The 144,179-nt window shown below is 38.1% G+C and overlaps 7 protein-coding genes, 1 long non-coding RNA gene, 1 other non-coding gene and 3 pseudogenes across 9 annotated transcripts in view; 7 read left to right on the top strand and 5 right to left on the bottom strand.

Annotated features, from left to right (window-relative positions):
• The window catches only part of LOC144650978 (vacuolar protein sorting-associated protein 18 homolog), a 29,780-nt gene extending 17,067 nt beyond the window's left edge, over positions 1 to 12,713 (top strand). Inside the window, exons 11-31 of the mRNA XM_078510827.1 lie at positions 1 to 9; positions 877 to 937; positions 1,388 to 1,488; positions 1,701 to 1,761; positions 2,546 to 2,610; positions 3,024 to 3,159; positions 3,287 to 3,433; positions 4,340 to 4,433; positions 4,582 to 4,655; positions 5,547 to 5,702; positions 6,543 to 6,686; positions 7,443 to 7,574; positions 8,181 to 8,302; positions 9,047 to 9,137; positions 9,326 to 9,391; positions 9,733 to 9,788; positions 10,094 to 10,211; positions 10,764 to 10,792; positions 10,957 to 11,047; positions 11,226 to 11,284; positions 11,829 to 12,713. The exon at positions 1 to 9 is cut by the window's left edge and continues 81 nt beyond it. Coding sequence (XP_078366953.1) covers positions 1 to 9; positions 877 to 937; positions 1,388 to 1,488; positions 1,701 to 1,761; positions 2,546 to 2,610; positions 3,024 to 3,159; positions 3,287 to 3,433; positions 4,340 to 4,433; positions 4,582 to 4,655; positions 5,547 to 5,702; positions 6,543 to 6,686; positions 7,443 to 7,574; positions 8,181 to 8,302; positions 9,047 to 9,137; positions 9,326 to 9,391; positions 9,733 to 9,788; positions 10,094 to 10,211; positions 10,764 to 10,792; positions 10,957 to 11,047; positions 11,226 to 11,284; positions 11,829 to 11,892 — 1,876 coding nt within the window. The 3' untranslated portion in view covers positions 11,893 to 12,713. The remainder of the gene's footprint in view (positions 10 to 876; positions 938 to 1,387; positions 1,489 to 1,700; positions 1,762 to 2,545; positions 2,611 to 3,023; positions 3,160 to 3,286; positions 3,434 to 4,339; positions 4,434 to 4,581; positions 4,656 to 5,546; positions 5,703 to 6,542; positions 6,687 to 7,442; positions 7,575 to 8,180; positions 8,303 to 9,046; positions 9,138 to 9,325; positions 9,392 to 9,732; positions 9,789 to 10,093; positions 10,212 to 10,763; positions 10,793 to 10,956; positions 11,048 to 11,225; positions 11,285 to 11,828) is intronic.
• Positions 11,664 to 11,736, bottom strand: Trnas-uga (transfer RNA serine (anticodon UGA)). The gene has a single exon. It is a non-coding gene; the product is annotated as a tRNA-Ser (tRNA).
• A 2,491-nt stretch (positions 12,714 to 15,204) lies between the features above and the next one.
• On the bottom strand, positions 15,205 to 17,536 carry LOC144647766 (molybdate-anion transporter-like). The gene is made up of 2 exons (XM_078507452.1): positions 17,384 to 17,536; positions 15,205 to 16,702 (listed from the first exon to the last, which is right to left on the bottom strand). Exon 2 carries the CDS (start codon positions 16,696 to 16,698, stop codon positions 15,364 to 15,366), a length of 1,335 nt encoding a protein of 444 aa, XP_078363578.1. The 5' UTR covers positions 16,699 to 16,702; positions 17,384 to 17,536; the 3' UTR covers positions 15,205 to 15,363.
• A 171-nt stretch (positions 17,537 to 17,707) lies between these two features.
• Positions 17,708 to 23,897, top strand: LOC144647733 (uncharacterized). Its single transcript, XM_078507409.1, has 2 exons — positions 17,708 to 19,213; positions 21,881 to 23,897. The coding sequence occupies exons 1-2, from the start codon at positions 17,770 to 17,772 to the stop codon at positions 22,621 to 22,623; spliced, it is 2,187 nt and encodes a 728-aa protein (XP_078363535.1). The 5' UTR covers positions 17,708 to 17,769; the 3' UTR covers positions 22,624 to 23,897.
• Positions 23,898 to 46,828: 22,931 nt separating this feature from the next.
• On the top strand, positions 46,829 to 69,384 carry LOC144650981 (26S proteasome non-ATPase regulatory subunit 2-like). The gene is made up of 21 exons (XM_078510831.1): positions 46,829 to 46,981; positions 47,140 to 47,196; positions 47,675 to 47,839; positions 48,546 to 48,667; positions 49,609 to 49,830; positions 50,625 to 50,783; positions 51,835 to 51,991; positions 52,904 to 52,964; positions 53,699 to 53,842; positions 54,339 to 54,445; positions 55,593 to 55,720; positions 56,711 to 56,798; positions 57,461 to 57,623; positions 57,790 to 57,891; positions 58,588 to 58,835; positions 64,220 to 64,388; positions 64,937 to 65,031; positions 66,040 to 66,166; positions 66,927 to 67,045; positions 67,523 to 67,637; positions 69,101 to 69,384. Exons 1-21 carry the CDS (start codon positions 46,877 to 46,879, stop codon positions 69,175 to 69,177), a joined length of 2,730 nt encoding a protein of 909 aa, XP_078366957.1. The 5' UTR covers positions 46,829 to 46,876; the 3' UTR covers positions 69,178 to 69,384.
• A 41-nt stretch (positions 69,385 to 69,425) lies between these two features.
• LOC144647746 (kelch-like protein 25) lies at positions 69,426 to 72,057 on the bottom strand (annotated as a pseudogene).
• Positions 72,058 to 77,440: 5,383 nt separating this feature from the next.
• LOC144647734 (uncharacterized) lies at positions 77,441 to 90,888 on the bottom strand. Its single transcript, XM_078507410.1, has 10 exons — positions 90,385 to 90,888; positions 88,222 to 88,422; positions 86,917 to 87,145; positions 84,433 to 84,566; positions 83,927 to 84,212; positions 82,869 to 83,084; positions 79,558 to 79,767; positions 78,963 to 79,065; positions 78,738 to 78,807; positions 77,441 to 78,120 (listed from the first exon to the last, which is right to left on the bottom strand). The coding sequence occupies exons 1-10, from the start codon at positions 90,886 to 90,888 to the stop codon at positions 78,019 to 78,021; spliced, it is 2,055 nt and encodes a 684-aa protein (XP_078363536.1). The 3' UTR covers positions 77,441 to 78,018.
• Positions 90,889 to 91,561: 673 nt separating this feature from the next.
• On the top strand, positions 91,562 to 105,147 carry LOC144647738 (uncharacterized). Its single transcript, XM_078507412.1, has 10 exons — positions 91,562 to 92,032; positions 94,726 to 94,926; positions 97,910 to 98,153; positions 98,625 to 98,758; positions 99,259 to 99,544; positions 100,324 to 100,539; positions 101,582 to 101,791; positions 102,906 to 103,008; positions 103,976 to 104,045; positions 105,013 to 105,147. The coding sequence occupies exons 1-10, from the start codon at positions 91,562 to 91,564 to the stop codon at positions 105,115 to 105,117; spliced, it is 2,040 nt and encodes a 679-aa protein (XP_078363538.1). The 3' UTR covers positions 105,118 to 105,147.
• On the bottom strand, positions 99,559 to 101,527 carry LOC144647826 (uncharacterized). The gene is made up of 4 exons (XR_013569631.1): positions 101,329 to 101,527; positions 101,187 to 101,261; positions 101,017 to 101,083; positions 99,559 to 100,021 (listed from the first exon to the last, which is right to left on the bottom strand). It is a non-coding gene; the product is annotated as an uncharacterized LOC144647826 (long non-coding RNA).
• Positions 105,148 to 120,627: 15,480 nt separating the features above from the next.
• On the top strand, positions 120,628 to 121,549 carry LOC144648932 (adenosine receptor A3-like). Its single transcript, XM_078508383.1, has one exon. It carries the CDS (start codon positions 120,628 to 120,630, stop codon positions 121,519 to 121,521), a length of 894 nt encoding a protein of 297 aa, XP_078364509.1. The 3' UTR covers positions 121,522 to 121,549.
• Positions 121,550 to 121,575: 26 nt separating this feature from the next.
• Positions 121,576 to 128,307, top strand: LOC144648042 (uncharacterized; annotated as a pseudogene).
• A 10,723-nt stretch (positions 128,308 to 139,030) lies between these two features.
• On the top strand, positions 139,031 to 139,976 carry LOC144648043 (adenosine receptor A1-like; annotated as a pseudogene).
• The last annotated feature ends 4,203 nt before the right edge of the window (positions 139,977 to 144,179 follow it).

Here is a 144,179-nt window from a genome sequence, read left to right on the forward strand (position 1 = left end):
TAAGAACAAGTGAGTTGATTGGCATGAAATTATAAGGTTCAGTTGAAGAACCAGGTCTTTTCTAAAAAGGACCTCAGCTTGAGCCCAAATTTCTGTAGGTCTCACAGAACTAATCTCACAGAACTAAAAAATGTTTCTCAATTTCCTCTTGTATTGGTTTACGGTTGAGGTAATTCCAATAGGAATTTACTAGATAGTCACAGTATATAAAACAAACCCTCCTAGCAAGGCTCTTAGCCAGGTGGGAGTCCAGGAGTCCTATGGGCGACCACTTTTCAGAGAAAATTAATATAAATCAAACTGTATACAGAGGGTTTTTTTAGCAAATTTGGAACTCTTTAGATACCTTTGCACTCATAACTGCAGAAAAACACTTTGCATGCTCCTCAGGCCCTCCTATGGGGACAGTCAGGCCCTATAAAAATTTCGGACTCCCACTTTTTAAATCCTGGCTGAAAGCCTGAACCCTTCACTATGCATTAATTATATAATGGAGAGGTCCACATCTATTTTACATGTCATAGCATGAAGTGACTTGGAATACTCAACTGGCCCCCATTTTAATACTGACTGCTACTCTCCCCTGGATTGGATGCTAATCTATCACAGATCACCATCCATTATTTTTTTATGCTGACGTTACATTAATGATTATGACAGTGCCAGTTTATTGTATACTTCTGGTTTGAGAGTGACACAACGAGAGTAAAGTGACTTGCTCAAGATCTCTTTAACTCAGTGCCCTTGGCCTACATTTGAATCTGGACCTTTCGATCATGAGTCCAATGCATGAGGTCATTAGACCACTGCCAGAATCCTCCACAACAATTCCAGTTGACATTGTTTATTAAAGTTGATGTTCATTTCTGTTTACAGATTTGAAGCAGTGTCACTTCTGAGTGAACAAGTTGTGTTTGAAGATCTACTCCCACCTCGGGTCAGTATCATTTTCACATTTACCTGCAGATCTTTACTGTCAGGCACAGTCAAATACATTATGAAAATAGTAAATTTTGAGCTCGACATGGCTGATCCCAGCAGTAGGCAGGACACATGTCACATATCAACCTAGTAAATGGCCCAGCTCACCACGAGTTGTGCGTAGCTCAGTTGGTTTGAGCCCCCATGCGGTATGTATCTGGGAGGTCACGGGTTCAATTCCCATGATCGTGTCATTGTTGAAAACTGCATCTTTATTATTATAATAATATTGTAGTTTTATTGCAAAGCTTTGAAATTATTACATATACATGTGAAGCTTAGGTAGCAGTGATCATATTATCTGCAAGCTCAAAATGACATTGTTGTCTTTGCAAGCCACCAGCAGGAAGCTCAAGGCAACATACTGGACATTATATAGTTTAATAGTTATGTCTTGCTTTTTTAGTATGGTGCAATGAGGGGTCTATGCATTGATATTGTAAAGAAAACGGTGTGGATATTCTCTGATTCTGCTATTTTCCAGTACCATGTTACAAGAGAAAGCAGGTACATCTAACTGGAAACATTAGTTAAGTTATTTTTTTATTTATTTTTTTTACTATCAAAAAAAAATGAAGGAAAGGTAAAAATTGCCTTAACGTAGCATAACCAAGCTATCTAGAGCCATCTATACAGAGGACTGCATATATGCTAAGCTTGACAATTATTTTGATCAAGGATTATTAATCCATCATTCTTTTGCATCTTGTTGCTTACAGGGATGTTTGGAGAATGTACCTTGAAAGAGGAGAATTTGAATTAGCCAAAGAGTATTGTAAGGTAAAGTAAAAAAAAAAAAAACATGTCAAAATAATGTAAAGTAGATCTTTCATTTGGAGCTGGCAATGCAGCCAATAATCAGTTTTGGTGCCAGAAAAGTAGTTTTTCTCATTTCAGGTAATTTATTAATTTTATTCTTGAGACCCAGGTGAAGCATGGCAGAATTAATTCCTATAATTATTCAAATTTTGTCAGTTGTGTTTTGTGCAAGATGCATAATTTTACCAGTATTATACATGTTGCAGTTATTTTTTGATCCTAGTTAATTTTTTTTATTTTAACTAGTTAGTTTTTTTTCTAACTAGTTTTTTTTATTATTCTAGGTTAATAAGTAGAAAAAGTAGAACACCTTCCCTCCCTTGATATCTCATACCCCCCCCCCCATCCTTACTAACCCTCCCCTACTATCTGCTATTATCCCCCTCCCCCTAAGTACTATTATTTGCTTTTTTTCTTTTTTACTAACCTGCACTGGATTTGAACTCTCAACCTCTGGATTTGCTGTCCAACCCTTTATCCACTTTGCCACGTAGGAAATGTTGGGTGAACCACTATTTTTTAAAAATATATGATACCCCAGCCCTAACCCCATTATTTAACTAGTTAAAAAAAATCAACTAGTTGGAAAAAACTAACTAGTTAAAATAAAAAATTAACTGAGATCAAAAATTAACTGCAACATACATACTAATGCAGCCCTATGCACCTATGATGGTGATGCCTTGTGAAACATTGTGTAATGTTGTTATGAAAACCAATTTCACTGTTTTCTTATCTCTGATAGGACAATCCTGCAAATTTGGACAAAGTCTTAACTAAGCAAGCTGAGGAGCTTTTTGAGAACAAAAGGTAGCCAAATCTTACAAGCAAATCCAGTAATTGAGTGAATAAGTGATTCATCTTAGTCTGCTGATTTGATTGACTGACCCACCAACTGACCCACTGACTAACAGACTCACTGATGAACCTACTGACCAACAGATGGACAAATAGAAGGATGGATGATGGACGAATGGACGGACAGGCTGACTGACTGACCAATCGTCCCTCATCCATTGACTGCCTTTGATGGTGGACTGATGAGCTGACAGTTTTGACAGATTCACTCATTGATTAATTGGTTGACTTGATTGATTGACTGATTGATTGATTGATTGACTGATTGACTGACTGACTGAATGACTGACTGATTGACTGACTGATTGATTGACTGATTGATTGATTGATTGATTGATTGATTGATTGATTGATTGCCTACATAGCTATACTAATGCTGCCAAGTGCTATGCTCAAACTCAAGTGTCATTTGAAGAAGTTGCCTTAAAGTTTATTCAAGTGGAAGAAAGACAAGCCCTAAGAATGTTCCTATTAAAAAAGCTGGATAGTCTTAAAAATCAGGTAAAATAAGTAATTGTTGCTATTCACTGTCACATACCTTAATCCTTCCCTTGTGCACATTATCCTAGTGGCTAGCTATTCATCTTTAGTCTGTTATTAATGCTTTGTTTGTCTTTGTGTAATTAAGGACAAGACACAAATGACGATGCTGATTATGTGGTTGATAGAGCTGTATTTGAATGACCTGGGCAGTTTAAAAGAAAATGATGCAAAAGCAAAACATGAAGACTTGGAAGAGGAGTTTAGGAAATTCCTGGCTCAAACAAAAGTCAAGGTGGGTCTGGACACTAAACAATCTACAGTTGAATCCCGATAACTCAACCCTCAATAACTCGAACCTCCTGCTAATTAGAACCTTTTTCAATTCCCCTCCAGGTCATTTTCTTACTAATTTTTCTCTCGATAACTCAGACCCCTGATAACTTGAACTTTTTTTCGTTTCCTTGAAGGTTTGAATTATTGGGATTCAACTGTAATCTAATCAAAACAATTCCTGACTAAGGGCAGACCAATGGTAAACAAATGGCTGACCAATGGTAGACCAATGGCAGACCAATGGCTGGTCAATGGTAGACCAATGGCAGACTAATGGCTGGCTATTGGCTTGTCAATGATAGACCAATGGCTACCCGGCCATGGGCAGACCAGTGATTGACTAATGGCTGACCAATGGTTGACATATGGTTGACCAATGGTAGACTGTAGACCAATGGCCAGTCAATGGTAGACCAATAGCAGACCAATGGCTGGCTAATGGCTGGTCAATGGTACACCAATGGTTGACTGATGGCTGACCAGTGGCTGACCAATGGTTGATCTATGGCTGACCAGTGGTAGACCAATGGCTGGTCAACGGTAGACCAATGGTTAACCAGTGGATGACTAGTGAATGATGAAGAATTGAGTTGCACTGCCCATAGGAGTATTAAATTGCTGTTACTAACAGTAGCTTCAAACTGTTTGTTTTGACCTAAATATTAATTTTGAAGCAAGTTCTGACAAAGGGCTAATGCTCAAAAAGCCAGCTTTAAAAGAACTGCTACTGACAGCGGTTTCTTTACCTTAATCAACCTCCAGTTGATAATTAACTGAGTCTCTCACTTGTCTGCTGATGTAGCGTAACAGTTTCTTCAGAATTAAAACTGATCATCTAATGCAATTTAACTTATCAACTTTGTAGACATGTCTGGATCAGAACAGGAAAACTGCTTATGACTTGATTGCCAGTCATGGAGATGTGGAAAATTTGATATTCTTTGCTATGTTGATGCAAGGTGTGTATTTCCCAGGGTTAATATAATTTTAATTTAAATTTAGAATAAAATTACATCACAAATTCTTAAATGTTCAGTAAACCTTTAACTAGTGACATACAATAAGTTATAGTTTATCTAGAAATGAATGGTAATAAATTTGTTTCAGATTTTGAGCATGTTATCAGCCACCACATTCAACATGACGACTTCATGGCCGCATTGGATGTCCTCATTAAACAGGTTAGAACAACAGGCATAATTTTAAAATAATTTTTCCTGTGGTTACCTGGCAAGGGAGTAGAAAGTCATGTTTTAATAGCTGGAGTAAACCTGAAGGCAATAATCTTGTGTACTCGATTCTTCCTCTTCCAAGAAAAAGTAAAGGTAAAATCTGCGTTTAGGCCTAGTGGGCCATCAGGCCAAAAGCTTATCCCAGTTTCTGTAGCATTAAACAACTAGGAGTATTCCTTAAACTCCCCCAAGGATGGGATGCTAGTCCATTGTAGGATTACCCCCAGCATCAAATTAGGCGGTACCCATTTATAAAGTAACATGGGTAGAAAAAGGCACTATACAGTGCATGAGAGTTGTAATAAGTGTCTTGCCCAAGAACACAACCTAGTGACCAGGCCAGTGCTCCATCTGCAGTCCAGTTTACGACTAACAATAAGGCCACTGAACCTCCCATACTTCCTCCGTTCAGGCCTATCCTTTCAGAATAGTAAAATAATAAGTCGTTCACCCGTTCTTGACCATCCGTTCGAAATTTTTCATGAGCTGTTCAGCCCTTCATGGCTATCTGTTCATGATAATTCATAAGCCTTCAGCTGTCCAGTTTCACCAGTTTTAAATGACTTGGTAAGCCATTTTCCAACCCGTTGGATAGGCGTTTGTTTTACTCATTAATTTTACGAAAAGCCATTAGTGTACATTTTTGCGTGAGAGGTCACAAATGTCTGAGATTTCAAACCAAAAAAATTTAACACTGTTGACATAATTATCTTACAGAGGTCCCTGTAGTGTTGGAGAACGGTCGTTACCTGCATAGAATTGTCTCTCTTACAGGTGAAAAGTGAAGGATGACTTTTTTTCTGATGCTATGTTTTGTATGTTTTTTGGTGTACTTTTCAGACAGACACAGAGTTGTATTACAAGTTCTCTCCAGTGCTGATGCAGCACATTCCACGACAAACAGTAAGTGCGTGGATTGAACAGAAGAAGAAGTTGGACCCACGTCGGCTGATTCCTGCCCTCGTGCACTACCATCAGCAAGGAAAATCAACACAGGTAAGTCTAACTGGCCAATAAATTGGAATTGCAGAGTGCTGTTCAAAAGGGAATTTAAAGGGGCTTTGTTAGAGATTTTAACAGATTAGCCAAAGTTCATGTTTTTGTCATAGGAAACCTAAAATAATTTAATGGTCAATTTTTTTATCAATTGCTACATTAGAACACTGAAACAGTTTACAAGTGTCTTTGGCTACAGATGGCTAGGATAGAAATGGATTATAAATTGAAAGATTGAGGCTACACTTTTCAAGTTGTTTCCGCACATCTTTAAAAAAAATAGATATATAGCTGTGGTTTAATTTCTCTCTGCAAATTAAGGTTATATCTTCCTTTAGATGTTCAAAGATTTTCATGGGTTAAGTTGCCTACCACTAGTTTCATAATAGTTTGGACCAAAAATCTGTGAAATTCCCATGACACCGCTCCTTTAATTGATAATATATGTAGTCAGAATAATGATCTCCCAACCAAGAAGTATAATTTAGAACTCCTAAAGAAAATTTATGTACCTTTAAAATACAATAATTATTATGTGATAAAGTGAGCAATCATGTTTTAATTTGAAAAAGCCAAATGATTGTTCTTTAAATGAAGATAATTAATAATTAAATGAAAGCCACATGCAAAAGCACAAAAACAGGCAAAGCAGAGTAAAACAAAACTTTAAAGTCAAGTTACCTTATGTTTTCAGGCCTCATTGAGCTGTAAAGTTATGTATTTAGTAATGTTTGAGTCAAACTGCTAATGAATAAATGCAAACTATATGTAATAGCCAGATCAATAAATTTTCATGCACTTTGTAATGTTTATTTATTTACTCCATACATATAATCGCAGACTGGGGAAGCCATTCGCTACCTGGAGTTTTGCATTGAGAGGTTAGGAAACAGAGATCAAGCTATTCACAATTATCTACTGTCCTTGTATATTGAGCAAGAGGATGATCGGTCATTACTGCGATACCTGCAAATGCAAGGACAGGTAAGTTACCTAAGATAACTTGGTTTCAGCTGTTAACTATAACAGACTGTGATATTTCGGGAAATCACAAAAAACTGAATCTTATAGTAAATTTAAGAATCGCTTTTGTTCCAATAATATTCTAAACCAAACTTATAAATAAAATGCTTTGATGTCATCACACACACACATCTCTTAATTTAGTGGATCCACATCTCCTTACACATTGCCGAGACTGTTCTGCAGTCCCAGCCACAGCTCCCATATGGTTCCATATGGAGCTGGGGTTTAAAGCAACCCTCGGGTTTGCCTCTGGAGTAAACAGCAGGGTCTATGATCTTATGTAAGACCCTTACGCCTGGCTATGCCATGCTGATGAGTCCTAACAAGGACGAAACAGCTGTCCATGGCTGCCACTCCACGGGTAATAGGCTGTGGGCATACATACATCCCTATTAATTTTGTGGATCCACATCTCCTTACACATTGCCAAGACTGTTCTACAGTCCCAGCCACAGCTCCCATATGTTTTCATATGGAGCTGGGGTTTAAAGCAACCTTCAGGTTCGCCTCTGGAGTAGACGGTGGGGTCTCTAATCTTATGTAAGACCCTTCCTGGCTATGCCATGCTGATGAGTCCTATCAAGGACGAAACAGCTGTCCATGGCTGCCACTCCATGGGTAATAGGCTGTGCACATACGTACAGGGCTCGGCCAGACAGTGGAGATGTGTCATGTGACCATTGCATTTAATGCTTGACTGTGTAATTTTATCAGGACCCAGAAGAAGTGTGCTATGACATGAAGTATGCCCTCAGACTCTGCTCAGAGCACGACAAGCAGCGTGCCTGTGTTCACATCTACAGTACAATGGGACTCTTTGAGGAAGCCGTTGATTTGTCTTTAAAGGTATGATGAAGTTATTAGCAACATTCTCTTATCTGTTTCTAAAGCTAACTCATGGGAGGCAGTTGGTAGATCAGTTGGTTCAGATTATATACAGATGGCATGTCAATCATTAATCATTTTGTAATCCAGCTTCCATTATTCTGAGACTTCCTCCAATTTAAAATAAATATTTTTTTCTTTATAAAACATCACATGTCCATAGGTTATAACCACATTATTGTTGACAATAACTTTAATTTCCAGTAGTTATTTATGTCATGCCAAGCAAAGCATACTCCCAAGGGTACACAATGAACTGATTATTTGAAATTTGAATCCATAAGTCAATAATTTCAAGGATGCTTTTATCTTATTAAAAATATAAGCGCTGCATGATCATTGTTCCAATCAAAATTTGGTTTCTGATCACAGCCAATTTGAACATGTCTTTTTTTAGATGATCAAACAAATAAATGAACAACAGACAAAACAGACAGATGGACAGATGAACAAACAAACAAACTTTATCAGTGTCTAAAAGTATCTAGCAGAGGAAAAACCCTCTACTAATAGAGGACACCTAACATAGAAAAGTTCAGTACAATCTGATGTTCCTATCCTTTTAAGGTTGATGTGGATCTGGCAAAAATTCAAGCTCAGAAGCCTCCAGAAGATGATGAGGTGTTGAGGAAGAAGCTGTGGTTAAGAATTGCTAGACACGTGGTGGAGGAGGAACGAGATGTCAAAAAGTAAATAGAGGGTCCCATTGTATACTCCTTTGCAAAAATTAGTTGAATCACATAAAAATATTTGACCTTTTCACACATCACAAGTAATAGTTGAAGGAGTAGTAAAACACAGGACAGTGTTCAGCACGCGTCAGCAAACTTGCATGCTAAATCTGGAGCTGTTTGTGACAATTTAAAATTTAGCCAAAATTCGATGTGTTGTTAAAAATTTGCTCTAGCTCCTTCAATTAAAATGTTTTCTCGTTCACGCAAAAATCAAGGAGATCCCTGTTTAGACTATTTTGCCCAAAAGTAAGTATTGTTTTCAATTTCTCTTGGGACACACAGTTGTCCCAAGAGAAATTGAAAACAATGCAAACAAAGTATGGGAAATGTGAAAATGGTGCATAGGGGACCCTCTAAATATCAGCAGAAGCAGACATTCTTAGGGCTGGTCACGCGTGATGAGCCCTAAGAACGTCTGTGTAGAAGGCTATAAAATCAGCCAGTGAATCAGACATTTTATTGCTGGTCGAATATTTCATAGGTAATAAATCTCTCATAAACTAATTATAAGCTTGCTAAGAACCACATTAGAATCAATTAGAATGTGATCTTCCTGCTACTTAATATTTACTAATATTCTTCTTTTATCTGATGTAAAAATGATTTGAGTGGCAAATAAAGTTAAAAGATCATTATGTGATGATAACTGTATTAATTAAGTTACCATAACTTTAATGTTGTTGTTGTTGTTTTCTTCAGGGCAATGGAGTTTTTGAACCAATGTGAACTTCTCAAGATTGAAGATATTCTTCCTTTTTTCCAGGATTTTGTCACAATTGATCATTTTAAGGTAAGGATTCTATTATCATACACTGATCAACGTTCTGGAAACTTCTAGAGCTGTGTCACACAATCACTAAAGTAACACAATTTTTTTGTAACACAGTTATTCCCATGTTATGGTACAAATCTACATACAAAATTAGGCAGACAAGATTGGTTTATTTATTGCTTAACAATTATGTAATTTTTTTTTAGGATGCTATTTGTTCATCACTTCATGAATACAATCAACACATTGAAGAACTCAAAAACGAAATGCAGGTAAATTAGCTCAATTAAACAACCAGTGCGAACATGTACTTTGGAGGTGAGGGAGGGCCACATACTAAAGAGGGAACCCCTCTAAGAGGATACTTCTTGTCAGAGGACATCCACGCTATAATGGCATTACAGAGAACGTTTGTAAAAGCAGGAATAATATTATTTTCAGTAATCCTTTTTTTTCAGAACTTCAACTCGTCTGTTATATAATAGCAGGGTGTCTGCATGGCAGGAGTTCACTGTACATGTTGGCTCACCTGAGAGGACAGCTCTTGTAAGGAATATTCCTTTGGTGATAAAAATCTACTCTTAAATCACTTTGAATATTATTCTTTTGTTAGGAAGCCACAGAAAGTGCGAAGACAATAAGATCAGACATTCATGAAATGAGAAATAAGTGAGTTGAACAAATACTTGGTGTTGTTTTTTTTGTGCAAGACAATTTTCTTTTAGCGCCTCACCTCAGGGCAACCTTAAAGAATGCTGGTTGGGGGGGGGGGGGGATTGGAGGGGGGTGGGGTCGCTTACCTGCCACGGATGAGCTTTATAGTCAGGAGAAGTAGCAGTGTGCTACTCACATCACGCTGCAGAAGCCGGGATAAGCTATGTTGGTCTGGGTTTATTGAGGGAAGGCATAATAGTTCATTGGAAAATTTTACACCTAAAGCAGTCTTGATAATAAACTATTTGCTAACATTGCAGATACAGTATAGTTCCAGCGCAGGAAAAGTGTTCAATCTGTTCATATCCTCTCCTCACAAGAGGCTTCTATGTGTTTCCCTGTCATCATGCCTTCCACTCAGATTGTCTGAAAAATGAGGTGCGTATTGATAAATTTCATCCTTATACAAAACCAGTGACATTTTTGGGCTATGTGCTTCTGATTTCTGTCAAAAGGGGAAAAATTTCCAATTTATTTTCAGACTTGTTTTGGCCATTACACTGATCCTGCAAATTGCATTTTAATGGCTTTACTGCAACGCTGTATAAATGGGTTCTGTTGATTATTTTGTTGGACAAACCTTGTAATCAGGAGGGGAGTACCCGTAGAATATTAATATTATATTGTGCAGTTCCAGAAAATATCCATACCCACCCTATGGAAAGTCATTGGCAATTCCGAGGGGGTGGGGGGTCTCAAAAGTCAAAATTTTAAAAGGAAAGAATGTGGCTTAACAGAAATTTCCCAAGGGGTGGGGGATTCAAACTAAAAACCTTCCATGGGAGGGGTATGGATATTTTCTGGAATAACACATTTCTAGCCTGTATGAGCCAAAAGTAATAAGCAGACATACCTTAGGATTGCTTAAAATTAATTGCATTTCAAAACATTTCAAGACATTGGACTTGCTTTTGTTGCATATTGTTGCAGATATTACCGAATTTGAAAGAAAAACAGAGGTATGTATTTCCGTAATTATACCTAACATATTTAACCTATTAAGTAAGGTGTTGGGGAATGATGTCTAATCAAACACAATTTATGAAATCTATTTAATACTTTCCTTGAAGACATCTTAATATCGTATTGTAATTAATGAATACCTCTTTTTTTTGTCTTTTAGAGCTAAAGTTCAGGAACTTTATAATCAGCTGTACACATCATCAAGAGGGGATTCTTCCACTGTCACACTAGCTTCACGAGAGTCTATTAAGGTACTGCCGATGTCAACTTGTTTTTGTTTATTTATAAGTTTGCTTTTATTTGTGTAGTGCTGAATAAAGGGAAAGGCCTGCATGGAGCATTTAAGTTACACACAGCTGGGACACTGTATGGTGTACAATGTCGCTCATTACTCTACAAGTAATTACTTTTATTTTGGGTTCATTTTAGAATGAGTTGGATGACCTAATTGCATCTGAATGTCTCTATTGTGGGGAAATTATGATTCGGTAAGTAGAGAAGGGGTTAATTTTAATTGATTCGATAATAATTAAATATAGTTTTTAATTACCTACTCTATGTTAATATTGAAAGGGATTTCATGTCTAAAAGAAGGGTTGGACAACAGTGGAACCCTCTGAAAGCACACACCCATTCTGAAATAGTTAATCCCAATAAGTAATTTTAAAATTTGTAAATCAATAAATATCTTAATTGACCACTCCCCCAACAGGGCTTTTCAGGATTAATGTTAACAAACACTGAAATACATATTGTAAATGAACTTAACATGGTTAAAATTCCCAGCTGGCAGGTGGCAGATCAGTCAGCTACTTACAAATGTAGCCGAGGAGTTGAACTTGGGACTACCTCAGCAACACCAGCTAGTGGCCAGAATGGGACTTGAACCCATGACCACCGGATTTCAAGTCCAGCGCTCTGACCACTCAGCCACGCTGCCTGCACAAATAACAATATGTTATGTTATTCTTTAAGTAATGTGACAACCTTGAGCCCTTTTGTAACGTTTTTGTTTGTTTGTTTGTTTTTCAGAACCATTGACCAACCATTCATCTTGCCAGATGAATATGACAGTGTTATAGAAAGCTGGCAGTGATTTAAATTTAAAAAAATATATATTTATAATGGATGACTGTTATAAAGCAAACATTAGTATCGTCTTAGTCATTAACCATTTGAAGCCTTTATTTGGATAAATTTGTCCCGGGGGGGACTCGCATATGAAAGTGACAGGGATGCTCGTCGTCTCGCTTAGGGTGTTCCAGGCAAAACGCCCAAAACGCCAATATTTTCAGCCATTATGGTCTTGTTTAGGGTTACACACGAAATATACAAATATAAACTCCATTCTTAGTTTTTTGGTATCTTTTGGGGGTCAAGAAAAGCTTGAGCCACACCCAGATTGGTCTCTTTTAGGGGTTCTTTTCAAAATTTCCGACGAGCATCCCCGTCCCTTTCATGTGGGAGTCCCCCCCCCCCCCCCGGGAATTTTGTGAGCATTGCTTTGTTCGATCTCCAGCATTATTTTTTTGTGAGTCGCCCCACACCCACCCGGTCTCCTAAAAGAGCTTGAAATTAAGCCTAGAGCATTGCCTGACTACCCAAATAATGGATGGCAAGAGACTATCTGTGACAAAGTAAGCAATGCTCACAAAAAATTAATTATCCAAAAATAAAGGCTACAAGAGAGAATAGTCACAGACCGATGTAAAACTATTTTTATTAAAATGAAGTCATATAATTATTTGAGTACCAATTGGATTGGAAATGCTGTCATTTTTCACAATATTTGTATTTTTACACGCTGATAACTGATGCAGGTATTTAAACTGTGAAGTTATTAGGCCAAAAGATTTCAATACTAGGTAGATTAATATGTACAATACAAGAGTGTGTACAATAAAATTATTGAGAGAATCAATGCCAAGTTGGCAGCACTGTGGATAATTTGTACAGCTACTACGGTTTTAACTGCTGTATTTTTTAAAAAGACAGTGTTATCTAGAACTAAAGAATTCTTGAGCCACGTAAACTACAAAGGTGATTCTATGCCTCCTATCCTATGTTAAAAACATTGGGGATATTCATTGGAAAGTACCGCAATTTGGGGCTTATATCCAGGGGGGCTCACAAGCCAAATAAGAAAAATGTTTCAAAACAAGCCACGGCAGTGTTATATGAAATATTTTTTCATAATAAAGTAACATTTAGCACTATTCAAAGGTAAAGCAACTTTATTTATACACGGTTTGTGTTTAAAGCTAGAAGCTTGTGGGGCCGTGTATATGAAACAAATACTGAATTCAACTGTCATCCAGCAGAGGGGGGCTTTTATCTGGGGTGGAGGGGGGAGGGCTTTTAACCGGATGTATTACTTTGTTTCTAGGTAAATGGGCCTATAACCAGAGGACTTAAAAGTGGGGGGTGGCTTATAACCAGAATTTTATGGTATTGGCTAATAGTTTTTTAGGTGTGATAACTATTTTATGCGCTTAAAACCAATTCCCTCCTTTCAGCTATTGCAAAACAATTCCATTTCAAAGAAGATTGCATAAACTGAACCCTCCCTCCCCCAGACTCTTAGAAGCCAGGGTCATCACTTTTAAAGGATGCTATAAAGGACAAAGGATAACCCGAATAAGTTCATTGTGTCCAACAATTCAGACAACAAATGAGGATCTTGATAAATAGATTGTTATTATTTCGGTATAAGCTATACCATCATCAGACTAATGAAATTAACATACAAGCTAGATCTTAAACACTGTGAGTGAGGAGACGGAAACAATAAGTTTACTCAGGAGAATACCGGTAGATAGAGTTCTCTGCTGGATTTTAGTCCATTGTTCAGGGAAGGTGCTAGGCGTTTGATATAATAAGCCTCTTTGTATAGAAGAAGATTCCAGTTGTGATCACAGTCTAATACCGTTGTATTATCACGGACAACATGGGTGAAATATTCTTTGTCATTACTGATAGAAGGTGGAGCAATCTCAGTGTTTAAATTATCCGGTAAATTACACAAATCACGAATGAAAAGTAAATGGTTACACGTTCGCAGGTGTTTGTAAATTGCGCTCTCTTTGTCAGAGATTGTGTGTTCATGTGTTTGGACGAAAAGAGTTCTGTCCGTTTTGCCGATGTACGCTGATTGGCAGCCAGGGCATTTAAATTTGTAAACAACATGTGATTTATTCAGAAGTGGAACTCGATCTTTATTGTTCGTATAGAAACATAGTTTCGTTGTTATCTCGCGTACTTTTATCTCGATGTTAGAGTTTGTTAGAGTCTTTAGGCATTTACCTGGGATAAAGTTATTTTTATTGTTACTTTCGGAGGTCTGATACAGTTCAGGGAGGCATTACCTTCAGAATTTTACTATTATAGTTTTTGTTTACACAACTTAATTTTCAAATTTAACTGAGAAAACACTGAACCTGAGAAATATAACCCTGCTGGGCATTTTGGGCAATGACAAGTCTAATGTCCTTTTAATTACATATTTTTAAGAATAATTTAAAGTAAACTCTTGAAAGTGCTACAAGCAAATCTGACCAAAAAAATCCTAAGTTGTAAAACTTATTGTAGCAATATGTAAGTCAGTAAAGGTTCTTGCACACAACATGTTCTGTGAAGTAATCTCTCACTCTTGCAAGGAATTCCTGTCTTTTTCAGTCATAAGGTGTAAAGCTGAGTTTTTTCAGGTTATTGAGAAGCTCCACTCACTTAACTTGCAAGTTTTGCTTGCTAATGTTTGTGAATCATTGCTGCCGATCCACATCTCCCACTCTTGCTTAGTATTGGTTCAATGTTATTAACCCTATTCAGACCGGGCTTTTTTGGACCTTCTCAGACCGGGGGGGGGGCTTCGGAAGCCCCCCTATCTAACTTCCAGAATATTTAAGCAATCACAATGAAACTTATAGGATGTATTGTATGTCCGAAAATCTTTCTTTTGGTATATGTCACGTGAGATTATGACGTCACATCACGTGACAATTACATCATGATGTCAAAACAGCCGCCATCTTGGATCCGCCATCTTGGATTTCAAAATTTTTCCAGAATGCCAGAAAACCACCCAAAATTATTGCAAAGTACTCAAAATCAATAAATATGTACTTTAAACCCGTAAAAATGTAAAAATAATTCCATTTAAGTTGATTTTTATTGACAGAAACACGCAAAATTACAAATTTGGGAAAACATGCCTGTCAAAATGCCGTTGCCATGGTGATGTCAAGTTCATGACGCATCATCCAACCCTACCAAATTGTTGCCAGATAATTTTTAGGAAAACTCAGAAAGTTTGGGAACGTTTGATTTAATCTTAAAAAAGTTATAAAAGTTCAAAGTCAGCGCGGGCCTCAAAAGCCCCCCCCTCCCGGTCTGAATAGGGTTAATTTAAGTATTGCCCAGAGGGATCAGTGTCACAGTGCCTGATGGTTGCTTGTCGAATGGGTTTCCATGGCAACCACCATGCTCTGGCAGAATTCTGCGCCACTAAGGCCCCTATCACTGACAACTTCTGATCCATTAAACATCACCAACTGCATCTAAAAGGATTTTAAAGTCCCTCTTCCATATCATTGATAACTTTCAGGTTTTCGTCATTTCTTGACAGAACAGAAAGTCTTACAGCAGCAATTCCTGCCACAGCTAACAATATAGAACAAAGGGCAAATATTGCTGATATGCCGTGACCACTGTGTGTATCATGAAGTACCATCAAAACAACTGCCGCAATAGCATTCAGAGGCACCCTGAACCAGTTTATAATACCTGCATGGTGGGCCTCAGGAAGAATTTTTTGTCGCAGCCAACCCATTGCTGGGAAGTAAACACCACAGGCTAGCTCCAAAATGACGAACATTAGAAATGATATCCGTGGATGACCTGCACTTGCAAACACTGCACCAATGTTGGCTAATGATGCAACAATGACAGTTAGAATAACCACAGTGGAAGGGTTTATTCCGTGCTTGATTGTAAAGTTGAATAGAAAACTGCCCAGTGTCACACATAACATGAAGCATGAGAAAACAATTCCCAGCGGAGGGTAAAGGTGTGCTCTGTCCAATACTGGCGTCCATAAAAAGACAAAAATGTACATTGCGCTCTCAAAGAGCGAGGTAACAATGCCAATCAACATGACTTTGTTGTTTGTTACAATGTGACGTAAACTCTCCATACATGGCTGGAAAACTTTGAGATTTTTTCCACCGTAATTTTCATCCCAGGTAAATTGAATCAAAATTCCAGCAGTGATAAGAAACGGGATTGCAAGCACGAATGGTGCTACAGGTCCAAATGGCATCCACTCAGCTACAGTGTTGGCTAAAAGTCCAGCTACAACAGAAATAACGCTGTTATAAAGTGTCGCTTTGGCAAAAGTCGCTGATACCCATTCATTTGGGAAATTGTGGGTTTGTGTGTGTTCATACAAGTACCACGCATCAAAAGCAGTGAACAACAGAGATGTTGATATTCCACCCAATACTCTCCCAAAGATGAGAATGCCATAGTTTCTTGACAGTTTTGTTACGCAACACAAGGAGTAAAGTAATGTAAAGACTACACAAGCCTTTTTACGTCCAAATACACTGGCAAAGTATGCACTTGAGGTTCCAAACACGACGCTTGATGCAAAGCCGCACACATATATTATGGCAATTTGAGTGTCAATGAAGCCATAGTGACTGTACAGTTTATACAGGTAGGGTCCTTGAAGCCATTCAGCCATCAGTGCCGGAAAGTAAACTTTAAAGTAACTATTTTGGAATGTAACAAAGTTAGGATTGGCGATCATTGTTTCTTCTCTTTGCCCTGTCTTACACTTGAAGTGAAAAAGAGCACAGAGGCTCGAGAGAACACCAAACGAAATGTATGCAATCACAAGCATGATTCTGTGGAGGACAAGAAAAAACAAAGCAAGTTAAACCATGGTTTATATCAGAAATTGTCACTCAAGTCCCCTTTAACGTAATACCAAATTATGGGCATAGGATAATAAATTTGATTTCCTGGCCCTTTGTGTATATGGTCAGGTAAAAAAAAACAGCAACTTTATTTTTAAAGGGTTTCATGTTGGCACTTGAATTTTTTTTTTTCTTTAAAGAAAGGAGGTAAATAAGCTTAATTAGGAGGGGGTGTGGATAGATAAACATGAAAAATGGAAAGCTGCCTTCCAATGGAGTGATGCAATGAGTGAAATTAAAATCATTAACTCTGAATATCGAGTGCAGTGGAGTATTGAGACATGCCTCTTTTTCCCAAAACTAAATTTCTCGACGTTAAAAGTGTTTAACTTTGAAATCAAGCTTTATAAACAGTCGCCATATCTTTTTATAACTCTAGTTCGCACTTATATCGCTCATTATTGGTTTAAACTAACTCAATGTGGCAATCGACACTAACGAACAGAATTGAACTGGGATAATTCTGGATCTAACTGTAGTTGATCAAATGTTCTTTTATCAGCCAAAACACTGCAAATGGGTGCCACGTACGTCTAAACGTCCAAAGGTTATTGTGGCTTGATTTATTTTATATGTTGTACATTGAACTAAGAAATATGATAGTCTCACCTCTTTTGACCTTGAATATCTTGTTAAAAAATATTATTATTTCTCAAAGAAATCCACAATAAGTCCAGGAAGAGATAAAAATTGTGCCACGTTGGAAAACACTAATGTTGTTCGTAAATTTGAAGCAGAGATCGTGATTATCTGCGCCTGCAATAGACCAGTTGTAAATCAATTCCGAAGATTAACCGAAGGACTACGAAAATATATTCGGTTAATCTTCGAGAAGTATCACTTCCAGATTACCCTGGGGACGAGGTAGACTTCCGGTTGTGGCGAAGTAAACAAAACCATTACCATTACCTCGTGACGAAATAGAATAAAACCGATCGAGACGACGTGGTGGCGCGCAATTTTATTTTCGCTAATGTCAACATCGTGTTATCGGGATGGCAGTATTTTTAGACGAAATTTTGCTTCATATATTTGGATATCTCGATGCACCGAACCTGGCGAAGGCCTCGTCGGTTTGTAGACAGTGGAGAAACATCGCCAAAACCGCTTCCCTTTGGCGAAGGCTCGTGCTGTTGCGATGGCCGTCGCAGAAATTTTTGTACGAAAAAGTATCTTTGTCCTGCGTCAACTGGATGACTACTTATCAAGATTTGTCGCTGAGAGGCAACTTCACACCCGATTACATGAAATATTTTATTTCTTGTTGTGTAAGCGGCGACGAGCTGACCGAAATTGAATTGCGTGAAAGTATGTTTTTGCACATGGCGGGAACCATGATGAAGTGGGCCATGCCGGATGTGTTTGACCAAGAGGATGAATTCAATACAACGAATTTCAACAAGAACTTTGAATTATTCTTCGACACACATGATCAAAAGTGGACTTTCATTGACAAGCGAAGAGGATACAGCGAAGATTGGTTCAGTTCCAAAACGAAGTCGACTAAACCAGCGCGCTATATCCGGCCGTATCAAGTTATCCCAAGCTGTGTGGTGATGTTTCGTTGGCTTTGTCTTTTTCGCGCCTATGTGACAGACGAGACCGGCTTGACATTTTATCGCATATGGCGGTACCGCCTTAAGCACAGGGATACCGGGATTAATTTTGAGGTTTTCGACTGGAAAGCGGCCATGTCTTGTACTTTGTCAAACGGCAGCCCAACATCAGCGTCCTTCAGAGAAGATGCTTTGGAGCTCCTCAACCTACTCACCCACCCTCATTTTCTTATGCACCCCATGGGGGTAAGTGCATTCAAGGAGCTGTACCTTTCCCCCCCTAAACGTCTTAGTAGCAGATGCAACTCTGCAACATCCTCACTTTCTAGCTGCGGGTTGGCAAGCCCAAGATCACCATTAAGAAGTATCAGTAATTTTTCTTTTGAAAGAAAAGACACCAAGGCAAGACACAGGATAGCCAGTAGCACCACTGACAGCGATGACGAATCAGAAGGAGGCTGCGACACTGGTTACGTTAGCAACTGTGAATATTTTATCAGCAGCAACCACTGGGATATCGAGGAGCAGCAAAAAATCCAAGCTGAGGTGGCTGGGATGTGGACGGTTATTAACAATAATGACGTCCCCCACCTCTTTGTAAACTATGACGTAAACAACAGCACATGGATATTCCATGATTGCATACCCACCTTCCCTGGGTTGTGGGTACAGGGGGGTGCAGCATTTGATGCGAACTATGACTCACTGAGGGGCCATGGATTCGGCATAGAACCCATTCCAAGTTGCCTTGCGCTGTACCGTTTGGTTTGCCTAATGAACATTAATGCCCGAGTTTATGTTAGCATGGAAGATGCTTCAATCTGGGCATTACACTTGATTCACAACACAACACGAGCAGTGCTTCATCTCAAGGATTTGAATGGTGAGAACATTTTTTATGTGTGTTATTTTTAAAAATTGCTCACTCAGTAAAATTATCTATTTTGTGCAATAAATTATATTTTTCCCTGAAAAAAAGGAATGGATGCTCAAAGTATATATAGCTATTGATGATTTTTTGCTAAACTAAATGCATAATATATGGAAATTGTTTTTGCAGATAATTAAAATTTTATTTTCATGTCAAATGTGTGGTTTGCAGAAATATCGAAAAAATGAAAAATTGCTTACTCACTTCTTTTTGAGATTTTTTCCTCCAAATAAATCCAAAAAATATTTTTTGTCAGTTAAAACTCTGCAGTGACTCCAACATCACGGAAATCAACTGTGTTGTATGACACATGAAATTTTATTCATTTGATATTTATATCTAGCCTTGCATAAGCACTCCTAAATGTTGGCACTTTTTTAGGCCTCTGTGGATAACTGTTTTTTATTATTTTCCTTGTTTTGAGCTGTTTCTAAAAACTAAATCATTTTGTATGTTTTTTTCATGCTTTTGATTGCATGTGAATGCTTGCATGTTTTGAAGCATGTCTGTGATCTTTTGAACCATGTTGAAGTGATTAAACAGAATTTCCATAATGCCACAACTCCTAGAGAATCAATTGAGAATATTTGCCCAAGCATAACGTATTTTATAAAAGATCAAGCTGCTATGGGCTTTTTTGTTGAATAGGTCACAAGCAAACCCTAAACACAAGACTTACCGTGGGAAAAATGAGTTGTTTTTGCAAACAAATCAATTAAAATGAATAAGATGGGTTGCAGGATGCTAGTAATTAGCATGTACAGATTACCTACTTGAAGCTGATTTGAGATTTGTTAGAGATAACAGATTAAAGCCATTTTTAGAAGCCTTCCTAAACACTAATTTTTTTAAGGTTTTACTCATTGTTTTACACAGAATTAACAGTGTTAACTTGTTTAGATATTTAAGATCATCACATTAAGTATTTTTTTAATCCTTTGATCTTAAGCTAGATAAAATCCTTTTAGGTTAAGTCTAGACTTTTAAGTTTCTTTTTCAAAGATAACAAAGACTATTCCATTAAATTCATAGCTTCTAGAACAAAATGATGAAAAAAAAGGTTCTTAGAAGCTTCAGCCTCCAGGGTACCATGTGATTGACCCTGTGCTATCTGAAAATCTGCACCTGGTGCTAAAAACAATATAATAAGATCATTTAAAACCACAAAAATGTAATGCAATATTAATTCACGAAGCTGCAGGGGTTCATATATCCTTTGTGGCCTCCCTGCCTTGTTGTTAACAGGAAATCAAACATCCCTTTGTTTTGTTTACAAAAGCCATGTGTTGCCTTTTGTATCAGTCAATGGTGTCACATTAGGTGCGCAAAGTTGGAGAATGATATTAATAGCTCATTTCAAGGTTCATCTGTGATTTAAGGTCGCGATTTTACAATAAAATCACATATGTGTGTGTATAATGTTTAAAAACAGAGTTTTCTAGAATGTTGAGTATTAAAACTTAGCACAGAATTTGTTGTGGAAACCTTTAATAAGTTAAAAGGTTTTCAATGTAATGCTATTTGTGTTTAGGGTTTCTGTCTTATAATCTTTGTTATTCTGACTTTTATCCCTGAGTTTACCTATTAGTTAAGTGTCATGGTGCCTCAAAGAATTAGATCTAATCTTGCTTGCCAAGTAAAAGGGCTAAATACCTTGAACAAAATTGAAAACAACAAATCTTGTTTATTATAAACCTTGCATATCACCTTTCTTTTTTAAAAAGAACGTTTAGCGGTTGGAACAAAATTATGTGTGCATGTACAGGCTGTAAGGTAATTGACAAAATTGAAACAACAATTAAAGAAAGTTATTTCAAACTCAAACTATGTAGAAAATTCTTTGGATCAATTTATTTTGGTAGATTCTGCTGGAGGTCAGAAGAGGGGTTTATTCATTAGCTTAAATTCGACTCGTGCAGGTTATAGAATCCCTGGCGCTGTGACAAGAATCCTATTTTACTCTTGGTGTTTTTTAAGGTGTGAATCTGAGGAGGTACATAGTTTAACTGTTTCAGATTGCATCGATCCAACCAGGAAAAATAGAAGATATAGACAGTGACACTCCCTAAACCCCCCAATATGAGAAACATCTGAGATAATTTCTGTTTGGATATTCCCTCCTTTTCCTGTTGTTTGAGCCTCACCCTCCCCTGGGTGGTTGTTGGCTAATGTCCATCCAGACTAAAAACTAATCAAAACTCATGCAATCTAAAAAAAAGTTGCCAATTGAAAAAGCACTTGTCTTACAAAATTAGAATTTGTAACAAGCATGAACAATTCCATGTAAGTGTCTCAACATAATAATAAATTATTATGCCCTTACTGTATGAAGTATCTTTTTCAATTTTTGGATTTAACCCTTTCAGTAGCCTGTGTAGCTGGCGGGATTAGGTGGAGCAAGTGAAACGGTGCACAAGGGCGAGGGGCAAAGCCTTCGCTGCACGAGTTGACCAAAAGCACTTGCCTTCAGTTGAAGCCCCTATTCTTCAAAACACTCCCACAGTTATAATCCCAACATTGGTTGGGTTATCCTGTCACATTTCTTAGGGCATGTTCCAAGACCCCTAGCTGCTAATGTGGCTGTTAATTAATTTAACGGTACGTGTTTTTTATGTCCAGGTTGGTTTGATGCATCAGTAAGCCTAACAGAAGATATGCAAAACCAGCTCAGAGAATCCTCTGACAGAAGCACAGAGTTAGAAACAGTACAGTGGTGCGATATCTCCACCCCTGTACCAGCTGCCGACAACATCAGCGAGTACATCGCCAGTGATGAAGACAGTGATGTCGATGACCAGGAAGTCGTGGATTTCTATTGTATGACCCCGACCCAGTCTGATGAAGAATGTGAGAGTGGCTCAAGCAGTGAAGTTGATTCTGACGACCTGGAAGGTCAATTTTGGTTTTCGTCCATGGCGCCACAGTTTATGAGTGAAGAGGATGCCCAGTTTGCATTCAGTGACGCTGAAGTTCCAGAGGGTCAATTTACACAGACCTCAAATAGCTTTTGGCAATCACTGGATGTGCCAGTTTATCAAGCTTTGTCAGGCCACTCTGATGTGGAAAATCAGGGAGGTGCGTGGGGAATAAATCTTGCCACGGAAAATCATGATGAGTATCAGAGTGCAGGAGCTTTAGGTGATGCCAAAGGGTTCGCATGCCCCTCCTCCGACAGTAGCAAAAACAATCGACATGGCAACAGCCATCAGTCAGACAGTGAAGGAAGCGACGTGCACAGCAGCGAGTCTGCTCCAATGAGCACCCTTAAGCAGTTTAAGCATGATGTGACAGTACTGTTGAATTTACTCATGGATGAGAAGTTTGCTCATCCATATGGAACCATAGCTGGTGCTGTAGCATAAGCTTGACCTGATTAACATGTAAATTCTCCTCACAATTATCCAGACATGTGCTATGTTAGTAGTTTGGAGAATTTGCTACTCAATAAAAATTATAGTGTATTAAGGTAATGTCACTTTGCTGAAGGCTTCTTCGGTTTAATTTTCATGGCTTAGCTGTTTGCTTAGCTTTGGCTAAGTATTTTGAAGGTAAAAACAACAGCAATAGCTATTCTGTAAGTTGTATTCAAAAATTAGTTCTTGACAGATTTCCAATATAGTTTTGATCTTAGCATCTCATTGTACAGAGTAATGTGTTTTGTAGTTAATAATAACATACGTGCAAATTATTATTATTATTATCATTATTATTAAAAGTTATAAGATACAAATATTAATTAATAATTAAATTATAACATTAGAAAGTAAACTAAAGAGATTGTTCAAAAAATCGCTAAATGTAGAAATATACAAATCAGCGTTTCCTCTCAAAAAGCTGTATAGATTATAGAAGTCGTACCAATATTTGTGGATTATTATTCTCATGCTAAGCTTACATCGTACGTGTCCAACGCGCACAGATGCTTTGTTATTTATTATGTAACCTCATACAGTTCTGTAGCATTTTGCCATATACTCAAACCAATACTTTTATACTGATGTAGTTTTAGTTTGAGCATTAGTTACTTTCAGAGGACATGCCCCGCACTGGGAACTTGAATAAGTTGTGTTAAGATAGTACCAGTGACTTCTGTAACTATGCAAGGACCAGTCTGACAAACAGGAGCAAATTGTAGCCGGATCTTGGTGTAGATCAGGATCAGCAGTAGACTTAATAAACAAACTTTAAATGCAGGGCTTATCAAACAGCTAGGGACTAGCTAGATAGTTGATTTTATAGAAAGATTTTCTAATAACTGTGACTGTGACCATGTCTTTAACCTAGCTATGAGAGAATCTGGCCAATCACAAAAAGTGGAAATAACCCAATTAGCAAATCACAACTCAGAGCGTAGTGCCTAGCGTGAAGAAAGGCACCGCAACTGTTTCTTTTGATTGGTTAGATCAGCACTGAGTTAGCACATATTTCTTGACCAATCAGAGCTTAGCAAAAATAGTCAATCTAAAGCCACTCAAATTACCATAACTTTAAAAGTTTACAAGGCTAGCTAGAAAGTTGAAGTTGAAATAAAACAGTAATGATAAGTGGCGAAATAAAAACTGCTTTCAACCATAGAACTGGGTTTGAATTTTACTGATGGTTGTTCTAGATTTTGCCCCAATCTTGTACCAGTGAGGGAGCGGGGTGTCCAAATGCTTCAAGACGTTTATGTATTTATCAGTTTTTTATCAGTTTTCTCCTGGTAAGTTGCCTTGTCCCCCCCCCCACCCCCCCCCCCAAAAAAAAAACAAAACAAACAAACAAAAAAACAGTTGCCTAGTCCCCAGGCTTCCCTTCTTAGCTAGCGGCGCACATGGTATTGTGGGCCTGTTATCACGTTTCATCACCTAACCATCAAGCCCTGTCCCCAGAGGGCTGGTCTGGGCCATGGGCGGGTAGACGTGAAGGATGGGCAGGGCCCTTCAATGACTGCGCACGTTTGATGCCCCGGAGCACGTGTTCAAGGCCAGGCGTGGCCGTGAGCGGGATCGCTAAGATCCAAGTCAATTTGCAGGCAGCGAACAGCGCACAAGTCACGGCTTTTAACCGTGCAGAAGGAAAGTGAGGCTAAGTGAGTAACAAAAAGTTCCAGCGTGGATTCTGACACAGGAAAAGGGGAACCAAAAGCGTGAATTTAATAAGCCATGTGAGGCGCAAAACTCGGCAAAGCAACGTTGGCCAGACAAGTAAGACCGGCGCGTTGACGGAGCCTGGCTGAGGGTAAGAAAGTGGTTCACTCGCTGGTGGAGGACAGCAAGTTGAGCTCCTCCAGAAGATGAGCTGGAAGGTTCGTAGGTTCCGGTGACGCAAATGGGGCCAGAGCTCGGAACTTCTGTATCTGCGAACGAGAAAGAGCGTCAGCGATGGAGTTTTGCCGCCTGGGTACGTGGGTGGCCGCGACCCAAAAGGAGTGACGTGCAGCGGCAAGGAAAAGACTACGAAGCAGACCCCCGAGCGCCCCATTGGAGCAGAAACGTTTCGAGATGGCGGCAGTCAAGCCACGGTTGTCGCACAGGTACTGGACCCGAAGTCCGGGCCTAGGGTGGTCCCAAACGTGGTCGACCAAGACGATGGGATAAAGTTCCTTGAACGCAATGGATGCTGGGAGTTGGGACGGAAGCCAGCGACCAGCAAACCAAAGGCCATCCAGGTAAGCGCCATAACCAATGGCCCCGGCGGCATCGGTGGATACCTGAAGGTCCGCAGGTGTGACCAACAAGGAGAGGTTAGAAAACTTACGCCGTTCCAGTCTTGAAGAAAGGAGGACCACCAACGAATATCGGCCCTGGCGTCGCGATTCAGGGGAATATAACGAGACTGCGAATGCGTACCGTGGAGAAGATCAGTCAAACGGCGAAGAAAAAGGCGGCCCGGATAGACCACTCGTGCGGCATGGTGGAGGTGATCCAGGAGAGACTCCAGTTCTCTGCGGCGGCAGGCATGTTTGTTTGAGACACTTCCCTCGCTAAGTACTGATCAACCACTTGAAAGTTCAGAAGACTGGACTTCATATTTTCCGAAGCAGCCTGGAGGAGTGGGACGCGAGAGGGCTGGAAACCAATCCGAAAACCTTGGTCGAAGCCTGATAAGAGTTACTGGCGAAACTCCTGGGAGGGGTGACTGCGAAGTTCGGTGGAGAGAACGTTCAGATTTATTGGTAAAATGGTAGCGGGTGGTGGAAGGGTCGAGGACGGGGCTGAAGCACCGAGAGAAACGAAGGACTTGGGAACGGAGTGCTGTGAAGACGAGGGGGCCCTGGACGCTGGGGACCCGGAGGGAAATTGGTGTAAAGCGCCGGACGGCAAACAAGAACGAGCCAAAACCAACGAGGCGCGTGAAAAAACGGTAGACTGGAAGGAGTGAGAGAAGGTGGCTGGTAAGCGTGCGGGAACGAGATCGATGGCGGGCCGTGCGAGTGGAGTACTCGATGCAGTGGTGGGGGCCGTGGCAGACTTTACACTCGTGGCAACGCTTACAGACGGCGAAGCCGCTGGTGCAGTGCCCGATGTTCCATGTGCGGCAAATCTCGAAGCCTTGGGCTTCGCTGCCACGGAGGGGCTCGCTTGGGCGCCGAAAGGTCTGGGACGACTGCAGGACAGTACTTGCGTAGGCGTGATGGAAAATCTCGAGGTTTGTCGAGCGCCAGTCTAGGACGACCAGGGAGCATGCGGCCTTTCGTCTAAACCTGCGGTCGTAGCGGAGCCAGACGTCGGCGCCAGAAAAGCTTCTATGGGTACGCACGATTAAATCAAGGTACTTCAGAAGCTCAATTAAGCGGGTGGGGTTGTAAGCTAGGACCACCTGGCTCTCCGATTTCTCGCCTGGGAGGCCGCTTTGGTATTACCAGATGCTGGTGTTCGAGTAGCAGTTCCCGAGGGACCTCATTGTCTCTTAGGGAGTCAGGGAGAAGTTCGGCGAGGTCGACGTAGTCCCCGAGGCGAATCTTTTCGACCAGCTTGGGCGGAATCGGCGGGCGACCAGGGCCGACGTCAAACCCTGGACGAGATGAACGTATGTAGCGACGGAGAAACCGGAATCGGTCCAGACGCTGGCGAGAAGGCTGCTAGAGTCGAGACTGAAGCGGCGACTGAGGGGGTGGGGGTGGTAAAACTGGCCAACGAACCGGTCGACAGCGCCGACGACGAGGCGAACAGGGCCCCCTCCCCGACGCCAAACAGCAGTAACGAAAGTAGGAAAAGACGGTGACTCACCTACGAGTGAGAAGGTGCTGCGGACTGACTCAAACTTGCGGAACTCTGTGCACCTGCCGTGAGCGAGCCTGACAAGGACGGCGACACGACTACGGTTGAAGCCGGCGACAAACTCGCCGGTTACAGGTCCCGGACAGCTTGTTGAACGGAAGTTGCGATCAGCGGCTGGAGGTATTAAAGCCTGGAGGTTGATTGCAGTTGGTCTCTGGAACGCTGACGAGTAACTTGTGGACTGCAAGCCGGCGGCAAGTGATGGCGACGGCAGTGTTGTGCGTGCGGACGAGCAGAACACCTGCGGAGCAGTTGTAAGTAGTAATGTACTACACTCTGAGGCAAAAATTTTTGCCACAGAGATTTAGTACATACTACTTCCAGTGCTGAATTTTTGCGCTTGATCTAAAACTGAATTTTTGCGCTGGATTACAAGCGGGGCGTTTCATAGTATTTTATTTATAAAATGCATGAAACTTGTGATCAAATATAATAAAATATTATATTTGCTCCTTATCTTAACAACTGACACAAGCCTGAAAAACCAACCCTAACTCAACCCTAGGTTCAAAATAAAAAAAACTTCTTATACTCTTTTTCAAACTTTTTTTATACTGAGCGGGGCGTTTCATAGTATTTTATTTATAAAATGCATGAAACTTATGATCAAATATAATAAAATATTATATTTGCTCCTTATCTTAACAACTGACACAAGCCTGTAAAACCAAGCCTAACTCAACCCTAGGTTCAAAATAAAAAAAACTTCTTATACTATTTTTTAAAAATCTTGCATCTTAGTGCGTTTAAAACAAACCTCGTTGACATAATGAAAATCAAAACCTAGGATAAACAGATGAGTTTGTCTTTAATATCCATAAGGATATGTTTCTATACAGCTATCCGATATGTATTTTATTGTGCGTTTGTCATATCCAAAGCTGTATACTTTTTCCTCATATTTGTTAAAAATTTGTTTACTCTGTCTGGTTATCTTATTTTCATTTACTAATGTGAGTTCTTTGATATCGCCCTTAACCATCTTAATCATATTTGTGTGATTTAGTATTTGTGAATTTTCATGATTAAGGGAAAAACCTTTAATAACACATTTCTGTTTATTATCGCCATATATGAAACTGTAGTTTTTAGGGCCACCGCTTACAAAGGTACCTTTTATAACCTCACTGTCTAACTCATCTGTTAAATCACCTAACATATCACCTGTTTCTATTGTCTTACCATTTTTGGATTCGATATACACAATACTATCTGTATCAAAATATAATACCTGTTTATCTAAATAGTCTAGTTTTTCATACAACATTAGCCGTGCACTGCTAGTCGTAAAACATGCTACATAGATATTTGTATTATAGCTATTATCAACAAACTGATCTTTATAAGTATAACTCATCTGTACCATTTCTTCATTTATGAAATTCATGTTTAAATTATCAATGGTATCGTCGAGAACTACTTGATAAAATTCATTTATATCAGTTACATATTTACATTGATTCATGTTGGTTCTCTGTCCAAATTTACCCCAAAGTGAGTTTAAACACATTTTTGCAATAGCTCGTAAACCTGAATTTTCATTTAATTTACCTAATTCAATGTCTAAATTCGTTTTGACTTTATTTCTGAATATCATTTCTTCTTTGTCATTTTTAAAATTGTATTTTGTTGATTCGAGTTTTAACTTCAGGAATTTTTTTATATAACCTTTGAATAGATCATCGGATGACTTCTCAAAATGCCAAACCTCATATATTTTTATAATTTTATAGCCTTTTTCAATGGCCTTATTGACCTCATCTGTTGTCCATGTGCCTACAAATGCTCGTTCATTTTCACTATGTTGGCATCTTTCTTGTTGTTTTGATTTAGCACATGATATACACAGAGGGAACATTAGCTTTTCAGCCTTTTCACATTTGATTCTCTGAGGTAAAACAGGATGGTATAATTCTCTTGGGGGTAAAATTTTGCATTTTATGAATCCATACCATTTCTTATCGTATTTTTCTGGCGATATAATTTTTTCAGGATGACCTATGGGATATTTTTTGTAGAACTGAACTGATGGATACAGGGAACAAAAATCAACATATTTACCACATTCACCTTCTTTGAATTTATACAGCAGTTTTACAGCATTTGTTCGTCCACCATAGAAAGCATCTCTCGGGTTTAGTGGGGCAATCACTTCTCTATTCCAATCATTTTTATAATATTTTTGGAAACATTTATCATTTTTTAATTTACATTCCCACATTTCAATAAGATTGTAACCAGCAGATGTTATTTTGTTATTTTTAGCTTGTGTTTTATTATACAAAGTGCCCATATCGCATTGATTCTTATTATTGATAACATCAGGTTTGTAACAATCTGGACAACCATGCCAGAAACAACCTTGAAATTCATAAACAGTATTTGTTTCCTTACAAAAACCATCAACTTTTAATTTGTTATTGATGAGTTTTTCACCTCCTGCCAAAGCATGCTGGATCTTAATATTATTTTTCTTGCTTATGTAATCAAGCCATGCAATACTGACTGCACTATGGTTTTCTGTTTGAACAACATTATCAACCACAGCTATAGTATCTTTTGGCATATAATTACCTCTGTAAATAGCCATGCACACCCCAGCAATTGTGATGTATTTTAGTGGATCGATATTTTCTTGGATCATGAAATCTTGTCTGAATTTTAACATACACCTTCTTAATATATCAACATCTGACCTACAGTATTCAATTATTTCTTTTTTGAAATCGAAAACATAATTTTCCTTTACACGTTCATCATACCATTGTAAAAATTTTTGTCTATCGTGGGTTTTCATTTGATTATACCCATAATGCTTTTTAGAAGGTATTTCTCCTATATAGTTTTGATTACAAATTTTGTTGAAATAATGTGGGAAATATCCTTTTTTCAGCTCATCTAAGCCAAACGTTTTTGGAAACGATGATAAGGGTTGTTGAATAAAATTTAAACTGTCGATTATTTTGATTCTTAATTGTGAAATTTCCATCATCATAATTTTTGCACCATTGTAAATACAGTAAGGTTTAAAACCATTATCAATACACCATTTAAGAATAAAATGGGAGTCGTACCCTTTGGAATTGTGAGCCAGAAGTGTGTATTCTTTATATTTTTCATTAAGAATACCACTACAAAAACTATTAATATCATTGAAGATTGATTCATTACCATTGAAATCATGACAGATAGCTAAATTGACGTCGTGTATTCCAGTGTTTTGTGTACATTCGAAATCAAAAAATAAATATTTTTCATTATACGTTTTACATGAGTAGCAATAATCTTTTTTGAGAATGTTTTTATTTAATCGGCATGGTTTTTTGCTATTTTTGATGCAATTTCCACCCATAACTTTTATCTTTTTCATGAAACATTCATGTTTGCTTTCACAATATTTATTACAATTATTACACATTTTGAAACCGCATTTATGTATTTTAATATATGGTTTTAGTATGATTTGATTGCATTTTAAACATTTTGCTACACTGCTACATACTGAATCATCACTATCTTTTTTCGATCGGTTACTAGTATGGTTTTTGAAGCAAGTATTACCATGAAAAACACGATTGCATTGATTACATGTAACGTCTTTACCATTACATTTATTTCCATCTGGAAAATATTTGAAACAAGATAGACATTTTTGGGGGCATTTGTGTTTATCACGTCTCGTATAAGCTTTTTTACAAGAATGGCAGTAATATGCTACATCTAAAAAAGCTGTCATTGATTTTATGACATCAAAATGATTCCGTGTTTTGTATAAATAAATTTTGTCTGTTTTACCATTATTGGATGTATATATGATTTCATTGAACTGCTCAGAATCGATAATGTTAATCTCAATATCTAAATGTGATGCAAAGCTATTTACATCTTCTAAAGAATTTCCATAATCATTAATTTCAACATTAGCATTATTATGAAGTTCTTTGGCTTGAATTTGTTGTAGTTTTCGACTTTTATTGAATCCATCTTTCAACTGAGTTGTGGTGTAATTCTCAGGGTGTAAATTAGCATAAGCTGTTACAATGGCTCTTGCTAAGCATAATGTATCATTATTTTTTATCGTAATAATACATTGTTTTCTATTCACTGTTTGTTTTGATAAATATAACCGCCCTTTACCTGAAGGTATTTTAACAGATTGAATAATTATTTTGCAATTTTCTAAATTTATTTCTTTATACTCCAACGTATTGATTACATCTAAAAGTTGATTTAACTTGAAATCAGAAACTTTTAACAATTTTGTTGAAATCGGATGTGTTAATTCATTATTTGAAATTACCAATCTGAACCTATCATTTGGTTTTAACTGTCTTTTCTTTATTGTCATTTTAACCATTTTTTCAAAGACACTGAAAACGTCATTTTTATTACCTATGAAATTTTTGCGTACAATTATTTTAAATTCATTTGTGTAAGCATTGTACTTTTTATTTACCGTATTTCCGATTTCAGTTATTTTGAATAGAGGTTGGTCATTGGATGTTGAATCAAAAATGCTGTCATCGAAATTAAATTCATTTGAGACCTTAGTTCTAGGCAATGGAACAGGCTTTTTACTTCTTGGCAATGGCACAGGCTTGTAATCATCCCTAAATTCTAATGGTGGAAGAATTATGTTGTCTTCATAATCCTGAACCCTCTGTTTTACACTCTTACGAGGAGTTGGGATTGGGGGTCTCGGCTTGTAAACTCTTGGTTGGTTTGCTTTTAGTGATAATACAAGTTTTATGAGTTCAGTTTTAGATAATTTTTCTAGATCTAATTCATTCATATTAATATATGAGATATTTTTATCCATTTTTGTGTACTATATAAAATCACCAAACCTTTAAGTCCTTTTATAGTAAAAATTATTTTTGAGATTTTTTTGGTGCGTTTAAAAGATAACCAGAAATAAATATATTTTTGGTCACCTAAGGCGACAGATAACAGCAATTCATATATACTGTGCTATACAATATATAATTATATAATATTGCTTTATATGTTTTCAACTGGTATTATGTTGTATTGGTCTTCAATAGCCTTGATAACAGTATTTTTAATATGCTTCTTTGTCCTCATGTGCGAGTGCTTTCCAGCGAGCGTGTAGTCATGTTGACATGCATCACATATCCATGATTTGTTTAGCATATATCTGGTCTTGCTTTCCTTAATAGCGTTTTGTCTGTCTTCTTCATTATCGTATTTTTTATTTCGTCCCATTTATTATATACTATATATATATTTCTTTATATGTTTTTTATAGTGCGTTTAGATATAAACAGATAATTATTTTCTTTATTAATATATATAGAATGACTGATATAACATTAAATATCAAACACCTACTAGAAGCTGATCAAAGCTCGAATGATATAGCCTTCATTAATAAAATGTATTGTATTCAGAGCATCCTTAAAACAAATATTTGTATTATTAAAATGCTATCTTCAGACCTGAATAGCAGATCTGAAATATCAAATGAAGACCAGAAAAGACGACGTGGAAGACCTCGTAAAGATCAACATTAAATAAATAATTATTCAGTTTACGGTTTTAGCCATAAGTTATAAATGATTAATGACTAAACCATTGACCGAAAATACCTGCTGACGCGTCAGCAGGTATTTTAATCTGGTGTGATTTCTATTGACCAATCATATTTCAACAAATTTTACTCAAAAAGGTTACACAAAAGTTTACTCAAAAGTTTACTCAAAAAGTTTATTCTGAAATTTACTGCCAAAAACAGCTGTGCCGTGAAGTTATGTGTGTTATATATATAATGGTTTGTAATTCTGAAATCCACTATGATTTAAAAATTTTAAAAGAACCTATATGCCATTTATGCGATCAACTATTGATAGAAGGTAACAAGGATGCTGAGCCATGCTGTAGTAAGCAGGATATGTCAAATCAAAACGGTATAAATGTTTGTATTAATTGCGGTTTGGTTCATGGTTCTATTTATTACAATGAGTTCATTGATTTTTACAAGAACAGAAATAAGATATGGCGTAAAAGCATCTATAATCGTAAATACCACATTGAGAATGTTTTAAACGATTTATGTATTAAAAATGGAGTTCAATTGTCTCATGATAATCGCGATAAAATTTATAAAATATTTCATGAGATTGATAGTATTCTTCCATCTATAAATAAACTCCGAAGACGAATGATAAGCACTAAATATATCCTCAGGCAGTTATTTAAATTGCTTGATCTTCCTTTTGAGTTTATAAAGGTTTCAAAATCGATAAAAACGCTTGAATTTTATAATCGATATTGGGCAAATATTTTAGCATTAAAATCGTCCCAGATCGCACGGATTATTTGGTAAATTTATCATCATACTTGAGCAGATACCGATCGATTATTGGACCGGTATCGCATATATAATCGTCAATGCTTTTCATTGTATTTAGGATGCTAGACGGATTATAATCGCCACTTCTCATAGCGCCTTTAATAGAGTTCAAAAGGTGTTGATAGCTTTGGTAAGCATATATGGAGTTATGAATTTTTAGTTCGAGATTCTTATGTATCATCAAAGCCTGAATCAATAATGAAATTGTTGATATTGTGATCAAAGCAATACCACCAGTCGCTATAGAGGAGGCGAATCCGCTTGATGCAAATATGATAGACAATGAATTCCCTAATAATTTCCATTTTTTGAAACGTTTAACAGCCTGCTTGTAAGCCCAACATTTTCGATGATATGTTTGATAATAAGCTTTCAATTCTATAATTTGGTCTTCAGTCAGTTCGCTTGATATATGGTTCCATGTAAATATGCATTTTCGATGTTTAGTCATATATATTAGTTATATATGATTTTTTTGTTTTATCATTTTGTCATTTTAGCATTGCGCTTGTTCTTTATTGTGTAATACAGCTTCCTAATGTTTTGAATTAATCTCTCAATAGAATCAATAATATTGCTAACCAATTTCACTGTTTTCATATAAGTGAATTAGATTAAATCGATTTATTCAAAGAATACATCGTATGTTTTATCTGAAAATTGAATTTTATGATAGATGGGCCCATTTATCGGGTATATATTTTTACTAAAACCGATTCTTTGTACAAAGTAATCTGAAGAAATTTTAATGCTAGATGTATTGATATTAAACCCAGAAAATGTTTGATCAATACTCATAACATTATTGCAAACAGCGATTCTAAATTGATCCTGTATCTTTGTATACCAGAGATTCATATATTTACCTATATAACCATCTCTAATTTGCTCTGTATATGAATCTAGATCATAATCGAGGAATAGCTTATTATGCTCCACTTTAACCCACGGAAAACTAAAGCTATCACCATCGATAAATTCAATTTTAATCCTTTTATTATCACTGGGCTTATAGTCATATTTAAATCCCATATAAAAAGTCCAGTTATCAGCGTGAGTGATATTTGTATTTAAATTAATTTTAAAAACACCAAAAAAACCATTCTTCGGATCAAAATCTGCTAACAATTTTGTGGGATTAAAGACAAGATTATCATTTAATCCAGACAATACAGCTCCGTTGCTATCTGACATGATGAAATTTGATGGATCTAATAAATCAAAAAAGTATTCAAACACCTCATTATAATAACTTTTGGGTTGGAGTGATAATATTTTTGTTTCAAGATAGGCCTTAAGATTATCATTGAAGCTATTCAGTTGTTTATAATTGACGGCTTGGCTATCACTATTTCCCTCTAAAACGCCATAAATAGCTTTATTATCCATATTGATGGCTGTGTTGAAATTAATTTGGTCATTAGCTATATAATATATTTGATCATAAATACTTGGTTCGACATTGGATTGATGGCCAGATATACCATAAACAGTAAAATATGTTTGTAGTTTTTGATCATAAGAGCTTCCAGGCATATTTTTCATGACTATATCAATATATAGGTAATTATTCCCAATGTTTTGACTTTTTGTGAATTGACTTATTAACCTGATATACTTTTGTGTTTTAAACGTTTTTCTGCTAACGTTATGAATAGTTTCTATGGATGATGTGCCATATATTTCCAAACTGTCAGGGTCAATATCATCACTAACCCACATAATCTCAAGAACAGCAGTATATTGATCATTGGTCAATAAATACAGATTTAGTCCAATTCTTGAACTGTAATAGCCTTTAGAATTGTCAAGCAATAATTTCATGTCAACAACCTTTTTATTTACCTTATGTGGTGAATTTTGAAAGGTTACAACATTCCCCAATTCGACATCATCTTCTTGACTCACTTGTGCATTGGGATCATCCATTATATATTTGAATTTATTTTCACCATTAGCTGATTGAACATGACTTTCACCAACATAATCAAGCATGTATTTTTTGTTTACAGCGTCTGTATCATTGCTTGGGTCTTTTAGATGTGTTATATTATACCCACCCATATCGAGATTTGCCTGCATCATGTTACTACCGTGAATATTGAGCCTATTTTGTATGTTTTGAGCTAAACCATTACCAACAACCTTCGTTAAAAAAGTACTGTCGGCATATATTTTGGAAGCCTTGCTCTGAAGGGTATTAGCTAAAATAGCACCTGTTTTCTTCGTTAGAAAAGTATTGTCGGCATATGTTTTATCGGCTTTAAGCGCGTCTCTAGAGTCAATATATTCTTTATTCATTACGTTTGACATATTGCTGTATCCTTGATCAAAATTCGGAACATTTATTATGCTGTTAAACGTTTGTTCGTTATTGATACTAAGATCGGCTTTATTTTGTATTTTACTATCTATTTTTTGTTCAAGGTTGGTGTCCATTAAATCAACGTATTCTTTCGATACTAGACTTGTTTTTTGGTACAATCCGTCATAGTACGGTGCACTGTTGTTTATCGTTGCTTGGTTGGCATCGAAATCGTTTCCAGCAACATCTTTTGTCAAACAATTCAATTTAAGATATCCTTTGTTGACACCTGAAGACAAATCAAGAGCATACGAATCGTAATCGGCGTCGATGGCTACATCGGATTGAGTCTTTAACCTGAATATCTTTTTGTTATCCATATCGAAATCAGCTCCCAGTTGTTTAAAACCAATTGCAGGTTTTGCACTTTGAGAATATTTGGTATGCATAAAATCATTTTCGTCATTAATGTAACCCATTTTATGTTAATATGTTAGATTAAATCTTCTCATCGAAATTTTTTGTTATGAATTTACGTGGTTTATCAATATATAAAAAGCTGAATGGGTCTTTAGTTGCTTGCTCGTATAGCTCTTTTGGAATACTGTTTTCACGGCATATCAGTGCCCTCTCATTAGCACTTGGGAATTCGTAAATACAGAAATGCGAACAGTTAAGTCTTATGTCTTTTTTCGTTTTAAAATAGCTTTGAGACAAATATATCACGCTACAGTTTTTATGTCTCCCTTGTATAAAATAATCGATTAATGGTTTTTGATTTTTATCACAAACATAATCGTCAAATATCACGAGCTTTTGATTATCATCATTTAGTTTAGAAACAGGAATTATTTGGTCGTTACTAGCTTCAATAATGTTATAACCAGCTTCATCGCTTATTGGTTGGAACACATTGATAAGATTCTGGTATTTAGACTGATCTAAATTTTTTGCATATAAATATATTTTATCGAAATATAATAAATTGTAAATCATATGCATTAAAGTATTAGTCTTTCCCATATTACTCGGAGCACAAAGTAGCATACGAAAACATTGATTTGGCATGAAATCGTATACTTGTTTAAAGTTCGAGACTATATCGTCTTCAGTGTCATAATTTGGTATTTTCATATTATATATATCAGTTATATAATATGAAAGACGCCTGAAAGACTGATGAAAGACCGATGAAAGACTTCTGGAAGACCGATGAAAGACTGATGAAAGACTTCTGGAAGACTGATGAAAGACTGATAATAATCTACACTAATATATATAAATGAGTCTATTAGCTTGGCAAAAAATTGCTGATCAAAAAGAAGAAGTTGAAAATCAAATCAAGAATATTAATAATCAAATAATGTCTTCAAAATTGGCAGATGAATTAGGCCAAATCAAATTCACAAAAATGTTTAAACCAGTAACATCTCGTCTCGATACACAAATTGAAGCAACTAAAAAGTTGAATAATAAAGGGTTAAAAGAGCTTGACCCTCTTCCAGAATTTCCAATTGATGAAGATGAGGATGAAGATGAAATGCCAAATTATCCACCCCCGACACCCATTGATGAAGCTCAAACAGAAGATGAATATGAAATGCCCGATTTTGATCCACCGCCACCCATTGATGAAGCTCAAACAGAAGATGAAGATGAAATGCCCGATTTTGATCCACCACCCTCAATAGAACAGAAGAGAAAAAATGGGACACAAGTGCTAATCAAAAGGAGTTAGATCGTCAAAGGGAATCTCTCGCCGAAGAAAGGCGTCAGGTTAGTGTTTTATTAGGCAAACTGAAGAAAAGTGGTAAAAATATGATCAAATCTGGTAAATACAAAGGAAAATCATATAATGACCTGTTGGAAATAGATGAAGATTTTACAAACCAAATTGATAGAATTGAAAACCAGTTGTTATTAACTAAGCATAAAATACAACGTATGGAGTACAAACGGGTTCCTTTCTCAGCTTCGGATTTACAGGAAAAATCAAAAAAATTGAAAAAGACCCCCAAAAAAACTAAATATAAAAAAAAACCAACTATAGAGGAATCATTATTTGATAAGATAGATGCTATGAGAAGGGACACAGCGCCTGATTCTGATAGAGAAGACGATGAATGGGAAGGTGGTGGTCTAGCCAATAATTATAAGGCTATTTATTACAGAGACCCTGAAAAACTTATTGAAAAACTGGATGTAATTTGCGGAAGCATTAACGCTGGGAATACGAGTTATGAATTAAAAAACCAAGGTATTACAATATTGGATGAACTGTTAAGAGTGAAAAGAATTACAAAGCGTCTATATGAAAAAATTTATAACAACTATTTTATCTAATTTAAATATATATAATGGAGAAGCATTTAATACTTAGTTCATTCAGGGCGAAAAGACAAGCCAATAATTATAATCAGAAAGCACATGATTTTACAATTTATCTTGACCAGCCTTTATTCCTTGATCCAAACAAAAATTATGAAATGGCGTTGGACGAAATAATCAGTATGACGTATAGTTGGTATAACGTGACAGCATCATTCGGTAACAATAAAATAAGATATCGAAAAACAACAGGTAGTGATACAAGCTTTAAAGATATCGTTTTTCGAGATGGTATGTATTCATATAGTGACATCGATACTTTTTTAAAAAATGCAGTGGGTAAATACGATGATGATAATTATATATTTGAAGTCAAGTTTGATTTATCATTATTCAAAGCAATAATAACCATAGCACCAAATTATGAGTTGGATCTATCTGTTTCAGACTTTAATTTGATACTGGGTTTTGATAAGAAAATTTTATCAGCTGGAAGCAACATCAGTGACCATATACCCGATTTGACGAGGAGCGTTGATATGATATGCATCCATACTGATTTAACCAGTAGATCCTTAACAGATGAATCAAGAGATGTATTATTTTGTTTTAGTATAATAGCACAAGGAATCCGTAGATCATTCCCTTTCACTCTTGAACCAAGACGACTGAAATTTTCACCAATTAATAAAAATAGTATTGATTCAATCAGACTATATATAACCGATTCGTATAATCGTCCCATTGATTTAAATGAAATCGATACGGCGTTTCATATCGTTATCAAAGAGGTGAATTAATCTAAACTAATAATATAAAATGAATCGAGTATACGAATGGTCAAAATTTTATAACCCTAAAAAAGGTTTATATCAATATCGCCATAAAGGATCAGGTTTAATAACTAATGATTTATCAAATATCGGACAATATTCTAAAAAAATGATAAAAGATATCAATAAATCACCAATAATCAAAGCACAAAAGAAAAGTTTAAAAACCGTGTTAAATAGAAGTGAAAAAGCTGGGGATCTTATTTTGAAACGATTAGCACAATTGAAGTAAATTATATAATCTAATAATATAAATGAGTTTCAGAAGCATAGAAAATGTTGAAAAAGTTGATTATCTCAGATTCAATCTGCAAACACCTATTATTCAGCCGGCAAATGGCTTATATCAGGAAAAAACAGGGTATATATTCAATATGACCGATCGCTCTTCATGGTTCGATTGGTATAACGGATACTTTATCGTCAAATACAAACTTCAGAAAAAAGAAGATGGAGCAAATATTATCGCCAATGTTTTAGCTACCCCTATTTTAACCTCAACGATAAATGATAGTTCCAGTATTATAAATCACATTATGATAACTTCAGGAGGTAAAAAACCTTACGATGGTAATGACCTGCATAAAATCTGTTTCATAAAAGGATTGCTTGAATTTTCTGATGACTATAGTCGTACAGTAGCTAGCAATTTTAATTGGTATCTTGACGATAGAGCTGCATTAGTGGGCAATTTGACAACAGCCCCAAAAGTAGGAGCAATTAAAAGAGCTGAATTGTGCGCAGAATCAAAAGACGTATATGCTTGTATTCCGTTGAATAGGTTTTCCATTTTTCAAGAACTACGAGATAAAATGATACCACCTATGCAAATCGAACTAAACATAACACTAAATGATGATAGAGAGTTTATTTACAGAGTTGGGGGTGATGAAACACGATATGTTGTTTTAGATTTTCAGTTATGGTTACCACGTTTGAATTTTACATCAGCAGGACAAAAATTAGTGAATAGTAGTTTTTTAACAGCAACAAAATGGACATATTTAAGAGAGTTTATTAAGCATTCATCACCAACAACAGCAATATCCGGAATATATCAAATTACTCCTGCTATTAAAAATCCAAAGCATGTTTTTGTTTATCTGCAAAGAAACAAGTCAAATAATGAATTACAAAATCCCTTTATTTTTGATACTTTTAAAATAAATGCGGGTGATGATGCATGTAAACTTTCCACTTGCCGTTTGCAACTTGGTACTTCGTTTTTTACTCCAGAACTAGAGTATGATTGTGATTACAAACCAAGATTGTATAATGACATTCTTGAATATGCATACAGAACCTCTGACTATAATACAGGAGTGCAGTTAAATTTACAGAATTACTCTGAATTATTTCCGATAATATATTTTGATTTACGAAATCATAAGGAATCGGTTACTGATGATCCAAAACAGTTATTGTTTCATTACAGATTGAATGTACAAGCTACTGACGATTATATGATATACGCTGTAGTTCTTTATGAAGAAAAAATTGTAATTGACAAAATTGGAAATGAACTTATTTTTATGTAATATTTAATCTAACACTATTATATATAGAGCAAGACTATGAGCACAAAATATATTTCAACATATATTCCTTTAACAGAAGGCCAAATGAAAAAGCTAGCCAGAGCAATCAAAAATTCAAGTGAAGTGAGTTTATTGATTGATAAGCATCAGATCAAAAAGAAGGGTAATACTGAGTTATACCTTACAAAAAGACAAATAACACGGCATAATAAAGTAAAAAGTGAGGGTAAAGGCATTACATTGATTTTATCTAAAACACAAATAAGTAAAATTCGAAAGGTAATTGGAAAAGGAATACAAGTCACTCCTGATAAAGGAGGGTCCGGTATGCAAATAGAATACCCTTATTATTCACCACAAATCATTAGGAAACAAAGATCAAAAAACGGTGGCAAAATTAAACTACCAAATAAGAGAAATGCATTATCTTACAGACCGCCACCATTCATCGGTTCTTGGGGTGAATATGATAAATTTCTTAGAACAGGTGGATTGGTGCTTCCAAAAAAAAAGATCTTGAAACCAAAAAAAAAGTAAAAAAACCTACATTTATCAAAAAAGCTCTAAGTAACAATGATCTAATGAGATGGTGTAAGTATTTAAATATTAATATCACAGGGATATACAGCAGAGATGAACACATGCCTAAAAAACATAGCCCATGTATCATTAATTTAGACAGCTATGAAGGTGTTGGTAGCCACTGGGTTGCCTGTGTTTCTAGTGTTAAAAAAGACATATTGTGGTACTTTGATAGCTTCGGAATGCCATACCCAAATGAATTTAAAATGAGAGCTGAGAAAGATGGGATAAAACAAGTTTTGTATAATAACACACAATATCAGAATATCAAATCAGTACTTTGTGGCTATTATTGTATTTATTTCTTGCATCAAGCATTGGTTTATGATAGAGAGTATCATGATATATTAATGCAATTATCAATGACTGACACAATGTACAATGAACGTTTTATAAGCAATTATTTCAAAAATATGTAATCATATTATATATGAAATCGTATTGTGTGAAACAAAGAAAAATAACAAATTGCGTACCTAATTCTGAACAATATGTAAGATCAAAGAACGGAAGACTTATGTTGCGTTGCGTTTGCTTAGAATGCAAAATCATTAAAACCAAATTTGTCAGTGAGAAAAAAGGACGAGGAGTTGGACAAACCATTAACAAAAAGATTGGTGATAAAATTCCAGGGTTTCAACAGGCTCAAGACATGGCGTCGGCTATCATGGCAGTTACGGGAGCTGATAAAGATCTATTTAAAAAATATTGGCGCGGTGACTTTGCTAAAGGTATATTTAATAAAAAAAGCGGGATTCAGACATCTAATTTTTGGAAGCCCGCTGGAGCATATAAAAATGAAAATCTCGACCCAAAATGCAATTTCAGTGAGTATAAAAATGGAAAATGGATAAATCATTATTGCGATTAAATATCTAATCAATATATATATAATGTGCCAATCGTATTGTCTATCATGTAAAAAACAAACCAAATCATTAAACTCTAAAAAGGTAAAAGCTAAAAATGGTCGGCTTATGGAAAAATCAGTTTGTCAAATATGCAGGAAGAATAAGAGTAAATTTATTAAAGGAGGTGCTATTTCAAAGCGTAAGCCCCCTTCTGCTATTGAATATGACATGAGAGGTTCTGGCATTGATATTCAAAAACACTTATCAAAACTTGGAGAATTACATATGAGAACACCTACAGGAAAAAAGTACAATTATTGTGGACCCGGTACTAAATTAGAAGAAAGATTAGCTTCTAACGATCCTAAATATAGAGATCCAATAAACAATCTTGATAGCATATGTCAAATGCACGACATCGCATATAGTAATTCAAAATCACTAGCTGATAAACATAAGGCAGATGATCTTATGCTTAAGAGAATATCAAAAATACCATTTAAAGACCGTCCGTGGGGAACAACAGGGGTACAAGCTTTAATCGCTAGTAAAAGAAAAATCGGATTGGGTATAAAAAAAAGAAGCCAAAAAACGGAAAACGGCGTTGAGTAAAAATGATTGGTCTCAACAATTAGCCGATGAGTTACATAAACCAATCAGACGAAAATTTAAAACTAGAAGAGTAATATCAAATGGAATTGACGAGATATGGTCTGCTGATTTAGTTTTTATGGATAAACTTTCAAAATGGAATAAAGGTTATAAATATCTATTGACTATAATTGACGTATTCAGTAAATTCGCTTGGGCTATACAATTGAAAGATAAGAAAGGTGCATCAATAACTAGCGCTTTCAACAATATTATCATTAATGACAAGCGTAAACCTGAATATCTCTGGGTTGATAAGGGATCTGAATTTTATAACAAAACATTCAAGGAATGGCTAAAGCAGAATGATATCAAGATGTATTCCACTTTTAATGAAGGTAAAGCTGTTGTTATTGAGAGATTTAATAGAACTTTGAAAAATAAAATGTACAAACAGTTTACTATTCAAGGTAACACACAGTATCTTGAAATGCTACCCATACTGGTAAAAGAATACAATAATACAAAACACAGTTCAATAAAGATGACACCAACAGAAGCTTCAAAGGAAAAGAATCAAGGAATTGTATATCTTAACCTATACGGTGATATGGAGCCATTATCAGCAAAACCCAAATTTAAGGTTGGTGATAAGGTCCGAATATCTAAATATAAACGAAAGGTGTTCGACAAAGGCTATACTCCTAATTGGTCAGAAGAGATATTCATCGTTGATAAGATCCAATACACTAATCCAATAACTTATAAATTAAAAGATTTGAATAATGAAGAAATACAAGGTAGCTTTTACGAGTCCGAACTATTGAAAGCAAAACAAGAAGTATTTCGTATTGATAAAGTAATTCGGCGGAACTATAAGAAGAAACAAGCTTTAGTGAAGTGGAAAGGTTATAGTGATGAATTTAATAGTTGGATACCAATCAAGGATTTACAACATATTTAAACAATTTTTAATTTTATTTATGGAGTATATGTTAAGAGTGCCTTAAAATCAATTATCAAGTATTACACATGCAAATAAAAATATTAAGTATAATATTTTTATAAATCAGTATTTGATTACAAAAAATATTTTAGGACATACATTCATTTTAAAAAAACATTGAATTTATCAACAACTAATTTTTCATCCAATTGATCTTCATTATAAAAAAAGGTATCAATATTTATAATACTACAGCCGTTATCAAAAAGCATTTCGACAATATCTAAATTAAACAAATTTGATATTACGTAATTAGTATCTTTATAATTATCAAAATATGCTTCAATATAATCAGCCCATGGGTTAGCACCACCATCCATAACAACTACACTCTTTGGCTGATGGAACTGTAAATTATATAATGTATATATATAAGTATGGATTTAGAAACAGAAACAGAAAAAAAGGAGAGATGGCGAAAATGTATTTTTCACACAACACTAGCTGAAATAAGAGAAAGAGAACAGATTTATAAAGAATATTACGAGCTAATGGAACGTATTAAGAAGCGAGAAAAAGAGGATGAAGAAAGAGATGAAAAAGAAGGTTGAAAAAAACGGAAAATTCAGTAATGAAATCAAAGCAAGTTTAAACGCACTATAAAAGAGATATAAAAAATAATGTATAATAAATATTATAATGACATCAAATTACATCAAAGAAAAATTCGTTGAGATGATGAATATCATAGAAAAACATTGCATTAAAGACAATACACTTTTCTTACAATTAAGTGAAAAGGAACAATCAAATAGATTAGTTAACATTTGTACTGATCTCGGTATTATATCAAATATGATCCTACATAAAAACATGTTCAAAAATCTGATAAAAATACAAAAATATTATATTGAAAATGTAATATAAGACGTTCATTTTAAACGCACTAGAATCCAACTTGATAAAAGGAATAATTAAACGCACTAAGATGCAAGATTTTTAAAAAATAGTATAAGAAGTTTTTTTTATTTTGAACCTAGGGTTGAGTTAGGCTTGGTTTTACAGGCTTGTGTCAGTTGTTAAGATAAGGAGCAAATATAATATTTTATTATATTTGATCATAAGTTTCATGCATTTTATAAATAAAATACTATGAAACGCCCCGCTCAGTATAAAAAAAGTTTGAAAAAGAGTATAAGAAGTTTTTTTTATTTTGAACCTAGGGTTGAGTTAGGGTTGGTTTTTCAGGCTTGTGTCAGTTGTTAAGATAAGGAGCAAATATAATATTTTATTATATTTGATCACAAGTTTCATGCATTTTATAAATAAAATACTATGAAACGCCCCGCTTGTAATCCAGCGCAAAAATTCAGTTTTAGATCAAGCGCAAAAATTCAGCACTGGAAGTAGTATGTACTAAATCTCTGTGGCAAAAATTTTTGCCTCAGAGTGTAGTACATTACTACTGTTGTACGACAGGCGACGGCAGCACTCTGTTCAGTCATGGCTGGTAAAGGACAGGACAAAACAACACAGACGGGTTGTAAGAAACTGGCGAAAAGACGTGAAAAGGCGGACGAAAAATCTGCTTGCTATGAGCGGACTGCCAAACGCACACTTCATTCAGCACGAAGAAAGCGCGCGAACAGAGTGGAAATCAGATCGAGAGCGAGGCAGCACTTATAGCCGAGGCTAATGTATGCTTCACACATACATTAGAGCGGTTTTCACTTGATCGACACTTGAGTGTCGAAAATAGAGCGGTTTTCACTTGAGTGTCGAAAGTAAATTGCGTTTGCTTTGGTTTTGCATTACTACGCTCAGTGATTGGCTTTAAAATCTCGCACTTTCTCAGCCAATCAGAACTTAAACCAAAACCAATCGTGACTTGCTCGCGCACGTTTTCCCGCGCTTCGTGCCAGCTACATGTATTTGCTTCGAGTTTTGATTGGTTCACTTTATTGTCTGTGTCCTTTGTGATTGGCCGGAGTAATTACTTTGGTTTTGGTTTTGCATTACTACGCTTTGTGATTGGTTTAAAAATCTCGCGCCACTTTCTTGACCAATTATCAGAAGTAAAACCAAAACCAATCATGACTCGCACACGCACGTTTTCGCGCGCTTCGTGCCAGCGACATGTATTTGCTTCGAGTTTTGATTGGCTAACTAGATTGTCTGTGTCCTTTAATTTGTGATTGGCCAGGGGGATTACTTTGGTTTTGGTTTTACTACACTCAATTGAAAACTGCTCTAACTTAGATGCCAATCAAAGCTTGACACCAATTGATTGACTGTTGAAAACTTGTTCATCCATCCACAATCTCCCGCGCCAGGCATAGTCGCACCAGTTTTTATCAATTGTAGCTAGTACTTTTTGTAATTAATTAATATTCCTGTAAAGCGCTATTGATCAGTGTATGTAAATAGCGGAAACAAAAATAGACGAAAATAGTGTTCGGTTGCAAAAGTTCTCTTTATCCCGCGCGGGAGGCGCAGCAGACTATAAATGACTGGTACGCTAGACTCCGGATCGAGTAGTCCGGGTTCGACCCTTGGCAGGCTTCATTGGTTATGTTCTTGGGCAAGACACTTTACTCTCACAGTGCCTCACATAGGCCTTTCTCGATTATGCTAGTAAAACTGGCATTTAATGCTACTAGAAATTCTCGCAAAAAGCCAAAAAAATGCTAAAATAATGCCTGATTTCCTTTAAAAATGCCACTTGAATTCCAAAAATGCCTTGTTTTATTTCAAACAAAACGTAAAAACTCTCACATTATATGCTCATATCAACAACAGGTGATACCTAATAATTGTTTGTTTATAAAAAAAAAAAATAAAAAAAATATATAAAAAAATTCTTATTTTTTTTTTTTAAATAAAAAAATAAAAAAACACACACACACAAGTAACACAACGCACAAACAGTCGAAACAGACAGAAAACAATCAAATTGTGTAATCAAAATTGTGAAACTTTAGGATTATTTATCCTTTTGAGTTCTGAGTGCTGAAAATCTGGATCACAGTCATGAAAAATGACAGAAAATGCTAGCAATTCTTTTTTGAAGAAAAAACGAAAAAAAAGCTCGTTTTCCCAAAAAATGTCGAAAAAAATGCTAGCATAATCGAGAAAGGCCTAGCCTCACATCCACCCAGGTGTATAAATGGGCAGCGGCGACTGGGAAAAAAGAAATACTCCTTCCGTCCTGATGGGCCACTAGGCCACCAAGCCTAAGACTTAACGAAAATGGGTCCATTGAGGGGAAGTTGTTTTGACTTGGTTCCCTCTCTACTAGCCTGCGCCCCAGCCGGACGTGTCACAAAACCTCGGTAAAGTCCGTTGACTATACCAGGGTTATACCACTGCCGGAGACCTGAGTTTTGCAAAAGCCTTTTGCGAAACTCGGGTACAAAACACTGATCGCAGCGGTGTGTGATAATTGACGGCTGTAGTCAAATAAAAAAAAAACTCCACACAATTGAAAACAGGCTCACGCCAAGGAACTAAGAAAGACGCCCTGCATGGCCGGGTTTTACTGATAGCTGAGAATTGGAATTTGCTACTGTAATTGGTCAAAATTTTAACCGTCAGCAGGAACTCCTGTCATCAGCTGAGAGATTCCGCGTTTCTTATAAATGGCTAAGATCTGAAATCGCGGATTTTTTTTAGCGGAGCGGGACGGCTGTACACAGGCTATGACATCTGCAAAATTAAATAATAGCTGAGAAATCGCCGAGAACTTACCGGTGACTGAGATTGCAGATAACACCCGTAAGGGACGGACCATTATTTTCTTGGAGGGAGGGGATGAAAACATTTTTTTTTTCAATATTTTTCATCCCCCCCCCCCCCCCCACTCCAAAAAAAATAATGGTCAGTCCCTAAGAAACTTCAGCAGACTGCAGCGTTTTTAAAACCGCGTGACATTGGGCCCTGATGTCGGAGAGAACTGGGTCGGAAGTCCCAAGAGTCTGTGCAAGCGTCAGACATCATCGATTCCAACATGGCGCCGGTTGCCGAACAGAAGAAAGAGAAAGAAACAACTACAGACAAGAAAGAAGAGACAAAATCTAAAGATGAGACCAAAAAGGAAGAAGAACCAGAACTGGTAAATGCCTTCTTTTGGTCTTGTTCCAGTGTTTCTGTAGCTATTTCAAGGAATAACGAAGGAATCTAGACCTTGCCGTGACTCATCAACTTTTTGCATGTGACAGCGGCAACTTTTTACTGTTCTAGCTAAGGATAATTGTTTTGTGACTTTTTCAGAGTGAAGAGGACAGGCAATTGCAAGAGGAGTTGACAATGCTCGTAGAAAGATTGTCGGTAGGTAGCCATGAAATACAAAATACATGTTTCAATTCATTGAATCTTTATTGATCGATCACGTTGTACCGAAGTAAAAAGGAAGATAAAAGAAAAAAACTTTTCTGTTTAAATATCAGAATGTAGTGTTTTAATGAATTCTCAGAACTTAAATTTGAAGTGAATACAGGTCTCTTAATGGCACTTTTGTCGTTTCTTTGATCTTGCATATTGAAAAGATATCTGATATTTTACTTTTCACTTCCATTGAAAAATTGTTTCAAGTGAAAAACACATTTTATATGGCCAAAAGGATAAAGTTAAACAACGTTACCACCTTACATGTAAACATGTTAGCAGATTCAGCTTTTGTTACTCTACATATAGTTTGTAGTAAGAAACAATCAATGATCAAGAACATAATTTAAAGAAACCAAGCACAACTGAATTTCATGCATGTACTGTATGTGAATTAATTTATCTATTTTTTATACACTAGGAGTCTAATGTATCGTTACACAAGCCAGCACTGGAAGCCTTGAGATCACAAATCAGAGCTAGTACAAGTTCAATGACATCAGTTCCAAAACCTTTGAAATACCTCAGACCTCACTTCTCAACACTGAAAGAGATTTACGACAAGTGGGGAGAGGGTGAAAATAAGGTACTTCTTTTCAGGGCTTTTTATTTTACATATCCTCTATTATGTTGAAGTCTCCTGATTAGTCAGTCCCCATTTTCAGGCAAAAAAATTAACAAGTGAGAATCTTCCAAATTTTTTTTCTTGTTTACCGAAAAAGTAGAACTTTTTATTCTGAAGGATCTTGTTGACGCATCCAGTGTACCCATCAGCAGGGATGCAAATAACAGTCGGACATTGGCCGACCAAAATTTGCTCATGTCCGAGGAAATCCCAAGTGTGGTCGGACATAATGTCCAGACAATTTTTTGATCAAAAATCATTTTACAGCAGCAATGAATAAAAACATGTCCGACTGCAATTTTGTTTGTCCGACCAAGATGGTGTCTTAGTAGGACATATGTCCTTTCAAGTGAAAAAAATATATATATTTACAGCCCTTCATCAGTCATAATTTTATTTTTTTATATACTGTAGACATAGATCGACTTTAAATTACCCTGTAATAGATTGGCATCCCATCCAGGGGAAGCTGTAAATAATATACCATGCATCATCCTAGTCACTGCATGCTACATGCACATGTAAAGGGGCTGAAGATCAGCTTTGCTAGTGATTTTAACTTACCGGTACATTCATGACCTTTTCAAACTTCTGTGGATTTGAAGAGACTTAACATTTTTGCATGTACAAATATTCATACACATGCACTTTCCTTCATTATTTTCAGAGATTCTTAGCAGACATTATCTCAGTTCTTGGCATGACAATCAGTGATGGACGCGAGTGTCTGAAATTCAGAATGCTGGGATCCAAAGAAGACCTAGAATCATGGGGTCATGAATATGTTAGGTGAGTGTGAAAATGATATTAGGCAGCTTAAGCACAGCGACTTTTGAGTCACGAATAGTCATCCAAAGTCAAATGTGCTAAGTATGCTTTGGCATGTTGTTTTGAAATGCTAAATACAAGTCAGAGCTTTTCAACCAAATAGTGACACTCACAGAAGTGTGTCACAAACAAGAGCATCAACTTTCAGTTACCATGGCTACACCTTAACTCATCTGTAATTTGTATTTTTTTGATAATATGCTTTATGCATGGTAATGTCGTATGCTCAAAATTTACCACCAAGCCTTGTTTAAACAGATTATTTTCAACCTTCTGCCATCTTCATGCAGTTTTCATGTGGGAATTCTTTTCAACTTTTTGAATTCGTTTATAATGATTAGTGTGCATCGGACTCCAGATCGATCAGTCTGGTTTCAAGCCCTGGGTTCACTGTGTTGTGTTCCTGGGCAGTATGGGCTACTTGGCTAGAGGCTTCCCTTCAAATTAAAGCAAGGCTTGGTGGTGAAACTAGTCAGTTTCCAGTAAGTCTGACAAAAACATACATAAGTGCTGCAGTATTATGTACTTGTACGGGATGATTCCGGCCCTATCCCCCACCCGGGGGCAAGGAACTAAGCAAGCACGAGAAATCAATGTTTCGCATGGGGATTACATGTACAGACTAGTACACTAGTAAATAATAAAGATGGTAAATTTTAAGCTCGGTAATAAATAATAAAGATAAGATGTTCTACATGACACGAGCATGGGACAAAGAAAAATTCTGAGTCCCCGATGATAAAAAACCTTATGTTGTTTCGATTCCCGTCGGGGACTCAGAATTTTTCTTTGTCCCATGCTCGTGTCATGTAGAACATCTTATCTTTATTAGACTAGTACACTGTACAATATTTAAATTTTTTTTATATTGTTGCCATGTGCAATTTTCATATAATCCACAGACACTTGGCAGAGGAAATCCGTGGAGAGTACAGCGACAGATCAGACAAAGGCGATGGAGTGGAAGACTTGGTGTCCCTTGCCAAAGAAATTCTCCCATACAACATGCAGCATAATGCAGAAACTGAGGCCTGTGACTTGCTGATGGAGATTGAACGCCTTGAGTTACTGGAACAGTATGTCGACAAAAACAGCTTTCAAAGAGTGTGTCTTTATCTTACAAGGTCAGTGGCATGGTTGTCAATACCAACTTGTAGTTTAGTGTTTTTTGGGGGGCGGGGAAGGGGGGGGGGAATATACAGGAGTTTATACAGAGTCTGGAATTCTTTAAAAAGTGTGCATGAAAATCTGCAAACTAGTTTCCTAGACCTGAAAAATGTATGGAAATGAAGAAAAAGTCTGGAGAAGATGGAAAAAAATCAGGTCAAAATTTATATAAAGTTTGTATCAGCAAACAATTCATTTTTAGAATCTCGTAAACTCTCTCCACCCTACCCTCTGACACTACTACCATGTGTTACATTTGCAGTACATCATGGTTACATGTACATTTTCGCTACTGCTTTTAGGGGTGTACAATTCAAGTAAATGTAATTTGACTCTTCGCCTTTGGTTTGGAAAAGGAGTTAATTGCAAAGGCGTACAATTTGTACAGTAGAATCCTGATACCTTGAGCTTCCAGAGGAAACGAAAATTGCTTCAAGAAATTGGGAGTTTCAAGAAATCGGGGGGGGGGGGGGGGGGGGGCAGGGGTGGCATCTGTTCCTTATGTGTGTGGAGAATAAAAATCCTTATGTTGTTTTGAGTTTGTTCTCCAAATGTTTTTTCGTAAATCGTGATTCCACAGACCCAAAAATACAACAGGGTGTTTCAAGAAACAGAGGGGTTAAGAAATCAGAATTCTACTGCAAAATAGTTAGCCATTGTTTGGTCTTGTAGAGGGCAGCACAAGGTCGAGTGGTGAAAAGGTTTCTATTCATTAAAATCCGAATTGTCTTTCACATTTATCTTTGAACAGCTGTGTGAGTTATGTTCCTGAACCAGAAGACAGCACATTGTTGAAAACTGCACTGAACATTTTTAGAAAGTTTGATCATCAGCCAGAAGCCATGAAGCTGGCGATTCATTTAAATGATGTCGACCTCATTAAGGACATATTTGTATCTTGCACTGGAAGGTACAGTGAAGCCAAGACAATAATCTTAGCTTATTAACGGAGTTGGAGGGCTGGATGGGAATATACTTGACCGGTGGACATTGTGTACCTGTAGACTGAATGCAGCAAGATGCAAAATACTGGTGGCCAAACGTTTTCCTGTCTGGCCTGACTTAACTCAATCAGCAAGGCGTTTTATCATACTGTATTTTCTTAATTTTTGTTTACAAAATCCCTTGTGCGTCTTGTCCCTGGAGTTACATCGGCGAGACAAAAAGATCGTTTAGCACACGGCAAAAAGAACATATCAGGAAAACTAAACAATGCGCTAAAGGCTCCAATGTAGAAAAACATGCCTGGACTCTTGATCACGCCATCGACTTTGAAAACGTGGAGATAATTGACAAGGGCAACAATCGCATTAGAAAGACACTTGAATAGTGGCACACGGCAAAAACGGTCGAGGCCGACAACAATTCGTGCCCTCTGCCAGGACAATATAACATTCTTTTAAACAAACAGTAATTTATACACTTTAGCATTCCTTTTAACATTCTTTTACACATACTTTTAACTTTTTAATTTATGCAATTCGCTAGTCATATTCAAATTTTTAGGTCCATTTTATCACTTCATTTTTATCCGTCGAAGACAGCAGTCTGGCTGTCGAAAGCTAATAATTTTTAAAATATTTTACCAGAGAACGCTTTTTATCTTCTTACAATGAATCCTGGTATCGGATCTTCAATATTTCTATGTATTTTCTTGATTACCCTAAATGCCAGGCCCATCAGGCTAAGTTTGAAATAAATGCCAGGGACAAGCAGTAACCACAAAGTTTTCTTACTGTGTTACATTGTATGATTTTGTAATCTTATTTCAAATCGGTATTTTGTTTGGATACTGGTAAATGGTAAAACAGATTGCCGTCTAGATTTTATTCTTTTTTAATTTTAAGAATTTTACGACTTTTTTCCACTTCCTTAGTAATTAATGATGGAACTTGATACACATGTATGAATCATTCCTTTAGTAATCTTACAGAGTTTTTTTTTTTTTTGTCTTTTGACAGTGATGAGAAAAAATTAATACAGAAACAGATGGCTTTCATGTTGGCCAGACAACAAATCTATCTGGAGCTCGACGAAAACATGGATGAATATGATGAGCTAGTAGAGATCATGTCCAACGCACATCTCAACAACAACTTCCTAAGTCTAGCCAGAGAGGTTAGTTGTTCTTCTGGAACGTCTTAAGTTGAAACGTAAAAAACTAATAGCAATATCTCGTTTTTTGTCCAAAGAACCCTTCCACCTCTGTCAGGGTTTTTTTTCTCGTTGGGTATCCTCAAGCTCCTGTTCCTTGGAATAAAATATAGAATTATCTATCGAAGGTTCCTAATTTGTTAAGTACACCATACAGTCAAGTACATGAAGTAAACTATACTACATGAAGTTCAACATCTACTACAGGACACCTCCTGTAGGTGGACACTACATAAGCAGTCACACAATTATGGTCCCAGCCACAAACACTACCTTTTTAACCTTAGCCTATGTACACAGCAGGCTATTTTTTGGTAAAGTGCTAAATATTGCAACTGAGTGCTTTAGCAGTCATGTTGGATTGGTAAGATTGAGAAAACCAGTAGTGAAAAATAAAGGTGGAATAGGGGGGTGGTAGTGAGAATGACACACTGGCAAACCAGTTCAACCCAGTGCTGGAAATTACTGTCGGTCATCTGACATTTTCCGATCAAATATGCCAAAATGTCCGGCCAATTTTGCAATAAATTATGTTCGGACATGATGTCCCAGAACTTACGTGACTGTGTCTTGGAAAATTCAATGTGTTTGATTTAAAATGCGAATTGATGTCCGACCAATTTTCTAATATGTCCGTTCAAAATAAAAGTTTGGAATGACACATGTCCTATTAAGTAAAAAAATGATTTCCAGCACTGCAACCTCCCCTCTCTAACCCCGCCCACAGCACAAAACATATTCGCCAAGCAATCTTTCATAAGTGGACACCCCTCCTTGTACTATTCAGGGTATTGGTTTAAATTACACATGACTGTGGCCAAATTCAACATGTTTTGTACAGTACCAGTTGTTAAAAAATTATATGTTTTTCCTTAGTTGGATATCATGGAGCCTAAAGTTCCTGAAGATATTTATAAAACACATCTTGAGAACAAAGGTATGCATGCACTTAATTTTATGCTTCATTGTAAAACAGTACTGTATCTTGCCAAGAATGTTTCTTGTTAAGCAGCCTAGAAAAGAAACCGAAGGAGATAATAAACAACAAACTGTAGTTAACACAAAAGCCTCCATTTGGCTCCAAAAATGTGCGCTGATATTTGTCCGCAGACATTATCTGTTCCTTGATGATCACAGTTTTCCTTGAGCTTTGCTCTTGGAAACTGTTCGCTTCTCAGAACAGATTATGTCTGCGGACAAATATTAGTGCCTATTTTGCGCCAAATGGAGGCTATTGTTTACCGGTATTATTTTATACAATATTTTATACCACGCAATAGAAAATACAGCCAATCAGAATACAGGAAAGCCGTTGTATATTCGACGGTATTCAACCCAACCTTCCCATTGTGCGCTGCGATCTTATTCTAGATGAAATTTAGTAAGCGTATTTTCTATGGCATGGTATAAAATAGTTACACAACACTTTCTCGTGGTATACTATGGAATATCCCACTTGTCACTTGTATTTTCTTCGTATGTACACACTCGCCTAAAGGCTCGTGTGTATACCGAGAAAATACAAGTGACTCGTGGGATATTCCATGGTATACCACTCGAAAGCGTTGCATAACTAGTATGTAGATCACAGATTTTAGTTTGACTGTAGTATGTGCACTTTAATATATGTACATGTAGTGTTGAAATACTAATTGTTTCTTTAATATCTAGGAGTTTCTAGTGGTGTTGCTTTGGATTCTGCAAGACAAAATTTAGCCTCTTCATTTGTGAATTCTTTTGTAAATGCTGCGTTTGGTGCTGATAAACTGTTAACAGAGGATGGTAACAAGTGGATTTACAAGAACAAGGAACACGGTATGAACTTGGAGAGGTTTAAAGAGTTAATGAATATAAATGCTTTAACAAGTGATCAACTTCTTTAGGTTTTGTTTGTTTGAAACCAGCCAAGTTCTTTTAGACAGATCAGCAAATAAGTTGTAGGAATAATTAAAGGATTGAGGGCAACAATACTGTAATTTGTATCTGCATCTTAGGCTAGTGTTTGCATTTTTTTAGAACAGAAATGCAACAAACTAAATGTTTTTATCCTTAAAATGGATTTTTTTATTATAATTTATTTTTGAGTTACATGTTATTTAAAAGGAAGTGCTGAGATTTTTAATGCCACAACTTGTCAAAAGTAGGGGGTATTAGCACTTAATCCATCAATAATTTTATTATGTACACATGTACTGCCAGTCAGATGCACACTCCATACATTGTAAACATGAGATGTTTTTTAGCAAACAAAAGCTCAAACATTCCTGCTATTCTCATTGTCAATTTTAATTGCATTTCCTGTTTTGTTTAGGTATGATGAGCACGACAGCCTCCCTTGGGCTCATTTTGTTGTGGGATGTTGATGCTGGACTCACGCAGATTGATAAATATTTATATTCCACTGAAGACTACATCAAGGTACTGTCAGCAGCATTAGCATCTCATCTTATTAGAGCTATCTCTCTACTCTATTCAGTATTGCCTTCCTTGGGAAGCTTATTTTTTACAAGAAGATAAAAAGCGTTCTCTGGTAAAACATTTTAAAAAATATTAGCTTTCGACAGCCAGACTGCTGTCTTCGACGGATAAATTTTTTTTTTTTTATCCGTCAAAGACAGCAGTCTGGCTGTCGAAAGCTAATAATTTTTATAATATTTTACCAGAGAACGCTTTTTATCTTCTTACAACGAATCCTGGTATCGGATCTTCAATATTTTTATTTTTAACAGTTAAGCCAGTGAGCAACTTGAGTTGTAAAACTTTGTTATTTCCTTCTACGTGTTTCATGTGACTAGTGCACACTTCTTCAGGGAGTTTAACAATACAGCCAAGTATACCTGTATAATAAACACAGTCTACACTTCGCCAAAAAACACCTACGAATTTGCGCATACAAACCATTTAGTAGTGTGTCTAGGAAACAGGCGGAAGTTTTGACAATATTTTAAGTGTGACATATCTATTTGGGGCCCACAGTTTTAGCTACACACTGCAAGTAGCGGTAGTTTGCAGAAGTACTGGTAACCGACTCAACTTTAAAAAAAAAAAAAAAAAATAAGGGTTAGACTAGTGATAAAGTCAGTGTCAGAAAAGTCCATAGAAAAGTTAATAGTATAACTACTTACAATCAGGAGCATTAGAATTTTTAGAAACTTCCTGTTGTGATCAATGTGTATCATTTGTATGGACTCTGGTTCCAGCTCTGACTCTGTTCCTAGAGTAAACCAGCAGGGCCGTAACTGGCAAAAAGCAAGACAAGGCACTAGCCTTGTCTACATTTTAACCTAAAGTTAAAAACAAAATGTGTTTTGTTGGGAAAATAATCCCAAGTTGAACAAAATTGATTTATCTCAAGAAATACCTTATGAAAAAATTAATGTCGAAGAAAGAGGTTCAGAGCTTCTAGAATTCAAAATTCTCTGGAAAGCATGCCCCCAGAATCCCCAAACAAGATCTTGTGTTGTCATCTTGTGTCCTGTTTATACCTCATCTTGTACAAGTTGCTACCTTTAGGTTACTAGACTTCATGTGGTGTGTAATAGAGTGTCCTTAATGTTGTTTGTAGGCTGGCGCCTTGCTGGCTTGTGGTATTGTTAATTCTGGAGTGAGGAATGAATGTGACCCAGCCCTTGCTTTGCTGTCTGATTATGTTCTACACAACAACAATATCATGAGGCTTGGGTCTGTAGTGGGGTAAGTGGAGAATTTCTAAACCTAGCAGGTAATATTTTACAATTATTCCATAAGCATACTTACTTACTTAGGCCCATCGCTCCAGGTGGAGCATAGGCCATTGACAACAGCTCACCAGCGAGCACGACCTTGGGCTTTCCGCACAACATCTTGCCAAGCGAAACCCATTAACTTTAGCTCTGCTTCCGTGTCGCGACGCCAGCTGTTTTTGGGGCGACCTCTCCTTCTCTTCCCCTGGGGGTTCCAAGTCAAGGACTGGGGCGTGATGTTGCTTGGTTCTTTCCACAGGGTATGGCCAATCTAGCCCCATTTTCTCTTTAGAATCTGCCTGCAAATTGGTTCTTGATCTCCTCGCTGCCACAGCTCCTCGTTGCGAATTTTCTCAGGCCACCAAATGTTAAAGATACGTCTCAGGCAACTGTTTATGAATGTTTGGATCTTCTGCTTATGGAATGTACGTGGAGACGCACATTCCATAAGCATGCATTGGATATTTGTTTTATTAAAAACACCCAAAGAATTGCAATAATTATTTGAGCTCCCCAGCTGTTCTCGCCAACACATAGACTTGTCATATTTAGGGTCCATGGTATATGAGCTCATACATGTATACATTGGCCTGTAAACCAATCAAAACTCAGTTATTGCAATATACTTACTTAAATAGGTTAATTTTTTTTTTAAATAGAAGTACCTAAGTCCATAAGTAGACAAATATCGTCACTTACATGTAGTCAGTATTGAGAAAGGCCTCCACATTATTAATTATTTGATATCTCAATCTGATAAAACAGGTCTTCTCTTTGTGCTGACCTATGACGTTAGCCAGTTTTGTGCATTTATTTTTATAAATTAGGAAAAAGAATTTGGACTACTCTTGTTGATTTTTGGGAGGTTTTCTTTAGTTTATTAGTTTATGATACTGTTAGTAGTTTTTTAGTTTTTGTCATAAGGAATAATGTTTAGTGATGAAATGCACTTTGTATCCAGGCTTGGTCTTGCTTATGCTGGCTCCAACAGACAAGATGTGTTGTCTCTAATTCTTCCTGTTCTGGGTGACCCAAAGTCAAACTTAGAGGTGAGATTCTTGATTCTTGAACTTTGACAGGTCTATTAAGGACATTATTTTAGTAAAAGATTTTAGTATTGAAAACGAGAAGAGGTAGTGAAAGATTGAAGTCTGGTTGGGCAGTGACCAGCAGGTTTCCACATAAAAAAAAAAACAAACAAGAATATATTGATCAGTTGGCAGAGAATGGAGACTATTGAGTTCATAACAAAGAATGGTGGGGGAAAGCGAGTTGCTAGGCTCTGATGTAAGGTTTAACAACTAACTATGGCCTGATGTGGAATTTAAAAAAAAAAAACAGCTTGTCTTTTTGTTATTCAACTAGTAGAGTATTAGTTCAAAGTAGACAAACAAACTGAGGAATGGTGAATGGTTAATTCAAGACTTAATTCAAGACCTTGCAAGAGGGCGAGACAGCTAATACATATGATTTCTGCAAGCAAGAGACTTCATTAGCATGGCAAAAGAAATCATGACTGAGCCTTGATTTCTTTTACGAGGCTAAGAAACTGTAGGAATCCCAAGCAATTCAAGACTGAGACCAGTAAAATTTGGCTAATATTCTGCGATATGGGTATTTTTTTTTTTTTGGAAGAACCTTTCACAACCCCTGAATTGTAAACTAGCAACAGATTTGTAGCACTTACCAATGAAAACAACTTGTTTTGCAGGTGATCGGAATGGCAAGCATTGCCTGTGGTTTGGTTGCCATAGGAACATGTAACGGTGAAGTGACATCAACCATACTTCAAACAATGATGGAACGTTCTGAGACGGAAGTCAAGGAAACAAATGCTCGTAACTTAGCTTTGGGACTTGGTCTGACATTCTTAGGTAAGATCTGTTTCTTACTCACCCTATCAGCAAGCCAGACACTTTTTTAACTTTGCAAAAGTAATTGAGACTGAGAAGGTCTACGCCAAACTGTAAGAAAGTTTTTGATTGGATAAGTGTCTATCATATGCATAACATAAGAAGGGTACTTGTTTTAATTTTTTAGGGAAACAAGAAGCAGCAGAAGCTACTCTAGAGGCTTTGAAAGTTGTTCCAGAACCTCTTGGAAAGTGGGCTTCGATCTTAGTTGAAATCTGTGCATATGCTGGTAAGGAAAAATTAGATGTAGCTCTGAATTGTTTTTGCTTTGTCAGTTGTGAGCGGTCAGCACAAGCTGAATGAAGCTGTGGTTGTGTTGTGTTCTGGGGCAAAACACTTTACTCTTGCAGTGCCTCTCCCCACCCAGGAGTTAATGGGTTTTGCAAATTATTTTTAGAGCAAAGTGCATGGGAGAGGGGACTGTTTGAGGAGTAGCATCCCATCCAGAAGGAATAAGTAATGCTCCTGGTCGCTTCATTCCGTATCTTATAAAGACCCAAGTTGTGTAACAATAGTTAATCCAGCTTATATCAAGAATACAGTCAGCTCTCTCTTAACGGGACCCTTAAAGACGGACACTTCCATAAGATGGACACCTGGTGTTGGTACCGTCCCTGCGGTTTTTCAGTCATTTACTGTAACTAAACTCCCTATTAGATGGACACCTCTCTAAGACGGACAGTTGGAGCCGATCCCAAAAGTGTCCGTTTTAGAGAGAGAGTTGACTGTACATCTAAAACTAAAATTTGCATAGATCTAATAAACTAATAAAACTACTTCTAAAACTACCCAACCCAGGAACATTGACATTCCAGAGAGGCTTCAAATTTCTTAAATCACACTTCTCCATCCAGAGATGAATAATACCATTGTACAAATAATTCTTGGTTTCAATTGATTTAGATTGTCATTTTTCTCATAACAGGAACTGGAAACGTCCTTAAAATTCAGGAAATGCTGCACATCTGCAGTGAACATTTTGAGCAGAAAGATGATGAAGAGAAAGACAAAGATTCCAAAGACAAAGATTCTAAGGACAAAGACAAGGACAAGAAAGAAGCTGAGAAGTCAGATGACGGCAGTCACCAGGGCGTGGCTGTACTGGGGATCGCTTTAATTGCCATGGGCGAGGAGATTGGTGCTCAGATGGCACTCAGATCGTGCAATCATCTGGTATGTTCCAGTTATTCATAATGAACATTTACAACACTTCAAAAAGGGTACTTGCCCCTTGCAAAACTATTTGAGGTGTTAAAGGATGAATCTGCCCAGATTGAGGAGATGTATCATATTCATTATCTTTGGTTTTGGTATTATAGTTTGATTTCATGTTTTGAGCCTCAGTCAGAGGGTGAAATCCTAAAGTGTGAAGAACTCCATTCAAATGGAAGCTACCGTATTTACTTGAATAAGCGCCGCGGCGCTTATTAAATTTTTCGCGCCTCAAGTGCGGCGCTTATTCGAGGGCGGCGCTTATTTGAGGGCGGCGCTTATTTAAAATTTGGACACCAACGGCGAATCTTATCTTTTTACAGTAATTGAAAATAGCGTCTTTTGATTGTCAGTATTCGTCTTTTGCTGAATAGAGACGTGGCGCTAGCTGTCTTGGAAAAGTTCGCGGCCATTACAACATTTACTGCACTACGTATTGTAAGAATGTTGGATAGAAAACTAATGAACGAGCGGTAAAACAGTCATTTCGAACTGCAAAACATCGCTTTTGATAGAAGGAATGTCCAAGTTTGTTTTAGAGTTGCTTTGTAGTGCTGTTTGAAGTTAAAATGAATACTTCGGCGCTTATTCGAGTAAATACGGTATTTCAATCAGGGTTCGTATAGGTCATGGAAAACCTGGAAAGTCATGGAATCTTAGAATTTCATTTTCCAGGTCTGGAAAGTCATGGAAAATGGTATTGATTGTACAGAATAAAATAATTACCGGTAGGCAGGTTATTTTTGAGGAAATGGGTAATAATCTACCTGAAATATAAATTAAGGTAATTTTTTAAAGTGCTACTATGACCAAAATTTTTGTTTTTCTTTTCGTCTTTTTCTAAAGTCAATTTGTTCAATAAGTCTATATATAACTAGCGCGCTAGAATTTAGAACGTTGCGAGCAATATAAGCCTTGAAATAGCTTGCCGAAAATCGTGGAAAACCCGTCCGCCATTACTCGGACGTCTAAAGTGAGCCAGCGACTGTACTGAAAAGCGGATTTACGCATGAGTTGGTCCGTGACGTCATATGCGCATCGTCGCTTCGAGCTTCGAGTGTTCCAAGAGAGAATATACTAAGAATTACAGGGTTATAAAAGATATTTCTTCGACAAATTCTTCGTCTAGTTTGCCCGGTGGCGAAACCCAAGAGAGCCGCAACGAAGAGATGTTGCAATTTAGCGGTATCGTTTCTTATAATGAGAATTTAAAGCCATTTGACGTCGGTCTAAAGGGCAAAGTTTGTATGCAAATACTTTATTCGATCGATGAGGTTTTGGCGCTGTATGCCTACAACGAAGCTGCCGTCTTCTTGTCCAATCGAAGAAGCCTTGAAGAACGAAGAGGAACGGCGATTCATGGACTACATTCGTTTGAATACATGGTATGATGAGAACGACATTGAATAGTTAGGATAAAATGTCTGCAATGTTTGAATTAATAGAGCTCTCTGCATATATATACATGTAGGTTGCTTTTGCCGTTTGCGAAGGATTGAAATGATCTTTACTGTTGTTTTCATTCTTGTAATCTATCATACACGCCATGGGCATAAAATCTATCTCAGCTGTTTATTCCGAAAAAAGCTTTATAAACATGAAATAATGTAAAATTTATACAGAAAAATTAAAGTCAACAAGATGGTGCAGGTGATCAAGGGATTTAGCTCCTTGAGTTTTATACAGTTTTACCTTCCTTGACTACAATACAGGTAATAAACCTTTTTAAAACTAAGTGTTTTAATGGGTAATAACACTTCAGACATCCAGCTTCAGCCAGCATTCAGTATTCCTGTTTCTTAAAATAAGAAAACCATTTGAATGCTGTATAGAGTCCTTCACTCTATTTTACTGATTATGTTATGAAACTGTCCCACAAGTAGCAGCAAAACTGGGTAGGAGTAGTTTTTCTTATTCATTTCACCCATTTGTTTTCCTCTTGGCCCCGTGATTTTTTGATGATAAAAATAACTGAAACAATATATGCACAACATGGGAACAAGTAAAATAATATTAAGGGTATAAAGTTTTAAGTTCATAAACAGGAACACCTGGACCTCAAACAAACACTGGGACCTTGATCAAATGTTTCCAGTTTTGAACCGGCATTTAAATGAAACCTGCGTTGAGTCTGGGTCTGGCATCTACTCAAGAAAATATTTTTTTATGGTATCATATGCAATATGACAGTGGCTCTTTCTAGAGAATATCACTGGCAGTACATTGTGCATCTGCAGTATGTGTATGTAATTGAGAGTTCAATTTTGGGACTAATCTTGTGTCAACTTAACATGACTGTAAACAAGCCAGCTCCGTATACCACCCTAAATAAATTGCTCCCTTGATGCAAAAAGGCAAAGTCTGCATGCAAGCCTGCTTGCCCATCAGGCCAAAGTATATCTTAGTTTAAGTAGGATTAAGCAACCTGGATGAGATGGAAGTACAATTGCATCACAGGTTTAACCTCCCCACTCCCCCCACAAACATGTAATGACACTGGTCTGGGCTCACACCTGAACAGCTTGATTAAGAGTCTTGCGCACTGACCATTAGGTCACCGCACCTAAATCAAAACAACTACCCCATTGCTATGCAACATTTTTTTTATAGTACAGGTTTGACTGTATTTGTTGTCGGCTTCGCAGTTCGTGTATACTCTTTAAATAAATACATATATAATGGTTGCAAGGGTCCTGTGTTACCTCAAAATTGCCCCCTTGTTACAAAAAGGCAAGGTCTGCATGCAAGTCTAGTTGCCCACCAAGCAACTAGACTTGCATGCCCTCGTCACACCATCAATTTGCCAGTTCCCATTCTACACTTGGAGAGGAGGCAACATGAGAGTAGTCTTGCCCAAGAACAGAGCACAATGACATTCACATGATTTATTGTTGGCTACTACATTCTCAACTTATGAACAAAAAGAGCATGCCAAAAATAAATATATTGCAAACTTAAAATAAAGAGTAGCTAGGATTTCAACAGTGCTCCTCTCTCCTCCGCAGAGGTCTCTTTCGTGTTTCGGGCTGGGAAATAGGGAGAGGAACGGGGAGAGGCGAAAAGTAAGCGCGTGGAGCCTGGAGAGAATCGAAACGAAAGCGCGCGGGGTTCATTTTTCGTGTTTTCGCCTTCCTCCCCCCCCCGTGTTTTTTCGCCTTCCCCCACGAAAGAGGCCTCTGCGGAGGAGAGAGACAGTGCTCTGTCGCACACAGCATGACTGATTGGCACAGGTCATAATTATAGCTCATGGCCCCTGTTGTACTTAAATATAATAAAGATATACTGAGTAAAATCCGGAAAGCATTTATGTCTCTGAAACAGGCTAACACTGTTCTATCCTGAGATTACTTCTCAAAAAATGTTAATGAATATAAGTGCACAATGAAGTACAGTCCTACTGTAGTGTTTTATATTGCATGGCAGAAATAAACAAGTGACCAACACTGAAGACGTGCTGGTGAGTTTATTAAGACTACAGTGTATACAGAGGACTACAATGGAAACATTTTCAGTACATTTAATCAGTAATTTACAGATATATATTGCTAAGCTTTGCGTCCTCTGTATGTACTTTCACATAAATTATCTGCATAATGTATCGCCTCGTGCGAATTTATGTAAGTTTATTTGTACAATAGAGGATATAATTCAGGAACATACAGGCCGATTTGCCCAAAAATTACCTTTTTGACATGAAGTATTTACAATAAATTTAAAAATGACTATTCTAGAACACGAGAGCTTGAGCAACAGAAGTAAATTACGCCACTCACCCAATGTTTTGCTTCTAAAAAGGAGCAAATACAGTAAACTCACTGTAGATAATTCGAAGCGTTCTATTCTATTCACTTCCCTTGGATAGTTGAAGAATTTAACCTCACAATGGTTGCAGGGAAAAATATCTATAAAGCATTTCCAAGAGTACAAGTTTCCCTCAAAGTTATCAGACGATCTATTATTCATCTTGCGTGGTTCGGGCGAGTTAAGATGTCACGAAATTTCGCCTCTTGAAATGTTTTTTGCCACTATGTTGTGCAAAAGTGACCTGGAGATGCCTTGAAGTATGTTTAAAAAACATTTGCGCAGTAGATACAGGGCGCGATCCATTGGACCAAATTTTTCGGAAATTCCGGTACAAAATCAAATGGAACAGAAAGTTTCCGGAAACTCGTTTCGAAAATTTTGGTCAACTTCTGGAGGTTGTCCTCAAATTCCGGAAAATCGGAATTCTCGGAAAATCCTGTTCCATTCGCCAATTTATGCTCGGGCCCAGTTTTTCCCAACCCGGAAATCGACAAAATTCGACATGGCGGTCATTCCAGCTGCTCGACACTGATCAGTGTTCGTCTTGTCTTCTTGCGGCAGACAGCTTATAAACTGCGTTATTGGAACACGTGTGCTTAGCAAGGTTTGGTAAGCAGTTCGAAAATACGTGCACACCACGTATAATTGTCTTAAACGAATGCGATAAGAGCACATCTTGTGCATCCAAATGTTTCCGTAGATGTCATAAAAGCAGACGTATGTGTTTCCAGTGTAAACTTTTCGCATTCTTTACGTTTAAAAAAGCGTGGAGCTACGTTTTTGAGGTAAGTGAAAGGATAGATGGCTTCAGAATTTATCAAGAGGGAGTAATATCTTCAGTTTTCTTTACTGTTTGCGGGAATGGAACTAGCCTGGCCGATTCAAGTGGAAAATACCGTTCCATTTGACAGATGAAAATTTCGAAAATTCAAACCGAAAATTTTGGTCCAATGGATCGCGCCCACAGCTTCTACATCACTACAGATTAAAAAGAAAACCAATGTTTTTCCAGATCGGTCACTCCAGCCTTCGAAGAAGCCATTTTGTTGATGCGCATATGACGTCAGCATGCTCTCGCCCCAACTAGTTCCAGATCTCTTTTTGGTCCTCGGACATTTTTGAATCTAGTAATGGCGGCAAGCCAAAGCCGAAGTTTACGCGTGAAATAAGTGGTCTTCCAATTCGAATTTGAACTTAAAATTTGGCAAGGTTACTATTTAATGTAAGTACTTTCAAAAACCGAAGAGAAAAGGGAAGGTAAAATTTTGATCATAGTACCACTTTAAATTTTCATTTAATGACCAAATTTAGGTCATGGAAAACTTTGAAAAACATGGAAAAAGGCATAGAAAAAATGGAATTTCAAAAGCTCAAAAGAGTACAAACCTGGTCAATAAACAAGTTCTTTCATGTGGTGCTATTCATGTCCAAGTGAACATTTAAGGACATTTAGTTGCGTTATGAAATGTACACAATACAGAGGTTTTGTCAACATCACAAGATTGACTAAAGTATGTGACTGTGTGTTTGTTGTATTTCAGCTGCAGTATGGTGAACCTGTGATACGCCGTGCAGTCCCTCTAGCTCTAGCTATCCTATCAGCCTCTAATCCTCAATTGAGTATTATCGACACTCTCAGTAAGCTGTCTCATGACAATGATGCTGAGGTTTCACACAACTCCATCTTTGCCATGGGGATTGTCGGAGCAGGTCAGTCGGACTAACATGCTTGGCTCACTCCTTGCAGCACACTTGTTGCCTTATCTATTACTCCTATGACTTCATCTTGCAGGGTTCTGTTATATTTTTATTCCAGGGAGCACCAAACAACCTTAGTCCTATTTACCAGCCACAATTGTGCAGTTTTTTTTATGTACTCAACAAATCATGAAAGTTGTTACACCTGCTTTCAGCATTACTTGCATAGCTATCTTTCTACATCCATCTTTTGACATCGTCTGTCTGAAATGAGCCAATCAAAACCGATGCATACCAGTGTTGGTTAAATGGAAATGAGCTCACAAGTTCAGATGGTCATGCTATTGGGCTGTGATTGGCAGATTTCGATCTGTCTTGTTTGTTTAGCACGTCGAAAGATGGCCGTTGATAGAAAGCTCCTATGCACGTAACACTGAAAGTGGGTGTAATAATTGCAAAAGACATTTCAAGCGAGCTGTTTTCTTTGTTTATGTGAACACTCCGTTCTGCTAGCTAAATAGAAGTGTGAAAATTATTCTTTTGTCTATTGTCTCATACAGGCACCAACAATGCAAGGCTAGGTGGAATGCTTCGACAACTGGCCATGTACTACCACAAGGATGCAAACAACTTGTTTATGGTGCGACTTGCTCAGGTAATGTTTGAAAGAAGAACAAAATTAGCACTCCAAAATTTCAGCACTTTAAGAATACATCATGTTGTGTAGCTTTATTTGACAAAAACTGCTGACTCGGCTAATTCTCAGGATTGAATTCCTCTCTATTAAAGTAAATGGTTTTCTGAAGATCTTTATGATTTGAACAGAGGATTTTCTTTCAGAGGGTTTTGTCTTTTCATTTCAGAGGATTTTGTCTGAAGTCACCTTGAATAATTTATTATTAGTTGTTGAGCAAACAATGATCAAACATGGTATATTAATTTGATCAAACATTTTATTTAAAAAAAACTAAAATTGTAACTGCAAAATCAGGTCTAGCTCTGTTTAGTATCCTTTCTAATGACTGATGCTCTTGTGGGTTGAACACACAATCTTTGAAAGATTACATGACAAACTCAAAGCGCATCAGAAGCTTAATGACATAATGGCCAAAAATGTGAATTGAAAGCAGACAAATATCCCAAATTCTAAAGCGCCCCTCCCCACCCCCAACTCTGCCATCCTTAAAATAGGTGGCAACTAGGAGGCATTTTGGCAATTAATCTTGGTTAACATTCTCCTTGTTGCCATTAAACCCTTAGGAATATTTCTATTTCTATAATTATATTTTATACCAGTATACTAGCAAATGGGAGGCGCGGTGGCCTAATGGTTAGCACGGTCGACCCGAGTCGAACGGCCCGGGTCGGGCCTGGCCGGGGCGCTGCGTTATGTTCTTAGGCAAGACACTTTACTCTCACAGTGCCTCTCTCCACCCAGGTGTATAAATGGGTACTGGCGAATTACTGTGGGGGTAACCCTGCGATGGACTAGCATCCCATCCAGGGGGGAGAGACCCTAGTCGCAATGCTACAGAACCGGGAAGCTCCGGCTGATGAGCCTCATGGCTCGGACACAGACTTTACTTATACTAGCAAATGATGTTGTTTTCAATAAGTAATAATCAGACTAATTTTCATGATTTTCCTTTGTTGGTGCATTTAGGGATTAGTTCATCTTGGTAAGGGCACACTAACTCTTGGTCCGTATCACTGTGATCGCTCACTGATGATGCCTGTAGCAGTTGGTGGCCTGTTATCTGTTCTTGTCTCATTTTTGGATGTAAAGAATGGTAGGTTTGGTTATTAATTTGTTTCATTGGGATGGGAGAACTTTCGCCTAGTGGCCAACTGGTTTGGTCAGAGGTATTCATAAAATATTTGGCAACTGTTGTCCAAGTTATCACAATGATTTTAATCCTTTTTCTGATATATGAGATCAATATAAATTTGTTTCCAGGTTTAACTCACATTCAAGGCTGTGCTCTAAGAAAAATTACAAGGAGCCCAAAGGTTCCAAACTATGAGATCCAGGGTGCCCAGCATAAAGCTTATATGAAAGAAATTAAGATTATCTGGTCGCCCAAAGACAAAAGTTAGTCGCCTGAGGCACCCGGGCACCCTTAGAGCACAGCCCTGACATTTGGCTTAAGGTTACAATTATATATCTAATCGATTTTGGACTGTTTAATACAATCTCTCCCATGGATTCATTTGTTGTAAGGCTATTTCTTGGTCTGGATTTGAAAGGGAAATTCATTTTCATGTGGAAAGTCTCGACAGTTTATTGTATGGGTGGTGAATGGTCCTTCAAAATATGCGTGTGGCAAAATTTTAGCCAAATTTCAGGGGTCTCGTCATCTGGTGTTTATCTTTGACGACTTCTTGGAATCTCAATTTGTTTTGCAAGGCTAAAAAGGTCTCAGGCTCGCAGAAAAGATATCAGTCTCACCGTCTTGCAATTACTATTGTGTATTGTAGCAGCTTAGAAATTGGCATTTAATTTTGATCTCTACTAATAAACTCATTCCTGTTCATTCCTCTTTTTTTCAGTAATTCTTGGTAAATCACACTATGTTCTGTTTAATCTGGTTTCTGCCATGCAACCAAGAATGTTGGTCACGTTCGACACGGACCTGCGCCCATTGCCTGTCTCTGTGAGAGTTGGCCAGGTGAGTAGCATGGTGGAATAAACTCTTTCAGCAGTTGCGATTCCAAGACGTTTGTTTATTGTTGTTCTGTGTGCTCACTTTGTTTGTAAAGTATGCTTCTCTTTACCGCTATTCGAAGATTGTTGTTGTAAAGCCCACAAAAATACAAAAAATACATCCGATTATAATCTTCCCCCCCCCCCCTAGATTTAAGCCCCCCTCTGCCGGATGACAGTACTGAAAAGGGCTAAAAGTTGTTTAATTATACATTTTTAGGGTCACCACTCGATCAACACTCTTGTGGCTCCCGGATATAAGCCACTCTATTGATAAGCCCACCCAAAACATCATACGAAGTTGTCTTCGCCCAGGGCTTATAACCAGAATTTTCCCTTACCCTGGCGTGTTCACCACTCATTCTTGGCAACACTGGTAGAGGGATAAGATCCTTTCCTTTAGGAATGTGATGCGATTTTTTCCCTTCCCTTTTTGTTGCAGGCAGTTGATGTGGTGGGTCAAGCAGGAAAGCCAAAGACAATAACAGGATTTCAGACTCATACCACACCAGTGTTGCTTGCATATGGAGAAAGAGCAGAGCTAGCCACAGAAGAATGTATCCTTTGTTTATAGTAATGTTTTGCCAAAACAAACCTTATAATTATTTTGCCTGTAATTCTAGTGTGTAAGTCACATGCCATTGTGGGAGGCATGGTGGCCTAATGGTTAGCGGTGGGCTGGACTCTGGATCAATCGGTCGGAGTTCAAGCCCTGGAAGCACTGCGTTGGGTTCTTGGGCAAGACATTTTACTCTCATTGTGCCTCTCTCCACCCAGGTGTATAAATGGGTATACTGGCAAATTTACTGCCGAGTGTAACCCTGCGGTGGACTAGCATCCCATCCAGGGGGAAGTAGAAATACTCCTAGACGCTTTATGCTACTGAAACCAAAATCAGCTCTGGCCTGATGGGCCATTAGGCTTGAATGCAGACTTAACGTAAGTCACATGCTGTGAGAGGTATGCTGGCCTAATGGCAGACTCCAGTGCTCAAGCCCTTGCCAGGGTCATTGCATTGTATTTTTGGCCAAGAGCCTTAACTCTCACAATGCCTTCTGTGGATAAAGATCTTCGTAACAAAACAAAACAAAAAACCTTTTTGAATTCAAAAAGCAGTTCGAGACAGGAACATTACTGATGTGTTGGACGGACATTGCAGATGCTACGCTTGCACAACATGATAATGTAACTAATTTAAGTAATCTTGTAATCATTTTTAACTTATTATAATTTTAATCTATCGATATATCTATTTTTATAATATTAGTATTTTTATATTTTATATCTATTTATCTATTTATATAATATTAGTGTTTTTATATTTTATATCTATTTACATAATATTAGTAATTTTTATATTTTATATTTGTAATATTTATTTTAGTGTCCCCAATTAGCTCTTTAGCTAAATATTATTGACACTTGAATAAAGTTAGTATGTATGTATGTATGTCTGCCTCTCTCCACCCTGGTGTATGGATGTATGTATTATTGATGGATGGATGGATGGATGGATTATGCCAAGGGTAACCCTGTCATGGTCCAGCATCCTACCAAGGGGAGATATTACGCCTTCAGTTTTCCATGAAAAACCTTTCAATCCCAGATTGTGAGATTAACGTGAAGAATTTTTTTAATTAATACGCATTCCTGAAAATCTTACCTGCCTTAGATAAAATGTGTATTAGCCATGTTGAATGTGGTACATGTATCTTTTCTTTTATCCAAGGCATACCATACATTATTTTTGTTGTGTAAATGGGCCTTGAAATGCAATCAAAAATAATCCGCTTTGGGTCAAATTATTATCAACTCTTTTCTTGGTTTTTAGAAGTGTGACAAACGTTAACTCTTGTGTTTGACATATTGCTTCCAATTAATTTATATCCTTTCCATCCACAAGGCAGTAGATAGAAGGCTTCTTCTACATAGAAGAATTCTGCGAAATGCAAAAAGGGCAGCTTAGAGAACTTGTTAGTTAGACACAGTGATGATATTTTTCTTAACAGCTACTGAACAGATATTTCTCTTGCACCAATAATGGAGGGTTTTGTTATCTTGAAAAAGAACCCAGACTATGAGAAGACAGAGAGTTGAGATGCCCAAATAACGACAAGTCTGTAAATAAACTGCAGCTCTGGCGCCACAAACAGAAGAATACAACAGTCGCTTTGCTGTGCTGCAGGTCATTTCACGAGCCAAACTTACTGTAGACCACTCTGAGACCTGTTCAAGAAACAACAGTGTAATTGAAATTTAAAAAAAAAAATTTCTTTCCAAAATAAAATTTTACTGTTTTCTGTGCTGCTGTCTTTATCATTTTTATTTAGCATACTCATTAAAAGGGTGATCTTGTTGATGTTTTATGAAAGATAGAGTAGAGAGTTATATAAAAGAGGAATAAAAAAAGAGTAAACTGAAATAAGCTACCGTACACAACTGGTACATGTACTTCGGGTTGGGTGTATAAAAATTGTTCTCCGACTATCACTTGTGTCCACCTACATACAGAATAATGTGTTTTTGTGAACTTTTATCAGTTAGGACTCTTTGTGATGCCTGTCATGAAGTGCATGCGTCTCATTAGCATTATTTTGGTTACACTATAGCCTTCAAAGTCTGAAGTCAGACAACTGAAAGCTTTTGTTTAAATGATGGTCAGAGGTTGTTACTATCCATCCAAGCATTTTTCTCGGGTGAGCACTATGGGCTGTTAGTACCCTCCGCGGATAAACACTATTGTGTCACATGACCAATTTAAACCAATTAGAATCGGAGAATATTTAGTGGTGAGCGATAATCACTGATAAGAACATGATCACGTTTGTGTTGCTCGTTGAAGGGACATTTTTTATTAAATTATTTATTTACTGCAATCCTTTAGAGTTTCTACTAAAACAATAACAATAGACTACTTGCCCTTGTTTTCTATTCGCTCAAAGAAAACTTGGGCTCATTGTCTAAATAATAAATAGAATAGGTGTCCCATGAAGATTTTTTTTATCACATGATGACGCATTTGTGTCTCTCATGTCCAGGAAATTTTGTAGGTTTGCACTCGAAGCTTTCCAGTTGTTGGGCACTGAGAAATCCTTTGAAAATTCTCCCAGAATATGCGTTTACGACTGACTGGCTGAACGGTCGTGTGAAGACAGGTACTTCAGTTGTTTTGTTCCATTCATTTTTGTCGGGATCATAACATTCAACACTTGTTTCTGGTGACTTGCCTCTATTCACCACCAACATGCTCACAACATACAGCTTGTCATCGACAGACAAGAGCTTGGGCCGCCCCTCCCATTTTATGTGAAAGCATCTGATAAACTGCCACTCATTTGTTACATCAGTGTACACTTCACATTGATACGTTTCTGATGAAACCTTTTCACCCTCTTTTACAATTCTACCAGCAATGAAAATCTTTCCACTTGCCAGAGCACCAGAAAGATGATACTTTGGTTGTTGCATGTCGGCAACTTTGTCCCACTGGTTTTTATTAAGATCATACCTGTCGACTTCAGTGATGTACTTGCATGATGCACCCACCCTACTTCCACCAATAAAGTAAATATAATTATCTTTAGCTACAATGCAGAAACCATGTTTTCTATCCACATGATCAAATGGTGACACGTCTTCCCATAAGTTCAATTCGGGTTTGTACTTTACGATGAAGGAATCACGTTTTCTTTCAACATCATTCACATACCCCTCGAAATCTCTAAAGAATCCTTCGGACACTAATGAGTACAATTCACCTCCATTTGCAACAAATATTTCCCGCAATTTTCTGTTGTATTGTAGTGTCACCCAACAGTTGGAGTATAAATCATAGCTGACCAGTGTTGACTTTCTGAGGCTCCCCAAATGACTATAAAGTTTACCTCGCAAGTAGACAAATTCGACGTTCCCTATGTATTCATGAGGCATTTTATCTAACTTACACCACTTGTTCTCACGAGTAAAATAACATAAAATATCTTGATCATGCAAGTTCCAACGGTTTTCAAGGGTCAAGCTTATTGCACTAGTTGTAATTATAACAGGATTTTCAAGGGACTTTCTCGGTGTAACGGTTAGATTATTAAAATTTCTAGAGTCAATTAACCTCACTGCATCCTCCACAAGATCTAGACAGCCTTCATTCTATTTTACCAGATCATTCGTCACGACATCACTACATAGAATGTCACGCGATACACAAACAAGACGGACTTGACGAAATAACTCGCCGAAATATTTCTTTCGCTTGCCTTTGTCGTGATCAATCCACGCTAAAATGATCTTAAACACATCTTCCTCAGCGCTAACATCTATTTCATCACTTGAAATCCACATTTCAATTTCTTTACTCGACATGTTCAGAAAGCCTTCACGGTTCGCTTCGTAGACGGTGGTGAAATTTGCAAGAATGAATTTTTTCGTCCTGTTCAAAAGTTCTTCGCATTGATATCTTTGGGAAAAGTGGTAAGTTGAAATACAATGTGAAGTATTCAACTTGTGTTTGTCGAGTAAAACTCCCTCAGCAAGAGTTTTTAGCTCCTGAAGAAACAAATAATCGGCTATGGCGATCAAGTCTCGGGCACTGTCTTCATCCAATATTTGAACATGGCCGGTGTAAATAAACTCCAGTGTGGCTCCCATGGCAGACTTCGAAAACATCTCAAAAGAAATTTTTCCCTCTTTTGACTCCATCATGTCGCTGTTTAGCAGTTTTTCAAAGAAAGGGCTTGCCTGTGACAAGACTTGTCTGTGAGCTTTGAGTTCCTTGCAATCTTCGACCACCAAAACGATGTCCCATGGCTGATCGGGGGTTTGTTTTGGCATAAAGATTTCACTGACGGTTTCTTTACTTTGAATTATATTCCCATTCTCGAAACAATCAGCAGGGTGCAATGAGGCTGCCATGGATAGTCTGCGAAGTCCTAAATCGTTTTTCTTCAAACAAATCGACGGGGAGCGAAACCTGTATCAGAGCCTGCGTCCCCCCTGACCAGGACACGCAAGTAGATACTTCATATATGGCTTCCTACGCAGACGTTCTTTGGGCTCGTCACGCTAGGCCTAGACACAAATATCCCAAAAAATGCTCTAAAAATCTATCTGGAAATTCCCAGTTTTTTCCCTAAAAAAAATCCCTAAAACCCCAAAATTTTTTTAAAAATCCCTAAATATCCCAAAATTTTCTCAGCTCTCCCTTTAAAAGAAAATGGCATACACATTTTGTACGCTCTATAGCGCTTTTATTCAACAAAAGGCACTCAAATGGCTCAATTCCCTTGGAATGATGGGGTGCATTAGAAATAGGCAACACCGCTCAATTTTTCTTCCAAAACATCCAAAAATCCCCCCAAAATCCCATTTTTTCTAAAAATTCCCGAAATTTCTAAAAATCTCCTGATGCTCTAAAAATCCTAAAAAAAATCCTGCTTTTTTGTGTCTAGGCCTACGTCACGCGTTTCTCCCCGTTCGTGGGGGAGAAACGCGTGACGAGCCCAAAGAACGTCTGCGTAGGAGGCTACTTCATATGACACCGCGGCATCCTCTTCCCCAGGGCCACGCGTATTTTTTTAAATTACATGACGTAGTTTCGCCGACCACGTGACCAAAAGAAACGGAAGGCTCTGGGAACGAGAATGACACCGCGGCAGAACGTCTACGCATGCGCTGAATTTAGCACTTCCGGTCACCTTTCCAGTCACTCAACGGGCTTCACTCGCTACGCTTTCGGTTCAAGGTCAGTCGTGGCCCACGTTTTAGTTGTTTTCTTTGTGAATTGCAGTGTTTTAATCTGCTGTCTTGGATTACAAACTAAATATGACCGAAACAATACTCGATAGATTTAGAAAAGGTAAGTCGTGGATTCGTTAGGCTTTGATTCTGAATTTGAGCAGCAGATGAGCTTAAATAAGCTTAGGTTTATCACACAAGGCGAGAAGGCAGAGTTTTACTTGCCAGTTTTTCTTGATCGATTAACCTTGACTAAATTCATACTTTCCTATCCAGTAATTGGTTGCATGTTTGTGTATTTTTTAGCTTTAATTTTTTCAGTTCTACATTTATTTAACCTAACACTTCGGCCTAAAAAATGACAGCACGCAGTCGCTTCGTTTTTTTTCGTTCAGCAGAGGTATAAAAACTTTTAAAAGTTTTTTTTTTAAATAACACCCGGTAGTGAGGTCCGATTTTTAATTATTCGGTTTTTGGTTTAAAGCAAGTTTTTAAACTAGACTTTGATTCTGTTTTTCCTTTTAGATTGAGGAGAGATAACCGGTACGATAGTTTGAAAGTTTGGTTAATTGAACGCCATGTGCGAATCTGTAAGTTTCATGTTCGCGCGTGAGGCAGCCACACGGACTGGAAATGTGGAAAACATCCGCCAAATAGACGAATATTTGACCTTGTGAGGAGGATTAAGAAAATCAAATTGCCTTTGTCTTGAATGGAAATACAATTTAAACTTGTTTAGCTTCTCGGCTAACAGCTTTCAATCCAGCAAAAACTCCAGGTAGTCCGGGAGTATCGAAGACTCAATTCATTCATGTTGAACCAAGCAAACACTGAGCAAATGTTGTTTTCTTTCTTGTTTTGTGACTTTTTTCTCAGTGAAGGCAAGAATTATCGAAAGCCTAAACTTGAAAGTTCAGTGGTTCTTTATTTTGGTTTTATGTTGTTTTTCTTTCTCATTTGTCGCGCCTTAATTTGCGAGCAATTAAAGCGGGCAAAGTGATAGACACAGTCAAAACGAAAATGCCGCTGTCGACTGTCGAGCGCTTGCGACCTGTAAACTTCAAGCATCATTTTCAATGTTGGTGCAAGCAGGAAACCCTATGGTGCAAAAGTATGAAGCTACAAAAATAAATAAACTTTTGAATTAGACCATTATTTTCCCTAAGTTTCTTTGCTATTTCTTAAGTTTTGTGTTTAAACTTCGCGCGACGGGAATTTTGTATTTACGCGACTGAATTACATAGTCAACCGGAAATACAAAACTGACCGGATGTTAATTTTCCACTCATGCGCAGTGCGTTTTGCCGCGGTGTCACTTCATATATGGTTATTTTTAAAACGCACAGGATGTGGTTCCGGTTTGATTGCGCGCTTGCCCCCAGGGATTGTGAATGGATGAAATGAACAAAAATCGGTTTTACAGTGGAACCTCGATTTAACGAACCTCTATATAACGAAGTCATCGATATAACGTACGATATTTTTCGTCCCAGTAATAGCAGAAGTACATAATCTAGAAGTCCACATCTAGCATTGGGGCGCGTGCTATCGGATTTGCGTGTGTGCTATTTTTAGAACATCCTTGCGCGGGAGACGCGCGAGACGCGCGAGAAAATGCCGTGTGACCTTGCTAACAAACATTTCACTCAGAAAACAAATTAAAACTAAAAACAAATTCAAAAAAATACTCCAAATAAAGGGGAAGCATCAATCTAATTTTATGAGATCTGTGATGGAAAAACATCCAATGATAACCAGAGATGGAAAAAGTTGCTTTCCGTTTTAATACAGTGATAAACTCACAGGCAAATTATGCGCGCTCGAAGGGGGAACAAAAACCAAAGAAAACGAAACCTTTGGTAGAATAAAATATTTAGTTTTTGGTTAAAGAAAGTATGTTTCGCTTTGCTGAACGTCTTTACATCAACAAAATAATAGTCTTGCTCCTGAGCTACAAAAACAACCACGACTTGAAGCTCGTTTGGAATACTCGTTTTCTGAATTTCGATATTAAAACTGCTAACTGAAAATTGTTTGGGAATATTTTCGAAAAGCGAGCGATACAACAATTGAAAATACATTACTTTCATTGGCCATTATTTTTAACTCTAGCGTTTTGACAGTCGTGATTACTCTTAAATTTTGATTTTAATTTATAACCGTCTGACAGTGTTGAAATTTGAAGTTTGTAGGCAGGTGAAGAGGCAACCGGTCGCCGGTTTCCATTAGCGAGCTCCCAAAACAAACATGCGGAATATTTGTATTTTAACGAGAGAGTTATGAACATAAGTACCTTAAACTTTCATATGGAAAGTATAAAGTTTCGTCGCTATTTAAGCTTAATTACTCAACAACAAATAGAAAATTTATAATTTATTTATTTGCGGCGCCAACTAACTGTATACTTTGAGGTATATTGGAAAAGCATGAATGAAAACATGATCGTTCAGTGAATTCAACTCGCATTTTCATTTATTTATAAACAGGTACATTACCTTAAATAAAAGTTCTCAGATTTTATAATACTTCTCGAAAAGAACCTCCATTTTCCAAATCCGAAAGGCGGGCGGCATGCGTTTCTAAAATGCGGTACTCGGGCTTCCCTTGCAATTGTTTGAGTTCAGGTCTAGAAACATTGTGCTTTCACCGCTCTGCACGCATAAGGACTCCAAATTAAAGACACCTTTAGAACCACAGAAATAGTCACCACAATTTTTCTTTCTCTTGTGTAGCCGTCCTGTCCTTTTAGGCTTCGAAAAAGGGCTTGATCGTGAAGCAGAAAGTTGTTGTCACATGCATGGATCCCGGCTGGTGTTCGCACTTTCAGTGCACGGTATCTTACAGTCGTCGCGCTCGATTTTAACCACTTCAGGGACAGCCGGACTTTTCTACAATAGCAATAAACCTGTACCAAGATGTAAAAAGGCATCTCCAATATGTAATAGCCGTCTTTTTCTCTTGAGTTCCATTCATCTGAAGTGTCTTTACATTTTGAAATTGAGCCGGTCGAAGCAGTCAGTTTCTTTTACGCTCGCTGCCAACTCTACTCTGACTCCAAAACACAACACATTCTACTGGATGCTCCAATGTTTTTAGTGACTTCAATGCTGTAATCATGACAGAAGAGGAGACCAGTGAATCGTATCCGGTAGGTTTAAATCCTAACTAAATGCACATTTTGATAAACAACAACTTGAAGTAAGAAATTTCGTGGTGCCGTTCGCTTGTTTTCAGCAGTTAGGCTCTTCTTTCTCAACTTCAAAAATTTGTTCAACCAATCAAAGGCGCGCTGTAAAAAATACTTTTACGCGATTGGTTACTAGTTCGCGCCAAAAGCCGTCTACGTAATTTTCTCGCGCGTCTCGCGCGCGAGGCCTGTTCTAAAAATAGCACACACGCAAATCCGATAGCACAAGACCCATTACCAGAGATGTGGACTTCTAGATTATGTACTTCTGGTAATAGCAAAATATATGGAAAAGAACCTCGATATAACGAAACCTCGATATAGCGAACACATTTTGCCAGTCCCTTGGCCTTTCGTTATGTCGAGGTTCCACTGTAGCGGGCTTTCAGTCTTTTTTTTTTTTAATTTTTTTTTTTTTTTTTTTTTTTTTTTTTTTTTTTTTTTTTTTTTTTTTTTTTTTTTTTAAAAAAAATAGCTCAGAGGTCTCAATACTTGGTGCCGATTGACCAAAAGGATCGCGGCCTCTGGGACAGAATTGATCATCATCATCATTACACTTCTGTTACGGTAAGAAATTAACCGTTATTCGTAAAAAACCAAAATATTAACGGTTAACCGAAATTGCCACCTACGAGATTGGCGGAGGCTGGAGGTGGGGCGATGCGAGGCGCGGCAGCAGGCGTAGCCTGATTCTCAGACGGTCCAGCTCGATCACAATAGAGACATGACGAACACCGGAAGCCGCGCAAGGAAAGCCTGTGTCACCCAGGGTAGCTCGCTCGCGGCTATGCACTTTCTCATTCAATCAATTATTCCTTGTCCATGACTGTGTGACACGCGTCCTACATGCTACCGGAATCGGCAAGTCAATATCTTGTAAGGTTTGGACAAAAAAAGTGGCACACACAAACAATTTTTTTTTACAATTTTATTTGATACGATTTATCCAAAATAAACAATGAATGATAAAACAGAATTGACGCGTGCCGTCAGATTTCTTCGATCTGTTCTGATACAAAGCACACTTTTAACTATTAAAAGGTTGTAAAAAAATTGGTTGAACGCAAAAGAAATTGATGACGTAATATTCACTAAAAAAGGTAAAATGATATAAAAACAAGGCTAAGAAAGTTTTCGACATGTCATCATCAGGGAAGAAATCAATTCGCGATTTTGAATCAGCATAAGAAATAAACAGTTAAAAAAATAAACATTCGGTAGAACACTTCTTAAATGTCTTTCCTTATTATAGGAAATTAACGATACATATTATTAACGCGAATTTCAAAAATTCACGTTAATTTTATTAAATAAATGTAAACACGTTTACTATAAGCATTTAACCATGCAGAACTTTTCTTAAATTCGCGTTAATTTTATTACGCGTAAATTTTGTTCGGGTTGCTAAAATGCTTTGCTATATTCCTATAATAAGGAATGCATGTACAACATTATCTATAAAGTTAGCTAACTGAACGGATCTCCCATTTTGGTGTTATTGTGGACGCAAAGTTTTACTCAGTATTTTGGGTGGTTTCTTCTCGATCTTTTTTCACGGTGCAAGGTTAGTTTGTTACACTGTACTGGTGATGTACAGCCTGTGCGCAAGTCTAATTTGACAAGCGTGCGAAGACGGCGTTAAGAGACCGCGGGTTCAGCCCAGGACGGTGCTACATCTGGAAGACAGCCTTGAACAGGGTTGGGAGCTTGGTTATATCATGTCGCTGCTTCTCTGTTCAGCCTTTCTCGTCTCCAGTGCTGTCCGGTTGCGTCTCTTGGTGGACGTGGAGACGTCATTCAAGGAAGGAGTAGCTCTGGGGCCGACTATGATCACCAGCATGTTGGTGTTTTGCCAGCACACAGCCTTGACTTGCAGCAAGAAAAGGTAAAAACTTCTACGGCTTCAGTGAGACTCATAAGCCATCGCCTTGCCTGATTTCGCTCCAGGCACAAGCGAGATGAATTTGGCGTATTCAATTGTTTATCGAGGCAAGAATGCTGACCCTTTTCACAACTATCAACTATCCCTGCAATTTGTCCAACGCATCTACAAATTCCAGCTCATCAAACAGGTTTTCCAGTCTAAAGGCTTTGCTAATTGACGAGTAGAAGAACTCTGGACTCTGCAATCAGAAAAAAGTGCATAGAGCTTTCAGTCATCAGAAAAATTCACTATGCAGTCGAACCCCTATAAAGCGGCCACCCATTTGCCGTAAGCCATTTTAATATGCCGGAAGAATTATTCTTAAATATTCTCAAAATAAGGTTTGAAATAAAACAAATTTTCCGCCAAGATGTTATACCGTTAAATAAGAATGCAATTGCTTTTCTAGAATAATTTGAGCACCCCTCCCGCAAACTATATCTTAATTTTTTAAACGGCAATACTATTTTCTATCTGCGATAGAAGGCCATTTAAAAATCAAAATCAAAATTCATAAAAACCCGTCAAGTTCTACAGATACAACTGTTCTCCTTGTAAATGGGTTATCTGGCAATTCAGCGAGATATGAAAAAAGACTTACTTATACTGCATTGCTTTTTCATGTCTTGCTACAAAAGGCAGTGCAAATCGTGCAAATGCTTCGAACGCGGACGGATTTCTGCCGCGGCGGAAATTTTCTGCGTTGAAATGTGGTTCTGTTCTAAACCATCAAATCGTGGCGAAAGCTATTTTCCAACCGCGATAATAAAAGATTATTTATAAACTACAAACGCTCCTGAAAAAAATATATTCTACCTCCTTTCTGAGATCTTGCAGTCGCAACAACATCCGTCCATCAAGTCTTTCAACAGCTTTGCGATCCAGCCTGTTAAAATGTGTGAAAAGTTGAGACAGGAAGTTACAAGGCAGAGTAAAAAAGGTTTCAAATTTCAAATATGTTTCAAATATCAGTTGTTTATTGCGAGAACCGACAGAGAAAACATATATAAACATTGAGAAGTCCTGTCATCTGCTACAGACCTGCCTTCCAATCCCACATCCTTCAGCCAAGTTTTGACATCACTGCGTGTCCATGATCTGATGGAGGACTGGGGCGAGGCATCAACAACATCAACAACTTCAGCTGCAAAAGCAATTCAGTCGACACCACAATAGAGTGACAATAAGCTGAAACTTACACTTCGAAATCGATTCAAAAGGCCGTAATTTATCATAAAAAGCAACTAGCACGACCCTTAAAAATCTTGGGATGATTCTGAGCATTTTGTTTTCGACGAAGGGTTTATAAATGTCAGTTAAAAACGTCAGATCTGAAGTCTGGTGCCAAAACGTTTATGTGAAATAACGTTTGATTTGCATGAAAACTATGATGACTATGTGAGCAAAATTGCTATGAAGAATTTATCAAACCATTCTAAAACGAAGTAAAAAGGAACTCAGCAATCAGGCTTAGTGTTTTACTTGTCTCGAGATGCAACACTTCTTCTTTAGAACTTTTTTTTCTTAAAACATTAGAAACTTCTTTTGCCTGCTCACTTTTTGACCAAATATATTAAAATATCGGTAACTCCTTTTTCTGTTAAAAAGTGTTTGGTATGTCTGTGACACTTCATACCTTGAACAGTAGTTTCCTGAGCTGTGATTTTCCCTCTGTTTCCCAGTTCTTTTACAAGCTTGTCCGCGTTCGAGTCCAGTTTATGTTTTTCACTGAAGTCAATCCAGAATTTAGAACCCACTATAAAGCCAAGCCATCCGTCAGGTCTGTATTTACTGTCCATCATCAGTGGAATGACGTCTTTGTGTAGCTGGTAAGTGTACTCTGCCTCTAAATTAGTTCAATTAACAAAATAAAAATAATTTTTCATTAAACTAGTTTAACAGACCTCATCTTTCCCTTACCAAAAATGCTTTCTTCCATAAACACTGCTCTTGCGGAGTTTTCCCGCCATTGCGACACACACGCCAACCAGGTCCATTGTGATTGGACAACTTTAGAGAGAACTTGCTTCCTGATTGGCTAACCAAGTTTGGCTATTTTGGCGTTACATATGGTTTGGTAAAGAACATTCCTCTTTTTGATGTGCTGTTTATCATTTAGCTTTCGTCAATGAACCTTTTGGGGATTTTAATCTCAGTTTTAATAGTTTATTTGTCTGAAGGCCTTCCAAGTCGATGCACAAAGATGAAAAAAAAAGAGGTTTGTTGCCAGAAACTGATGTTGTAATTCTCTTCTCATACACCTTTACGCCGTAAGCCGGAAGTAACATGAAAGCGAGGCCTAAGGGCCACCAAATTTCCCGCGAACTTCGAAAGAGTAAACATGGAGGCCGAAAACGTTTCGAATAGCAATTTAGAGTTGGAAAAATTAAAGCCACAACATATCCCTGGCGCTCTTATAGAATGTTAAAGTGAGATTGGAAAATGGACTGTCGATAAACTTAAGTTTTGGTTAAAATGCAGACGGCTAAACCAGCAAGGAAATAAAAAACAGCTAGTATAAAAGTAAGTACTCGGCGATATATATGCAACTGCCGGTGTGTGTGCGAAAAAATTTTATTGTTGCCTTTGAATGTACTCAATTTTAAAATTACATTTTTATATCGAGTTCATACAAGAGAGATCGCAAATATGAAATTAAACTAATTGTCCACGGAGGCAGTGCGGATAAAATTAAATCGGCATCTTGTGATCGTCAGTGCCCGGCATATAAAAGCGAATGTTGTTGTCACGTTATGGCAGTTATTTAGAATCTCTAAGACATGTATGACAAGGAAAGGAGAATTAAAAGAGTCTGACACTAAAATGTGTACCTCAAAACCGCAACAATGGGGCAACGGAGGGAAAAGAAATGTCAACTTTTTCCCGGTAATGACCACCTGAGTGATGTAAACCCGGTGAACATAATCTTATCCAAACAATTTCAAATGTGGCTGAAGGTCAGTTAGTCAACCATTCAGAATCTACTGACAATCAACCAAGGCAGTTGAATGAAAATAATACACTTGATGAGCCACAGCGCCTCAACAACAGTTCCCCTGGCCTACCTTTAACTACATTTCCGCCACTACCAACCAAATTTTCTGAGGAAACTGTAGACTTAAAGTCTATTTCATAATAATCCTGCTATCTTGAACAAGATTCAAGTATCTCTTCAAGCAGCACAGGAGCTTCATGCTAAGACAACTGGTCAAGTAAAATCTATGGCACAAGGAGGGAAAATATTGCATCAGAGCCTCAAGTTTTGGTGAAATTATGAAAAGAAAAAGTGAACCAACACCTGAATTTATCAAAGCAATCTGTGACCCAGTTGATATCAGCAACTTGTCCCGGCAGAGAAAATGAGGGCAAAGTTGCAGATATGTATGTTAAAAGAAATGCATGAAGAAGGGAACACTGGACTGAGAGTGGCAGAAGTTGGCCTGTGTGTCAACCCATCCCTACCTCATTTAGGGGCATCTCTAGGCCGTGTTGGTTTTGATCCCATGTCAAATGACAAGTTTGGAGGACTAGAGATAAAGACTAACCCAAAGGCAGGCTCCATTTTTTTTTGCTTCAAAAGATGGGCAAATTACACTCAACACTAAGTGCATGCATATTATTAACTGCCTATCTGTTCTCTCGTGGATTGATTTTGTGGCACATTCAGGTATAGAAGACATATTCAAGCAACGGGTTTTTCCTGACAAGGATTGTGGTCGTCCAAAACTATGGTGCCCAAACTGAACTCATTCTTTTTCAATCATATTCTGAACTTTTTCTTGTTAAATAAGTCCACAACACAATTTAAGAATGAAATAACAGCAAGAAACTTGCAATACTGAAATCACTGGGCAGACAGTACAGAATTCACTTATACTATACTTCACTTGATCTGTGCATTCACAATGCATGCCTGTGCCATATCGTTACACATTTCAATTACATTAAATTTTTTCATATATATGTATATATAAAGTAACAAATATCAGGCCACCTTTATGATAAATATAATTCAATGTCGATCCATATTACACTGTAAGAATTGGATTTTGAAAATTCACGACTAATGATGTAACAGTCTATAACTGATTAATGCAGCCATGCATTGTCATACTTGATCAAATATGGCTTTCTAAAGCACGCTTAAAACAAAATAGTGACACCAGGTAAGGTTTGAAGTTTTATTAAAGCTTTTCAATGATAATAAGAGATTTTTTTCTGAACTTTATTTCAAATCCATTCAATCTCTTATACTGCTCATAGTACATCCATACAAACTCTCATAGTACGCTTTGTTTACCTGTGATTTCTCCTCTCTTGTTTCGAATCGCATTGCCCTCTCGATCTCGAGACTTGATGTCTTGGTCCACTGAAACCGTGATGGAATAGCAGATGGCAAAAGATCTTTCCTTTTCTCAGTTAAACTGCGCTTGTAGTCCGTAGCAATTGCAACAAAGGGTTCTGAGCAGCAAAACAAAGAAGTATTCTACTTGAACTTGCCGTCCGATCGTTTCATTTTCACTGCCCATTTACATTCTACGGTGATCATCTTTCGGAAATGCATGAAACGTGAGGTCTTTTTCTGTTATCCGACCGATTATTACACAGTGCTGCCGCACAGCATTTAAACCGTCCACAGTAGTTGGCAGAGCGTCCGCCATCTTTATTTTGGTGGCCCTTAGGCCTCGCTTTCATGTTACTTCCGGCTTACGGCGTAAACGTGTGTATCCCTTCAACCTCGATATAACGAAGGGCCAAGGGACTGGCAAAATATGTACGCTATATTATTATATACCGAGGGGTTTTCTATCTATTGTACTATTTGGGGGCGAACAACATCGCTCGTTACACCGAGGACTTTGTTATAGAGGTTCGTTAAAAATAGGTTCCAATGTATCATCACAAGACTTACTACAATAACTGTAGTTTACATAATTAGATTATTACCTGACCGGCAGTTGGGACTCTCTTTGTATTTCTGAGACACACAGACCAACACGACGCTTGCATTCTCCACAGCCCTGGCCATGCTCTCCAATGTAGAGCCGCCCATCTCATCAATGTCCATCCAAACCTTGTAGCCGTCTGCCTGTAGCTTGTTTTTCAACTGAATCACGTGTCTTTGTACATCCCATTGGTAACTTATCATCACGTGCTTGGTGTCTAAAATGAAGAAACGGAAAGATGCAAGCTACAACTTTACTTCCCCCAAACAACCCCCAGTGAGTGGCAGGGAGGAGGACGGATCCAGATTTTTTGAGAACGGGTTGGAGGGGGGTGGGTGGATGTTAGCAAATATATTTCTTTTATTATAGCTACAATTCAACAGTTTTTACTCATCACCCTGTACCATTGTCCTTATTTTCTATTTGTAATAAATGTATTTAAATTCATCTTTTAGGTGTCTCTAGGGTCACTTTGGCTCTGCCCTTGGATAGCATAGGTTTAGAATCGCTTAATAACATTTACCCCCCTGGATAGTGATTTATCCAGTGGATAGTGGTATCCACCTTTTGAGCAACTGGGGCAAGTAGGGTACGTTTTTACAAGCACTCATGAGGCTTAATGGCTTGCCAGCTCTAAACCCCAGTTTCTGTAGCATGAATGGGCCACATGTAAAAGTATTGCTCACTCACCATGGACGGGATGGTAATCCATTACAGGTCACCCCTAGCCCCTCCCCCCAGCATTCTATCAGGTTGTCCAAACAGTTTACAACTACTCACTTATACTCCGGGGTGGAGAGTGGCATTGTCATATAAAAATAATAAAGTGTCATGCACAAGACAACAACATAATGACCCTGCCCAGAGGTGGTGAACCCAGACTGCTTGATCTGGAGTCCTATATATGCACTATTTAGGTTTTTCCTAAAATATGACATTAGTATCTTTATGGAAATTTTTGAGTGAACTTTTAGAAGCCTTTCCTTGAGTTCAGTATGAGAAAGAGTTGTCTTTTTAAAAAAACGCAGGCTAATTAAGTCTCATACATGTATCTTGTACCTGTTGCTTGTTGTTCTGTAACTGACTGTTGTTTCTCCTCTGCATGTTTCTCTTTGCCTTCGCATTCCCATAATACTCCAGCAGCAGCTCGCTTTATCTCGCTGTTCTCCACTGTCAGAAGGTTTTTCAGTTCAGCAATAGCAGATTCATTGTTCTTGATTTCTTTTCCGTTTTCCTTGTCAAAAGCCAAGGTCCACAGTGTGTTACATGCATTTAATTTTTCCTCATTGTCTTGAGCACTTTGAAGCATTTTTACAAGGATTGGAATAGCTCCACACTGAGCAATCTGAGGAAAGAATTACATGAAAATAATATCAGGTTTATAAAACTTCCATTAAGCCAGGACATTCACTTTTAATTCCTTTGCACAAACTAGTACAGATTGCAGTTTTGGAAGCCACATTTGCCTTGACAATTGAGGTTTTAATTCCAAACATTCTTAGCTTGGCATTTCATTGTTACATCATATGGTTAAAACAGAATTTAAAATCGACAGCAGTCCTTACCGTTTTCTTGTTCTTATCATTGACTGCAATTTGTGTCAGGCCTTCGGCAAGTTCTGCAGCAGAGAAACCTATGTATCTGCGGTTTGAAACTTTCAGCGACCTTTCCAGCAAGCTGGTAAGAAACTTAATTGGACCTGAAATACAAGACTAAAGATCTTAAGAAAGGTCAGAAATAAAAACTACAGTTTACTCCCTCTACAGCATACACCCTCAGGACCAAACCAAGCGGTCCCCTTAAAAATGGAGCTACCTTTAGGTTAGTCTTCACAAGCCACAGAAGTGGCTACTTTTTGTAGCTGGAGAAAGGACTATCTATTGGAAATTAAATATGAATAAAATGGTATCTTCATTTATTTATGAAGAAGTCACTAAAAAAAGAACTTTAAAACTAAACTTTCGCTTTATGATGTTGAGTGCATTTGTAACTGCAGTAGGCGGCAGTGAGTCTTCTTAGTTCTGTGCTCATTTTTAATGCTATATTCTGAACCAACTAGAAGATGGTTTTTCATCCTATAAGAAAATAATGCACTGTTGAGGTCTAGCAAAGCAGCTGAATACCCTGGCCTAATGGCTTGAGCATCCACTAGCAGCTTTTCTAGACCTCAAGGGTGCATTATTTTCTTTTAGTAGAAACTCAGCTGTGTTCTATTGGAAATCTGCGAATCTGATTGGTTCTCCCACTGATTTCTATTCGCCGATAGAAAACAGTCGCGCGCTCGCGTAGCTCTTTAAGCGGTAAATTTTCTTGATTTTTGTCTTCAAAGTGCACAATATTGTAGGTCTTGGACTGCAATCCTTTAGAGTTTCTACTAAAACAATTAGACTACTCGCCCTCGTTTTCTATGAGCGATAGTCAACTCGGCTGCGCCTCGTTGACTATTTGCTCATAGAAAACTCGGGCTCGTAGTCTAATTGTTAAATAGAACAGGGTTGTCCTAAAACCCGGAATGCCGGAAACCCGGAATGCCGGAAACCCGGAATGCCGGAATGCCGGAAATCCGGATAAGAAAGCCCGGAATCCTAAAACCCGGAATGACCTTTTCTGTGTACGCCTAATAAAATACTTGGAAATATCTTTTTTCTGGGGGATGGGGGGGGGGGGGGGGATTTGGAAGTTCGTTACGAGTTTCCAATTACGTTGCGAGTTAGCGAATCAAATTGTCAATTTCGATACATATACAAAGCTTATAACCGGAATTCTACGGTATTCCAGCGATTATTGCGGCTCAAGTTGCACAATATTTGTTTGACGAACAAGCAGGACGGCAATAACAACCTTCTGATCAATGTTCTGACTGATAGTGAGTAGAAGCATTACATTCATATACCGTCATGAACATGTCCTTTCGAAAATGGGTATCAATCAAACGCTGTCGATATATATTCGTCGCTTGATGATGGAAGCGATAATTCAGTTGAAGTGTCAGACAACGTTTCGCACCAGCGATCACGCAAGTAATTTGACGATAAATGAATTTTATGCAGGCAGAAATTTGGTCAAATTTTCCTTTTTTGTAAAAAAATATATATTTTTTACGCTTTGTGCGAGGTATAATCTTTCCAAGTCTTTTGCGTTTGTAAGCCGGATGAAACTGGATACACGGTTTACCCATCAGGATCTTTACATAAAGTTGATTTTAATCGAAGCCGAAGCGAGGCGACAGGGAAGACATATTTGTCACGCTAACATGTTTATGGCTCGCTGAACATTAATTTAAAGTTTGTGAGCCTTTTATATTTTTTTATGGCTTTTTCTCAACGATTAAGCATAGCAAAGCCCTTGTTGATAACATAACTACAGAAGGTTTTAATCTGCACAAGTTAACACAATGTAAGGTTTTTACTGACGTCGACTAATGTTTTGCAACTTGAGCCGCAATAATCGCTGGAATATTCCCGCCGTAACTTGTTTCCTTTAAAATCATTGAGTTCAGATATCGCCATGACTTTGAAACAACATGTTTTGTTTCTCCTCAACATTGTAGCTAAATTGCGAAGTTCAGTCGGGCCGAAGTTGGGAACTTTGTATCGAAATTGACAATTTGATTTGCTAACTCGCAACGTAATTGGAAACTCGTAACAAACTTCCAAATCCTCCCCCCCCCCCCCCAAATAAAAGAAAAAAAAAAGATATTTCCAAGTATTTTATTGAAAAAGGCGTACACAAAAAAGGTCATTCCGGGTTTTAGGATTCCGGGCTTTCTTATCCGGATTTCCGGCATTCCGGCATTCCGGGTTTCCGGCATTCCGGGTTTTAGGACAACCCAATAGAACATGGAAAACCATCTTTTTGTGGGTAATTGATCATATTATATAACCTATGCTCTTATTGGTTGTTTAGTTGTTTTGCATGATGCTATATGATGTTTAATCACTGCATGCATGCATTTTTATTTTTAAAAGGTAAATAACTTAATTTGGTTGGAGTTACCAGGAGGTTTCAGAAATCAGGATTCCACAGTCAGTAATAATGATGAGAATTACCTTCATCAGCCATAATCAAATGATTGTTCTCTTCATCAATTAAGTAGGCCAAAACAAGCAGGCTCTTGGCACTGAAAAGCATGACTTCTGCTTTGAGGAGTGGAATGAGAACACTCACTGCCTGGCAAGCTGCAAAGTTTGACCTTGTTGCCACACGCTTTGACAGGTTGTGAAGCGTTCCCATGGTCCTAGACAACATTTTGCCTCGTACTGTGTAACTGTTAGTATTCTGTTCATTATAAAAGAAGTGCAGGGTATTAATACAGAGGCTGAATGACCTACCCCAGATGTTAAACGGTTGTATTTATACCCTTTGCTAGGCTTTCAGTAGATGGGGGGCTGGAGTGATATATAGCGAGGCAAGCAAGGGAAAAACGATGGAAACTAAGGCAAGAAAGTCCCCCTTACGTCCCCTTGCTGGCCCTGCATTTTTCACATGCCCAAAACTACTGAGAGCCTGGAACAGACTAGGGTATTAAAAGAGAGGGTAGCAAAGGGTTTATGCGTGACACGTGAAAAGGGCAAAAATTGGATCGTGACATGTGAAAATAGGACAAAACTTGGATCGTCAGACGTGTGAAAATAGGACAAAACTTGGACCGTGACGCGTGAAAATAGCCAGAAAAGACAATCGATTCGTGAATTCTGCCGTTTCAAGTTTTAACCTGAATTTGGTTAAAATTTGTGTGTGGAACGGGATCACGACCCCCCCCCCCCCCCCTTTGCCACCCTCAAAACAGATGAGTAAACATAGAGTTTGTTTCAATCCCTCATCAGTGGTGACAAAGAAATAAGTGGGAAGAGGCCTTGAAAAAATGAAAAATTGACCAGTCCTGGGGCCTGTTTCTTGAAAGTCCCAGAAACGGCCAGCAAGGCCATTATTAAATATCTGTATGCTAGAAACGGAAAAGTGTATAGGCCCGAAACTTTACGTAGGGAAAAGTTCTTCCGTTCATATTAAAAAGATGAATAAAACTGCTCTGTACTCATCAGGGTTTGGGATTTTGCTATTGCTTTCCGGGTGCGAAAACTTTTCGGGACCTTCAAGAAACAGGCCCTGGAGACAAAATAAAAAAATAAAATAAAATAATGAAAACCTGATTCCAAGTGAGTCCCACTCAAAGGATTGTTGGTTACAAAAGCTTTTTAAAGATACAAAAAGAAATTAAAAGGGGGGCCGTGGCCACCCTGGGCCCCTCCCCCCAAAAAAAAAATCTGCACGTGGACTTGTAGTGAGGTTATTTACATCAGTGTAAGTTGATACTGCATGCTACTCTTGTTGTAATTTTAAGCTAGTACACCTACCACAAATTTTTGATTGTGTGGAATCGTGTCCTGGAGTTCTTTAGTCATCTCAACAAAAAGTTGCACAAAACCAGCTTTGTTACAAGCCAAGCAAAATGGATCATGAGCATCGGTGAAATTTAAAAGTGCAGCTATTAACTGAGAGATGATATCTTGTGCCATTTTAAGAGCATCTTTCTTCAATTTGTCATCTTCTGACTCCTATTAACATGTAGTAAAAGAGCCAATGACTTTATATCAAGGAATATGTAGTTTAAGTTAACGTTAACAATCAATGACTGGCTTATTAAGTGATAGATATTAACTTTATTACACAGCCAATCATATTGCTCCATTGCTGTTCCAACATTTTCTTACTACTGGGCTGGGTATTGTGCTAAATGATCCTGTGCATGATTTACAAATGGCAATGGTTTACAAAAGTAAATAAATAAAACTAAATTTGCATGTAAAACCCTCTTGTACAAAGCTTTTATTGGCATACAAATTAACATTGTCTAGTGAGGCTGGGGGGGGGGGGTTCCTTGAAGACTGCCAAATTTAAAGAAATGTATGAAGTTTAAATCTCTTCTGTGCTGGTGGTATGGATACTGTATTTACTCAAATAAGCGCTGCGGCACTTATTAAATTTTTGGTGCCTCAAGGGCGGCGCTTATTTAAAATTTGGACGCCACAAAGAGTATAATCTTTTACAGTAATCAAAAATAGCATCTTTTGATCGTCAGTATTTGTCTCTTGCTGAAGAGAAGAGTGGCACTAGCTGTCCTGGCAAAGTTTGCGGCGTTAACAACATTTTCAGAACTACGTATAATAAGAATGTTGGATTAAAAACTAATTGGCGAACGGTAAAATAATCACTTTAAACTGCAAAGCATCACTTTTGATGGAAAAAAAGTCCAAGTTTGTTTTTGGGCGAACGGTAAAATAATCACTTCGAACTGCAAAGCATCACTTTTGATGGAAAAAAAGTCCAAGTTTGTTTTAGAGTTGCTCTCTAGTGCTGTTTTTTTAGTTAAAAGAAATTCCTTGTATATGGGCCGCATCGGGACTGCGGCGCTTATTAACTTTTTTTGTCCCAAATGCTTATTCAAGTAAATACGGTATTTAATTTTATGGAGCTACAGTCTTTAGGTAATTGTTTTCTGACCAAAAATCCTGATAGGTCTTTGGTTAAAATCCTGTTCCAATTATCTTTTCTGCTTTCTGCTCATATTTATAAAAATCATTTTCAGGCATAAATCTCATTTGATCCATACTGTTAAGACCTTGGGATGATGTTATCCTAGTATGTCCCGGCACCATGCTTGGTTAATAAGATGAATGTACACTTTTTGGTTATGACGACATTCAAACAGATAAACTGTACATTGATAAATATGTAAATTCAGCTGACAGGGGCATGGTACAAAGGTTTAAGTGTTGGCTTGACAGCAGTTAATGACATTTTCACTGTATAACATTATTTGACTTTACAGGCACACCAAATTTCATTTAATTTGTTTTATTAGAAAGTGGAGGGGGACAGGTGGGTGGGAGCCCAGGAGAAAAGGGGTGGGAAGCAGGAGAAGGGAGGGTGGGAAGCGGGATTCCAAAGGTGGTGGGAACCGGGAGAAAACGAGTAAAATTTTGCAACATTTTGTTATATTTTGCAATACATATGGGACAAAGAGGAGAGAACAGCTACGGAAAGAGGCGCGTGGTGGGAGTAAAAAGTACGGAAGCAGGAGTAAAAGTTGAGGAGGCGGGAGGTTCAGACCCCCTGACCCCTCTGTTAAAGTCAAAAAGCCAAGAACAGGGCCATTCCAAAAAAAAATTACCCCCCCCCCCGCCCGCTTGATGAATTTTCCTTTTAAGGGGTCTAAAATATGTCGGCACCTTTGATTCTTTCTGAGGGGGTAAGTGGAAAATGAGCAAAAAGTGGTATTTTTTCTGATGGTGTTAAGAAAAAATCAAGTTTTCTGAGGGGGGCATCCTGTCGGTACTTTGATCTTTTTTTCTTAGGGTGTAAATTTTGACTTACCTCATCAACAGGGGGGGGGGGGGGCGGTGGTGTGGATATAAAATTAAATGGCCCACACTGACCAGATGCAAGATTAAACTGCAAGATCAGAAAAGCCAAACAAGACAAGCTAACATTATGCATGTCCAATGATGCCTAATTACCTGGCCCCCAGTACTTGCTGACATCTCATTCACTCTCTCCTCTACATCTTTCGGTCTATCCCAGGTGGTTAGTTCTTGGTACTTTATTCTGCAGTCAACTATGATTTCATAAGCAAACTTGGGAATCCCCAAAGCTACAGCAAATTCTGTCAGCGCCGATCTATTCTTTGGACTCTTATCTTTGATGTAAACATGGTACAAGCCTTTTACAAGTTCGAATGCAGTCGGTGAAATCAGGTTGCCATTACTTCGAGCTTCTTTCAAAGCCTCATAATGATCCTTAACTGCCGTCAAAGTCGATACAAAGCCTGGATATTTTTCGCTGAAAATAGTTAGTAAAGAGGTCGGGTCGACGTTATCTTGAGCTTCTGTGTTTTGATCTTCAGTTGCGATTTTCTTTTCATTTGATAAATTTTCATGATTGTTGTTTATACTGACCGAATTTACCCTTGTAGCCTCAGCCATGTTAACCTGTGCAGTCGATTTGGAGCTTCCTGTACCCATCACTCAACAAGTAATGACAAGTTGACAAGCTTCCACCATTTTGGTTTGGTGCTTGGTAACCATGCATATGTAACAACAGCATGCCTCATGCTCACGCGACCAGAACGTTGAAAATAATGAAATTTTTTAAAGCCAAAACGGCCACGGGTCGTCTGACGCGACATTTTAATTTGCCCTTTCTGGCAGCAACGAAAAGCGATGGAACACGTTCATTATGTAGCACGATACAGATTTGGACACCAAACACTTAGAGGGTTAAGGTTTACCCAGTTACTCATCAGTTTGCGACCCTCGGGTGGAGATTTTGACCAAAAATTTTCCGAAGAGTCAAAACATATGGGTGCATAAATAAAATCACGCAACGCAGCAGTTTATAATACAAGATACAAGGATGATAAAGATTTCAAGTAGATCAGCAGTGATGAAGAAAAACAGTTAAGTCTATTTTCGAACGATCTTGCGTGACAGTGAACACGCACAGCTTCATTTCTCCCCTACACACATTCCCCCTCCCCTCCACTCCCCTCCTCGCGACCACCTTCCAAAAAAAAAAGCGGAAAAAAAAATCACGCAACGCAGCAGGGCGTCGGGTGAGGTGTGTTTCTGTTACGTTGTTACCAAGCACCAAACCAAAATGGTGGAAGCTTGTCAACTTGTCATTACTTGTTGAGTGATGGGTACAGGAAGCTCCAAATCGACTGCACAGGTTAACATGGCTGAGGCTACAAGGGTAAATTCGGTCAGTATAAACAACAATCATGAAAATTTATCAAATGAAAAGGAAATCGCAACTGAAGATCAAAACACAGAAGCTCACGAAAATGTCGACCCGACTTCTTTACTAACTTTGTTCAGCGGAAAATATCCAGGCTTTGTAAATACTTTGACGGCAACTAAGGATCATTATGAGACTTTGAAAGAAGCTCGAAGTAATGGCAACCTGATTTCACCGACTGCACTCGGACATGTGAACTGCTTGGACAATGTTTACAGCCAAGATACGAATCCGAAGAGAAGGTCTGCGCTAAGAGAATTTACTGTAGCTTTAGGGGTTCCCAAGCTTGCTCATGAAATTATCGTTGACTGCAGAACTAATTATCAAGAACTAACTACGTGGGATAGAGAGGGAGATGTCCAGCAGCAGGTACTACAATATTATAGCCTTGTAATTGATATGGACTGGTTTTAAACTGAGTGTTATCCAGAATATATGACTTAAGTTTTGCTTTACTGTACTCTGCAGTTGTTGGTTACTGACGTTACTCTTGTGTATATTTTCATTGAATTTCCATTTGATCATGCATCGTGTTTTTATTAATCCATTTGTTGTGATTGGTCAATAAGATCGAAATGTGTGATTGAGTGTCAAAAGAAAATAGAATTGCTTCAGTTTTGCTTCACTTTACCCCCTGTTACCCTGTTATGCACCTATCAATGTTAAGCCCGTGCAGGGAAGGGGGGGGGGGGTCGGGCATGGGGTGGGGATTTTGACATTTTCTTTAAAAAAGAGGCAAATTCCCCATCCCCGGGACAAAGTTATTGGTCAAAGTCCCCACCCGGGAGCAAGGGAAGGTGGTCAGATGTCCTTCAAACCTTATTGCCGGGGATCATATACGATCCGTGGTTAGCCCCACCCCCCCCCCCCTCCCCGCTCGGGCTTAAAGGAGAAGTTCACTCCAGAATGGCCATTAATTTTTTTACGCCAATAAAAAGTTTATGCAAAGATATGTTATTCACCAAAATTTCAGCTTCTAACGAGCGCTTAAACCCTACGAAATCCTTTTCTGAAGTAGCCCAAAACTCGACAACTGAACGCCGCCATCTTGGAGCTGGTAATGTATGCGTGACGTCAAAGAGCTCAGCCTGAACTTGAGCGGTAAAATTTTAATTACTTCAAACTCCTTGTTTCTTTGTAGTGGCTTTTGTTTGTCAAAATTCCTGTTTGTGCAGCTCCATTTTGCTTAAACAGAGCTCCAAGAAATACAAAAAGAGGTATTTCCGTTTTCACCGTCTTTCAATATTTAAAGAACAATTGCTCAAAAGCGGACACAAATATTTGTGTGTTCCGGCGTTAAATCGGAGTCTGATCGAGTTCATTATCGAAGTGCAATTTTCTGCAACTTTTTCCTTCGAGACCCTCGATTTTTCTCGTCGTCCCGCTCGACAATCTGTCTCTGGGTCTCCGAGGATGATCATGTTACCAATGTTGCAGTAATTTGCATACAGTACGTGCATGTTGCAATCAAGATTTGTGACAAACAGAACATAAACAACCAATAAGTCCATAAACGGCAATGTCGCCAATGTCCTTCGCGGTAATAAACGTCCTCCTCCACTGTTCGCGTCAGTCATGATGACATGAACGCGAACATTGCTGTTTCGTTTTGTTTACAGCATCCATCCTAGTTATTTCGCCGGACGTTTCCTTGAACATTATAAAAAATTACCAAAGTAGCAGACCGTACCAGTTTGTCGTAGCAGTGCTACTGAAAAGAATATTAATTTACTTGTTTGCTTGACCACAAATAATCGCCGGGACCTCGATCAAACGCCCCCAGGGTTTATTTAAAAGTTAGCAGTTTTGACCCGGCATTTATACGAAGCCGGGGTTTAATCGGGGACCCGCGTTTAATCGAGAAAATACGACGAAGTCAACAGCAATAAAGTAAAAAAGTGAAATAGCATGATCGTAACATTGGTTGGTATTGCGTCTGCCTTTTTCCTTTTTTGTGGGTATTTTCACTCAGGAGACTGTATCTGTGATCTTCTTCGAAGCAGTCTTCCGTATAGTTTTCGGAACACACAAATATTTATGTCCGCTTTGCCAGGAATTTTTCATTTCTGCCCATTCTTATAATCCATTCGTGAGCATTTTTTTCTTTTAGATATTCAAAGACGGTGAAAGGTTTTTTGTATCTCTTGGAGCTCTGTTTGAGAAACATGGAGATGCATGCACAAACAGGCATTTTGACAAACAAAACAAAACAAGGAGTTTTGAGTATTCAAACTTCAGGCTGAGCTCTTTGACGTCACGCATACATTACTAGCTCCAAGATGGCGGCGTTCAGTTGTCGAATTTTGGGCTACTTTAGAGAAAGATTTCGTAGGGTTTTAGCGCTCGTTGGAAGCTGAAATTTTGGTGAATAACATATTTTTGTGTAAACTTTTTATTGGCGTAAAGAAAATAAATGGCCATTCTGGAGTGAACTTCTCCTTTAACATTGGTAGGACGAGGCTTAAAAAGTGTCTCAGAATGCAGGAAATTGCATGGACTTCAACAACTTAAGGGCATTGCCTTGAATTGTATTGCATTGCGCATCCTTTCTGCACAGAATTTTACATGTAATTAGCATGCGCATGTACATAAACAAAATGGCGGCTTTTTAATAGGCGAGTTAGTCTGCGAGAAAAAGAAATTGTCTCTGTTTCGTAAACCTGTGTGGTTACCTATCAATTTTTTCTCATATTTTGAGTGAAGCATCATTAGTTCTTTCTGTAAAATGAAAACCAATCAATTTTTATTTTTTAAAAATAAATTATCATTGGAAACGTGTACTTTGCCAGTATTCGCAAGGGAATAATTTACGAATTATGTGGTATATACAAGGTCCTTGTGCTCCTAAATGAATATGGGGACCCCACTTTTTTATTTCAATTAATCTCATTTTTCGCGATTTCAAAGTGATCGCGAAAATAAATACGTGCGAAAATAACACTGCGCTAAAATTAAACAGTCATGCAAAAATTAATACCATATATCAAAACAATAAAACTTTTTAAGTGATTTAAAGTACACGCAAAAATTATTAAGAATAAGGTTTCCTCCTTTTATTGTAGGAGTCAGAAGATGTCAAATCGAAAAAAGAGGCTCTGGAAATGGCACAAGATATTGTTTCCAAGTTAATGGGTACACTTTTAGATTTCACCGATCTTCATGATCCATTCTGCTTGGCATGCAGTGCAGCTGGTATGGTGCAACTGCTTGTTGAGATGACTAAAGAACTCCAGGACACAATTCCACAACATCAAAAATTTGTGGTAGGTGCACGCTACCTAATATAATTACAACAATAGTAGGATACGGTGTAAACTGTGTATTCAGCAGTTACTGTGGAGCTTTATTTTTTTATAATATTTTTAATTTCTTATTGTAATTAACCTTTGAGACTGTAAAATGCATTCTAATTAAATACTATATACTGTTACATGTAATTATTATTATTATTATTATTACTATTATTATTATAATTTGTAGTAAATAAGTAAGGAACTTTATTTAGGGTAGATTTTGTAACCAACCGTCCTTTGAGTGGGAGTACAAGCAGGGTTTTGTCTTATTTAATTAATTGATTTATAGGCTAGTTTCAAATTATGTTCTATACTGATCCTAAACAAAGGAATAAAGTCGAGGTTGAGGGGAATAAAACAAAAGAAAATTCAAATTATTCCCCTGAATCTCGACTTAATTCCTTTGTTTGTGATCAGAAACGAGGTTGGTATGCATAGGGGCCCTGGGAAAATAAAATTATGTACAATATAAAAATGGTAAAAATTTAAAAACTTTGGAAAAATATATAAAAACTATATTAGCGGAGCTCCTTAGCGGCCCACAGGGCCGCAGAGCGGAGCCCCATACCCATAAAAAAGCACAATAAAATAAGAAAAAAAAGCACAAATGCAGGAAAACCTTGCCTCTCAGTTTTCATGGTCAACATGGATAGCGGCATGGTTCGCGGGCGCGTACGAACGTCGTACGGAGTTGCGCATCATGGCCGCCATAGTTTGATGGTAGAAATAGTGAAGCAAGAAGGCCGTATAAAGGCGGCCGTATAAAGGCGGCCTTTAAAATTTAAAGAGGTTTGAAAAGAAAAACAAGAAGCAATGAAACAAAATGTGGCTGAAAATTACGTGTAGAAAGTAATCGACCGCCAAAAAAGTGGACATTGAGAGCCATAATCGATCGATGACTTTCGTGTCTATCTGTAAAGCCAGCATCGTACATGAAGGGGCATTCGAAAGCTAAATCGGGTTGATAGAATAAACAAACCATTTTATTGCTACGGGGTAAAAAAAAAAAGAAAAAAAAAAGAAGAAAAAAACTTGACCCTCTGGGATTTGAACTCACGACCTCCGAATCCGCAGACTGGCACCTTACCGATTGAGCTAATCCGACAGACTCTGAAAATGCATGTTGAATATATCCTATATCAATGTAATAGATATTGTGGAGTCTACTAAACTGCTGCGAAACTATAACAGGATCGCGAAACTATTTTCTATTGCTAGAAAGCAGATAATTTACTGTACTCTAAAGTAATTTTTCGTGCCATGAGTAATGATTTTGCCCCGCTTTAAGATTATTATTTCTGTCGTACTGCTGACATTCGGTTTAACCGTGAGCTATTTAAATTTGTCTTGAACCTATAAACCGCCATAAACATTAGTACTTTGGCCGCTTATTCACTAGAATGAAAACATTGTAAGCTCCAGTGAAAATTAAAGAGGTTTGAAAAGAAAAACAAGAAGCTGAATGAAACAAAATGTGGATGAAAATTACGTGTAGACTGAGTAATCGACCGCCAAAAAAGTGGACATTGAGAGCCATAATCGATCGATGACTTTCGTGTCTATCTGTAAAGCCAGCATCGTACATGAAGGAGCATTCGAAAGCTAAATCAGGTTGATATAATAAACAAACCATTTTATTGCTACGGGGTAAAAAAAAAAAGAAAAGAAAAAGAAAAAAAAACTCGACCCTCTGGGACTTGAACTCACGACCTCCGGATCCGCAGACTGGCACCTTACCGATTGAGCTAATCCAACAGACTCTGCGTTACTCGTTGAATATATCCTATATCAATGTAACAGATATTGTGGAGTCTACTAAACTGCTGCGAAACTATAACAGGATCGCGAAACTATTTTCTATTGCTAGAAAGCAGATAATTTACTGTACTCTAAAGTAATTTTTCGTGCCATGAGTAATGATTTTGCCCCGCTTTAAGATTATTATTTTTGTCGTACTGCTGACATTCAGTTGTTTAACCGTGAGCTATTTAAATTTGTCTTGAACCTATAAACCTCCATAAACATTAGTACTTTGGCCGCTTATTCACTAGAATCAAAACATTGTAAGCTCCAGTGAAAATTAAATAAATGGGGAGCTCCGCTTTTAGGCTTGCCTAAATCTATATATTATTATATTATTTTATTTTATTAACTTAAAGTCCAGGGCAGATTTAGAGGAGACCAATGGTCTCCTTTCTCCTTGTATTTTTAAATAGATTTTGTAACCAACCGTCCTTTGAGTGTGAGTACAAGCAGGGTTTTGTCTTATTTAATTAATTGATTTATAGGCTAGTTTCAAATTATGCTTTACGGATCCTAAACGAAGGAATAAAGTTGAGGTTGACGGGAATAAAACACAAAAGAAAATTCAAATGATTCCCCTGAACCTCTACTTAATTCCTTTGTTTGTGATCAGTAGAGTGTAATTCAAAACTAGCCTATTTGTTTGTTTATTTATGTTATCACCATATGCATGAACAAGAATTTTTTTTTATTGGGGGCAAGGTGAGGGTGTGTGCTCGAACCACAACTTCTTCAGGCCTTCTCCTCCTGAATTTTCTGGATCTGCCACCGAAGTCTCCCTCTAACTTAGTGTATAGACTATATATAGAGTATCAACCAGCATACACAAGGTTGTGGGTCCAGCTGCTGACAGGGCCGGGTCTTTTTCCCACTTTTTCTTTGTCAGCACTAATGAAAGGTCTATTGGAACAAACTGTATAACATTAACACACCTCTTTTAATACCTCTGCTGAAGGGAAAGGGAAAGAAAAACTCCCAGAAAAACCTGTCGGCTGATTGTATGCCAACAGTCGGTCATTTGTTGGCCGACAAGGGGCCGACAGTTGGCTGACAGACAGCCCACAGTCGGCCAACTGCTGTTCTGTTTTATTTAAATACCTGGAGTAACGTTAACTGTTGTTATCAACTGCACTTCTTTTATAATTAACAGAATGCTCAAACACAACGCCTTTCTGGTTACACAGTGCGTGGCAGAATGCTATCTAGGACCTTGGGAACCCTTCACAACCTGTCAAAACGTGTGCCAACAAGGTCAAACTTTGCAGCTTGCCAGGCAGTGAGTGTGCTCATTCCACTCCTCAAAGCAGAAGTCGTGCTTTTCAGTGCTAAGGGCCTGCTTATTTTAGCCTACTTGATTGATGAAGAGAACAATCATTTGATCATGGCTGATGAAGGTAAACCTCTAAGTGGAATCCCGATTTCTCAAACCTTGATCCTTGTGCCATTAATTGCCAATCGATATCAATCGATGACTTCTTTTTTTGACTATCGATTGGCCGATATCAATCAATATCAATTAACTAAGTTCTGATTGATTGATATAAATTTATCAATTGAATTTCCGATCATCGATTTCATTAATTGGTTACACTGGATAAATTATTAAACCACTTTGCAATGCGAAAAATGAAAATTTAAGCATTTAGTCAGCTAGCCAGACAGCATGGAAATGGGAGAATAAGATAAGGATTTTTCGTGTCACATTGATCGGATTAAGTGATAATTGACTAGCTGGCTGGTCTTAGCCAAATTTCACTCTCTAATTAAGGCAGCCTGAGTTGATCCCAAGGGTTCACAGTTCAGAGAGAGTTCACGGTAATTTTTATATCCTTCTTCCCTAATAATTGTTTGGTTACGTATTCCAGGTCCAATCAAGTTTCTTACAAGCTTGCTGGAAAGGTCGCTGAATACTTCAACCCACAGATACTCAGGTTTTTCTGCTTCAGAACTCGCTGAAGGCCTGACGCAAATTGCAATCAATGATAAGAACAAGAAAACGGTAAAGACGTCAATTTTGTGTTCTGTTTTAATCATTCAGTGTAACTTGAAATGCCAAGTTAAAATGTTTGTAATGAAAACCTCAACTGTCTATCTCAAGCCTAACATGTGTGTATAAGCCTAACATGGCTTTCAAAACTGCAAGCTTTACTGGTTTGTGCAGTGGAATTGAAATTTAGTGTCCTGGCCTAACAAAAGTTTTATAAACTTGATATTTACATGTACATGCTGCAGTTAATTTTTGATCTCAGTTAATTTTTTATTTTAACTAGTAGTAAGTTTTTTTTTCTAACTAGTTGATTTTTTATACTGGGTAAATAATAGGGTTAGGGTTATGAGACATCAAGCTACAGTGTGTAAGGGAGGGGAGGTGTTTTACTTTTTCAACTTATTAACCCAGTATAACAAAAACTAGTTAGAAAAAAAAAACTTACTTCTAGTTAAAATAAAAAATTAACTGAGATCAAAAATTAACTACAACATATATTTACACTTCCTCAGATTGCTCAGTGTGGAGCTATTCCAATCCTTGTCAAAATGCTGCAAAGAGCTCAAGACAATGAGGAAAAATTAAATGCATGTAATACACTCTGGACCTTGGCTTTTGACAAGGAAAACGGAAAACAAATCAAGAACAATGAATCTGCTATTGCTGAACTGAAGAAACTTCTGACAGTGGAGAACAGCGAGATAAAGAGAGCAGCTGCTGGGGTATTATGGGAATGCGAAGGCAAAGAGAAACATGCTGAGGAGAAACAACAATCAGTTACAGAACAACAAGCAACAGGTACAAGATACATGTATGAGACTTTAGTAGCCTGCGTTTTTTAAAAAGACAACTCTTTTCTCATACTGAACTCAATTCATCCATCGCGAGGAAAGGATTCTAAAAGTTCACCCAAAAAAAAATAAAGGTAACTAATGGCATATGGGAGACACCTAAATACATGTAGTACATTGGACTCCAGATCAAACTGTTTGGATGACCTGATAAAATGCTGTGGGGAGGGGTTAGGGGTGACCTGCAATGGACTAGCATCCCGTCCATGGTAAGTGAGCAGTACTTTTACATGTGGCCCATTCATGCTACAGAAACTGGGGTTTAGAGCTGGTATTTTTGAGCCACTACATGTAAGCCTGCTTGTAAAGACTTACCTTACTTGCCCCACAAGGATGGATACCACTATCCAGTGGGTCAATGTTTTTTAGCGATGCTAAACCTATGCTATATCCAAGGGTAGGGCCAAAGTGACCCTAGATACACCTAAAAGATGAGAATAAATACAATAATTTCAAATAGAAAATGAGAATAATGGTACAGGGTGAGGAGTAAGAATGGTTGACGATTGTAGCTGCAATTAAAGAAATAAATCTGCCAACACCCAACTCCCCCCTCCTCCCTCCCCCTGTTATGCTTCAAATATTAAGGAACCCGAAAGGAACAAACTCTCAACATGGCTGTACTAACTACTATCTAGTTTATTCATAAAAACCCACTGCTACCCACTGGGGTTTGGTAGGGGGTGGCTAAGTTATAGTTTACATCATTTTGTTCCTTCATTTTAGACACCAAACACGTGATGATAAGTTACCAATGGGATGTACAAAGACACGTGATTCAGTTGAAAAACAAGCTACAGGCGGACGGCTACAAGGTTTGGATGGACATTGATGAGATGGGCGGCTCTACATTGGAGAGCATGGCCAAGGCTGTGGAGAATGCAAGCGTCGTGTTGGTCTGTGTGTCTCAGAAATACAAAGAGAGTCCCAACTGCCGATCAGGTGATAATCTAATTATGTAAACTACAGTAAGTCAATTTTTGTGATGATACAGTGGAACCTAGTTTTGACATCATCATCATCATCATCATCGTCATCATTTTATTATAGCCATTTTAATATTGAAATATAACAGTAGTATTAATTATGGTCAGGCGAGGAGACCTCCAATTAACCACCAGGCTTATAGGGGAGGCCACCTCAGTTATTAATTTATTAGAAGTTTAGTTGCGAAGTGCGGCTAGGTCAATTCAGACTCAATTCATTAAACAACCTCTATATAGCAACGAACAATATTGTTCGCCCCAGTAATAGTTCAATATATGGGAAAAAACCCTCGGTATAGCGAAAACTTGTTTTATAGCGAACATATTTTGCCAGTCCCTTAGCCCTTCGTTATATCGAGGTTCCACTGTAATTGCAATGTTCTGATCGGAATGAGAAGAGAATTACAACCTCAGTTAGTTTCTGGCAACAAACCTCATTTTTTCATCTTGAATGAATGAATCACTTTTTTTCGATGTACATGTACATCGACTTGGAAGACCTTCAGAGAAATAAGATATTAAAACTGAGATTAAAATCCCAAAAATGTCTATTGACGAAAGCCAAATAATAAACAGCACATAAAAGAGAGGATTGTTCTTTACCAAGCCATGGATAACGCCAGAATAGCCGCACTTATAAATGCTGACACAGTCACTCTGTGATGCTGATAAATGGCACTAAAATACAAAAACGACACGTTAACTTGCAAGTTAGTCGCAAATGCGAATTACTTTCGACACTAACGTGAAAACCACAGAACCAAAACCCCAACGCTCCATCTCCATGATAAAGCAAAACCATTAGCCAATCAGAAAACAAGTTCTCTCTCAATTGTCCAATCACAATGGACCTGGTCGGCGCGTATGGCGCAATGGCGGGAAAACTTCGCAAGAACAGCACGTAAAGCCTGTTTCTTTTGGTCGTAAAATATGATGTTTTTTACTAGGAAATTAAACCAGTTTAATAGCATTTATTTTTGTTAATTGAACTTATTTAGAGGCAGAATACACTTACCAGCTTCACAAAGACGTCATTCCACTGATGATGGACAGTAAATACAGACCTGACGGATGGCTTGGCTTTATAGTGGGTTCCAAATTCTGGATTGACTTCAGTGAAAAACATAAACTGGACTCGAACGCGGACAAACTCGTAAAGGAACTGGGAAACAGAGGCAAAATCACAGCTCAGGAAACTACTGTTCAAGGTATAAAGTGTCGTTGCATGGCATACCAAGCAGAAGCACTTTTAAAGAGAAAAATAAATCATTTTAATTCGGTCAAAAAATGAGCAGACTAAAGATGTTTTTAATGTTGAATGCATGGGCAGGCAAGTTCCTTGTTATGCATCAGTCAATTCCAGCAGTGCCCATCCCCCCCGAGCAACCACGGGGCATTTCCTAATGTTGCCCGTCCCGAGGGTGGGGCATTTGCGTAACTCGGGTTGACCCCCGGGCATTTGACACGTGCTTTCAAAACCGTGGAGTGAGTCGCGTATTCGTGATGGAGGCGTTTATAGGCCAAGACGTGGACTACGTTGTAGATTAGCAGGTCTACAGAAGACTATGGATGTTTGTGGATGTTTTTAAAGGTATATTTTCTCAATTTTAGATATTTCTTCATTGCCAAGAAGCAACAACTTGTATTATATTCTTATATCACCTATTGAGCGATTGAAAACAATCAACCCGGGAGCGGGGCATTTGCCCGGTTCCTTCATCTCCACCCCGGGCAATTTGCCAATTCTTTTTAAAGAAATGCTAATGCCCGGGGGTTAGCCCGGGGTGGGGGGGGGGGGGGGATGGGCACTGCTGGAATTGACTGATGCATTACTTGTTCCTTGCTACTTCGTTTTAGAATGGTTTGCTTAATCCTTCATGGGAATTTTACTCTCTTGTTCATTGGCCAGTCGAAAATCCTTACTGGGCCAATATCAGAAAGAAAAACGCTTATTATTTTAATGCATTGCCTATTACAAAACCTGAAAAAATAAATTCAAATATTCTTACATTAGCAAGTGCCTCAGTTCGCCTGTTACTAGCTACGACCCTGAATTTGTTCTGCAAATCAAACGTATTTTTACGTGAAAGTTTTTGTGCAAGACTAATTCAGACCTAAAGCTGACGTTTTCGAACATTAACCCTTCGTCGGTTAAAAGGCGCAGTTTTGATCTCCAATTAATTATAACTTAGTTCCACTTTGGAAGATGCATCGTTTGACCAGTCTGTAAATGACAGAGCTTGCTTTCTATTATATAAAATCATGGCTTTTTAGACTAAATCCTTTTTCGAAGTGTAAATTTTATTGTGATGTGAATTGCAGCCGAAGTTGTTGATGTTGTTGATGCCTCGCCCCAGTCCTCCATCAGATCATGGACACGCAGTGATATCAAAAGCTGGCTAAAGGATGTGGGTTTGGAAGGCAGGTCTGTAACAAATGACAGGAATTTTAACATGTTTTTTTTTCTGCGGGCTGTCGCAATGCTTTGAGCTTGCTCCTGTTTTTAAAATGTTAAAAATTGGGTTGGGGCAAATTGAGAAAGTGAGCGAATAAAGTGTTCAATAGGCGATTTGCTTGATGGCGTCATTTGACTACAGCTACCAAAATCCTTCACGTTTTCTCCCCCCCCCCCCCCCGTTCATTAGTCTAATTCCCACTGTAATTTCAAAACTTTAAACATAAAAGATAAACGAAATGAAATCTGATAACTGTAGTCAAATGACGGCTTTCCTTCACGTGTCCAAAACTGAGAAAATGCTTTTTGCTTAACCTGTGAATGATGACCGTATGTTTACAGCATTTTATTATTATATATGTTCCTTCAATCGACACTCCTAACGGCTGATGCGTTTAAGCATTTTAAGGGGTAGCTCAAGTAAAACGTTTAGAAAATGGATGCAGTTTCTCTTATGTAGGTTATGCTTACCCGCCCGGTTTTAATTTTTTTTTTAAGCTTCATGTTTTACATATGTTCCCACGGACTTTTCGCAATGACTATTAAGACGTATCAGTTTTATAATATCTGTTGGTCTATCAACCTCGCTTCCAGGTTTCGCCTGGTAGGTTTGTGTTCGACTCGTTTTCGCCGATTTGCGGCTCGAATTTGATCGAGAAGGAGAAATTAGAGAGAAAACCTCTTGAACCAGGGTGTGTTTATCACTTCTGCTCTGTAAGCAGGAGAATGGGGTTAAACTATTCGCCTCTGAACTATTTTTCACTTTTTGTGTCACATCGTTTCTTTATACGCTTATTTTCTTTTCTCCTAGTTTCCCTGACGAGTTAACTACGTCACATAAAACAGTTTTTTCCTAAAATGTCAACATATTTGAAATTTAAAACCTTTCTGCTCTACCTTGTAATTCCCTGCCTTAACTTTCGAAACATTTTAACAGGCTGGATCGCAAAGCTGTCGAAAGACTTGATGGACGGATGTTGTTGAGACTGCAAGATCTTAGAAAGGAGGTAGATTATATTTTTTCAGGAGCGTTTGTAGTTAAGTAACCGTTTATAATCGTGGATGGAAAACAGATGATGGTTTAGAACAGAACTGTTTAGACCAGATAAAACTCGCCGGTTGATTGGCTGTTGTCCTGTCAACGTATACAGATTTCCCCCCGGAAGAAATCCGTCTGCATTTACAGGCTAATTGACTAGCGAAGCAAGATTTAGGCTGTTCTAGGCTCTTGGCAGTTGGAGAAGAGCAAGAGACGCAGGCGAGCGAGGAAAAACGAGGGGGTATTAAGCGAGTTCCCGCTCGTTTTTTCCTCGCTAGCCTGCGTTTTTCGCTCTCCCCCAACCGTCGAGAGCCTGGAACAGGCTAAGCAAGATGTTAAGCGTGAAATAGCGACCTAAAAGCAAGGCATTTGTACGATTTGCGCTGCCTTGTGTAGCAAGACATGAAAAAATAATGTAGCATTGTTCTCGTCATATCTCGTCGAAATGTTAGAGAACCCATTTACATTGAGAACAGTTGTATCTGTAGAAAGTGACGGTCTTTTATAAATTTCAGTTAATTTTGAACTTCAAACGGCTTTCTACCGCGGCATGAAAATAGGATTACTTTTAAAAGATGTAAGATATAATTTCCAGGAGGGGTGCTTGTTCTCGAAAAGTCATTGCATTTTTTTCCCGGTATGTTTCATTTCAATTCTTATTCCGAGAATATTTAAGAATAATTCTTCCGGTGTTAAGGCTTACGGAAACATTTAAATTTTCCTTTCTGATTCCCATACACATTTTCAGTACAAGCTCAGGAGAATTTGGCTGGATATAAAAGACACTTAATACCTCATTGAGTTTGATGCTGGTCAAGATAGAGGATAGCTAAGAGGAATGATCGGAGCGAAATTTGACCGCACGAAACTTCAATTTAAAGTTTAGTGAATTGTTCCGATGACTGAAAGCTCTATGCATTTTTTCCTGATTACAGAGTCCAGAATTCTTCTACTCGTCAATTAGCAAAACCTTCAGACTGGAAAACAACGTGTTTGATGTGCTGGAATTTGCAGATGAGTTGGACAAATTGCAGGGGTAGCTGTAAAAAGGCTCGGCATTCTTGCCTTGAGGAACAATGGAATTCGCCAAGTACATCACCATTTGTTCACTTGTGTCTAGAGCTGCAAAGCAGGAAAGGCGATTGCTCACAAGTCCCACTGGAAAAGTAGAGGTTTATCTGCCAGTCAAAGTTGTGGGCTGGCAAAATACCAACATGCTGGTGACCATACTCGGCTTCAGAGCTACTCCTTCCTGGAATGTCGTTACACGTCACCAAGAGAAAACCGGAGAGCTCTGAAGACAAGAATAGCTCTGGGCTTGCAAAGCAGAGAAGCAGCGACATGGTCAGCCAAGGCTTCAACGCCGTCTTCGCACACTTACTCACACTTGTCAACTTAGACATGCACACAGGCTGTATATTACGAGTACAGTGTAACAAACTAACCTTGCACTGCAAAAAAAAAAAAAGGTCGAGTAAACCCACCCAAAATACTGAGTAAAACTTTGCGTCCACAATGACACCAAAATGGGAGATCTGTTCAGTAAGCTAACTTTATAGATAATGTTGTATATACATTTAAAACATTTAAGAAGTGTTCCACCGAATCTTTATTTTTCTAAACTATATATTTCATGTGCTGATTCAAAATCGCGAATTGATTTCTTCCCTGATGATGGCAACATGTCGAAAAGATTTGTTTTTTTTTTAAATTGTTTACAGTTTCTTAGCCGTGAATATATATCATTTTACCTTTTAAGCGAATATTATGTCAACAATAGCTTGCGAATACAGGCGCCTCTCATTCGCTCCCGCTACTCTTTTTTCGCGTTTTGCACGTTGTAGCTGGAGCGAATGAGAGGCAGCTGTATTCGCAGACTATGTCAACAACTTTTTTCAACCTTTTGAAAGTTAAAAGTGTGCTTTGTATCAAAACTGCTCGAAAAAATCCGACGGCACGCGTCTATTCTGTTTTATCAATAATTTATTTTGGATGTATCAAATGAAATTGTAAAAAAAAAATTGTGTGGGCCGATTCCGGTAGCATGTAGGACGCGTGTCACACCGTTATGGACAAGGAATAATTGATTGAACCAGAAAGTGCATAGCCGCGAGCGAGCTACCCTGGGTGCCAGAGGGTTTTCTTGCGCGGCTTGTGGTGTCGGTCATGTCTCTATTGTGACCGAGCTCTGGACCGTCTGAGGACGAGGCTACGCCTTCTGCCACGCCTCGCCACGCCTCTGCCAACCACGTACTCAGGGTGTCAATTGGGTGGTGGCAATTTCGGTTAACGATTAATAGTTTGGCTTTTTTTTAAAAAAAATGGTTAATTTCTTTCCGTAACCGAAGTGTAATAATAAAAATGATGATGATGATGATAATCAATTTCAGTGTTCATTTCATCCATTCACGACCTCTGGCGCAAGCGCACAATCAAACCGGAACCAGGAAATCCTGTGGTTTCACGTCCCCCTGTGGCGCAGGGGGACGTGGAATTCATTTTTATTTAGCAAGTTTGTTACGCTCGCAGTTATTCTCATTTCTCGTCGCATCAGTACGAGTCTATACGCAAAAGGCCGCTACGCTCGCAGTACAACACTTGAACTGCTTTGGCCTTTGTTTAATGTTTTCGTTTTAATGTAGTCGAGCATACCGCAACAACGCATCTATCTGGTATATTTGCGTTCGACGAAGGAGAGCGCAAGCCTAATTCTGTTTTGCGTCCTGTGTCTTTTGAGTTGGTAGGCCTGTGCACTGTTATGCGGAATGAATCGAGCCGTAATGCGCGCGCAGGTGTATGGACTCCAAATTGGCCGCCCCGATTGATTTTTGCAGGGGCAAGTCTCGGCCGGGAAACTGGTGCGACGATATTTTAGTCTCGTTTTCGCATTGAATCGTCCCTTTTGTCGTCTTTGGTCGCTGTTCTGCACACGTGCAGCCAATAAAGTATAGCCCAAAAAACTGTAACTCTTCAAGGTGTGCGGTGCTGCGACCAAAACTGACCGTTGCTTGTGGTCAAATAGCAAATGTTCTGAGTTGTATAGCTCAGCGGCCATTGTGCCACTTGATCATGGCTTGTGATCAAATAACAAACTTTCCGAGTTATGTAGCTCGGCGGCTGTTGAGCCACTTGATCATTACTTGTGATCAGAACACGGCGTTATCGAGTGATGAGGCTCGCATTTTCGTTAAACATTTGCACGGTGTAGACGACATCAGAGCAGATGAAGCGATCGAATACAACCGAACCATTGTTCAGTCAGATGAAGCGATCAAATACAACCGAACCATTGTTCAGTCGAGTAAATGCGGCACGGTCGGCACCGGAAGCATTCTTTTGTATAACGTGACCAAATCACGTCGTGCACAGAGTTCTGTCCAGACTTCGATAAATGATACCCACAATAATTATGATAGTAAGCTTATAAAGAGATATGAAAGAGATGTCCGTGTTGTAGCTGGAAAGAATGGCGATAGGAGTTGTTCTGTTGCTATGATCTCTACAAATGCTGAAAAATCTCAGGCTGTGAAAAAAGCAAAAAGCAACAGGAAACGAGACAGAGTACCATCTCGAATTTCTGTTCGTAGAGTTACTAAATTGCTTAGCAATTGTTGTAGCAATTACAAGAAATGGTTTATTTTGTGTAACTCTGAACATTTTTACAGTAAATATGTTTTTTTCATAAACAAACAGAAAGAGAAATAAAGATACAAGTATTGCACTGGTAAACAGAAAGAGTTATCAATTGACATGCTTCAAACAAAGTCTGACTTCAGTCACAATAGCGCCTTTGGTCATATTTTCCAAAGTTCAAATTTAAAAGGAGGTATGCTTCCTGCAAATGACAGTTGTAATTTGCCTTGGGTATCTCTTAATGAGAGACTTTCATTAATAAGTTTAATAAGTTTGATTTCCCCTTTTTCTTGTACAATTTGTTGGTGATGGGACAAAAGAGGAAGGTGAAATGTTTGTAAGAATAATTTAACAACATTGATTGCGAATAAACTACCCCTCCTTTCAAGCCTTACTCGAACGCATTCCCCTAATCGCTGATTACTACTAGTTCTACCATCAGTATCTCCTCGCGGTTACAGAAGAAATGCTGACTTCAACTGGCGGCAAGATTTTGCGGTTCCTGACTTGACGTCACAGCCGGTCTGGAACCCAGACTCTTCTTGTCTTGACTCCCGGTCAACTTCTTCCTTTTGCCACGAGAACATAAAATTCACATCTTTGAGCCAACGTGCAATGTAGACAAAAACTACATAAGGGTTGAAAGCACAAATAAATCGATGTAAACTCTTGCACTTCGGCGGCTGGGATTTCTTAAATATCTCTCCTTTGGTCTTGGTACTTTGCGAGAAACTTTTTAAATTTCTTTGAGTCATGTGAAGTTCCTTCTTCATGATTGTATTTTAATTTCCTGCTTCTAAGTGAACGATTTTAAGTCGGCTTTAGTGAACATAAATACTTTATCGCACACCATCTTTCAAATGGCGATTGGCAAAGTTTGGCAGGCGTGCAATGACGCGAAATGACGTCATCGATATCCTCACCAGTGAGGATATGGGAAATACGCCATTACGGTCCCCAGTATAATGTCGTCACTGTGTCGTATTTTTCAGTAAGACACTCTCGTCTATATAAAAAAATGCTGTCAACGATATCTTTTGCCAATTAAGGAAAATCGCTTTGCGGACGTTAACCAACACTTTCCATTAAGGAAAAAATACCAGAGGTTTGTTTATGTTCTGTTGAGTCCAACTGGTTCTGAATCATGTTACCTTTTATAAAAAAAAAAACAGGATAAAATCAGCATCTTTTTCAATTAGTGATCGGGTGGTTAAAACGTTGTGGCTCTCCAACGTTTTCCCATTTACAGGTTTGGTCAAGAGAAAGGTTGGAGGAAAGAGTTGTGTCGACGCTAAGCAATCGCATTTCTCTTCAAAATTCGAAATAGTTCATTTAGCATAATGGCGGAAACGGTGATATTTTATAACCTTTCTTTTTGGTTTGTAATTATTTTTTGATACAGTCGAAGCTCTCGTAAGCGGACACCCTCGGGACGTGAAAAAAGTGTCCGTAACTGGAGCTGGCCGCTTACGAGAATGGTCCTCGTAAGCGGCCACAAGAGGTGTAGGGGATAGATGGCCGCTTACGGGAGCTTGCCCAGCTAACAATAACCGGGCGGACCCGGGCGGACCCGGGCGGACGTGGATGACGCCAAAACAAACACTAAAATATGGTACTGTTATTACTGTAAAATCATTGTTACGAACGGCAATGTGAAGTTGATTGATAAAAACAAGATACAAAAGTTTTTTTATAGGATTTTCTTTTGGGTGTCCGCTTACGGGAGCGTAAAAACAAAGAAAAAGTCTAATTCGTAATCTGTGAAAGTGTCCGCGGCCGCTTACGGGAATGTCCGCTTACGAGAATGTAAAAATACAAAGTTTGTATGGGAGTAAAAACGGGGGTTCAAGAAAGGCGGCCGTAAGTAGAGCTGTCCGCTTACGAGAGTGTCCGTTAAGAGAGCTTCGACTGTATGCTTGTTGTTCGTCCTTCGTAATCGAAGATGACCATAAGACATCTAGATTCTTTGGTGAGTCCGGAGATGGCTGATAAGGCCAATCTGGGCAAGGAAGCCTCTCCCACATGTGGAGCAGAAGTGGGTAGGGGCTGTGCTGTTTGTGCTGACGGCTCTTCCCTTGCGTGCTGCTCGCTTCTCCTCGGCTTGACGGGACCTGCGTTTCTCTGCTGCCTGGGCTCCTTTGGTGACCCAACCAGCGTGGCAAAAAAAGCTGCCTTCGCCAACATGCGCAGCACAGTCCAAGCTAAGCTCCGCTCTATGCAGGACTCTTGGCTCAGCGCCAAGGCCGACGAGATCCAAGGATATGCCGACTGTATGCTTAAACTAAAAAAAATTCCCAGTGCGAGCGGTTTCGTATGGCACCAACAAAATAATTTGCCCACAAATATTTCTTTATATTCAGAACACAGCCCTGATAGGATGTTAAGGTATTGGTAATCTGTTGTATTTTTTTGAAAATGACTAAAATTGTCACTTTGCTAACACTTCGAGACAGTTTTCTCTGTTTCAATCCGCTTCTCTGCAGTGAGCCGGACACAGGAAATAAACTCATCGCTTTATAATAACCCTAAGGCGGTTTTTAATTGATGCATCTTTTTTACGCGTTATTAAAGACGCGACTTTTGTTTAAACTGAAAATAGAAATTTTGTCAATAAAAAGGTATATTGCACCTAAATTATGGGGAAAAGAATAATAAAAGATTAGAAGGAAATTGTCGAAGAACCAGCATAACTTATCAGAACTCAAACTTCCTGTGCGATTATTCCTGACACCAACGCTCCCGGTTAACGTCTAAATTTAAATTGTTATTATGAATTGGTTGAGTAGGCGGTCGTGTGTTTATTTGCAAAAGATAGCTATATGAATCCGGCAGATCGAACGTCTTTTCCTTTCATCGACGCTGTATGTTGACAGAATATAATATAATATCTACATTTGTTATAACTGTACATAAATATCATCTGGAAATTATATCACACACTCATGACGTCATTGCTAGATACCATAGTAATGCAAAATACTAAAAATGCTGAAAACAGCACGTCCTTAAAACTAACAAAAAACTAAACGACGGAAGCAGATTTGTGTTATATATTTTCATTTACATTGTAATTGATGTAACTTGAACATTTTTAAAGAAGTCCCTTAAATAGATGAAAAATGAGGTGACTAGGAGACGTATGTTTAGGGTTTTCAAATGTTTGTCAATTTTTTCATTACGTCATTTAGGAAAAATATTTGAAAAGCACTCATTTTTAGTGTAGTGTTTGTACACTACACTAATGGAGTTAGTTTAGTGGGGAAGCGAATTCCGCTACGCCAGACGTAAACAGTTAATTGCGCGGTCAAGTGGAACAAGCAGGTAGACATACTTATGCAAATTAGACTGGAACTGGCTTGTTATTGTCCACGAATGTAAATGTAAATGTAAAAAAAATGTAAATACAATTTTAAAGTCCATACGCGGGACGAGGTTACCCTCAGTGTCCGAGTGTCAGTGTCCTCAGTGTTCTAAAGCAATGGGTTAAAAAATTCGCGACAAGGCTCGAACGCGCTCTGGGCAATTAATTGGGGAAAAAAAGGTACTCGCAACATGAGATAAATGTACTTCACCAAAATAAACTGATAAAAAAACTTACAGCCAGTGTACAACTCCGTGAGATGGTAACAGATTCACGCGAGTAATAACGCAAACAAAATACTTGTAAGACTTCTAAGTGGATTCCGGAGATACCGGCAGTAAAATGAGAGGACATTTAAAACTTATAAAGGATACACGTCACGCAAGCTAGCATTCAGAGATTAATTTTCGAGCTCTGGGCAGTTAATAGCGAAAAAGGTTATCGCAACATAAGATAAATGTACTGCGCCAAAATAAACTGATAAAGAACAACAACAACAACAATTATAGCCAGTGACCAACTCTGTGAGATGGCAACAGATTCACGTGAGTAATCGCGCAAGCAGAATGGATTCCGGAGATACCGGAAGTAAAATGAGAGGACATTTAAAACTTATAAAGGATAAACGTCACGCTAGCTGGCAGTGAGTGATTAAAATTTGAGCTTGCTGAGACGTCAGCCAGGTAGCAAGTTCATACGGACATCATTATTGAAGAATGTCACAAGGCTGACTCTAATTATTTTCCGTACAAAAGCTACCTTCTTTAGTCACTGAGGTGATGTGCTTAAGTTTTTCTTTTAACAAAATTTATAGTTTGCTAAGTGATGCCATTTAACTAGCTACCTCCCTTAGTCACTGCAAGATCTGGTAAACCGTTTTCAATGTGTTGGGGGAAATTCTTCTTTAGACAGATCACGTTATTAAAGAACGTGGCAGGATGACTCGAATTATTTTCAGTAAGTAAGCTACCTTCTTTAGTCACTGAGGTGATGTGCTTAAGTTTTTTTTTTTTAACAAAATCAATAGTTTGCTAAGTGATGTCATTAACTACCCGCCCCCCCCCCCCCCTTATTTACTGCAAGATATGAAAAACCGCTGTCAACGTGTTGGGTGAAATTCTTCTTTAGACAGATCATGTTCTCAAATAACATGACAGTCGTGTCTCATCTGACAATTGCCAGACATACATGCTCGACTGGTGACAAGTCACATGACAACTCGCTGAAACACTACACTGTCCGTACGGACCGCTCGTTATCGTGTAGGTTTAAGTTATTGACCTGAATAGGCCAGTCATGCCATGAGTCTGTTAGTAATGCTATAACAACTGGTGACGAGGTCAGAGTGGTCTTTAAATTAAATGATTTTTTTCTTGTCACATGTCCTTGTCACATGAATGGTTTTCGAATTGGTTGCCGAAATCATTTTTCTTAGTCTTAAACTAGCTTTTTACTTTTTATAGCACACGGCATTCATGTAAAGCAGAGTTATTTTAGTATAGAGCAATTTACTTGACGTTTTATTTCGTACTACAAGCGAGTCTACCTCTCTAGTATCACGAACGATTATTAAGAGGATTATTGGAGGAAATTTTTATCATTTTTGAAGCACAATCGGCCAATGCCTAATACTAAAAGCCATAAAAGCTCGAAAACAGGGCTTGCTTCGTGACTTTTAGCGTTGCCGTAGCAACTTAATTCTTAAAATATCAACAGTAGGGCAGCTGCGGTAAAATGTTGAAAACAGGTTGTTCAAAATTGTTTGGAGCAATTTACCTCACGGTTACTACAGACGAGTCCCCCCTCTCTAATATCACTAATGATTATTAAGAATATTTGAAAAGATTACCCCAAAAAGGTAAGTTAAGTGAACTTTAGCCATCAAAGAACTTACAATCAATTTATTTGAGTATATTTTTTATGCTGAATTTGTTTTTCAAGCGAGAGAATTTCGAAAAGATCGATGTACAAGTGAGCGCTGTGTTTGAAAATTCTTCTCAAAATCCCGCCGCTTTGAAGCCAACGAAGTGCAGCGCGCTCAGCCAATCAGAAACGAGCAATTTTCCTGTTGTTCAATCAGGATCAAGTAATTTTTCCCAGGGGAAATGACCAAAATTAAGGAAAAATTCTCTCTGTCTCAGCCAATCAGCATTTAGTAATTTGGCCCTCTAATTTATAAGAAGTTTTAATCCTAAAGAAGCCCTAAAAACGCCATTTTAAAGTTTTAAATTCAAATATGAAGGCGGTTTGCTTTGAAGCAATCGGAAAACTCTTTTCTACCAGCTTAGGCAATAAGTAGTACACTCCGACAATGGAAAATATTACAGGACGTCGGTAAAATGTACAAGCTTTTCTCTGGGAAGCAAAGGGCTAATAACGCCGTACACAAACAGCATGGATAGTGTGAACATTTGTCTGAAAACAGCCCTTTTCGAAACCTCACGGCGGGCGTTCAATTTATTTAATCATAAGTGAGGTAGCAGAAAAAAAAAAGAAGACAATAACTTCTAGATTCTTTCTTAAATCCTATATTGAGAAAACAATTCAAAACAGCAAAACTAGCAAACGGTAAATCTCCTTAAAGAAATGAATAAATACAATAAATAGTAAACAGGCATGGTTTGGGAATGTAAAGCAGGCCAGGTTATATACAGTCACAAGCTTAACCCTATTCAGACCGGGGGGGGGGGGGCTTTTGAGGCCCGCGCTGACTTTGAACTTTTATAACTTTTTTAAGACTTAACCAAACGCTGCCAAACTTTCTGAGTTTTCCTAAAATTTATCTGGCAACAATTTGGTAGGGTTGGATGATGTGTCAGGAACTTGACATTACCATGGCAACGGCATTTTGACAGGCATGTTTTTCCAAATTTGTAATTTTGCGTGTTTCTGTTAATAAAAATCAACTTATACTTTGCAGTGATTTTGGGTGGTTTTCTGGCATTTTGGATAAAATTTGAAATCCAAGATGGCGGATCCAAGATGGCGGCTGTTTTGACATTATGATGTAATTGTCACGTGATGTGACGTCACCATCCCACGTGACGTATACCAAAAGAAAGAGTTTCGGACATACAATACATCCTATAAGTTTCATGCTGATTGCTTAAATATTCTGGAAGTTACATAGGGGGGGCTTCCGAAGCCCCCCCCCCCCGGTCTGAGAAGGTCCAGAAAAGCCCGGTCTGAATAGGGTTAAGAAAGCAGGTAAATTTTGCTATTGCGGAATTTTGCGTTGCACGCCTTGTTAATGGAACCTTGTTATTAGATACCTGCAAAGCTGTAATCGTTTCAAATTGGCGAAAAACTAAGATTTTCAAAACCACTTATTTGCCACTAAAAAATCTTAATTAATAGACAATTTTTTTCTGTAAACATCGAGCAAGAACGAACTCTTCCAGAATACCACAAATTTTCCACAGTAAAAAAAATCGCCAGATAAAGTCCTTTTTACAAGGGGTGTGAGCATTTGAAAAACTCAATATTTCAACAAACGAAGACTCCAATCTTTCTAACCAAACTAAGGTACTCTTTTTATAAAGCGAAACTATTATTAGCCAAACGTCTGAGCGCTTTGTGGAGAGAACAAAGAGCATTTAATATTAAGAGATAAAGAAAGAAAAGACGCAAATGTGTAGGTAAAGTATATACTATATATTTATAGCTTTGTTTATGGCCACCGAAATGTGGGAGAATCTGAAACTAAACGTAATTGATTTAAAAAGCGCATTTTCCATTGTAAATTTTCAAATGCACTTTGCAATTTAAATCAGGGGCCAGATCGGACGTCAGCCTGTTATCCTTACTAACGTCACGATAATTAACAATTAGACTCGTCTCCTCGTTTTCTATGAGCTGCGCCTTGTTGACTATCGCTCATAGAAAACGAGGGCGAGTAGTCTGATTATTTTAGTAAATGAGCAACGAGCGCACGCGATCGTTTTCTATCAGCGAATAGAAAAAAGTGGGATAACCAATCAGATTCGCGGATTTTCAATAGAACACAACTGAGTTTCTACTAATAAGAGTTAGAGATTCTACGTACTAGCTCGAATTTCAGCCATCTTCTTTGATCACCAGACAATTAGACGAGGATTTATTTACGAGTGTGAATTTAAGTAGCGAGTCAATACACACCGTCAATAACTGTCATTAAAATTCACAGAAATGAAGAAAACTGGGTAAAGACGTCAATGTTGTTGACATATTGCCAACCCATATTTATTAAACACACCCACTTAATACTTATTTTAGTTTTTAGTTCTGATATCCGGCACAAGTTATTTCTAATAAATTTTCAAGTTCTTTCCACAAAGAGGTAAGTAAGGTCAGCTTAAGTAATCAAAGAGATTTTGTATGAGTTAATATAAAGGTTTTATTTCCGGTTGGGTACTAAATGGTTTTTAAAATGCTTTCCATTTGAATGTGTCCTTTAGCAGAACTACTCACTGTAAAGGCTTTCCATTGCCGAGTTAGTTGAAATTTTCTTTTTTTTCTTTTCGACAAGTTTTTCCTGTTGTAAATTATACGGTGATTTTTCACTGGCACGTATTTTGTATGGCCTGAATTACATACTACACAGCTAGCTCGACGTCTTTCGCAGACGCAGCCCGTCCATACTTTCCGTGATCTAAGGTAGATACAACTCTTAAAGTGTAGCAAAAATAATGGCGACTTAAGCTACATTATCGATAAACCAAACTTACATGGCCGGGATGTAGCTCAAACTAGCGAACAAATGTTCATAAACCAAACATTCAAGAAAGAAAAGCGTTTGTATTGCAAATTCAGCAGCTGCACCTTTCTGTCAAAAATCCTTCAACAAGTAAGGTTTTGGCGTCGAAGCCTGGTGGTGTTGTTAATAACAGACTTTTTACTTTCCTTTCTTATTTATTCTATTTCATGAGTTTAGTACACGAACACGATGCAGTTTATTCTACTTTTCCGTAATTCCTGTTCTGAAAATTTATACCCCTTTTTCCTCTTTGTAAGCGGCGATCGCTAAAGGTAAAAGTTTCAATTTTGAGCAATGAAAGAAATGTGTTTCTTTGGTCGGAGCGTTTAACTCAAATTAGGTCGAATGGTTGGACAATTTAATAATCTGATGACCCACGGAATTCTCGAACAAGAATTTCTAAAAACAAGGATGAGAATGTTTAGCTAAATAATATAAAACCATTGTTTTGAAGGTTGAAGAAAAGAACTTCCTGTTTTTATAAAGTATTTCACAGATCTAGTGCGAATGGTACTAGTACTTATGAGAAATACACGTTTATTTTTGATTGAACTGGTTTAGACTTTCTTAAGTTGTATCAGAAAACAACAAACCAAACCAAAAAACTTGCCGATCAACACAAGACTTTTCCTTAAGCACGTATAAGAGTCAATACATCTTTTTACATATAAATCTTAGCCAACTATTAAATTTATTTTTCTCAATGTAGCGTGAATTTACAGTAAGACGATTTTTTTTGATAAGTAAAGATGTGGGGAAGCATTTTTTAAGCTTTTTCCTGTTATTAACACTTTTGATCTCCACTTGTAGGAAGATTTATTGTTTTGTTGTTCCCGATAATTATCTGTTACATAAACGAAATGCATGTTGAATGACAAATGGCTATTTCCAAGCGTTTTACCTGCGTGATTGGTAATGGTAGATCACGTTACTTGCAAATCGCCTCGTAACTTATTATAAAGTTAAAGTTTACACGATTGAAATGAAAGAAACGTTTTGCCCATATGTAGTGAAATTCTAACGTATTTTGGTCTTTTCTGTCCGTAAAGAGAAAAACATCTGCGAAGAAGTGGGGCTGTTTTATAGCGGTTTTAATATTCAAAGGCTGTCAATTATATTTGACGGTATTTGCATTTTTCATATCATATTTGTTCAACACAAGCTAACACACTCAACAGTTTATTTCATTTTATAAACGGCTGTTTTTTTCCCTTAGCAAAATGTGTTAGAAACTTGAAGTTTTTCCTTTTAAGGTTAACTTAAAATAAATAAAGGTAATGTCTTTGCCGGAGAACGGCAAAAATTGTCAGTTCAACACAAGCTAACACACTCAACAGTTTATTTCGTTTTATAAACGGCTGTTTTTTCCCTTAGCAAAATGTGTTAGAAACCTGAAGTTTTTCCTTTTAAGGTTAACTTAAAATAAATAAAGGAAATGTCTTTGCCGCTAAGAACATGGCAAAAATTGTCAGTTTTTCTTGAAAGTAATTTCTGGAAAAACAAAATTACTAAGCATTTCATCTGAATAATAAAATTCGCCACAAAGCCAGCTTCCACGCCTTTCTACGGCGGTGTCCAAAATTTTAATTAATATTGTTTTTTATGAACAAGAAAAAAATCGTTTTGGCTTCTTATGTAAAAACAAAAAAAAAAAAAACAAAAAAACATTTACCATACTAAGTTTGTCCTCAAAGGCTCTGAAGTTAGAAGTTATAATAAAGTTGCATATCTTATTAAATTCAGATTCGAACACCTTCATACATATTTCATTTATGCAGTTTGAAAACGTTGATAATAATGCAAGTTAAAGACTTTTAAAACGTTCTTTCCGATTATGCGGAGACAAAAGGCCAGGAAAGCCGTTCAGTTTCGATTCGTTTGATTTTTGCGTTTAACGTTTTCTGCAGACTAATTACCCCTTGTTTTAGTGTGTTTTGTTAAACACAGTTTAATGTTGAAACTGAGTCAGACAATAAACCTGCATTTTAATTGCGAATTTTTTACACTAATAAAAAAGCTGTCTCAAAAAGCTCGAAGCTTGGAATATTAATTCATACCCCCTCTACTCATTAAATTAAAATTCAGACCTATCTTGAATTTTTGATGGTAAAGTAAAAACTAAAAGCGAAAGTTTCGTGGATCTTCACCGCCCAAACAAATTAGTTCATTTTTTTAAAGAAAACTCTTAAAACAGTTTTTTTAGTCAACAAAGCTCCAAAGAATAATACTGAACAAAAAAGGGTTGCACTGTTGGGCAAAATTGTTAAAATGAACACCTGGTTTAAATGGAGTTTGATCGGTAAGGCGGTTTTAATTGAAAGCATATATATATTAATGGGCGGCTATGGCTGCGATGGCCATGATTGCGTATTCAATATTAATGATGATTTACAAAATTTTGTTTGGCTTAGCCTTGTTGTCAGGTATAGTTCCACCAGAAGTTGAATACAATTGGTTAAAAAATAAACCTTTTATTTTCCCTTAATTTAGGGTTTGTTTCTATATTAAATAGTCAGAATGTGTGGGAGCGTTGTGTTTACGGAAAAAAGGTTTAATTACGTATTTTATTTAAGCGCGCACACGAAGACACGAAAGATATAAAGGCATAAATGGAATACCACCTTATCAATTTAAGCGATTTGCGTACGGCCAACGATGCTGAAATTAATCAACCTGTTTAAATTTAAACTCAGAAGTAAAACGATTTACATAGCTTAGTTGGTAATTGTTTTACTAACATATTAGTCAGTAGTGCAAATTGTAATGCAAAAAAAATTATAATAGACCTTTAACTTCAACTTGCCTTGTTCTCACACTCCGTAGTGTTTCACGGGTGGTGAAACATTCGGATTAAACCAAAAATAACGCAAACAGACCGGATTAAACTCACTACACGAACTATGTGCTACATTTACTGATCATAATTCTATTCGGCCCAATAATGACATCATCAATGCTACAATCTCTCCATTTTTTTCAAAATCTAATGGTCTACTGTCGAGTTTCTCAAACAAGATAACAACACATGCCATACTTAATACTAAATGACTACTTAATCAAAATCAAATGCTTCAATGTCCGAGACTTAAATCAATACAAACTTTAACTTTCATACGAAGAAATGACCTCACGAAATGGCCACTGCATCAGCAAGTATAATTAAACAAGTCTTAACCAAGTTCATAGTCCTTCAGATTATCAGGTTGACGATTGCATCTGGGTCTCAACGAAAAAAACGGTGAGTTGGAACTCTCTGTTCCTTCTCCTGGGGGTAGACGTTCTCAGTCGGGGGAACAAGTGCCAGTTGATGGCGACATCACTTCTCCGAGAAGTGACTGAGTCCGCAGTTTTCGTCTCAGAAGTTGCTAAGTAACATGACGTATTTGTACGCGCGATTGCTTTCGGAGTAGTCGTGAGCGCTCGCGCTAGTTTTTGATTGGATGAAATAATTCGGAAATCCTTCGAATGCTTCAACGAAGATTTGCCAAAACCGGCACTTATTCCCCCGACTGTTCTGTGTTCAATGTTGTTGTCTTTGAGGTAGGCTTAAAATTCTTCTGACACAAATTGTGACCATTGTCTGTTAGTTGTTGGTTCTGCATAATTGCCGTTCTTTATTTAGTTGGAACATCTCCTGGGGAATATCTATTGGTACTTGGCCACCTAAAAAAAGTCTCCTCCCCCCGAAATAAAACAAATGGTTAAGTTTCGTCTTGTATACTCACTCCCTTTTTTTTGGGATAATGTTTTTGATTGCACATTTTAAGTGCGTTAAGATACGTGTGAAATAAAACAGCGCGGAAAATAGAAAAAAAAAAGTCCCGTACCGCTGACTGACCTAGACGGACTCTGGGCTCGAGATTGGAGTGTGACGGACTGGGTTTCTAGAAAGCAACCGCTGACCTATCAAACCTATTCCCCAGGCCTCCTCGGCTCCTTTGACTAAAATGAGGGCAAAATGCATCTGGGAGGCTTTGGACGCCATAAATAAAGTCAGATTGTGCTTTTTAACGCAAAATTATACAAATAAGAACACAAAATTATACAAATAAGAACACAAAATTATACAAATAATCAGTTGAAAATCCAAAATAATGCTAGCATTGCTTTTTGGGATAAAATGTAAAAGAAAATGCTCGCGAAGCCAAATAATACCAAAAAACGTGCTAGCACTATCGGTAAGAGCCTGGTTAAGATGCATGGGTTGTCAGAAAAAAGGCCTTTTAAATATGAGAAAAACGCAAAAAATATGCGAAAGTCGCAGTCTTCGCAGACGTAATTCTGGATGGCTAAAATCAAAATCAAGGCACCAGACGCTCTGTAGTTAACTCGTTATTCTGCTTTCTAGCAGAACATTAATGTTACTTTTGTTACTTCATTAAATACCAGTTCGGTCGATACAGTGTGTTACGTGTTAGAAATAGTTCAATTTTTTCGATTTATTTTCGTTCTGGGGATTTTTACTTCCACTAAAGTCTTAAGCAAGCACAATAAAAACCAGAAGACCAGAAGTTCTGACGTGAAATTGATCTGATCAATTCCAGTTTCCCAGAGTCCGTCCCGTACCGCTGACCGACGGACTCTGGGCACGAGATTGGTGTTGAATCCTTATATATGTTTTGAGGGAGACCGCTGACAAATAGCGGATATATATTTTACAGAGTTTTAAAATGTGATGTTTGTAACTAACAACTATTAAAAATACTTTCTTACATATCGAGACATTCATTTTAGATTTTTAAAGTCACTGATGCCAATGTTTAAGTAAAACTGACATTAAATTTCTCTTTCATTTGAAGTGTGAAACCATCGGCTTTTGTAATGGATTTTAACTCATGGAACATCGTCTGGAGTTTGTGTTATGGATTGTTGGCGACATTCATCGTAGTTGGAAATGTTCTTACCATCTGGATATTTCTCAAACAGAGACTTCGTAAACGCGCTCATTTTCTGCTGATAAGTTTGGCTGTTGCTGATTTACTGGTTGGGATGCTGAGTGTCCCTCTTTTTATGAAATATAATGCAACTCTTGGTGAACCAGTAGGATTGGTGTTTAGATATGCCGACATTTTTGCTGGTATAACATCAATCTGTACGCTTGCCGTTATTTCCTTGGAGAGAATGTACGCCATCGGTTGGCCTCTTCGTCATAGAACTCTGAACTTGCGTGTTTACACACTTGCTATTGTCATGCCATGGATCATGGGAGCAGTGCTCGCTTCTTTGAACGTACTGTATCACTTCAATATCAAAACACTCATGAACTCCGTTGTTATGTTTCAGAGCATTCCTTTACTAGTGATTTGTAGCGCGTATTGTGTTATTTGGAGGAAACAAAAATCACCGACGATCGTTAACCAGAATCACATGGCAAGAGAAGCAAGATTAGCAAAGACACTGTTCATGATTACAGGAGCTTCTCTTTTAACCTGGCTTCCTTTCCAAATAATGAATCTTTTATTATCTTTAAATGTAATTGGATATTTCCCCAACTTTTTCGCAACTCTTTATATCGTCAAGGTTTTACATTTCAGTAATTCGCTTGTAAACGTGATAATTTATCCATTCAGAATCTCAGAATTTAAGAATGCCCTCCTGCAGATGTTTCACTGTTGTGTAATTCCCTCTGAAAGAGGAAATGAAGTTGCTCCGATCCATCAAGTGAGACTGGGTCAGTTGCGCCCTTGCCAAGAGCTACAAGTCCCTAATGATTAGGAAATTATAAAAGGGAAAGCACGCACTTGAGTTTGACCATATAACCATAAACAGATGGGACAGTCAGAGTACAGTTTTACCTGATTTTCCATCTCATTGATTAATTTAAGCGATTTTTTCAGAGTATCATTGCTAAGTAATTTGTTATAGCACTTGTACTTGTCAGCTTATACTTTTATTTGACAATATGAATGATAGACCATTTACTTGAACCGAGGATAACGTGTTCAGGAGCAGTGTTATTTTTCGTGTATGCACAATTGTATTTCTATTTAACAATTACACTAATAGAATTAGACGAATAGAAAACGAGGGCGAGTTAACTGAAACATTTTTTAAACCCACTCTCAGTAAGTCGAAGACTGAGTTTATGTTGCTAGGTTCAAGTCTTTTACTATTGATAATGATCCTATAAACCAAGTTGAATTTTCGAAATCTCTTGGTGTATATTATATAGATGAATATCTAACTTGGAATGTACGAATCGAAAAAAATTCCATAAAAATTGCCTCTAGCATTGGCGTCTTTAAATGAAGCATGTATTTTGTTCCCTTTGAAACGCTTCTGTGCATTTATAACGCTTTAGTGCAACGCCATTTCGATTACTGTAGTGTCGTATGGAGTAATGTTGAGGATAAAGAAGACTAGGATATATTTACACCACCCCTCCCCCCAACAAATTGTAAAAGTCGCGCTAAGTATCTTGGGTAAAATAAAGCACGAGGTTCGTTTTTGTCCGCCATATTGGACATGTAGTTTTTGTCTCAGGAGCGTGCAAACTTGTGTTCTTCCTCCCTCGGCCGGCAACATTTGGGGGCCTGTCCGGGAGAAATTATTCCGTAAAAGTTAAAGCAACATTTTTACGCTATGGTCGGCGGACGGGAGTGAAAGAGCGAAAGTAAATCGATCGAGGGAAACGAGTCCTAAAAGGAGCATACACAATGGAAATTGAAGATGTCCAGATGCAAATTCAGAGTTCTCTCTGCCAGTTAGGAGTTAAGGACCTGGAAGAGATCGCCAAAACTCTGGGATGCAGTGATGGTGACATGAAGGACAAGAATAGGAGAGGGCTTGTGAGGCTGATCGAAGAAAAACTCGAAGGCACGCTGAAGGGTTCGAAGGCAGAACAAATTGAACACCAAGAGGAATTTAAGACACAGATTATGGAGTACTCGCCTGTTTGTCCTCCGTTGGAAGCAGCTGGTGAGAAGACAAAGCAAGAAATTCCCGAAGCACCGCTGAAAGATGGTAAGCCTAAAGCTAATGTTGAGGATGTGAAACCGTTGTTCTTCAACCGAGTGATTTTAAGAGAGAATTAAAAATAACCGGTCAGGTTGGGGAACCGGGGCAAAAGGACAAACTGAGTTTTGTAAGCTCAGTAAGGCAGATTGAGGGTGCTTTGCAGAAGGGGTATAAGTCTTCAGAAGTAGTGGATGCTGTGGTTAGAGCCATTAATCCAGGGATGAGATTAAGAAGTTATTTAGAAGGCCTGGAGAATTTGACTCTCCCTCGTCTAAGACGTATACTCAGATCCCACTATCAGGAAAAAAGTGCTACATAACTCTATCGGCAGCTCTCTACATTAGTCCAGGAGCCCCAGTAGGGTCCTCAAAGTTTCCTTATTAGAGCCCTAGATACCAGATAGAAAATCCTGTTCGCTTCAAAGGAGGCAGACACCCAGTTAAAATATGACCCAGCACTGGTCCAGGGTATGTTTCTGCATGCAGTGGACACTGGTCTTCAGGATGAAGCTATTCCGACCAGATTAAGACCACTCCTCCAAACCTCAGATGTACAAGATGAAGACCTAACTCAGCAAATAAATGAGATTGTTTTGGAAGAAAGTGAGGGAAAGTCAAAACTGGGGTCTTCCACCCGGCTTAAGAATCCAAAAGTGAATGAAGTGCATGCTTCGCAGACAGGGGGTGGGTCTGTTCAACAAGAAACAGCTGAAAAGAAGGTAAAGGACCCCGAGAGAGAGAATTCCAAAGAAGATAAAGTTATGGCCGCACTACAGGCAGTCTGTTCTGAACTTGCCACCTTGAAAGAGTCTGTTGAGAAAAATCGAGCCAATGAAGAGCGGTTAACCAGTACACCACCAGTACCTCAGAATCAACAGTGGTATCGACGACCCGTAGGCTGTTCTAGTTGTCAAGCAAAAGGGAGAGGGGAGTTGTGCGACCATTGTCATATCTGTGGCAGTAGTGATCATTGGGCTCGTGGTTGTAAAAACAAGAGAAGTAGCAGTGACAAAGCTGGTTCGGGAAACAGGCGCGGGCTACAACCGAGGGACAGGACGTAGCCCACCCTCCTGAGAATTTCAAGTCCCACAAATGTGCTTATTGTCAAGAAGTTGCAGGTAAAGGTCAGGTTCGGGTTGCAAAGCGGTTCGGTATTGTGGACAGAAGTGTCAGAAACTTCACTGGAACAATCATAAGAATCTCTGCCAAGCGATTGAACATTTAGAAACACAGAAACGTTTGCGAGTAGAGCGTGGAGATGGTTATGTATTTGCCAGTCATTTAACGCCTAAGCAGCACGTAGCAGTAGCCAAGCTTGTGGGCAAGAAGTGTAAGGTGTCGTGTGTGTTGAATGGGGTATCAGTTGAGGCCCTTTGGGACACAGGTGCGCAGGTATCCATCGCATCGAAACATTGGCTTGAAGAATATCTGCCTTCCCTAAAGTTAAGGAACATTGAAGAGTTGCTTGGCGAGGAAACAGGACTGAATCTAATAGGAGCTAATGGTGGATCAATACCGTTTGAGGGATGGGTAGAAGTGCAGTTCCAGTTAGCCTCTAGTACTCAGTCATCCAACCCTCTCACAGTGCCACTCCTGGTTGCAAGAGACGAGTTGGAATTTCCAATCGTTGGCTATAATGTTATTGAAGAAGTGATTAAAGATCGAGACCAAGTGGGAGGAGAGAGTGCAGATTCCCTTGGAGAAATTATGAGTTCAGCTTTCAGTGAGGAAAAGCAAGAGAGTGTAACTGCATTGGTTGAACTTGTGCAAACTGCAAATGTAGAGAGTCTTTGTGCTTTAAGGAGCGGTAAAAACAATGTGACAGTGCCACGTGGACAAACTGTCTCAGTAGCGTGTCGTGTTGACTGTGGTCCTCTTGATGAAAAAGCACCAGTTTTGTTTGAACCAGCCCAAGAACCAACCTGGCTAGCTGACCTGGAACTTCCTGAACAACTACTCTCATTGCCTAGGGGATTACCTCGTAAAGTGAATATTGAAGTCCATTATCCTACAAGGCATGACATCATTCTTGGTCGCCGCACACCACTGGGAAGCCTGCAGCTAGTTCAATCGATCACGCCCCTAGAAGTCAAGTGAAAAGACCTACAAGATGGTGAAAGTGCAACTTCGACTGAAGAAGGCAACATAGCCTCGACTGAAGGTGAATGTCAGTTGACCTCGGGAGAACAGGGTTGCGAGCCGCATGGTAAAATCCGTAGTTCAAGGACACCACCTGTAGAATTGGGTAACCTAACCAAAGAGCAGCAACAGTTGGCCATTGCAATGCTCCAAGAGGCGACAGAGTCATTTGCCAAAGATGATGAAGATGTGGGGTGTATAAATGGACTTCAGATGAATTTAACACTATCGGACCCCACACCAGTTCAGAAGACCTACGCTTCTATACCCCGCCCATTGTACACTGAAGTCAAGCATTACATACGTTTATATACAAGATTTGCTTAACCGAGGGTGGATAACTAAGTCCCAGTCATCGTATGCTTCCCCAGTCGTTTGCCTTAGGAAGAAGGATGGAGGATTACACCTGTGCATTGACTACAGAGAGCTCAATCGTAAGACAGTGCCAGACCGCCACCCAATCCCAAGGATTCAAGAGACATTGGACAACCTTGGTGGAAGTTCATGGTTTTCAGTATTAGATCAAGGGAAAGCTTATCACCAAGGCTTTATTGAAAAGGGTAGCAGACATTTGACCGCTTTCATTACTCCATGGGGTTTGTATGAATGGACTCGGATCCCATTCGGACTATCCAATGCACCAGCCCAATTTCAGCGGTATATGGAGGATTGCTTAGAGGGGATTCGAGATGAGATATGCATTCCTTATCTGGACGATATCATTGTGTACAGCAAGACATTCGAGGGACATGTGGAGAATTTACGAACAGTGCTAAGGCGTCTTCGTAAACATGGAATTAAGTTGAGACCCAACAAATGTCATCTGTTCCAGCGTGAAGTCCGTTACTTTGGAAGGATAGTTAGTCAGAGTGGACATAGGATAGACCCAGAGAGTACCAAAGCTGTTACAAGTTTGAGACGATCCAGACCGAAGACTGAAAGGGGTGAAACGCATGATGGATGATAAGGCTAAATTGTGGGTGCAACCTATTACCAGGCCCAAAGGGAAGGCCATGCTATCGGGAAAGTGATTGAATTTAAGCAAAGTGACAAACCACCAACACTGCAAGACAGGGAAAGGGCACCACCTGACATCGCTCCCTCTTACGTGAATGGAAGAAACTGCACATTGGAGAAGACGGGATCCTCCGTCGCAGAAGTGGTTCGAATCTACAACTTGCTCTTCCTCAAACGTTCCACAAGACAGTGTTCCGGGAGCTACATGAAGAAATGGGACATTTAGGAGTAGAACGAGTCCTCCACCTAACAAGGGAACGGTTTTATTGGCCACGCATGAAAAGGGACATTGAACATTTTGTCACACGTGTATGCAGTTGCCTAAAGCAAAGAAGACCTCATGTTCAACCGAGAGCACCAATGGAAAACATCCACAGTTCTGCACCATTTGAGCTTGTATCGATAGACTTTGTTCATCTAGAAAAGAGTAGCGGAGGTTATGAGTACATTTTGGTAATTGTGGACCATTTTACCAGGTTTGCTCAGGCGTACGCAACCATGAACAAGTCGGCTCGGACAGCGGCTAAAAAGCTCTATGATGATTTTATTCTGCGTTTTGGGTTTCCTGCCAGAATCACACACGACCAAGGGGGCGAGTTTGGGAACAAGTTGTTTCACCAGCTTGGGGAATGCTGTGGCATGGTGCGGTCTCGAACAACACCCTACCATCCACAAGGAAATGGGAAAACGGAATGACTTAACCAAACACTCCTTGCCATGTTGCGAACATTACCTGAAAGCAAAAAGTCACGGTGGAAAGACAGTTTAAACAAAGTGGTACACGCCTACAATTGCACTTGCCATGAGGCCACAGGATTCTCCCCATTTTTCGTACTCTTTGGTCGATCACCAAGACTTCCCATAGATGTGATCTTTGGGATAGAGCCCAGTGCTTCTTTGAACTACCCAGCATATGTCAAGGAATGGCAAGCAGCAATGAAGGAAGCATATGCCTTAGCTTCAAAGAGATCTGAATCGTCTGGCCTGAAGGGCAGGAGACAGTATGACCGAAAAATCAACAGCTCGGTCTTACAGCCAGGTGATAGAGTGCTAGTACGAAATTTGAGTAAAAGAGGTGGTCCTGGTAAACTTAGATCCTACTGGGAGGAGACAATACATCAAGTAGTGGAGCGTAAAGGAGAAGACAGCCCAGTTTACGAGATTAAACCTGAGACGGGTGTGGGGCCACCGTGTCATTCACCGGAATCTTTTACTGCCTTGTAATTATTTACCCTTTGAGGTACGACAGGACAAGATCTATAGGAAACCGAAACGAGTGTCAAGGAGAAGCAAATCGTCCAAGACTGCACCAGATTCAAGCAGGGAAAGCAGTTCTGATGAAGAGCCTGACGGGATACTAACATTTACTCCATTACAGGACGAAGGAATGCGGGAGCCACAAGTATCCAACCCTAACAGCGAGGCAGCTAGTGACCTACCAGCAAACCATCAGGTTCCTCACGAGGAGACATCTAACGGTGCAGACGCAGTTGGATTTCAGGAACCAGCAGAACCAGTCGTGGAACCATCTGAGGGGAACCAGTCAGACATTGGAGAGACCCAGGAACGGCCATCCAGGCAGCGAAGAGCACCTACATTGTTTACCTATGACACCCTAGGAACACCTAGTTTCCATCACCCAGCCGGACTAGGTACTGCAAATCGCATTGCGGGTGTGATGCCATTATCAATACCAATGGTCCCCATAGTGTTATGTCGAGGACGACATCTATTACAGTGCGGGAGTGTGTTGAGGATAAAGAAGACTAGGATATATTTACACCAGCCCTCCCCCTACAAATTGTAAAAGTCGGGCTAAGTATCTTGGGTAAAATAAAGCACGAGGTTCGTTTTTGTCCGCCATATTGGACATGTAGTTTTTGTCTCAGGAGCGTGCAAACTTGTGTCCTTCCTCCCTCGGCCGGCAACAGTAACTGAAACAAAACAAATCTTCTAAACTTCAAAAGCTACAAAATTGAGCTACACGTATCCTGACCTCTTCTTGCTATGATGTCAATGCCGACGATGGCTTTTTGAGACTTGACTGGAAAAAACTAGATGTCCAACGAAAATTAAAAAAAAAGCTACAATGGTCAATAAGTCATTAAATGGTCTTGCCCCTGAATATATGCGATCTATGTTCACTAATCGTAGTAAAATATCCACTTATTCACTGAGGGACTCCGAGAGCAAACTAGCTGTTCCACTGCCCCGCACTTACTTTCTAAAAAACAGCTTTAGCTAAAGGGGTGCAGCGTTGTGGTCCAATTTACCAGTAAAACTACGGCAAACACAAACTCCCTCTAGCTTTAAATCTGGCTGCAGCGGTTTCTTTTCTAGGTATATTCACGGCATTAATGGAAAGCAGGCTTTTTTCGCTTCATTGTAATTGTTATTGTTTTTATATTTAATGTAATTAATTTTATAATGAATAATAGATTATTATAAGTAATTATTATAAATAAGGCCTGATGTTTTTAACCGTGTTAAAATAAAGATACTTACTTGGTATTGACCTGGCCATTGTACCGAGTGATACGTGCTGTCACAGGTTTCACTTTGGAGAAGCCTCAGTTTTTGAATGATTCCTGCAATCATCAGATTAACTAGGTACAGGGCACCAGCAACATGCATGAAAACCTCTGGCAAGTGTAACATTTTAACATTTTTATATTGTACATAATTTTATTACCCCAGGGCCCCAAATGGACACCAGCCTCGTTGCTGAATGGGCCACCCTGGTAAAATAAAGTTTCCTTACCTTACCTAACTTGAGAATGAAGGAGTTTCTGTATATTAAGAAAAATAACGCACGAAAAAAGCAACACAGTTATTTTGTTTGATGTGACGTGAAGAGAATATTAAAGATGTGTGACCAAACTGAGTTTGTTTTCGGCTATGATTTTTCATTTCTGTGTCATTTTTTAGTGCATTTTGTGTTACTTCATTTACTACATGACTTACTGACTTAGAACCTTCCGCTCCCAGTGGAGCATAGGTCCACGGAAACCATAGCTCGCCATCGTGGTCTGTTTTGGGCTATCCTTTCAAGCTGCCACCAGGTGTAGGGACGGCCTCGGCTCCTCTTCCCCTGTGGGTTCCATCTCAGTACCTGCTTGGTGACATTGCAGTTTGTTTTCCTGAGGGTGTTCAGTTACTACATAGTTAAAAGTATTGAACCAATGTCTATAATTAAGCACGTGATATCTGTATGATTGTATTTTCTGGAATCACTCTACATCTCTGATTAATCTCTTTATAAGTAAAACAATAGACCAATGCCTTACGGTTAAGGGCTTTTAGTGTTGCCATAGCAACCTATATTACTGAACAGTGGGCTAGCTGTGGTAAATGTTCAAAGTTATTTACTTCACGCTTTATTTCGTACTACAAGCGAGTCTACCTCTCTTATATCACGAACGATTATTGTTAAAAATTTGAAGAGATTACTCCCAAAAGGTAAGTTAAGATAACGAAAGAAATAAAAGAACTTAATAGCAATTTATTTCAGTTTATTTTTATTCTGAATTTGTTTTTCAAGGGAGATGATGTACACTTGTACATGGGGCGTTTATTTCAATAAGTAACCTACATCTAACTAGAATGGTTGTAATATAAGAGCTTTTAGTGCTCAGTGATAAGATGTCATAATGTCTGCTATATAAAAATGTACCATTAAAAACAACTCTTACAAGGTAGTTTTATACAGATTTTGCTCCGCAACTTTTTGGTAGCTTTTGGCGTCTAGATAATCGTTTTGTGGGACAAGCATTTCAAGTAATTTCCCACGGCCAAAGGATGATTATAGCATTTTTTGACACAAATGACAGCTTTTATACTGACTTAATGCACCCTTATGTCAATAAATGATTTTGTTGTTATATGTATTTTATTGTGAGCAAGTTTTGACATTTAATTAAGCCATATTAGGAGGAACATTTTTCCATGTTGGAGAAACTTTTGAGCATTTTGAAGCAAGTTTTTATCATTTTCGAAGCACAATCGGCCAATGCCTAATACTAAAAGCCATAAAAGCTCGAAAATAAGGTTTGCTTCGAGGCTTTTAGCGTTGCCGTAGCAACTTAAAATATCAACAGTAGGGCAGCTGCGATAAAATGTTGAAAACAGGATGTTCAAAATTGTTTGGAGCAATTTACCTCATTACTACAGACGAGTCCCCCTCTCTAATATCACGAACGATTATTAAGAAAATTTGAAGGGACTACCCCAAAAAGGTAAGTTAAGTGAACTTAAGCCAACAAAGAACTTACAAGCAATTTATTTCAGTGTATTTTTTACGCTGAATTTGTTTTTCCAGCCAGCATGAGGGCGTTTAAAATTTCAACAACTAACATACATCTAACTTGAATTATTGCAATACCTTTTGGTGTTAAGTGTTAAGCCAATCAATTTCCGAACTTTCCTAACCTAAAACGAATTTGATGACAATGTGAAGATATTTTCTCAAGTAGCGTCTTGTCTTGAAACTTACTGGGCTTGAAAAATGTGTATTTATTTATAATTATTAAATGATGAATTAACTAAATTATACCAATTATCCTTCTCAGAGTATTATTCGTCTTTCACTGAGATAATTATATACGACCAGTTTTTATCTCACAATTAGTAAATGCGGTTTCATCATTTTCTTTGCACTGTGAGTTTGCAATACCATTCACAGTCTTAGAGTGTCGAATCGGCAAGGTAGGTAGAAGAATTTGTTCCCATTTTTTTCAAACTGTATTTTTAATTTTTGTTTCAACGCAACGCAAGATTGAATTTTAAAATTTTTATCCGTAATTGGTAAATACGCATTGCTTCAAAATAAACTTTAGGTGTCCTTTAATTTAACGCATAATTTTTATCGGCTAGGATTTATGTTATTGGCGTCAAAATGTCAAGATATGGCATGAAGCTGTTAGCATTGCCATGACAACTGACGAGTTGAGTGGTCTCATAAGATAAATGGTAAATAAATATTAACGTTCGATTATGCAAAAGTTTTTGTCAAAGATGAGGTGATATAAATTATAAGCCAAAAAAAGCCACCTTAAGGTTGTTAGGAAATAGCGTCGGATATATCACCTATTTTCTAAAGCCCAGCACTTCTTTATAATCAACGTTCTGGAAACTTTTAATAACCAAACTTTCGAGCAATACAAATTCTGTGTATAATAAAAATAATATTAATTTGCTAAGGAAAAAGTAAACACAATGCAGGAAACATAGTAGAACTAGAATAACTGTTAATGAACCTGGTGGCTAAAGTTTATGGGTTTACAAGTTAGTCTGCAGCCTACCATGTTTCTATGTAATGGGAAAATATACGAAAACTATACGAGGGATTGCATAGTCTTTTTGATTTGAGAAAAGAAAAGACTGGTTCTTAATTAAAGAGATAGTTAAATTGCAGGTGCTTCTTTTTGTCAAAAATCCTTTAAAAAGTTATGGCTGAAGTCGGCTTTCGGTTTTGCCTTTAATAATAAACAGACTTTTTATTTCCTATATCCGGGATAATTTCCTTGATTGCGAACGCCGAAATTTGAAGTGCACTAAGAAACATATAGAAACATATAGATAGACAGCCAGTGTCTGCGAAATAAGTTCAATTATGTACAGTCAGTTAGGGCAGAGTGCTCTGGGACCATTCGAACACTCCCGTTTCAATTAAAATTTCTTTCGATTTGACAAGAAAACAAATAAAGTTTTCGTTAGATTGTTAAAAAGTGCTATATCGGGACACTTCAGAACAAAGCGAACATTTCAACCGAGTTAAACTTAAGGCCGGCGGAAACTGAACGGATATAATTGATCAAACAAATTAACCGAAAAGGAATTGCCTTTTATCAGAAGCTAGGATGTCCTTCCATAAGTCGACTTAATTTTATAAAGCCACTGTTGATTGAAATAAGAACTTGAACAAAAAAGGGTATGTGTTATATCAGAAATATGCGAGTATATTTTACAGCAAAAGTTATAAACGTGATGTTTGCAAGTAACCTCTATTGAGGATTTAACTTTCTTCCATATCAGGGCATTCATTTTAGATTTTTAAAGTCACCGATGCCAATGTTTAAAATAAAACTTACATTAAATTTCTCTTTTATTTAAAGTGTGAAACCTTTGGCTTTCGTCGCGTCATGGATTTTAAGTGTCATTGTCAGTAAGAACCGGGCAAGCTCCACGGATCGAGGTTGGCCGATTCCCTTCTAACTTTCAGCGTTTTTTCTCTATCGGATAAGATTACGATCGGTGCTATTCTTGGTAAAATAAATTAAATTCCTTCGGATTTTGACCACCCCCTAGTTTTTGGAGCAAATTAAGCAAGATACGGTGGCGAATTTTTGTCAACTTCCACGGCTAATTTTACTAACGTCGGATAACTCTTGATCATTTTTACGACTGTTACGTATTGTCCTGCATATAAACAACTCATTTCTGTAATATAAACGATTTTGGATAAAAAGCTTTACTTTGGCTCGACTCCAAATATTAGCATTTTTTGGTTATCAGATGCAAGGAAATTTTTTGCAATTTTTAAAGCCAATTTTCTCCAAAGTGCGGCAGTCTCTTTTGAAACCAAACATATCTTTTATGAGCCCTTCCATAAGTCTAAATAAATCCGCAAACTCTCATTTGGCAAGTCAAAATCCAGTCTCGTGAACTTCCTCGCGAATTGACCTAATTAGCATAATTTGATCTAATTTGCATAATTGTCGATTTCCCAGAAAATTGTCACGCTTGTTGTTTGATGTTGAAGGTGTTTATTAACTTCTTTTTTAGTATTAATGAGCACGATAGACTACTTTCTGAGCATAGAAGGTATATTTAAAAGAATTTTCCCACTTACAAAGTAAAAGTCTATCCTACAGGCTTCCTAAGAATTTGACCAGACTTGCACTATGCTTATTTTTTCGGGAAAACTTTACTTATGAGCTGTTCAAATGCAAACGATAATACACATCATCGTATTTTGTTTATTATGAAACTGATTGTTTTTTCAGGCGTAAAAAAAGACCGCACGTTTGGACTGTTCGGTGTCTGATCATATGCTATATTGAGTATACGACTGAACTGAAATGGCACTTATAACAAACGTCGTGTGTTGTATTTAATCTACAATAAAGCAACAAGATTGACAGAACTAGTTAATCTTCGTAACCAAACATCATGCCAAATAGCTGGCCAGTTTAGGGACGGACCATTAGAAAAGTGATGGGGGGGGGGGGGTGGGGAATTTTCGGCTTGCGCGAATTTTTTTTTCTGTCCATTTCTTGTGCAGGAATTTTTTTTTTCGGGTGAAACCCTCTGCTCGAATTTTTTTTTTTAGACAAACGTTTTTTTCTTCAGACAAATGCCATGTTTTGTTACTTTATACCATAAAAATGCTGTTGTTCATTGACTTCATCCTTTAGGGACTGTCAATAAGTACCGAGGGGGGGGGGGGGGTTTGTCAAAGAGCGGTGCAATTGGAAAAAGTGGAGACCCACCCCTTTCTTCTAGCTCAAAACACCCACCCCTGGGCGGGGGTTGGAAATTACATGATCCAACCCGGGGATCCACCCCTTTCTACAAAAAATAGTTACCGGTAATAAGGAAAAAGTCTGTTTGATTGTCTGTAATGGATTAGAGGTTTTTGAATTGATATCAGCTTTTAAAATGCGATCCCAATCATACGCCACCATAATTGTCCCTAATGGACACTGTAATTCTGTGACGAGCTTAGGCCTTCGAAAAAAAATATGCAAATTAGCTTTGCGGAGATTGAATCTTCGCTAAGGTAATTAAGATTGGTAACATAAGAACGTAGTTAGCACGTTGAACTACCGCAACGTACAGTGAAGTGTCAGTCATAAACGTCGCGGCTTCTCTGTAGAGAAAGAAAAAAAAGATATTAGCTGGAGTACGGGGTTGCCTAACAAGAAAACAGCAAACATCGAGGCAAGTAAGACAGAATAATCATTTAGCGCGAGGTTAATATTCTGCCCACAGAAAACAAGAGCTCAGTAAAGAACTCACCACCTAAGTAAGACAGAATAATTTAGCGCGAGGTTATATTCTGCCCACAGAAAACAAGAGCTCAGTAAAGAACTCACCACCTAAGTAAGACAGAATAATTTAGCGCGAGGTTATATTCTGCCCACAGATAACAAGAGCTCAGTAAAGAACTCACCACCTAAGTAAGACAGAATAATTTAGCGCGAGGTTAATATTCTGCCCACAGATAACAAGAGCTCAGTAAAGAACTCACCACCTAAGTAAGACAGAATAATTTAGCGCGAGGTTATATTCTGCCCACAGATAACAAGAGCTCAGTAAAGAACTCACCACCTAAGTAAGGCAGAAAAAAATTAGCGCGAGGTTAGTAAAGCGAAATAAGTCAGCGCGCGATTAGCAAGGTTTAAGCACCGCAAGCTGATTATTATAGCAGTGCTTGACATAAGCGATCATTGTGAAACTGAAAACCCAAGTTAAATTTTATATTCCACAAATAAAAAAAATAAAACTTACCATTGTGCGGTGTTTGTCTTGCTTCTATCTTGGATGAACGGCGGGCCGCGCTGTTTGCGAATTGCGTTACCTTATTATTTCCCGCCAGAATAAATTAACCCGGTAACAGTAATCATTTAGACAAAAATATATGCCGAATCTCTTTTCGTTTATTAGGCGAAACCCTTGCAAAATCTTACAGGGCTTTCCTGGTTCGCATTCATCCACACGAGTTTTGCAGTGTAGCGAGGAACATGTAGCAAAAAATGAAATAAAAACATGTCTTAAATTGGTAACAATGCTACTCAATTCATGTCGTGAAGACTAGCTACAACAATAGACTCCTTGAAAGCCCCAATCTTTACACATTCAACTTGTTTCCGCGTGCAGAATTACTGTTGATCTCGCTCTTACCGATATCATTTTCGTCGACTCGCTTTTACATTTATAACTTACCAAAGTCGACTCATACTTGCGGCTGTCCGTCGGATATCCAATGTCGTATAGCTGATACAAAAACACCAAAACGCCGCCTCAAACTTGACCGTGTTGCCAAGAAAACTTATGAAACAAGACTGAATCATTTAAGGTCGCAAACAATACCGATATCGACAGTTTAGCAAAGAATATTATTAAGGAAGATACACCAGCACGTTTCGAAACCGCAAAAGCAGAAACTGCGTGACACAAGAAACATCACGTACACATAGCTAGGACCGGTTTCATTTCACATTTCCTGGCATGCGGTGACAAGTTATGTACAAGATTAAAAGACCTCCTGGACAAAATTTTTTTTGAGGGCTAAGCTTGTCATTAGTTTCTTACACATCTTCTTTCGTTTCTTAACACACCAAAGCAGGATGAATTTCTCAATCACTTCGTATAATAGATTTGTGTTTTTCATATATTTCTGTGAAAAGTCCGTGGGAAAACTTAGACATATGCAAAAACTAAAACTATACGTAATAGAAATTCATAAATAATTACTGCAGAAATCCTATTTGACCGGAATTGACAACATAAACTAAGACCACTGTATATCGTACCATTCTTGTTTGCAATCTGTTTGAGAAATGAGTTAACTAGTAAGCAATCTACGCAGGTTAGAGAGAGACGAGCTAAAGGAATGTTATGATCACAATCCATTTACGGGGGGGGGGGGGGGGTTGGGGGCATGCTCCCTCAGAAAATTTTGAAATTTCTAGGCTGGGAAATGCTATTTTCAGCGTTTTCCACCATATATTTCGTCGAAAAATAGATCTCATCAAGTGTTAAATGATGGCAGGTATTTTCTGGTATTAATAGGACCTTTCCTTCTGCACGAATTTTTTTCTTTGCCTTCCCCTTTGCACGATTTTTTTTTCTTGCCATTTTGGCTTGCATGAATTTTTTTTTGGTTTTTCCCCCACCCCCCCCCCCCCATCACTTTTCTAATGGTCCGTCCCTTAGTTACGCGTTGCATGCAAGAAGCTTGTTACTAAACTTAAACCAGAATTTAATACACGTTTCAATATTGTTTCAATTTTTTGTTTGACAATGTGACAGTATATAGAGATTGTGTCAAAAAAAGCTGCTTAATACACTATTTTGTTATTGAAATCTCCCAGCTATTTCGTATTTACTTTTGTTCTGTCGGAGACGAAAAATGAAAACGTTTTTATCCTTGATCACGTCTATACAGTGACATTTCTTACAGCATGTAGAACTATAGTCTAAATACTAAGATTTTTACCTAACTGCTAAGATAAGTTCAGAGCTGAGTCCGAATGATTAATTTGGATACGAATATCGATAGGGAATAATAGAATAAGAATGACGAATTTTCACTATGGAATAATAGAATGGATACCAGCAAGGTATAACATAATTTTAATAGAGCTGTAATAATGGAGATGCTAAAGATGGTTAATGAACACTCAATTATTCCTTTTCTTACTTTACATTTATTAAAAATGCCTGTTCAATTCAGCTTATATCGTAGGTTCCTTGGCAGAGTGTCCTCCACCACCCCCACCCCTATCCAACCCACATCCCCATTCGACATCATTTGTGCCAAAATTATTAGTTATTAGCTGTAAGCTTTTAGTTAAGTTACTTTTGAAAGCATGTACAAATTTCGGAAACTGCTTCAATGGCCTCGATAAAAGTCTTGTCTTGATAACGGTCCGCTTTTCATCAGATGTAGCTGCTTGCAGATTTCTTTCAGGACATCTAGTTTGAGATTGCCAATTTTGTTGGTTTTAACAAGGTCGCAAATAATCAAGAAACAAAAATTGATGGCTTTGCTTGCCCATGTCATCCATCACCAAACTTTTGAGAGTGTCCAAGGCCATCTCCGACACCACTGTGAATGTCTTCCTTAGTGATTTCCTCAGGATCAATACCCATATAGTGCTGCACATCTGCTTGGCGTAAGAACATGCTGCTGCTCTGTTGCGCAGTCCTGCTCTCTCCAGGCTTCAAGGTGAGCTGACCATCCTCGTTTCTAAACATCTTCGTCTCCGTCGTTACCTGCACAGGATCGGCCTTGTTTCCAGTTCTTGCACGCTCATCGAATTTTGTAATCATCATCATCATCGTCTTCTTCTTCTTCTTCTTCTTCTTCTTCGCATTTCATCAACATCTTTACCATTATTGTACCACGTTTTAATGTGATTTGCGTTTGCAGGTAACCCCCATGTAGTATAATTTAGCCTCCAAAATGGTAAAAAGGAGGCAAGGGGAGAAAAAATCCGAGCGGTTTCCGAAACGCTTTTCCTTCCAGACCTCACGCCGGCTACCCACGTAACTTTTTTGTTCCAGACCTCCTATTATTAGAACGTGTTTTAAATTCAATCAAACGGTAGAATGCAGGGACTTTATATTATTAATTATTTAAAATCAGCGAAGCGGCAAATTTGAATGAAAGCGTCCAAAGAATACGACAAGAAAGAGCCTTAATCGGCCCAGTAGAGAATCGTATTCATTTGCCACTCTCTTTAATATATATGATTAAATTTCGACCTCTGAACCCACAGCAGAGTCCCCCCTACCTCCCTGTCACGCTCACCCTCCCATCAACAAGGTAAGTTTCCCTAACAATTGGCTCCCTCCCAACGTGGATATTCGAATAAATATAGAAGTAACCAGCAACAGTTCCTTATATTCAGAGCACATATTAATTTATACTTACCAGAGCCAATGGAAACAGTGGTGACTTTGATATATTTTTCTGAGTATTGTTTGCTTACGCGGCGTGGCATCTTTATGCTTTTCCGCGGTCCTTGATGGGTATGATACGAGCATGTATTACTCTTTCTGCGTACCCAGTTTGCAGTCAACTATGTCTAGGATAAATTATCATGAGCATTTATGTGTCATTTGTAATAACAATGTGCCCAGCTCGATTCAGGATCAGATCAACCTTGCTAATGAGCCCTAAGCTGACACCCAGGCTTACAAGACGTGAGTCAGATAGATAGCTAGTTAATCATGATAGATGGATGGATGGACGGACGGACGGACGCTTCTTATTTAAAGATTAGTCGCTAGTACAATCTGTGATTGTGTGCCCTCTAAACTACAATTTATTCTAACGTGTTGTTCCTAATTAGCTTTCCCTCTTCAATTTTAGTATGAAAAATATAATTCGGGATTATTACATTCTTGGTTACAGAAAACGCCACAGCATACTAGTCACGTGCTACAGGAGCGGCGGAAATAATTATACATTCCATGTTAAAAAAAAGCAAACGAACAAACAATCGACAAAGCTCTATGTGAGCATGCCCACTAAACTGAAAAAAAAAATTGTTATAAACACTTGAAGAGAACATAGATGCCTTCAACATGTAATAACTCAAGCGTGACAATTTTTCGGGGAGACATGAATTTCGATGACAAATCAAGTTTGGTCAAATTTCTAGGAAGTTTGTTGGAAAGAATTTATGCTTTGTAAGTGGGAAATTTTTTAAATATACCTTCTATGCTCAGAAAGTAGTCTATCGTGCTTATTAATACTAAAAAAGAAGTTAATAAACACCTTCAACATGAAACAACAAGCGTGACAATTTTCTGGGAAATCGACAATTATGCAAATTAGATCAAATTATGCTAATTAAGTCAATTCGCGAGGAAGTTCACGCGACGGAATTTTGACTTGCCAAATGAGAGTTTGCGGATTTATTTAGACTATGGAAGGGCTCATAAAAGATATGTTTGGTTTCAAAAGAGACTGCCGCACTTTGGAGAAAATTGGCTTTAAAAATTGCAAAAAATTTCCTTGCATCTGATAACCAAAAAATGCTAATATTTGGAGTCGAGCCAAAGTAAAGCTTTTTATCCAAAATCGTTTATATTACAGAAATGAGTTGTTTATATGCAGGACAATACGTAACAGTCGTAAAAATGATCAAGAGTTATCCGACGTTAGTAAAATTAGCCGTGGAAGTTGACAAAAATTCGCCACCGTATCTTGCTTAATTTGCTCCAAAAACTAGGGGGTGGTCAAAATCCGAAGGAATTCAATTTATTTTACCAAGAATAGCACCGATCGTAATCTTATCCGATAGAGAAAAAACGCTGAAAGTTTGAAGGGAATCGGCCAACCTCGATCCGTGGAGCTTGCCCGGTTCTTACTGACAATGACACTTAACTCATGGAACATCGTGTGGAGTTTGTGTTTTGGATTGTTAGCAACATTGATCGTTGTTGGAAATGTTCTTACCATCTGGATATTTCTCAAACAGAGACTACGCAAACGCGCTCATTTTCTGCTGATAAGTTTAGCTATCACTGATCTACTGGTTGGATTGCTGAGTTTGCCTCTTTTCATAGCGTTAAGTATAATGTTGCACTCAGGTCGGCCATATCTTACGATGTGGCCGATGGTGCCCGTGTATCAATTAACTGACATTCTTACTGGTATAACGTCTATCTATACGCTTGCCGTTATTTCGTTGGAGAGAATGTACGCCATCGGTTGGCCGTTTCGTCATAGAACTCTGAAATTGCGTGTTTATGTGTTAGCTATTGTCACACCATGGATACTGGCGGCAGTGCTCACTTCTTTGCGCGTAATGCGTTACTTCAAAGTCTTTGCTTTTGAGAGCTTCGTGTACCCACTCATTTTGTTCCAGAGCACGCCCCTTCTAGTAATCTGTGGCGCGTATTGTGTTATTTGGAAGAGACAAAAATCACCGACGATGGGTAACCAGAATCACGTGGCAAGAGAAGCAAGATTAGCAAAGACACTGTTTTTTATTTCAGGAGCTTCTCTTTTAACCTGGCTCCCATTTCAAATTCTGAACACTTTGTTTTATTTTGCTCCAACTTGGTATTTCTCATATTTTGTCATATATATTATCAAGTTTTTACAATTCAGTAATTCGCTTGTAAACGTGATAATTTATCCATTCAGAATCTCAGAATTCAAGAATGCCCGTCTGCGGATGTTTCACTGTTGTGTAATTCCCTGTGAAAGAGGAAATGAAGTTGCTCCGATCCATCAAATGAGACTGGGTCAGTTGCATCATTTGCCAAGATATGCAGGTTCCCAACCATAAGCGAGTTTTTACCCGGAAAGAATAATTTTACTTCCTTTCAGGAGATGCTATCCAAGGATTACTTTTATTTAACCCTCAGACATACAAAGGGGACGTTGGAGGGGAAGAGAGGGGGTGGGGGGGGGGGGTTTGATGTCACCCCCTTGAGGTTATTTTGTTGTAACTTTAAAACGGCAACTTTACTCTGTGTTGCTGAAACGTTTTAGTAGTTGGTCATTCTTCCTTTGTGGAAATTTTGATTTGTGAACTGCATGTCTTTGTTACAGGTTTGAATTAATTTTGATTTTTTGAATTCGTATATTTTTACATTTAATAAGCAATTTGGCTTGTATTTGTATTACTTTCCGTTTTTCTAACTTTCTATGAAAATAGTGAAAACCAATATGGCTGATCTAATGACTTCATATGAATTCATAACCAACAAAAATTGTGTCGTCTTCTAGAACAAGGTCCGAGATTTCTACTCAATGAAATTTAATTTTGCTTTGCTTCAATAGAAAGAAAATCTTAGCTTGAATTAGCTTGTACGTCCAAGGATTAATTTCTCATATCCAAATATTGACTAGCTTTAGCTTTTGGTTTTCTTAAGGTCCGGCAGTGCTCGCAATCCTTTTTATATATTTTAGTTTATTCCTTGATTAATGAACACAAATAAGAAACGTTTTTCAGCTACGATGAGAATTTGCATTCCGGGATCTTGACAGTCTCACTAAAAATACAGTGTAGGTTATGTTGGTAAAGTTTTAATTATAACTAGGGTTTAACGTACCTATAGGTTAAAAATGCTTAGAGGCAATCTATTCAATTGATATTATTAGCTGTGTGCATCTATCCCTAGCTGCAGAAATATTTTTCCCGGTTGTTTGTATTGACTTGTCCCAGTGTACCATGGGCCAAGTATCTTAATTAGAAAAGATTTTATGAAGGCCTTGTACAAACTTCCTATATATTGATAATCATGTAATGACCATGCACAATCCCAGGAATATTGCTGCAACATAATTTTTTTTACTGGCGTAACTTAGGCATAGAGAACTTTCCAACTTTCCGTAAATATGATAACATTGTTTTATTGTTAGACTGTGGTCATTCGAAAGAAGTGTGACCAAGTTGACGATTCAATATTTGTTATATGGATGTCAGCTTTCATTACCTTCAGAAGAAAAACGCCTTACAACTACCTTTGGAGTATTGTACAAGTTAGTTTTATAAATATATAAAATTAATAGTTAAAATAAACTCAACGCAGACAAGATTTTTATCTTGCAGTAGGCTGACCAGTTGGCTATTTACGGGGTGTGGGCGAGAAGTTGAACTTGGGTTACAGAGCAAACAAATCTACCAGCGCCCAAAAAGACCCAGTTATGCTGCTTCTATTTTTAGGAAATGCCGAGATCTTAGCCCATAAGAATTTGAATTTTGAATTAATTGTTGCAGGTGGCAGCTCCGAATGTAATACATGTAAATAATACATAAAACGGTCACAAAATCAAATTTCATAAACTGAAAAATACTGGAAATCTTTGATTTTTTTTTAAAATTATTTCTTCATATATCGTATGTAAAAATATATTTTCGATGTTATAACACGTCTTTGTATCTTAAAATAATAATAATTATATTCTCGATGTCATAACACATCTTTGTATGTTTAAATATATTCTCGATGATATACAGTGTAACACATCTTTAAAATTTACCATCTTTATTATTTATTTCAACACATCTTTGAATGTTAAATTAATGATAATTATATTCTCGATGTTATAACACATCTTTGTATGTTAAATTATATTTTCGATGCTATAAATACATCTTTGATATCAAAGGTGTTTTGACTGTTTTAAAATGTTATAAGACATATTTGATTAACACAATTGCTGTAAATTTCAAGAGCAAATAAAAGGATTGTTAAACATCCGTGTATCATGTTTTCAAAGTGTTTCTTCTCAAGCTAACAATTGCTTTTTCATTGCGTTTGCTCATCTCTGATTAACATGTTACTTTTATGCCATAAGGACACCATTAATGACGCCATAACTTAGCTTCGTTTCAGCTACAGCCGGTCAACCCAACAAAACACAACACGATTGAACATTCATAATGCCCTGAATTTAATTGATTCGCTCATGCATGCATGTATGCATGCATGTGATGTAATCAAGTCCAAACGCTCTCTTGTCTTCTTCGCAGCCATTGCTTGGGCTCGTCACTAGAAGTTGCTGCGCGTCGACCCCACATGACGGCCGCGAAAGAAACTAAACCATGATATGTTGCGTGTGATTTGCCTGGCTCCCCGCCCATGATCTTTCGAACCACGGACGAACTGATCATGTTAGTGGGTGACATGGAAAGTAGAGAAATAACATCAACGGGCAATGTGATTTCAGGTGCTGGAAAATAAGCTAAGACTTCCTTCTGAACGTTTCCCCTAGAAAGCTTCTAGTTTTAAGTGGTGCATGGCGCAACATTGCATCTCGTAATTGTACCCTTAATATCTACCTTGCTGTGAATTACCACCTTAATTACCAACGAACTGCTCCCTTCTGACATCTTCGGTGCAGCAAGGTGCCATTCCCACCGAGCTCACATAAGTTTTCTTTGCCTCGTATGCCTGGTTCCGATTTCCTTTCAAGGGTTAACGCTCAGCAGGAAATCCTGCGTTATTTTCCAGTACCTAAAACCATATAAGAGTTAATTCTTATACTTTCCATCTACCTGTTAATAGCAGCTTCGTTAGGGTTAGGGTTTAGGGTTAGGGTTAGGGTTAGGGTTAGGGTTAGGGTTAGGGTTAGGGTTTAGGGTTTAGGGGTTAGGGTTAGGTTTAGGGTTAGGGTTAGGTTTTAGGGTTAGGGTTAGGGGTTGAACTCACTTGTCCCCAGAATTACGCGTTGCGGGGAACAAGGAGACAAAGTGTAGATCATTCTACACATTTGCATACACAATTTAAACGAATAAAGGTGCCTTTAAAAGGTATTTCAGGCGTTTATTATCATTTTCTTTTGACTGGCATGAAAAGATACGACATTCGCACTGGACTGTTCGACGGCCTGTTTTCGACACTACATTTATATTACCAGAGAAAAAACACAGACACGAAGAAGATTAAATATAACCATTGGCTAGATATTGTCTTAGAACAGTACCAGATATTAAATTTGTTTATGCGTTACAGCGATTAGCCAATCAGATTCAAGGATTGAGGATTCCGGACCGCTGAGATGCTTGAGAAAAAAAATAATGTCGTTTATTCATGACTAACGATGACTGGTTAAAAATGGAATGGAAAGATCATACAAGGATGGACCCCATACCTAGCACACTCCCTCGCCTCGAGTATAGATAGATAGATAGATAGATAGAAAAACAAAAATGTAAAGGCAGGTCACAAAACACAACCCGCGGTCTGGCCAGGACCTCACGCATGCGCACAACCTATCACCTGGGCAGTGGCAACCATGGACAGCTGTTTCGGCCTTGTTAGGCCTCATCAGCATGGCATAGCCGTCGGGCAGCAATAGGACTAAAAGCCCTATGTAGTCTGCCCTTTACTGCCGAGGCGGGTGCAAAGCACCCCTTTAAGCGCCAGCTCCACACAAGCTTAAAGGGGTGCCTTGCACCCGCCTCGGCAGTAAAGGGCAGACTACATAGGGCTTTTAGTCCTATTGCTGCCCGACGGCTATGCCATGCTGATGAGGCCTAACAAGGCCGAAACAGCTGTCCATGGTTGCCACTGCCCAGGTGATAGGTTGTGCGCATGCGTGAGGTCCTGGCCAGACCGCGGGTTGTGTTTTGTGACTTCCCTTTACATTTTTGTTTTTTTAGATAGATAGATAGATAGATAGATAGATAGATAGAGTTTAAAACATGTTTTTTTTAACCCTTAATATGCTGAAAATTCTTTTTTTCTTTTTTGTTCTGATTTTGTTACCGTTAATCGATTTTCTTGGCTCTACGTGTAAATTGGTGACGTCATAAGTGGTTGAATGGCCTTTCCTCCAAATCCCGGAATGATCCGGACTTAGCATATTAAGAGGCTGTATCTGTAATAGTGGTCTGCCCGTTCTGGCTTGTTAAATAGATTTCGTTCTTTTCTAGTGTGTTGCAAGACTTTCATGTACTTATACTAAAAACACAATTCACTTGACCGGATCATTAATTTTTTTCGAGTTTTTAAGGATTTTCGGTTCACCCGAACGAGCACTTGTAACGACCACTGTCAAGGCTT

This window comes from Oculina patagonica, chromosome 4, assembly GCF_052425735.1.
Source record: "Oculina patagonica isolate OP01 chromosome 4, crgOcupat, whole genome shotgun sequence".
Classification (NCBI taxonomy): Eukaryota; Metazoa; Cnidaria; class Anthozoa; order Scleractinia; family Oculinidae; genus Oculina; species Oculina patagonica.

Bases quoted from the DNA above. Each gene is read 5' to 3' on its own strand.
- LOC144647766 (XM_078507452.1), bottom strand. From the start codon at position 16,698: ATGCTTGTGATTGCATACATTTCGTTTGGTGTTCTCTCGAGCCTCTGT.
- LOC144647733 (XM_078507409.1), top strand. From the start codon at position 17,770: ATGGCAGTATTTTTAGACGAAATTTTGCTTCATATATTTGGATATCTC. The intron at 19,214-21,880 runs GTGAGAACATTT...TTTTATGTCCAG, and splicing joins TCATCTCAAGGATTTGAATG to GTTGGTTTGATGCATCAGTA.
- LOC144650981 (XM_078510831.1), top strand. From the start codon at position 46,877: ATGGCGCCGGTTGCCGAACAGAAGAAAGAGAAAGAAACAACTACAGAC. The intron at 57,624-57,789 runs GTAAGATCTGTT...TTAATTTTTTAG, and splicing joins ACTTGGTCTGACATTCTTAG to GGAAACAAGAAGCAGCAGAA. The intron at 57,892-58,587 runs GTAAGGAAAAAT...TTCTCATAACAG, and splicing joins TGAAATCTGTGCATATGCTG to GAACTGGAAACGTCCTTAAA.
- LOC144647734 (XM_078507410.1), bottom strand. From the start codon at position 90,888: ATGGGTACAGGAAGCTCCAAATCGACTGCACAGGTTAACATGGCTGAG. The intron at 84,567-86,916 runs GTAATTCTCATC...CTTGTATTTCAG, and splicing joins TTTGATTATGGCTGATGAAG to GTCCAATTAAGTTTCTTACC. The intron at 79,768-82,868 runs GTAATAATCTAA...GAACTAATTTAG, and splicing joins GAGTCCCAACTGCCGGTCAG to AGGCAGAGTACACTTACCAG.
- LOC144647738 (XM_078507412.1), top strand. From the start codon at position 91,562: ATGGGTACAGGAAGCTCCAAATCGACTGCACAGGTTAACATGGCTGAG. The intron at 103,009-103,975 runs GTCTGTAACAAA...ACATTTTAACAG, and splicing joins GATGTGGGTTTGGAAGGCAG to GCTGGATCGCAAAGCTGTCG. The intron at 104,046-105,012 runs GTAGATTATATT...TCCTGATTACAG, and splicing joins TGCAAGATCTTAGAAAGGAG to AGTCCAGAATTCTTCTACTC.
- LOC144648932 (XM_078508383.1), top strand. From the start codon at position 120,628: ATGGATTTTAACTCATGGAACATCGTCTGGAGTTTGTGTTATGGATTG.